Raw genomic sequence first — 144,179 nt, forward strand, 5'->3', positions numbered from 1 at the left:
TGGTCCGTCCTTTGAACCGGAAAGACGGGGTTTGTTTCCATTTTCAAATCATGAGCGCCACAAATGACGAGGTACACGCTGCTTTTAAAGCAATACTTTGAGCCGGACATGAATATAAAGTGATATGGATATGCTGTCGAATTTTCACAACGTAAACATAGTCTGCGTACGCTAAAGACGCGTTAAAAAGAAGCAGGGCTGTACAGAAGACACAACTATCCCCACTCCCTGAGGTGGAGGCGTGCCATTTCTGACAGAGCTGGAAGGACCGCAGGAGGTTTACAAGACGCACGTATCACTCCATGGGTCCAAAAATAATATGGCAGGTAGAGGATATGATAAATAAACCATTTGGGCCCTTTGGCACTCTCGGAGTATCGATGGCTTTTCGAGAAAAATAATGTGGCTTGTTTGTGGACCAACGAACAATAATCCATCTGTCATTGCTCACAATTATATTAATTGTGCAAGAGTATTGGTTGGGGGTTCCAATGAGATTGAGAATGACCTCGGAAAACGAAAATGGGACCATAGCAGCAATCAATGTACCCTCCGTCACGGCATATGGACCACTATGCAGGCTCGTCTAGCCACAGTTACGGGGTTTTCAACATCGAATCAGGCACGAGTCATGGTGGTCTTTTTTCGGGAGAGGGGGGTTGGGTCCCATCTGTGTTGTTTGATGGATGAAAAGTACAGTGGAAGCTGTATAATTATCACCTTGTCTCTATTACACTGATCAGTGTTTAGTGTTATTAAAATCTCGTATTGTCATTGTGATTTTTATTATTAGTGTTCTGTTTAACTCAGGCCATTTAAACACTAAGTGATAGCCTAATACTGAACATGGGGAAGCCATATTTCCCCAAAGTTATTGAATCACTACTGTTGTAATAATCATATGATATACATTATGATTTCTCTGTGATGCTTTTGTTAAGAGTATCCACATTTAAACGGTGTTATTGTATGTAAGCCTCTGTGAGCACTTGTAAAAGCGCATTATAAATAAAAATGTATTTTATCTATTATAATGCATCCCCGGGGTCTCAGTTTGGATGGACTTTTTTGGAGACCTAAGAGACTCGGGAAATTTTCAATGGCACCCAGAACACCAGTGCTTACTGAGATTTTGCTTCATAATGTTCTGCAGCAAGCCCTGGATGAAGTATAGCCTAGGGAAAACAAGCACCGGATTCGACCAAGCAGACATGCATCATGTCCAGAGGGATTCCGAATGAACTGTATCTCTTGCCTTACAGGTAGTAATGATCATATACATACAAAAAATGCAAGGTGTTGTGGTATGCTAAACTGGGAATTTTTGGGACAATGGTACATGTTGGTATAATCCATTGTTGAATTAGAAGCTATCGTCTCTACCATTGTTTAGAAATATCTGTATATCAACAAGCAAACAAATTAACAATGACCATTTCAAACCTTCTCCTTTATATCACTGTCCCATCTAATTTTGCAGATTTGGTTAAAAGGGACTGTGGATTTGCTGTTGAAGACAGGGAACTGGATGTGTTTCCTGAGGCAAAGGCGGGTGATTGATTTAGGGTGACCCCAGAATAGAGGAATACTCCAACAGGCAGTGGAACAACACGGATACAACAGCCACAAGATGGAAGACAGCCTCAGAACTGTACATCACTCGGAAAGGAAATAGCTGGGCTATAGATATGGACATTTGGAACCCGTTTCTACCTTTCTTGGGTTCCACTTTAACATGGACATTTTAAAGGGAAATATTTTCCTTATTTAGTTTTTTGCTTTAATGCATCTTAAGGTTATCAGTAAATGACTGGTGGACTATACATCCCTAAGTTTGAAAAACACTTCCCTTTCATAAATGTGATCCAAAAATTACAATTGCTTTCAAGAGTAAATCACCAGGATAATATCCCAAAATGTTCTTTTGAATTTTCAGATTGGCAATTTGAATGTGGGACTGAAATGGAGACATTTTACACTTTAAAGTTGTATTTATTTTCTGTTTCAATGTTCATGTAAACAAAAATTTACTTACAAAAAGCATTTGTTCAGATTTTTTATTTTATTTTTTTTAAAATAATGTAGGCTGTAAAAAACAGGAAACAGCAATAACAAACAAAAATCAGTTCTGACCAGAGTTGATAAAAATAAAAAAAAAAAAAAAAAAATAAAAAAAGCCTAAATTAAGCCACAGCCCCAACCACTTTTAATAAAAGTAATTATGATGAAAGTCCCTTTGGCAACAAAAAACACCCAAAAAGCCTGGCGCATTTTGGATGCCAAACTCCATTTTCTTCCTAAGACACTGTAGGAGTCGAGTAGTGGGAGCTTGAGTGTGTTCGAACATGGGTTGCCATTGGAAACGGCGAGTCATTAAAAACCCTATACTTGGACGGGGTGTTATTCCTGCGGGTGGCAGTGCTGCCCAAGCCAGTGGCAAACATCAGAACATTGGGAGGGACACAGCTATCACTTCATCTAAAAGAGAGTCAACATTGTAGTAGTGCATTGTTTGACACGGCATTATCTAAAAACATAGTTACTCTTTAGCTTTATATTCATTGAAGAAACTAAAACTTACAAATATGACTGCACTATACATTTAAATACGTCTAGTGGAAAAAAATAAGAGACCACTTGAAAACGATGAGTTTCTCTGATTTTACTATTTAAGGTAGGTGTTTGAGTGAAATGAACATTTCTGTTTTATTCTATTAACTACTGACAACATTTCTCCCAAAATTTTAATGAAAATACTGTAATTTAGGGCATTTATTGGCAGAAAATGACAACTAGTGTAATGGTAAATTTGAATCTGTCTATGTTTCAATCACTTGAGATGTCCCTACACCATGCTTTTCCCCAAAGGTATCAGATCTCCTTTTGTTTGTTGACCATTTATGTATTTTCATGTCTAGACCTCTTAACTTCCCACCTAGACACAAAACCCTGCAGGATGCCCCAGGTGTGAAACACACCCTCGGGGGTCGGTGCCAATACCTGCAACAGACAAAAGGGTGTAAAAAAACACTCTCTGGGGAAGGGGCCGACCCTGCAGCAGACAAAGGGGTGTGAAACATATTTATTATTTTTCCTTCCTAGGTATAAATGTTTAGGGTTCCCCATTTCAGGTCTTCTTTACCATCACCGCTCAGGTGAGGACTGACCTTTCCTTGCAAGGAAATAAAAAACTTGTCGGCCCGGCAGAATTTTTATTTATTATTCAGCCACACAGCACGAGTATTTTAACTTATGCGTTTATACATCAGTTTTAGTGGGATGATATCAATGTTTAATCCCAGCAGTGGGGTTTTTTTAATCTTCCTTTTAAAACCAGATGGTTTCAGGCGATCACTTAATCAGTGTCTCATTAATGACTTTTTTTGTGTTGGTATTTAAAAAAAAAAAAACTTGAATGAAAAGAGTACCATAAGTAGAGATGCTTTTAAAGAAACATTTGTAAAAGTGGTTCTTAATGTTTTCCGGCAGTATATCTAACAAAAAGCCCATGACAAACCTTCACATTCCCGTAGAAAATCAGCCCAAAAACCGATAACTTTGGGTCTCTCTCTGCCACCTGGGTTTCTTCCCTTTGTGCTGAAGTCTGGGAGGAACAGACGTTCTATTTCGCAGCAGTCAGGGCCTCGCAGAATAGCACAGGGGAGGGGCCAGCACACCAGGAGCTTCTGGACTGAAGCCAAAAAAATCCAGACTAGCCGTCCGTTTTGAATCTATTTAGGACAATTATTTTGTAAGACATAGGTGGGATTTATCAGGTCTGACAGAAAAATACTACCAAACATATAACAGCAATGTGGGCAAAATAGTAGAGAAAAACAAAAACAGCAACCGCATACTCAAAACGCTTTTGCAATAATCAAGTATTTCTTGAAGGGTTTCATTGTTGGTTGCCTGAAGGAGGTAAAAGACTGAAAGCTTGCAGAAATAACTAATCATTGCATAGCATTATGAGTGTTTCGGTGCTGTTTTGTATTTTTGTGGCAAAAAAGTTCAGCTCAAGCACCTCTCCAGAAGAATCTTGCCACAGATGAGCGGTGGCTTTTTTTCACAATTTTAATATTTTTGACATAAATTCTGATTGTATAATTTCATGCGTATGGTAAAGTAGATTGTTTTTATGGTATCAACAGACATTTCATAGTGTACGAAATTAGTTGTGATGTCAAAAAGGAAAAGTCATCATGATTTGTACTTATCTCCTAAAAATCTTGCTTCACATTGTAACAGAAGGTGGTAAACAAACACAAACATTTATTGAGCACTAAGCACACAAAGGAAAAATAGACAGATAAGCCGGTGGTATTGAGGTCAAATGGAGATAACCTGAGCTGCTAATTATGAACCTTTATGGTTTCAAACAGCTGATTTGTTTATTGTACTAGCTAGAAATAAACCCGGGGAACTGCAATATGTTTCGCCATGTCAAAAGGTACATAAGACAGAACTTTCAAATTTAATCTAGGACATGCTCATGTAAAAGTTAAATATTTGGGCTTTAAAAAGTTTACTCAGTGTCAGGACTGTATTTCATGATTTACACACTTACATGATCCTATTTGTGGATCATAAAAGTGATGGAACCTAATATTAGCTAGTATCGTTCAATACATTTAATTGTTTTGTTCAGCATTTCCCTGAATAGGATAAGAGGACATAGCAACTGAAGTTAGAACAATCTAACCCAGTAAGAATGCTCCTCAATCCTGCTATTTCAGAAATGCCTGGTGACACTGTTTCACAATGTGTCAGTGGCTGCAGTGATAGGCAATTTGTAATACTGGCTGAATGTTGGATAAGTTAAAAACTAAACTATTACATTTTTGGATGATTGTTGGCAAAGAAAAAAAGGGTTTTAAATATTACCGTTGAATGGCAATGTGGTTGCGGTCTATAATGTACCATTTGAGGTACTCCTCCACCAGTGTATGCTTCTCACAAGCTTTGACAGGTCGGAAGCATCCAGCTGTTTGGAACATTGTGCTGTTTTGCAAAATGAGATTTTGCAAAGACTCCTCCGAATCGGCTTCCTGGACCTATTTAAAACAAAAAGGTATTATTAGGCCAACCCTAAAACATACATGCTTGTTTACTCTTGTCCTTGATGAATAGAAATCTAGCATTAAAAAAAAAAAAAAAGATGAAATGACTTTTACATTTGGTTGAAATAAGTGGAAATCTGTCCCTTTAAATGAGTACAACTTATCATCTCTTATCATCTCATTTTCTACCTGATGTAGAGCTCTCCCTATATCCTCATCTTTTACATCTTCCACAGTGGCGCTGAAACTTGGCTTCCCTATTATGTGGTTGACAAGGTCCTTTGAGAGGAAATGTGGTGCTGGTCCCCCGTGTATGACGGACACAGCAATCATTTTGCCTGCAAGATAATACTCATCTTCCCTGACAGCTGTTATAGAGAGTACAGAATTATCATACATAATTACCATCTATATCACTGGCAGAAACAAAAACAAAAAGAAAATTATCTGAAACTTCTCATTTTAATATAACGTCAAAAAACCCACCTGTGGGATTGTACACAAGATAGCGTCTTTCTTGAGGTCCATCGAAGATGGGACGATTTCTCAGGTGATCCATTAGAAGTGTGATGAATTCTCGCCTCGGCCCACCTGTGTCCAACCCTTCTTCTAAAGACCCAGCATCATCTGTGAACTTCACAAAGATCTCACTTTTTTCGGAGTATGAGCTGCGTCGAAAGCCTCTTACAGCTCCATCCCATACATCAGATCTGGATATATTGAACCTGCTGACTTTCTTGTGGTCAATTGCAAGTGCCAAATTTGCAATTATTTCAGAGGCCAGCACAGTTGTGGGTCTAGAAAAAAGCGAAAAAACTTATTTTAGACATTAAAAATAGATTCAAAGCACAGTAGCTACTTTACTTACTTTACACAAATCTTTCATTCCATATTCATAGACTATATCCTGACATGAAATTGACACGAGAGGCACTGATAAGTCAATCTATAAAAGAATGAGCAAGTTTTTTATTCTTATTAACTTAATTCCAATGGACTCTCTTTAAACACACATCTCAACAACTGGACCTGATTCAAGTAGTTACAGACAGAGAATGTCAGATTGGTTTTCATTTTAGTGAGTCCTCACATTTGTATAATTCTATTTTGGACAGAGTAGAGAGCTTGTTAATTTTCTACTTGTGTCTATATGACTCACTCAGATTTTTCTGAGGGCATGTCCTTTTTTTCCTCAAGAACGAGAACTTCATCTTCATCATCGTCAATGACGATAGGTGCAAAGAGGTTGGTGTACTTCCTGCAAAACAAAGACATTATGTGCACACAATGTAATTATAGACACACATAAATGCATATCCAATCAAATCAAACCAATCAAATTGTTGACGAGCTCTTCCAGCTTAAACTCAATATCTAACCTTTGTCAGGAGAGAAATGTGTTTACCCCTCAATAATGTTTCTGATATTTTGTCTACCAATCTATATACAATTACACAAAACACACCTGTAACAGGAGCTCTCGACATCAAGACATGTGGAGGTACTTGCATAACTATGCTCCTCATCTGAGTGTATAGTCTGAAAGTTAAGAAATGTAGAAACAGGACATTCAATAAAATGACAAAATAATTATGTAACAAACTCTATGGATTACTTAAAGGGGATAGTTCAACATTTTGGGAAACCTGTCTATTGCAATAATAATGAGAAGGTATATTACCAATGCCTGTTGTTTTGAGAGTCCTGAAGCACAGATGCGAGCTGCTCAGTGAATACAACGGAGTTGGACCGTATAGGTTGCTCTAAACTAATCAAATACACAATCCTACAATTCCAAAATGCTCTTATGGACAGGAATGTACCTGCTTATATGACTAATGATGATTAATGCAATAAGGAAAATTGCCAAAATATTCAACTATCCCTTTAAGGAGGTGAGATAATAAAGAACAGAAGATGACATTCAGTGGACACATTTCCCTGTTTATTTTTATTCTTGCTAATTTAAGTGAAATGTGGTACAATTGTCAATTCAAAAAACTGCATGACGTAAATATATGGCATGATAAAGTATTGAGTTAACTTTTCTTATATGTGCTTCTGTGCTTGAAGAGGATATCTGAAGTGATCTTTGATGCATCCACGATCATCTAACTCTCCATATACGCTTTCAATTTCTTAAGTCAGGCACATTCACAAAAGGCTTGTAGTTAACAGTTCATCTGAAGTGGCTTTATATTCCCCCTAAATGAAAAACAAAGCTTAAAAGCACACAACTGCAATAAACATAATACTATGATTATAAGTTTACTTCAATAGACTTTGGTCTAAAGGTTTAAATGTAATCATAACATCAAAAACTGATGGTGGACGATGGCTCCTCTCTCTTTACTGCAGGATGGAGAGATATAGAGGATATTTTGTACCCACAGGCATCAGACTTTCTAATTCTTCACTGAATGGTAGATGAGCTGCCAGAAGTGAATTTCCCTATGAGGATCAATTAAGTTATTGTTGTTATATTAGACCATATAATAGTTACATTGATGGTGTCTATGTAAACATTTAGCTATTGTTTTGTTTCATACCTAAAGTCATGGACCAGTGAGGAAGATAGAGACTCTATGTAAATAATACTCCATTACCTGATGTACTTTAGTAGAGAGTGACAACCCCCCATCACCATTCCTGAGGGCAAAAAAGCATAAATCATAGTACACTCCAAAATATATTGGTGACATTGCAAAACCAAACAAACAATGATTTATTGAAGTAACAATGCATTTGCGTATAGTACACGTAACAAGAACAACAAATTACAAAGCTATGTCAATAGCGAATAAATATGTATGCAAATGCAGTAAAATCTAAATTTCTATGGTACAACACACACACACACACCAACTACTTACACCTTGTCAGGCTCTTTGTGTACAGGACTGCTTTTGTGGTGAGGTTCAAATGGCTGTAGTAAAGACATCATTTAATTCAAATACAAGTATTTGTTTAGTACTGGTAGGCCAATGTCAAAAACCTACACAGGTTGAAGGCAGGTTAATCACATAAATCACTCAAATATGTTTGAAATTACACTCACCAGTGTATCAGCTAGATCAAAATCTCTTGATGTTGTTTTTATCACAATCTCAGGGTCGGAGTCAGATGTGTCTGGATATTCTCCAACTGAAAAACATTAAAATAAGCTCACCTCAATGAAGCTTTCCCAACGTTCTCAAAAGAGACACATTACCAATACATACTTCAGACATTTTTCATTTATGAATTCAGTGGCATTCAGTGCCCTTGCGAAGCAAGTCAAACGACACAGGCTTTGAGTCTAATCTAGATGATTGTTTGCCATTTTACATAACCTAGGTGTAGTGTTTTGTTAAAAGCAAAAAATGTTAGTATAATTCTTTAAGTGATGATGACCAATATAGCATTATGCAAGTCCAGCCATCTCTGCACTGGACACAACTAGGTCTAAAAAACACAGTTTACCTTTCTCAAAGTCTTTTTTTCTGGCAGATAAAATGATGACCCGCTGATATGACTTGCCAATTCTTCCTTGTATGCTTTAGAGTAATGGTCTTTGTGTCCAGGGATATTAATAACTTCAGAGCCATCTGGATAAAGAAGGAGGAAAGGTCCTCCATCCAGGTCTTTGTTGAAGTCCCTCATTTTCCTCACTGCCTCATTAAGCAGATCTAGGGCAGTGATGTCAGGATGTGTAGAAAGGGAAATAGTTTTCCCCGCTTTGGCTTGAGGACACCACCCTTCCCAGTGGTCATCAAACCAATATTTATCTGCAAAATAATAAATAAAATTGTAAGTGGGTAATGTTTAAAGATCAATGTTTACTTAAAATGATCAATACGCTATGTACATGTCACACTTGGATACAAAATGGGCAATTATAACTCAAAATATCATGAAAACAGAGTAACCCACTGTTTATGTTGAAGTGGTCTTATTGTCATTATACAATCAACTGTACAACTGAATAATGAGGTTAGAATGGAGGGTTAGTCCTGAGCCGCTGCGGGCAAACATAATTTTACGTGCCCATTAAAAACCCAGTAAACAGCAGATTACTTTTCGATACAGGTAATTGGTAATACAATGATTTGCATGTCACGGTTACATATTCATCATAATAAGAAACTAGCAAATATGTACAAAAGTGAAAACAGGACAGTGTCATTGTCTGAGTAATATGGTCGTGGCACAGAAGCACATTAGTATTATGCAAAAATATACTGGTCAGCATAAAGATGACCCTATCATCAGGCTTCCTTTTAGAGGACTGAGATGATGGAAGAATGTCAACAGCTAGTTAACAGTTGTTCATTCTCACTCTGTAACCAACTTACCTGGACTTTACATATTTTCTTTGATTTCATTTTCCCACATGAAAAGTTTTGCCTCTCTCCGCTTTTCTCTTCGGTACCTAGAAAGGTCCCTAGAGTAGGGGTTTGAATAGTCTGTGATTCTACATGGTAGCAAAGGAAAAATATGTTACATTACACACACACAGCAGTAGTCTAATGTTTTACAGCATACAAGAAACACATTTTGACAACACATTATCTTTGTAAAATAGGGGTGCAGTTTTGGTGACACATAAAAAATGAAGCAAGAAAGTGAACAGATCTAAAAACACACACAATCTTTTCTTTCTGGCCTGCAAATAAACTAAACCCTGAAGATGCTTCATCTGGGGACGTTCTAAAACGCTTAACGGGAAAAAGCTTAACGTGGTTTAATGTACCTAAACATCGATCAATTATCATCATATTTCTCTCACATATTGGTCCTCATTACCAGTACAAACTGTCAAAAAATTGGACACGTTATGTAAAAAGTCACGTTAAGCTTTTTCCTTACAATATCCCTTAATGAAGCAGACACGCTTAATGTCAGCTACCGTCCATAATAATAGAACTTTGGGGTCCGATTTTTTGACAGTTTGTACTGGTTATGAGGAGTAATATGTGAGAGAAATACGGTGATGATTGATCGTTGTTTAGGTACATTAAACCACGTTAAGCCTTTTCCTCGCCATAGACACCAATGAAGAAGAAAACGTTACCGTGAGATAACTTCTATAATCGTTGGATTTCAGTTTAGGTTTTTTGACAGGTTTAAGTGTTTATGACAAGATAAGGCCATGGTAAATATGGTGATGATTGATCGTTGTTTAGGTTCATTAAACCATGTTAAGCTTTTTCACGTTAGGCGTTTTAGAACGTCCCTTCATCTGTCTTCAGTTTCACTGCCTACTGTAAGTTAACCTGCATCAATACCATTTTCAATCCAAACGGCAAGATTCATTAAACACCTGCAAAGGAATTGTTGAGTAAGGTCTGGAAACTGACAGTTGCCAACTTGCCCTGGTAGGCTAACGCTAACGGTACACCATCCTAAGTAGCCTAACGTTACATTAACGTTACATCCGTTTACTTACTTGAAGGTTGCGCGTGAGCGTCGCCACCGTCTTCCTGCAGCCTTTTCCCACATTCACTGCAGAAGTTAGGCTTCTCTTTGAACTCTTTTCCACAATGTTTGCAATACATGATAGCGGATACCTCTGTGCTCCCGCTTGTCTAGAGCACAGCAGAGTTCTCCGCGCGTAAGTCTGGCGGTGATGTATTTCCGGTTCAAAGGATGGACCAGTTCTTTTGTCCAATCAGCGACGATTCCTGTCGCCCGAGGGTACCTACCTTTTCCGTTTTGGTTAATGTCGTTGTGTTTTCTCTTTTTGTGTTGTGTTTTCTCTTTTTGTGTTGTGTTTTCTCTTTTTGTGTTGTGTTTTCTGATTTGCCGTTGTGTTTTCTCTTTTTGTGTTGTGTTTTCTCTTTTTGTGTTGTGTTTCTTGATTGCTGTTGTGTTTTCTCTTTTGTGTTGTTGTTTTCTCTTTTTGTTGTGTTTTCTGATTTGCGTTGTGTTTTGCAACCTCAGGGCCACCGTACTAACCAGTTTGTGTCAGTGTCTGAAACTTTCTTGCTGTGTTTCATAAACAAATAAAAGGCAAATTGCAGTATAAATGAAATATTACAAATTAGGATACACACACAAACAAACCCCCCCACCCCCCCCCCCCCCTCTCCTCTCTCTCTCTAGTATATATATATATTACTCACTCACAGGCACAGACACTCACACATACCGGGTGGGAAAATAAAAAAGAACCAATAAAAAAAAAAATTGATCACACTGATAATAGAAAAATTAAAAGTTAAAAAAAAAGTTATATTATTGAGTATGAAACTCTTGTTCTTACATTTTACTTAATAATTGCACCACATTGCTGTATTTATGTTGCAAAACTTGTTATATACTGTAGGCCTATATGGTTTGTTACCATGACAACACCATTGATCTGAAGCTTGATGCTGTCATGTAAATAGTTTTCTAATCAGCAATAAATATAACAATTTCTGATCAATTCATATCAATTGCATGCTTAAAATAACATACCGGTTAAAGCCCCGCACATTTCAAGAGAACCCGACACACTTCCGGGTTAAATATGACCACTTCCGGTTTAGGCCCCGCCCACTCCGAGTATGGATCCGGATACAGATAATACAAGTGGTAAACAGATACAGATAATGCTGTACTCGCTCATCCCTACTTTCCAATGTTATTTATTTTTTTGCAGAACCACACTCAAACACAGCCGTAGCAGAGCTGCCCGTGTTTGTACTGTTGCTTGATTGTAATAAAGCACCAAAAGAGAGAAGTTGTCTCCGTCCGAGTTCTAACAGACACACCTGGGGCGAAGTTGGAAACCAGAATCAGCTTTTAATACAGTCCTAATCTAGTCTTCATAACATCAAGTAATTTAAAATTACCTTTATTATTGTTCGTGTCATTAAATACTGAATTCAATCTAATTGGATGGAAATATACAGTACTGTACATGGTGCCCACATTGAATTATATAGCTAGTACCTGAGTTGTTTACATACTTGCAAAAACAATTGAGACACAACCACTAAAGTGATTCCGACTGGTCCTTGCGTACGCCGCCATGCTAACCTTGCTAACTGCTAACGTTACCGCAGGACCACACAAGTAGGCCACGACTGTCGCAGACAGCAGTGAGTCATTTTAATCCAAGAGAGGAGGCTGTAAATTGGGAAGAGAGGACCGTGAGTTAGCAGTGTGTTGAGCGATTGTTGTCTTAATTCTAAATCTAAGTGTGTATTTCAGAATAGGAAAAGGATGAAGAGGTTAGGGTTAGATGTTTTTATGGTTCTATTCTACATGTATTTGCGAAATCTTGTGCGTCCTCGAGACTTGTGGTGTCAGTCCTGGCCGCAGCTGTTCCACAACAAATCTGGACCTGGTGGGTATTGATGGATAGCGGAGCAGGGAGCCATCACGCAGCGGAGCCAATCTGCAGCCGTTACGCATCCTGTGGAAATTGGGGGTTAGCCTCCTTGAGCTTATCACTTTTATGCATGATAAGGATCTATCACCTGTTTATACCTATATCTTTCATTTACCTATCTATCTACCCCTACTTTTGGACTGCTCTCAGGATTGCACTTACTTACTTGGCTTGAGCAGAGAGGAGCTTTTTAAACCTAGAGTTGATCAAGTCAAACGTGAGGTCAACCATGTCCCAGAATTGGCTCACTGGTCTTACTGTCATCAGTATCAATCACTCAATAGGGGAGCAGATTTCATACAATAACATCATTGACTATTTTGCATCAAGGTTTTAATTTTAGTTTGTTTTCTGTTCTTAGTACAATAGCATAATAATTAGATTCTCTTTAGTGTGTTATCACATTTGTACGATTAAGGATTTGTGCTATTTAGAATTTTTATTCTATATTTTATTTGTATACTATTCTTAATATTTCATTTTATTGTTGTTCTCTGCTGTTGTTATTTTTTAAATATCTGACTGTATATATTTTTGGTACATATATATATTTATTATAACAACATAACTAAAAGAGAAAATTACATTTCTCAATTGCACAAATATTTCATTAAAACATTAAAATTTGAATAACACACAAACACACCTAAGAGAATCCAGTTATTTAACTATTGCAATTACAACAGAAAACAAACTTTAAGGTGCACAGTCTTCACCTCCAACATTTTTTGTGCAGAATTGTGTTCATTGTCTTTGTTGGACAATGAACACAATTCTGCACAAAATATGACAGTATATATATTAGGGGTGATCCGAGTATCCGGCTGAAACGAGTATCCGGTACGGATAAAGCACTTTTGCCGAGTACAAGTATTATATGAGTAATATGAGTCAATATCCGTGCTCGGATTGAATACAACTCCTTAACTGGCCGCGCAGCGTTCTGTGATATTTACAGCACCCCCCCCCGGCTACAAACCCGCTCGGATCAATCACACACACACAGAACATGGAGAAATGCGCTCCCTCGGCCTCTCTCTCTCTCTCTCTTTCTCTCTCTCTCTCTCTTTCTCTCTCTCTCTCTCTCTCTCTCTCTCGCTCCCGCTCCCACTCCGTCAGGCAGGCAGTCGGGTCTGCGGATCTGTTCCATTAACGTTTAGGGTTTCTTCAGCTTCAGGTTTGTTTTTAACTTCAGTTTGTAGTCCTTACATAGTAACCAGTAGATTTCTGGTGAACGTGGGGTTTGTAGTCCTTACATAGTAACCAGTAGATTTCTGGTGAACGTGGGGTTTGTAGTCCTTACATAGTAACCAGTAGATTTCTGGTGAACGTGGGGTTTGTAGTCCTTCCAGTGCTCATTCTTTCTGCATGATATTTCTGAATTTTGTCTGGTTGTTTGGGTCTTTTGACTGCACTCCCAGCAGTCTTCTTTATGCTGTTAGGATTCATTTAGGACACATCATCCAACAAACAGCCCCAAAATAACAATTTGTTGCAACAAACTTCTTAGATGGATTTATGACTGAAATGAGAGACAGACTTGAAAAAACATTCATTCATTCATCCATATTTATTATACAGGAAAGTAAAAGTAACATTACATTACAATATTACAATATAACTCAGTTTAAAAACTGGTGGAGTGTCTCAACATTTACCGAATACACCTCACCATCAGACCATCCATAATTCAAGATGATTTGAGTACACGTTGCAGAGATGCTGTTTTCATGGTCATAAATCCAATATGCAAACTCCAGCTTCCCAAGCTTTTGATGCCTTCAGAATTACTCTTGGGCTTAACTTTTTAGATGTACACTAATGTTAAGGAACCCTATATGACTTAAGTAATTTTAAAACTGTGATTTTAGAAATCAAATTCTGAAAAGACAATCGTCTTGTTTTAAAAAAAAATGTATTTGATCAATGTTTTACTCTGAAACATATGGAATGCCTGTTTGGTATAACCCCAAACTGACCGGGAGGTAATATTGCATATACTTTTGTATATGCAATATACAAAATATACAATATACAATATACAAAATATACATAAATATGTCTTATTTGTCTGTGATAAAACTGTCAGAGGTGACAGTTTTAGCTGCCACAAGTAGTGGCAGTAGTAGTCACTTCTGTCCTGTTCCTCAGTCACAGTAGAGAGAGGTCTCTTCTGGGACTGAGGAGCAGGACAGAAGTGAACAGCTAGTGTTGCCAAAGAGTTGAGAGAGGATGCCAAGGTCATGTTTTACCGGTTGTTGCAGTAATTTTAAGCAGAGATAGGGTGGTTGTCAGTTGGCTACAAAGCTTCATGAAACAAATTTTTATTTAGTACTTCATTTAGACATTACTTGTAATAATAACTGATGTCAAAACCTTCAGTTGTGGCAAATGTATTGTGGTTTGATCCGTGTTTCTTTATCCACATTTTTGTAATCATTGGTGGATGTAAAATGAAGCTATTTGTGATTCTGCCTAAAAAATTATAAATAAATAAATAGTATAAATAGTACTGGCTTTACTCTTGATAAATCCAGTAACAAGATTTGTGTCAGCTGGACAGGCATTACTGGGCTTATTAATGTAATAAACTGTCCACTATGTGTCCAAGCACAAAAACATAATTTTCTACCAAACGGGATTTAAAAAAACACGTGTGGACTGTTTCTGTTGCCTTTATTGAACAATGCGTCTTCTTTCTGATCTGAAACCTGGTTTCATTGCCCATATAGAGGCTCTCATTTCCAGGCTTGTCTTGTGATCATGGCACAGCACATCAACTCTAAGCATCTAAGTAATAAAAAGGGCAAAAAAAGCGTGAGGTTACAATTTTCATGACATAATTCATTTATGTCAGTTCCTAGTCATTTATTTAAGCAGGAGGGCCCTCTTGATAGACTTCACCTCTGCATGATTTGTGTTGACGCCAAGGTTGGGGGTCTTTCAGCCCTTCTTGCAAAGCAGAACATACTGCAATTGTACAATCGTTGATAAACAAAGAAATTGTATTCTGAAGGATATTACAACATAGGACATGTATAAACATTCAGATTGACGCTCAACGCGCCCAAAACGCAATGCCAACAGATTTTCTGCACCTTGCAGCTGAGAGAAGCCAACTTCCATTGAAAATTAATGACTTCCAGTAACTTTAGAAGCTCAAATCGGTGGCAATGTGAACACACGATAAAGGGGAATCCAAACACATCAGAAATCATTAGAGCAGATTGTTGCTGGAGCATGACACTCCGGAGAAGTGTGCGTTTTCTTCTCAAAATTGATGGTGGTGAAAGTGGTGAAAATGATAGTTTCAGTATAGTCTATTACATTTAGACAGTTTGGACTAGTTAGGAGAGGGGAAATTAGAATGTCAGATCAAGTGGTTTATTGGTAAACAAGAATGACATTCAAATAAGAGAGTGAGTTCTGAACTCTGTGTTGTGTGCAGCCCATTAAACTCATAATAAGCAAATAATTGTGCTTCTTTATTGGTGATTGCAGATGATTGTAACACTCAACTAGGGGCCTTTATATAACTAAATTGTATTAGCTGTCCTCTCCAGTCCACAAGAATGAATATAATGGAATTTGCCTTTCAATAAAAGTAAATCTCATAAAGTAAAACTGTCTGGGTTTAAAGGGGCAAAAAGCCACACAACCCATGTTTTTGTCTACACTGCCCCTAACTTAGTAGTAAATGACCTAGTCATTTAACATTTGGTGCAAGGCCTGGTTTTATTTAGCAGTGTAAAGAACCATACACATCATTTAATTCTGCTTCAATACAGCAAGATGGGATGTTCCTCTGAAGAACGCTGTCTGAAGAAAGTTTTCTGATTGAAAGAGTTACGATTAAAGAGGAGGACTCAAATGCTGGACTAGGAAACAGAGATTTATTGGGAAGGAAGCAAGCGGAAGAATGGAAAAAACAGGTACGGACGGGACAGGGGCTGACAGAGAGACGCAGACTGGGCAGGCGAGGAGACCGGGGTTGGAGCCGGGAGGGAGGCACTGGCGCTTGGGAGAGGGTTGTAGGCTGGATGTAGCGGGGCGCCGGAGGAGGAGGACTGGGGGGGAGCCGGCTGACCGGAGGCAGGAGGCAGGAGTGAAGATGACACTGTGAAGGAAGAAGACAAAAGGGTGAGTACATGAAAGAACGCAGGAAGACAAATTATTCAGGGTAGCTTGCTTAGCGACTTTCACCAATGTGAACATGGCAACGATCAAGCGGAGAGTGGATGGTGAGCCGGGGTAGCTATACTGGAGGTGATGACTGATGAGGAGCAGGTGCGGGGAGCGGGAGCGGTTGATTGTAGATGATTGTCTGGTGTGTGTAGTCAGCTGGCTTTGGCAGGGGAGAGAGAGAACCAAACAGCAGAAACAGGGCAAGATGACAGAAAGGGAGGGAAAAGAAGAAAACAGACTAGGCTACTCACGGCCAGCGGGGCCCCGATCGTGACAGAAAGATCAAGAGTCTACAGACATGCAGATAAGAGGTGGAACGCATTTGCCGCAATGCAATCTCATAACCAATTGGCTATTGTTGGATGACAATTTAGCTTTATGTTGGCTTATTCTTAATAGATGTATCTGCATTCATAATTATTCCTAATGGATTACAACATCCGGTTCAGCCGAGGTCTGAGGAGTAATCAAATAAAGGGGATGAGATTCAGCCCAGGAACCCCCAAAATTGTTGCCAGACCGATAGCCGACAAGTTTCAAGAAAACAAGGAGACACAAAGATTTCAGACACGCCAGCTGCTCTGTGGCTGTACTGACGCACAGTTGTGCAACTAAATGCTAATGCTACCATGGCAACAAACTCACAAAGGTAATTCTAACCTGCAGGTGTTTAGCAGGTTTAATGTCTTCCATGTTCACCATCGTAGCTTGACATGCTAACGTTTTCTAACAAACCTTACCACAAAGTACAGCCGAGGGTGATGAGATTGTCATTTGTTCTGGAAGTATGTGGTAAGGAATTATTGGACAGATATAATTTGGTTTTTTTTTTTACCTGATTGCACTCAAGCAAAAAAAGGTAAGGGATCATTAAAAATTTTAATGTTAATTTTAAGTTTCTATCAAGTCTATCTACTACTTGTTGAGACATTTTACAATTTGGTAAGAATGAAGAGGCCCACTTCAGATTTACACAAAATCATCTGACCTTACATTTTCAATTACTCAAAAGGCTACAGAAACAATGATACAAATTTGCTTGGCTTTCAAAGTGAGATTAATTTGGCTGTTGCCGCTGTTTTAATAGCATGTTAGTTAATTGATTTTGCTGCATATACTCATCTGAGTGACATATCTGGCAAACATTACAACGTAGCGTTCATGAGTTGAACACCGGTGCTGCTCATTGTTATCTGTCTCAGGTTTCCAGCTATCACCTTCCACCTATTGATGGATGGGAAGCTGACAGCATACAGGAGGTTCACTGGGTAGTTAATGGCTAAATATAGCTTCAAGGCTACAAATGAAATGGAAATCCAAATACTATTCCAGTGTAACTCTATGCCACCATATATTATCTAACTGACCAGTTTGTTAGGAGGTTTGGGTAGCTTTTTTGCAGCTTCCTGTCATTTGAACATAATGATAAAAACAGAGTATCATTGTGCATAAAGGCTCTTAAGCTTTGCAGCACTTTAACTTGGAGAGTGCAGATTTATCACATATCTGTTCAGCTGCCTTCAGAGGGGTTCAGGGATTTAATTAACTGATTAACTTTAATTAGCCTGCCTAGGAATCATGCCCAGTATTTAAATCCCAAATCTACTCACCATCCTCGCAGGATCGTTGCTTCAGCTTTCTCGCCATTACCTTCACTGTTTCCCTGCCTCCAGTCAGCTGGCTTCACCATCCAGTCCCCTCCTCATGGCTCTCAGCTCCATCCTGCTTCTGCTCACTTTTCCATCCTTCCCCACTTCGACCTCTATGCTTCCCGTGCTTCAGTGCCTCCTCCTCGGACATCTCAGCCCCGGTCTCCCCGTACTCCCGGAGCTCACTCTCCTTTTCCCGGTTCCATTCCCGTGCTCTCGCTTTGATCCCCGGTGTCCACCTCCCCATTAACACAATAATTCTCCTCAACCCTCGTTATCCCAATAAACCATTTTTCACCGAGCTTTTGCGTATGGGTCCTTTCTCTCTTAGCCATAACAGGATAATAAAGCCATCATAGACCCCCACCCCACTCCAGCTCTCACAATTCTCCGACCCATGACTCACTTTTTGCCGTGTCCTCCAAAGGGAGCGTTGCTCGGCCAGAATTCTACAACTATTCTCTCCATGACTGATTCGCTGCGCTCCCTGATTGAGGAGGTCCGGCGCCTCGTGTTCAGCTCTGTCACCGGGAATCCCTTTTTTTCCCCAGTGATCCCTCTTGGGCGCTTCCATGTTTGTGTCAACTCCCTCTGTTTCCACTCCGATAACGGTATAGTGTGCTTCGTTGCCGGTTTACTCTGCAATCGGGCTCTCGTCTTGTTCACCTTAGTGAGCGAGGGGCAGCCCCATCTCCTCTCTTCATACTCCTTGTTTGTGATGATTTCTGATTTAACTCTTGTCTCCTCCGAGTACCATGACCTGACCACGGCCTTTAGTAAGGATCAGGCCCTGTCCTTACCCCCCCGCCCCACCGTCTCTACGACTGCTCCATAGCCCTTCTACCGTATGCTCTGCACCCATCTAGCCACCTGTTTAACCTGTCACGTCCGGAGAGAGAGGCAATGGAGCAGTACATTACAGACTGCCTGGCTGCCGGTATTATTCGTTCCTCCTCATCCCCTTTTGGTGCCAACATCTCTTTTGTCTCGAAGAAAGAGAAATCCCTCTGTTCTTGTATTGATTATTAGGGGCCCAAGGACGAATGGAAAACTGAGCTTAACACTCTGGTTATTACGAGTATTTCAAGCTTTCATCAACGACTTTCTCCTTGACTTTTGCATCGGTTTGTATTTGTTTATCTGGATGACATCTTGATCTCCTCCAGTGACCTCGTTCAACACAACCAACACATCCGTTTTGTGCTGCAGTGGCTTCTACCCAGCCAAAATCCAAACTGTTGTTGACTGGCCCACTCCCACCTCTTTTAAACAACTCCAGCGTTTTTTGGGCTTTGACAATTTATATCATTGATTTATTCGCAACTACAGTTCGCTTGCTGCTCTCACTCATCTCACCTCCGCCTCTGTTCCCTTTGTCTGGTCTCCAGAGGCCGCTGCAGCCTTCTCCCATCTCAAAACCCTTTCACCTGCGCCCCCGTCCTCACTAACCTTGACCTACCCCTTCAGTTTGTGGTGGAGGTGGATGCCTCAGACGTGGGTGTTGGCGCCACTTTGCCTCTGACCACAAGCTCCATCCCTGCGCCTTTTTCTCCCACCACCTGACCCCCACTGAGCACAATTATAGAGTGGGAGACTAAGAACTGCTGGCGGCTAAATTAACCCTGGAGGAGTGGAGGCATTTGGTAGAATGTTCTGAACACCCCTTATTGGTCTGGACGGACCACAAGAACCTATCCTACATCCAGAACGCCCAGAGACTCAATTTCCGCCAGGCTAAGAGGACCCTGTTCTTTACCCGGTTCAACGTTCTGTCTTACCGCCCTGGATCCCCAACTCTAATGGCAACATGCTCATTCTCACCATCGTTGACCATTTTTCCAAGTCCGTCCACTTCATCCCTCTGCCCAAGCTGCCCACGTCCTTGGAGATGGCCCGCCAGCTAGTCTTCCAAGTCTTCCGCCTCCATGGCATTCCTTTGGACATCGTCTTCGACCGGGGTCTGCAGTTCTCTTCCCAAGTGTGGAAGTCCTTCTGCCAAGCTCTCGGTGCCACCGCCAACTTGTCCTCTGGGTACCATCCCAGACCAATGGGCAGACCGAGCGGGCAAACCAGGACCTGGGGGCGCCCCTCAGGTGTGTGGCAAACAGCAACCCCATCTCGTGGAGTTTCCACCTCCCTTTGGTCGAGTACGCCCACAACTCCTACCACTGTTCTCGTCATTGGAGGAGGAGTTGGCAGTTCCATCGGTCCAAACTCATCTCCAGCTGTGTCAACGTCAAAAATCTCCCTCTCCAGTCCACCTCCAAGAAACTTGATTTTGGAAAGTCCCTATCCCATTGAGACCGTCCTGAACCCTACCGCTGTCAGACTCAAACTCTCGTCCACATGAAGATCCAGCCGGTCTTCCATGTCTCCCAGCTCAAACTGGTCTCCACCAGCCTTCTCTCCGCCCCAGTGGAAGCCCCTCCCCCACCGCATATCATCTACGGCTATCCAGCCTATATGGTGCGACATAGAGGTCAGGGATACCGGTACTTGGTGGACTGGACCGGTTATGGTTCCAAAGAACGTACCTGGATTCCCGCCAGCCAGATCCTTGACAAGACCCTCCTTGATGAATTCTACAGGGCCCACCCGTATAAGCCTGGCGGCCCACCAGGTGGCATCCATTGAGGATGGGGTACTGTGATGGTTGGGTTCAGCTGGCTGTTTCTGTTTTGCTACTTTCCCATTTTTGCTCTCCTATTAGTTTCTCTGTTGGCTCTGCCTGTTTGTGTCTCCTTGTTTATCCCCTACCCCACCTGCCTGCGCCAGCCAGCTACACACACCTGCTCATCATCCCATCATCACCTCCCCCGCCGAGCATTCGTAGCCTGAGCCAGGTCCCTAGTGGCCTTTGCTTTTGACCGATAAATATTTGGATCCCACACAGCATTGAAATCTACACCAAAAATAAATGAACTGTCTGCTAACTCCAGCATTTGATTGGTGAGCGTATTATAGAAATTGCCATAAAAAACATTAGGTGCATAGGCTGACAAAAGTACAATTTTCCTAGCACCAAACTCTGTTGTGGAAATCACATTCCTGCCTGTATCATCTGACCAAAAGGACAACACTTTGAGTGGGAGGTTCTGGCTACTCCTCTTGTTTTGGAAGTTGCAAATGAGGATGCAATTGTGTGATAGAATCTATTAGCTAAATGGCCGGTATGGCCTGCAGCCAATGTGTCTCCTGTATTAATGCAATGTCAACATTTCTCTTTTTTTGTAAGCCCAGACTGCTGGTATGTTTATGAGGAGCATTCAGTCCGCCACAATTCCAAACCAAAAATGAAAGATCACCCATTATCAATTAAGCTGCATTTTAAATAAGAGCATATGTGGAAATTGCTACTGCCTTTCATTTCATTAAATCCTAACAATAGTGCAGCCAAAACTAAGTCCCTCCTTACAGAAAACTTGTTAAACAGAACAAGAACATACAAGACAGTGATCCCAAAGGGAAAGTGAGAGAAATGGGGGAAACATAGCCAGACAGTTAACACTCAAAGTAGGTCTGTGGATTAGATACGGGGCAGCCAAAAATGGAACACTAGCCAATAATTACCTGATTGTCACAGTATGGTTCCATATTAGATTAACATTAAGAGAAATGCATTTATCGTCAACAGTAACAAGAAACAAAAAGGTCAAAATACTAAGCACATTGTACGGGAAACTAGCCTGGGAGTGTCCCAGCTAATGTGTGGTTATTAGGCCATATTAAACTAGGTCAACATAAAATTCAGAAACACAGTGCCTGTAATCATTTCAGACAACGCAATAAAATCAGGACACATTAAAAGAACAAGACAAACCAACAATCTATGTTCATCAGGCAGTTGTTCCAGTCCTGATTCTCCTCCAATAACACCCTCCGTGACAGAATCTGCAGAATTCCTCAGGTGAAAGCTCTGTACTGGACGCCATCCCTGATCTTCAGCATTGGTGGATAAAGCAAAAACAAATCCAGAACCTTGACCTGTTGAATCCATGGCTTTATAAAAAACTTGGCGTTATTCATCATGTAGTTACTGAAATCCCGGGAGAAGCAAATTTTCTTACCCTCAATGACGTGCAGTGATTTCCGCGCAGCTTGTAGAATCATCTGCCTGGTTGTGTAACGAAACACGTTGAAAATCTGTCTGTGGACTTCCAGCTTACCAATGTAAGAGGGCGGGACAGCTCCAGCATATTTCACAATTTAAGTGCACCATTTTGGCGTTTGCCCTATTTGACTTTTCTTTCTTTTTTTTAAGTAAACTTGCCTACATTTTTAAATGACTCAACTGGCTTACAATGTCGAGACAAAAGCGACAAGGGAAGGAATTCTGCTGCAACTCAAGCAGCATCGGCAGCTAAGATGGCGGACTTGCTAACCGTTACTAGCCTAGTGCAGGAACTTGAAACACACAAGGAAAGCTTGTCCGCAGAACTCAAAACGTTCCTCTCAACATCAATAGAGCCCTCCCTTACACCTATGCGGACAACTCTCGAAAACATAAAGATAACAACCATTGACCACCCATAGCAATGAACTAACCGAGCTAACAACCAGACTTGACCAGCTAGAGAAAGCCAACACGGCATTAGCATCCAAAACGGAGAACCTTGAAAATTATTCCAGACGACAAAATTTAAGAAACTGTGGCTTACCTGAAAGTGTGGAAGGACATTCATTGCTGGAGTTCATTTCAGAGCTTTTCCAAACAAATTATTGGAAATAATGTTTTCCCCACATTTCCAGAAATGAACAGAGCGCACCGTATGCTAGCTCCAAAGCCTGCCTTGCATCAATGTCTGCAAGCCATCATCGTTAGATTCCATCGCTATCAGGATAAGGAGCGTGTGCTCCAATGGGCAAGGTTGCAGAAGAAATACATTAAGTTTGAGGGCAAAGGTTTTTAATCTTAAACTACACAGGGCAGACATTGTCATACTCCAGGAGACCCATCTCAAGATAAATGATTATACAAGGCTTAGGCGTCCATGGGTAGGACAAGTATTTTACTCATTATTTGATTCAAAAGCCAGAGGGGCTGCCATTTTAATCTCCAACAAAACTCAGTTTATATCAGAAAGCAGAGCGGCGGATCGTAAAGGGTGCTTCATCATTGTTTTAGGCAGATGATTACACTTACCTGTAACATTAATCTGTGTGTACGCTCCTAACTTTGATGATGTTGATGATTTGCCTGAAAGCCTTTGACAGGGTAGAATGGTAGTACTTCTTTAAGATGTTGGAAAAATTTAGGTTTAGGAAACAATTCATGGCATGGATACACCTTCTTCATTCATCAGCACTTGCCCGTGTTAACATAAACAGACAGTACTCAACATACTTTCCTCTGTCTCGCAGAACCCGCCAAGGGTATCCATTGCTGCCTCCGCTGTTCGCCCTGGCTATCAGGTTATCCATCCTGCTGATAACATCAATATATCTGCAGGGTATCAGACGGGGAAATATTGATCATTGTGTCTCCATTTATGCAGATGATCCACTAATTTATGTAACAGATCCCATTGCCTGTGCTAATAAAATCATACAGCTACATTTTCAGGTTACAAAATCAATCTTCAAAAAGAATCGGCAACGGGGGAAACTCAGGGGCTTACCCAAGGACACTTCAACAGGGGAATGCAAGACCAGGGATCAAACCACTAACCTTCCACTTAGCAGGTGACCTGCTCAACCACTGAGCTACAGCCGCAACAAATCCCTTTCAGTCTTTCACCAGAAAGCATTCAATAGCTAGGGATTAACATTACCAATTCATTTCAGGGGTTACATAAAAATAACATTGGCAATCTAATGGGGGTGCCAATAGCTCAGTCCGTAGGGAGTTGGGTTGGGAACTGCAGGGTTGCTGATCCAGAGTCTACATACTGACCTAAGTATGGTGGTAGACTGGTAATGCACCTCACCCCCAACTGCTCGGGGTGCCTTTCCATGGGCAGCCCCCTCACTCTGAAATCTCTCCATTAAGTGCATGTATTGGTACTGAGCATAAAAATGTCCCCTTGTGGGACTAATAATGGATACATTATTGTTAAATGAAAGCTGATGTCCAATGTCAAGCCAAGGTCATTTGCAGGCAGAGTACAAATGAAATTATAAAAATGTATGTCTTTGTGTTCTTCAATGTCTACCTCTCTTCCTGAAAAAAACATTTTTCAAGATGCTTGACCAAATCATCCTTCTATTCTTGTGGGCAGGCAGGGTTGCCAGTATTAACGGAAACGCCCTGCAGGCAGCAAGACAAGAGGGTGGCCTGGGCATACCTATTGTTCATGTTTTACAACTACTAGGATCTGTTTTTAAATGGGACATTTGTTGACTTTAAAAGTTTGTCCCATGATCACGAATTACCTCAAAGCAACTTCTTCCGTTATCTTCAGGTACGCAGTTTTATTAAAGACCATTGCCGCACATTCCCATCTCAGCCTGCAGATTTACCAAATATTCTTCACAGACCTGAAAGCCTGACAAGGAAATTGTCTAAATTATACACATGTATCCTTCAATCCAACCCCTCCCTGTTGGTCAAAGTTAAACAGCAGTGGGAAAACAAGCTCCTGGTAGGACAGGGCCAAATTACAAGTTACTCTTCATCCTGCGCCCGTCTTGATACAATAACTTTAAACAATACAAAGTACCACACAGAATGCATTTCAGCAAAGCCAAATTAGCATTTAAGTTTTTCCCTGGCAGCAGTGAGGACTGTAATAGATGTGCCTTTGTCCCATCCAACCCAGCCCATACCTTATGGTTATGCTCGAAGCCAACAAGATTCTGGAAGGACTTTTTCAAGATTATATCTGAAGTTCTGGATACAGGTATCACTCCCTGTCCACTTATTGCCATATTTGGAGTTCCACTGAACCACTCTGAACTTAGTTAACAGAAATTCAATGTTTTAGCATTTGTCTCTGTTGTTCTGTTGTTGTGTCCCACCGCTGTGCTCACACACTCAGGACACGGAGAAGTGAACGGCTCTCTCCCCTTCAGGTCCGCGGGGCTTTTCCGATAACATTTAGGGTTTCTTCAAGCTTCAGGTTTGTTTTATACTTCGGTTTGAACTAGTACCTAGTAACCAGGAGACTTCTGGTAACGTGGGGTTTGTTCAGACATAGTGCTAGGTAGAATGTGACTCGCGTTGCATCTCTGCCGTCTGAGTTTTTTTTTTTTTAAACTGCCTGCTGGCTCTAACCAGTTTTTTTGAGTGTCTGAAACTTTCTTGCTGTGTTTTATAAAAAAAATAAAAGGCAGTTGCGGTATAAATAAATAATATTGGAAAATTAAGATACACACACAAACTCTCCAACTCTCTCTCTGTATCTCTTACTCACTCACAGACACACACACACACACATTCCAACCCCCCGCCCCTCTCACTCTCTCTGTATCTCTTACTCACTCACAGACACACACACTCACACAGACCTGGTGTGAAAATAAAAAAAGAACCAAAAAAAAAAAAATGATCACACTGATCATAGAAAAATTAAAAGTTAAAAAAAGAAAGTTATATTATTGAGTATGAAAACTCCTGTTCATTAAAATTTACTTAATAATTGCAACCACATTGTTGTATTTATTGTTGCAAAACTTGTTATACACTGTAGGCAGTCATCATGTAGGCGCTGTGGAAGACGGCTGCCTCTCCAGTAGCTCTCCGGTTTTCTAGCTCTTTTTTACATACTCGAGTGCAGTCTCTCTCCTACTCTCCCCTACTATCTCCTATTTTTGTCTACTTTGTTGTGTGGAGACTTTCTTTCTCTCTCCCACCTGCCTGCTGTTTTCCTGGGAAACTTTCGAAATGGAATTGATCATGCGGTCACTCAGCGCTATTGGAAAGTTTTTCTCACCCAAGTGCGCTTCACCGGGTGGAACATACGCTGCGGGCTACGCTCGCGATTCTTGGGAGAATTGGCGAGCGGTCTGCTTGGATGTTCTGAACGTGGGAGCTGTAGAAGATTTGTGGATAATTGGAATTCTGCTGGGAGGTTTTTTTATGGGACTTGGAATCTTCCTGAATCATCGTGAAATTGGTAGGGCAGCAGCCACTAAATTTGCCTCAATGCTGTCTGGGGAATTAAAAAAGGGTTTGAATGTATTGGACGAGGAGCTGAAGGTTTTACATCAGAGGGCTGATCAGACCGGTGAACTGTCTCATAACATCTCAGACCGGGCTGTGGAAGCGCAGAGATGGATGGATGCCATCGGGGCTCAGTCAGTGGACCTGCTTTGTGCAACCACCGGACTGACAATGAAGATAGGGGAACTGTCATAAACAATACATAAATTGGATGCATGGATGACGCTGAGGATGAGAGAATTTGATGGACACAGATTCGGACAAACACCACCGAATCGACCTAAATTGGATTTAAACTAACTGTCCTTTTTTGCACCCCCCCACCCCCCACCCCTTCACCCGTTCGGGAAAACAACCTGCAGCTGGCCTCTCCTCCTGTGCTGTCTTTTCTCCCAAGGACAAGGCCAAACTGAACTGAACTCTCTGTAACAACAACACAGACAGTCTGCCGCCTCACACCTTATCACACACACACACACACACACACACACACACACACACACACATACACATACACACCCCGTCCCTATCCTTACCCCCCTCCAAACTGACTGCCTCGGGGACCTTCTTTTTGTGTTTCTTCACCCCCCACCCCAGTCACCTCAAATAATCCCTTCATGTAACCACATGTACTGTGTGTTGTCCTGTGCATCATTGTATTACTTTGTGTTTATTGTATTCTTATTTTTTCTCCTTCATATGCTGTATCGGATGCTGGTAACTTTAATTTCCTTGCGGGAGTCATCCCAAAGGGATTAATAAAGCTAAGTCTAAGTCTAGGCCTATATAGTTTGTTTGTTACCATGACAACACCACTGATCTGAAGCTCAAAGCTGATGCTGTCATGGAAATAGTTTTCTAATCAGCAATAAATATAACAATTTCTGATCAACCCATATCAATTGCATGCTTAAAATAACATACCGGTTAAAGCCCCGCCCATTTCAAGACAACCAGACCCACTTCCGGGTTAAATCTGACCACTTCCGGGTTAGGCCCCGCCCAGTCCGAGTACAGATACGGATACAGATAATTCATGTGGTAACAACAGATACAGATAATGCTGTACTCGCTCATCCCTAGTAAAAACCATATCGCTTTTTCCAAAGCGGCCGCTGGAATCAACACAAACTAAAAGTTAAACATCGCCACTTCGAGAACACTTAACTCTGACACGGGCAATAGCGATGAAATAAAAATGAAAGAAATATTAAACAAAAGCTTTTAAAGTTGTTTTTATGAATCCACACTTTTAGGTGTTCTTTATAGTCTTCTATCACAGTGGTTTTCAAACTTAGGACACAAGATAAATTTGGGGAGTAGAGAAATAAAACAGGCTAGAAAAGCAGAAAACATTTCTGCTACATCAAATTATAATAATTTTTTCACACTTTGCCCTCTTTAATTTCTTTAAATACATCTAAGGAATTTTTGGATAATTCAAAATAAAAATATTTGTATAAAAGAAGGAGTAAACAATCACTGTGGTTAAACTGGTGGACACAAACAAAACAACGTCTCCCAGCTAACAATTTTTGGTTCCCAGAACGTTCTGGGAACGTTCGTTTTTGGTTGTGGGAACGTTCCCTGAAGGTTTGTTTTGGTTGTAGTTTGGTTGTCTGCTGGTTAATTGGAAGGTTTTCTTAACGTTCCGGGAACGTTCGTTTTTGGTTACAGGGAACGTTCTCGGAATGTTCTCCTAACGTTCTCTAAAAGTTACAACCTTAAGCGAACGTTAGGAGAACGTTCCCTTAACGTTGCAACCCTCAGCGAACGTTACGCAACGGTCTCTTAACGTTAGGGGAACGTTCGCTGTAACCACAAACGAACGTTCCCAGAACGTTAAGAAAACCTTCCAATTAACCAGCAGACAACCAAACTACAACCAAAACAAACCTTCAGGGAACGTTCCCACAACCAAAATTGAACGTTCCCAGAACGTTAAGAAAAGCTTAGATTCCCCTAACCTTTAAACTAACACCCATACCATTTGTGTGTATGTATGTACTGTAAATACACACGTACATACATACAAAAGTTAAATTAGTAGGAAGGAATGAACAGGCAAACTTGATGGCATTTCAAAACTTTAATATTCAAACAACTGAAAAAAATACAACAAAGATAAGGATGTAGTGAAAATGTAGTGCAAGATGCATAAAGATGTGTGTGCAAAATAAGTCACTAAAAAAATATAATAAAAAAGTTAAAAAGGGGCTCCATGGCTTAGTCCTTCTCAGCTGGCCTATAAAGAAATAAACAAAAGTTAGACACGTAATACTAAGAATGAACACATTAACAAAATATTTTTTTTGATGAACTTTATTATGAACATAACGCAGAAGAACTTAAATTTACCGTCTGTGTGGGGCAAACTTCAGAACTTGCCCAATCAAATCCTCCGCTTCTGCAGCAGTCAGCGCAGGGAAGTTTTTCCGGCAGGCCGCTAGAGTAGAAGTCCAAATGAAGCAAAGTTATAAGTCAAATTAAAACCTCTTGTCAGCCAAGCTAAGCAGAATACTAATGTGAACAGTAAAATAACACCTGCCTGTTATAACCATGCATACAGCCAGGTCCTGGAAGGCTCTCTTTGTTTTTCTTCAGTGCAAGCTGCACTGTCTCAGGACATCATTTGTTGCATCTTGCCGCAGCATGCGGCGGATGGCATCACCTCCAGTACAACCACCGAGGGTTGACAGGAAAAGTTGCTGTAAAACATATAGTAACAGATTATGCATACAGTGTAGAGCTTGTACAATCTCATTTTGTAAGAGAAGTCAGTTCAGTTAAGATATTAGATTTTATGCAATTATATAGTGTTTGTCTTAGGGCAGAACTATGGCCACTTAATTTCCATATTGTTCCTCCTCTCCATACACACATACAAACATGTGAGCAACTTGAGTCTTACCTCTCATTTTGATCTCCATGTCTGAGCCACCTCCCTCTGTGTGAGTTCTTCTGTTTAAAACAACAAAAACGTTATGTTACTCTAGTGATCCTTGCCATTTAATTGTACTTCATTGCAAATGCAAAAATCAAAGCAACTGTACCTTCAACTGGGTCCCAAGATGAAGTGGTAGTCCGTGGTAGGGTCACTAAAGACTCATCCTGCTCTGGGCAACCAGCTGGTTTCCTGCATGGCGTTGATACATATAAAAATAAATTAGATATGATTTTTATATAAGATGAAGTTGATAGGTTGCCTGCACATGAATCTATGAACCTATTCTTTTATATTAGACAAAATATATATTAAAAAAACTTACATGCAGGTGGTGGAGGAAGTATTATCTGCTGAGCTGAAAAAAGACAGGAAGAGACAAACATCACAACAATCACATGATATGCACCATGTTGACTGTCAGTGGTTCCATGTGAAGAAATATGACTGGTTTCTTATATGCATGCATACATACATTTTAACTTACAGACAGGGCTTCCAGACGCACGCTCCATCCTGGACAGTTTATCTGGTCGTGCAACAGATTCATCTGTAATACAGAGACCATATAGTGTGTACCCATTGCAAAATCTGTGATTTGAAATATGTGAAAAAATGTAGTCTATAATAAAGTTCTTACCATTGCTTGAAGAATCTGTCATGAACCTCCTTGCATCTTCTGTCTGGATGCTGGAAGTGTCCCTCAGCCGCCGACACCGGTCCACAGCTTTGGGGGAGGAATCTATGTTAAGTGAACATTTGTGATCCAGTAGTGCAAAAAAAGAAGAAAGAAAAGCAGTTCCATACAGAGAAAATTATTTATTTACATATAGTATAGCAGCAATAGGTTACCTGTACACAGCCATATTTTTTTAAACTGGATATTTGGCCCAGCTGCTGTTGGGCAAATGGCACGCTGTGATTTGGAGCAGAGGGAGGTGCCATGGAGCTCCTTTAGAGCATGAGCAGCTAATCCATCTTCTCCTCAAATGTCTCCATCCGGATTCATCTGAAATAACAGATCATACAATTTGTACTGATTGCAAAAATATTTAAATGTATACAGTCAGTGTAAACATTGTACGTGACAAGATTTCTGCATTGTAGCCCAGATACTTTGTAATTGGGAGACACAGCATCCACAGAAATGCATAGTGTTAGTTTGTAAAGCTGTGTAGCAACACATTACGTCCCTTGCTGTATCCTTCACTCAGCTTGCCGATAACTGGCTAAAGTGCGTTGCAAGATGGCTGCCGATCTACCTGGACTAAGGATTTTGATTATCTTGGCTTTATTTATGTACTGTACTACACTAATTAAAAAAAAGACCGAAAACGGATATCTTATTTGTAACAAACGAAAGCATTTTAACATGATTACACAAAACATACAATGCAACAAAGCAGAAACGTCGTGCACAGCAGCAAACAAAGTGCAAGATTTATGCAATCCATCTAAAGCCCAACTCTGGCCTCGCCCTTTTGAATTGGAGTGCTAGTGGCCTTCTATGATAGCATCAAAATCAACATTTTTAAAACACTAAGAAGGCTCGACACAACATGAAACTTTACTCCAAGTCTCACCTGGGGCTCAACACATAAACTCAGCATTGAGAACATGGTTTGTGCACAAATAGTTTACTAAACAGAAAAGACTTGGAGCAGCTCACTGCATGACTAGCATAGCACAATGGCGGACGACGTTGAAAAACTAACTAAAGTTAGTTCTTGACTTCAGCCAAACTTTTATTTTTGGTCAACCTGACTAGAACCGGAATATAACAAAGCCATACGAGGGAAAGAGTTTAATGTTAAACCACAAACCCTCCCATTACACCCACAACATAATTTAACTGCAAAGTATTTCGCTTACCTCTCCGTGAGCTGAGCCGCGTGGTCCTGGTCCCGTCGCTTTTTCTTCTCCTAACGGGAAAATCGGTCTGCTCAGAGCAGCGGCCCCCTACTGGTGTGGGGTTGTAACGGTTAGGTTTTCAAACTGAATAAAGAAGTGAATTATCTTAGTTGTGAAAATCGTCCCATTGATACATTCCTCTTTTAAGTTGTTTCACTAAGACAGTTAAAAAAACGAAGTCAAGCAAAAGTACTGTTTTAAGCTAAATTGATATCAGCCTTAAAATAAATGCTATGCTGTTTATCTTTCTTAAATTTTATAAGTCGAATCATTTTTGAGTGAATAAATCAAGTGTTCTTAACCATGCTTCTAACTCAGAACAACCAAAAACAACCAAACGGGAACGTTGTTTGAAGGTACGGCGCAACCACAGGGGAACGTTACAGTAGGTTGGTTCTCTTAACGTTTAGAGAACGTTATAACCAGGTGGGAACGTTCCCTAAACGTTAGCTTTTGGTTTGGTTCGAACGAACCTTTAGAGAACCAAAAACTAACGTTCCCTAAACGTTCTGTGTTAGTGGGGCTGCATCTTGCGTTGGAGATGCAGAAGGTCACAATTCTGCAAGGTCATGATAAATATACCTAGGCTGCACAGTGTAGTGTGGTTTGGTAGGGCTACTTCACATGATCGTAATCTTCTGACAAAGTTGGTCAAAACTGCATCTGAAATCATCGGCGTTCCACTTGAACCATTGCAACATACTTATTGGAAACGTAGTACTGAGAAGGCATGTAGTATTATGTAAATGTGCTGTATTTATATAGCGCTTTTCCAGTCTTAACAACTGCTCAAAGCGCTTTCACATCATACAGGAAACATTCACCATCACACACATTCATACACTGTGGCCGGGGCTGCCATACAAGGTGCCACCTGCTCATCAGATTAACACTCACACACATTCACAGCACCAGGGGCAACTCGGAGTTCAGTGTCTTGCCCAAGGACACTTCAACAATGACTGCAGGGGCAGGGATCAAACCACCACCCTTCCGATTGGCAAGCAACCGCTCTACCACTGAGCCACAGCCGCCGGGTTCTAGTCATCCTGCACACAACCTCTTCTCCCACCTTCCAGGGAGACGTTTGCAGAGTATCCCAACGCGTACATCACGTTATAGGGATAGTTTTTATCCTCAGGTAATAAGGTTACTGAATGATGGCACAGCAGGAAGAAGGGCTGGGGTCTGTATTTAGTCACTTAGTCACTGTTTATTGTGGTGGTTTAATAGTTTTATGTTTTATATTATTATTGTTATTATAACTGTTATTGTTGACTGGTGCTGAGAGAGTGCAATAAGGCATATTGTATTTCATTGCTGTGGTACTCTGTACTAAGGTGCATATGACAATAAACTTGAATTTGAACTGGAACTTGTAACTCATTATTTTCTTGTTGCTGTATTTCTAAGTGATCATCTTTGTGATTCAGTAACAGTGTAGCTTATCCTAAAAAGGTAAAAACACGAACTGTGCTACTGTTTTCAAGTCCACCAAGCTTAAATCTGTCAAGAGGGTCAAATTGCATTTCACCCACTAAAGAGGATTTTATGTTATTAAAGCAGTGGATATTAGAAGATACAATGAGGAGGTAACAGCTGCTACAACACACCTTCATCCAAATTTCAATCACAAGAGGAATCTTGGCAGCATGTGGGCATTAACAGATTAGCTTTTTATCCAGTTGTCTTTTCTATGTGAATCAGATCTTGTGTGATCATCTTTATGATTCATTAACCCCGGTGGATCCTGAACCACTGTTCTAGGCTTCTGATTAGAGCATGGGCTGTGTCTGGGTAATGGTGCATCCAGGGGAGCTGACATTTCTCCATCTCTCCCACACACTCTCTCTCCTACACATTTTTTCTCTTCAGTGTAATGGGCTACTGACACATAGACAGACAGACAGACACACACACACACACACACACACACACACACATTGGTATTCCCCTAACCCATATGCTGTCCCTTATCTGTCCCTTATCTTTGATGATCCTCTGACCTCATACCAATTTGTTCATTGCTTTAATTAATGACCAAGTGGCCACTTCCAGGTCTGAAAATTGAAGCCAATGTTGAAGTGCTTGAAAACCTGCATACTATCTCATTTCCAGCAGGGGGTGACTCCACTGGCTTCAAAAGAAGTCTGACTGCATAGAAGTCCATGCTAAAATTACCCTTTTTTTGCACTTAATTTATTCCCTAAGTAAACATTTTCTTATTGAGTTTATGTTCTCAATCGCTAATTTCAAGTCTTTAATACAGCATGATCATTTTGGAAATTATAGTCCTATTACTTTTCAAATAGTATGTAATTAAATTACAATTCTAAATCAAGAGAACACTTTTCCCACCATGTAATTTAGACTCATAGAAGACCCTATTAACATTAAGATATTAACAAAAAAGTAAGTGTTACCTGTGTTGGAATTTAAAATGTTATATGTGTTTAAACATTGTGTGTGATTTGCATTATACATTATACATTTAAGCCAAAAGAAAAAAGCATTATTTCAACATAAATGAAGACATGTTGTTCATGCATTAAGTTTGTTGTTCATGCATTAAGTTGTTTTGAAATTCTCCTTTTCTCTAAGATAAGGTGTTCTGGTTCATTCTGTTATAACCCAGCTCTACTAAATGTATCAGAAGCAGGATTGATGGTTAGGAATGCTTCCTGTGTCTGGTTGCAGGTCCCTCTTTACAGCCCAACTAAAAGTGGAGCAGGTCATGTTATCTTTTCTCTGCAGGTCCTGAAAAGGTCATAAACTTTCAATCACATACCAACAGAAAGATAACAAATAAGCACACAAACATATCACATCACTGTGACCAAGAGACCCCACCCTTAGTGAATAAGACCACGGGTGCAAGAGTAAAAGTGACAGACAAATTTGGAGGAGAGCTGTGTTAGCTTGATCTCTGTATTTTGTCTCTAGAATATATTCTACATAATAAAAAGGATTCACACATCAACATCTGAGATTCTGACTATTAATTGACTGACCCGTGAGACCGGAGCAGGATTTAGCTCCAACACCTTTTAAGGTTTAATTATCAAAACTTTTTTTTAGCTCCCACTCTTCACTTGCTCCAGCAAGCGGGTATGCTTTAGGTTGTGGCTACATACCAGCCTGTCAATCATGATAGAGGCTTAGCAATGTGTATCCATGGCACTGTGTACTTCAAAATAGCCATGAACTTGTTTTTGGGAGTTATTGTTATGCAGATGATACTCAATTATATCTATCAATCAAGCCGGATGAAACTAATCAGTTAGCTAAACTTCAAATGTGCCTTCAGGATATTAAAACCTGGATGACCTGTAATTTTATAATGTTAAACTCAGATAAAACTGAAGTTATTGCTCTGGGACCCAAGCAACTCCGTGACGCATTATCCAAAGAGATAGTTACTCTGGATGGCATCCCCCGTGCCTCCAGCACCACTGTGAGGAATCTTGGAGTTATCTTTGTTCAGGACCTTTAATTCCCTATTCTTAACTAGGGATGAGCAAGTACAGCATTATCTGTATCTGTATCTGTTTACCACATGAATTATCTGTATCCGGATCCGTACTCGGACTGGGTGGGGCCTAAACCGGAAGTGGTCAGATTTAACCCGGAAGTGGGTCAGGTTCTCTTGAAATGGGCGGGGCTTTAACCGGTATGTTTTTTAAGCATGCAATTGATATGAGTTGATCAAAAATTGTTATATTTATTGCTGATTTGAAAACTATTTACATGACAGCATCAAGCTTCAGATCAATGGTGTTGTCATGGTAACAAACAAACTATATACAGAACGTTTTGCAACAATGAATACAACACATGCGGTTGCAATTATGAAGTAAAATGTAATGAACAAGAGTTTTCATACTCAATATAACTTTCTTTTTTTAACTTTTTATTTTTTATGATCAGTGTGATTTTTTTTGTTTTTGGTTCTTTTTTAATTTCTTTTATTTCCACACAAGGGGTGTGTGTGTGTGTGTGTGTGTGTGTTTGTGTGTGTGTGTGTGTGTGTGTGAGTGAGTAAGAGAGAGACACAGCGAGAGAGGGGGCGGGGGGCGGCAGCTGACAGAAAAAAAAAAAAAAGAGACGCAACGGGAGTTGCATTTAAACCAAGCAGCACGTCTGAACCCCACGTTCACCAGAAATCTACTGGTTACTATGTAAGGACTACAAACCCCACGTTCACCAGAAATCTACTGGTTACTATGTAAGGACTACAAACCGAAGTTAAAAACAAACCTGAAGCTGAAGAAACCCTAAACGTTAACGGAACAGATCTGCAGACCGAATTGACTGAAGGAGCGGGAGCGAGCGAGCGAGCGAGCGAGAGAGAGAGAGAGAGAGAGAAAGAGAGAGAGAGAGAGAGAGAGAGAGAGAGAGAGAGAGCGCATTTCTCCTTGTTCTGTGTGTGTGTGATTGATCCGAGCGGGTTTGTAGGCGGGGGGGGGGTGCTGTGATTATCACAGAACGCTGCGCGGCCAGTTAAGGAGTTTTATTCAATCCAAGCACGGATATTGACTCATATTACTCGTATAATACTTGTACTCGGCAAAAGTGCTTTATCCGTACCGGATTCTTGCCACTGATAACTCCATCTCAATTACGTCTATGTAAGTGTTAATCCATTGAGGCTTAGTAATTGCATGTGGAGGTTTCCAGCGTAGAGCTAGCATTTTCTTGGCCGCAGTGATGCCTGTTAAGAGCATACGCTTTTTCCAACAAGTCATCTTTAGTGAGGAAGTATCATTCAAGAGCAGCACAGCAGGAGAACACGGTACAATATCATCCACAACATTAGATAAAGTGGCACAAACCTCCCCCAAAAAAAACTTCACATCCTTACATTCCCAGTACATACTGTATGCATGTATGAACCTATACAACCATCTGAACAGAGGGTACAGATTGGAGAAGTTAAGCATTTCATAAGAAAGCTTTTCCTTGGAGTGAGGTAGGTCCTATAGATATAGTTGAAATGGATCTGTTGATGATTTGGGTTCTTAGAAGCAAGGCCAATCAAGGACCAAATGGTATCCCAGTCCAGTGAGTAACTTTCATTGTAACGCTGTAGGTCATTGGCCCACACACGTAAAATAGGGAGAGTTCTATAAGAGGCATCCCGAACAAAAGAATATATTCGGGAGACCACCCCTCTGTTTTGACTACTACTGTATAAAAGGGAGTGCAAAGGGTGGATAGTAGGAAGAGAACCCCATGGTACTCCATATGCTTTCATAGATGAACGTAGTTGAAAATACAGAAATAAAGATGTTCCAGGCAATTGGTAAGACCGTCTCAGATCATTAAAACCACGGAGCCCATTTTCATTACATACATCGACTAGAACATGTATACCTCTAGAGCTCCATACCGGGGATGCAAAAGAAACCCCCCCCCGTGAGCAGAGAGTAGTTGTTAAAGAGCGGGCTATTCCGGTGCCATTTACATGAGATCTTATTTTCTTTCTCAACAGTGAGCCATGTTGATAAGAGAAAACTCATTATGGGTCCAAGCCGCAGCTTAGCCCGTTTTAAAGGGACAGCGGAGTAAATCAGATCCTCCAGTCTATGTGGGGATGCCAGGTCCTGTTCTATCGGTTTCCAACAGGGGTCAGAGTTGCTGTTAAGCGAATCTGTGAGTGGTCTTAGTATAAATGACCAAAAATAGTGTTTAAATTAATTAGGCACAGATAGGCCACCCTCTGTTTTATGTCGTTGAATTGTTGTTAGTTTCACCCGTGGCCGTTTCCCACCCCAGATAAATTTAGAAACCAAGGAGTGGATCCTCTTCCAGTAATCAGTTGGGGGTGGTAAGGGCAACATTGAAGAAAAGAAATGTATGCGTGGTAGAATATCCATCTTGACTATTGACACCCTTGCTTGTAATGAATTTGGCAAGTGAGACCATCTATTGAGATCCACTTCAATTCTATTGTAAATACCCTGAAAGTTTGAGTTGGCAATATTAACTAACGACGGAAAAATGTAACTAGATCATTTTATTAGTGGACCACTTGTAGTTTAATGCTACTCGTCCCCAGACATCATCTGAATAGCTCCTTTTAGGTTGCACTACATTAAAGTGCTCATATTATGTTTTTTGGCTCCTCCCTTTCCCTTTTTGTGTTATATATCTTTTTTTGTGTATGTAATAGGTTTACAAAGTGAAAAAATGTACTTCTGTGATGAAAGTATGGCACTTTGTGACACACATTATAAAGCTTGCCAAGCTGCTAGCGTGGCACGCCTTCATACTTTGCTTCTGACTAGCTTGTAGTAGTTGAAAGTACTTGACTATCTGTAGTTGGCAGCCTTATTAGCCACATACAATGTTAATTTCTGGTGTTTTTCACTAATTATGTCATTGTGGATACTGTGTTTCACAGCAGTTTCATGAGGCTGCATTCATTAAAAATGCAACATGGTAAGAAACAAAACAAAGAAAATGTGAATGTCATAACTGTAAATTGGTTTATTGTCTTCAGCCCTCAATCTGTTCCCAAAACTCTATGAAATACCTATTTTGGTTGTGATAGTGTATGTTGCTAGGTGTGTCTATGTGCTGTCACTTTGTTATGAATATAAAATCCAACTGCTCGGAGATTTGTCACATACTGGTGAGATTCTGTCCTGTCGCTCAAGCAGATATCAGTGTCTGTCATAAGCTGTTTCTCCTTTTTTTAATTACACACGACTTTGCTGTGACAGCTCAACAATGGCTGCAATAAAAGCTGGACAGCTCTGTCTGCAGCCATTACCCAAGTGCAAAGGTTTGTCTAATATTTATTTTATCCGTCTCCCTCTCTCTCTTTGTTATAGCTATACCTGTAATTCAGCTCTAAGACCATTGAATGCTCCCCCTTCTTTCCTGCAAGTCCACACTATCTAATTAGCTTAGCAAAGAGTGGGTTTTACCTTGCTGGAATGCATAATAGCACCTAATATGATGTTTGTGTATGCCTGTGTAAAAGCAAAGAGAGAGAGAGAGAGGGTAAATGGGAGATGGCAATAGTTGGCTGAATTGGCTAAATTAGACAATTACCCAATAAAGACAATGCAGGGAGAGTGCAGCCATGCAATGGACTTTCAGTGAGAAGCGGTTTCTCAGTGAAACTGTAAAATTAAAGTTTTGACTGATAAAGTTGTAATACTTGTCTCCCTGCTTGTATTCCTCTGCCAATTAAACAGATATCAGCATATGAATGCAGAAGCTGTAGGTACGTGACAAGATTGTGGTATTGGAAACATTCTGGTTTTTGTTTGTAGTTGTTTGTAGTGAGTGTGAGTCGTATTGACCAATCACGTGTCGAGGTAGAGATCAAAAGAGGCGGAATGCATTGGCCAAAATGCAATCTTGAAACCCATCGTGTACAAACAACAATCACTACATCACATACTGACATCACATACTATTGACAATGAGTTTTCATTGCCATTTTGGATTCACAGAAAAGACATCAACACAAATTGTATTGATTTCTGTCCCTGAGTGTCTTTTGTTGCCTTACTGGCGTCATCTGTCCACTGGCATCTGCCGAGGTGGTGGCAGGTGGCGTTTTCTTCATAAAAATCTATAATTAAGTATTAATGATGTGGGCTAGTACAAACTGCTTTTATCTCCCAGTCCAGTCCATACAACATAAATCTGTCAGGATGCTTTGTTTCTTTCCAAGCAAATCTGCCATTCCACCTACTCAAGTGGATTTTATGTAGGTTTTTATGACAATTGGAGTGGAGAGACGGGGAAATGAGTTGAGGCAAAAACTTCATTCAAATTGTAATCACAAGAGGTGCCCTGAGAGTTTCTATTGCACGACTACAAGTTCATTCTCAAGGCTATTTTGCAACGGCTCTGTGCAAAGCTTAGCGCACCCCAATGACGATTGTGATTGTGAAATGCCAATTAACCAGAGCAAGCAATGGGACTTTGCGGGGGGGCTTCTAGCTGATAGCTTTGCTTCACATAGCCTTCTTTTGATCGTAACAGTACTCACAGGAACTTTAAGTCTTCTTGACTTCCTGGCGTTGATGATTGGTGAGCCTTTGCCATTTTGGCTATTCTCGATCCATTCAATGGTAGTTGACCATTTTTTTCAACGTTGTTCAGGCTTTGGATGCCATTTCAAGGCATTTGAAATCATTTGAGTAGCCTATAATTTGCACTGCACTTCTTTTTTGTTTTCCCCTCTCCAATCAACTTTTTAATCAAAGTCCACTGTTCCTCAGAGCAAGGGTCTGGAACGACCCTATGCTATAGTATTCTGTGTGAAATGCACTATAACCAGTATGCACAACATTTACTTCCTTCCTTAAATCTGGGCCATAATTGACACCTGTTCTTCACAGAATCAATCACCTGACTAATTGAACACACAACACTGCGTCATGACTGTTGGGTCTTTTGGTTTTCTATGACTCCACAACACTTACTAGTAAATTATTTGCCATGTAGAAATCTACAAAAAAATATGATTTATGAGGTTATTGATGTTGGACTGCTATTATTTTGAACACAACTGTAAGTCATACTAAATCACATCAATATGTGTATCATGTGTGTTCAGATGCGAAACTAGTGAATGAGTACACTTCTTGACTCAAATTCACCTTAGACCGTATTAAATTGGGTTTACATTAAGGTCAGAAGCGCCGCAATATCCAGAGACACACAAGAAGATGCCTGGCTGTTCTCATGAGAAGCAGGAGCATTCTTCCACGCTGGTCAACAAGCAATTAACAATCTTCAAGCTTCTTTTCTGCATGGTATAGTTGAGTTTTAAAAAGTTGAAAACAATGTTTTATAAACATTGTATTTCTGTATGCTGCAGCCAGGTTAGGAAAATATGCATTCTATTTCTCATTCTTTGTCTCTGGGAAGAGGTTAAGACGGCCCTATTGACTCTCACCTTCCCCCTCTTGCTCTGTCTCTAAAGAATTGATTAGGCCATATCTAGTCAGTCATAGCAGTAGCTGGAGAGCTGCCACTTCACCTCCTAGGCACTGCCAGGTGCCCTTGAGCAAGGCGCAGCAGAAGATCTTAAAGCCAACCAATCTGGGGTGAACAAGGTAGCTCCCACATATGGACAGAGCTCTTCAGAACCTCATAAAGGACTACACTGTAGTGTTGGCACATATGTAGAACACCATTGAAACCAGGCAAGTCATTATTGTGTAGCAAGATGTATCTATTTTTCAATTTGTATCTCCATTACTGGGTTATATTCTCATTATTGAACTTGTTTGTGCTTATTCCAGATCTACCATTGCCCACATGATCAGGAGAGCTAAACAGTGTGTCCAGAACCTTGAAGGACTACAAACTAGGAAAAGTAGATTTGGTGCCCTAACGCACCTGCGCCATGCGTTTCACGCTGTGCGCTTAGATTGTTAAATTAGGGCCCTTTGTGTCCTCCAAGGTCTCAAAGAATTAGGTTTTACTAGTCTTGCATTGCCAGACCTTTCTCCACAGCGGTGTGGAGAAGGGTCTGGCCTGTCCACACAACATTCCAATCGTCACACATGATACACAGTGTTTAAGTGTTGCAGGACGCCTCACTTCAAAGCAAGACACACGCTCACAGTCCTTCATCTCTGCATGTGTTATGAACCTGTGTTTTGGGTCATTGTCCTGTTGAAAGAACCATTTCAAAAGTATTTCCTCTTTAGCATAAGGCGACATAATCTCTTCAAGTATTTTGATGTATTGAAACTGATCCATGATCCCTGGAATGTGATAAATAGGCCCAACAACACAGTATGAGAAACATCCCCCTAACATGATTTTTGCACCACCGTGCTTTACTGTCTTCACAGTGTAATCTGGCTTGAATTCAGTGCATGGGGGTTGTCTGACAAACTGTCTGCAGCCCATAGACCCAAAAGGAACAATTTTGATCTCATCAGTCCTCAGAATGTTGTGTCATTCTCCTTTGGCCAGTCAAAGTGTCCTTTGGCAAATTTCAACCTGTTCAGTACATGTCTTTTTTCAGCAATGGGACTTTGCGGGGGGGCTTCTAGCTGATAGCTTTGCTTCACATAGCCTTCTTTTGATCGTAACAGTACTCACAGGTAACTTTAAGTCTTCTTTGACTTTCCTGGTGCTGATGATTGGTTGAGCCTTTGCCATTTTGGCTATTCTTCGATCCATTCGAATGGTAGTTGACCATTTTTTTCAATGCCGTTCAGGCTTTGGATGCCATTTCAAGGCATTTGAAATAATTTGAGTAGCCTATAATTTGCACTGCACTTCTTTATATGTTTTCCCCTCTCCAATCAACTTTTTAATCAAAGTCCACTGTTCCTCAGAGCAATGTCTGGAACGACCCATATTGCTATAGTATTTCTGTGTGAAATGCACTATAACCCGTTTGCACAACTTTTACTTCCTTCCTTAAAGGGGTGACAGAATGCAAAACCGATTTTACCTTGTCATAGGTGAATAACGACAGTTCAGTGGGTAAATAGGACATACATAAAAGCTTTAAATCCCATTGACATGCCTTTCCTCTGAAAATCCCACATTTTGAAACTGCCGCTGAAAACGGGCGAATCCCAACAAAGCCAAAAGATGACGTCAGGATCTCAGAACCTGTAGCTTTGTCACGCCCATGGACATATAAGGAGAACGGTCCAGCCCCAACATTTACACAGAGGCCACTGACCTGAGACCAGCTCCTAATATTGCTGGCGTTAGGTCAGTTAGATGTCCGACAGAGAACGCTGCTCCTGTACTCTGACGGGATTTACTAAGAAGAAAGTTTGGAATATTTTCCAGGATATTGACAATGAACCAGGGTCGTAAATGCAGAGTTCCAGGCTGTACAGGGAACGGAGACACTTCTCATAGCCTTCCCAAGGAAGCAACCACTCGACGGGCATGGCTGCTGTTTATAAGGAGATCCCAGGGAACTTTTCCCCCAAAGACAGTTTTCAAAACTTCGGACAATTTAAAGCTGGATTTGCTAAGCTGCGGTTGCTGTTCCGACTGTCTGGTCATCCCAACCACAAGCTGTAAGTATGATTTCGTCGCTAACAGTAACATTAGCAATGCTAACGTATCCTGTAGCTAGCATAGGCTGAATGTGTGTTGATCAACTGTAATGGCAAAGGGGCTAACGTTTCATTTTCCTAACTGTTCCCTTCGAATAAATACCCTGTGTTGTCATGTAGCTCCATCTATAGTTCACGATGCATGTTTGTCCACTTTGGCAGGCTAATTTTTATTGAATTTCAGCAAGAAAGCTAACTGCAGCTGAGTAGAATCCTGATAGTTTGGTTGCGAGCTAGCGTTAAGCTGTAACGTTACTCAGCTAGCTAGCTAGCTAGCTATAGCATCCCGTTTGCTTTGACAACAGAACTAGAAACGTTATCATTTCATATGATATCGAGTCATCTCGTGAAAACAGTGTGTATATAGACTGTAATGTATTGATTTGCAGTTTTTTTTTTATTTCAGAGCACATCACAAGAAAGTCAAGACACAAAAGATGCAGCTTGCTAAACAAATGCTCCGAGTGTGGCATCTCGGGGGACACAACTGTCTCATAAGACATTAAGACCTCACATATCATACAAGGTAACCTTTCTAATTATTCTTACAAAACCAGACGTCTTATGGTGTTTGTGTAGCATTGTGACTGAGTAGGATTTAACAGAGCAGTGTTATCTAACAATGCTACCATGATGAGTGAGTGACTTTTATCAAATATGGGAGCCATTTCCAACACATTAGTGAACTATTTCTAGTAGGAATAGAACTATTTATCTGTATTATCGCTGATTGGTCTGATCTCAATCAATTGCATTTCCTTTTGTGGGGGAGGCTGGTGAAAATAATTTGGACAATGGGTAGGAATGTGTTTGTATACAACAGGGCTGTGTCTCAAATCGCGCACTTCCCTTAGTGCACTTACAGAAGTACACTTCGTGCACTACGTACTGTCTTGCATAGTGCGTAAATTTTGACAGAGGAGTGTTGTCTCAAATCGTGCACTTACCGGAAATGACGATCACATTTCATCCCTTCTTCTTCTGTACAATTGGGAATTTCACCAGGGAGAGCATTCCAGTCTGCTGCTGTGTTTCGCGAAAAATAATTCCTGCTTTGTTTTTGATATTTTAACAAAAATAAATGTGATATATTTATTAGCTCCGTGTCACGCCAGGATGACGATTGCGACCCGGCCGTCATGTCACCCCCCCCCCATTAGCTAAAAAACAGTACACACAACTGTATCGTAATATTCGTTCTTGTTACTGCACTCTTAATTCATTAATTATACCCATTCTTTGCAGTCCACTCTTTTAAGTATATACTTATGTTTCTGCTCTAAAAATAAGTAAAGTAAATATTCATTCATTACGTTACTGTTCATTTTAATGCTCAACGGTTTCATGAGGACATTGTTGCCCATAGATAAGACTGTTGTTATGAAGCATTACCCCTTACAACTTACCTAATAGACAAACCATCATTACATCTTTTATATAAGTTGTATTTTTGTTCTAAATGGTCTTCATACAGTGACAATACAATAGTGAAAGCAAAGGTAACAGAATTGACATTTAAATAGACCCATTCCTTTATATTCATTATATGTTTGCTACAGTCATGCAACGTGTAATACAAAAGATAACAAAGTTAAATACTTTTAATATAATTTTATTTAAAAATGTGCTTGTAGTTCTGCAGGCTCCCCCCAGGCCGTAGCTAGTCTGATGGGGATAGGGACCTGAGGGGGAGCAGATTCTCCAGGGGATCCTTCTACGGTCTGATGGCCATCGTCACCCCTAAATGACGGACCTTTATTCCTCGTTTGTCCCTGAAGAACGGGTTATGCAGGATAATCATCAGGGGAGGCAGGATATACAGGATTACATCAGGTGGAGGCAGAAACAGTGGATACGTTTTAACATTACGCTACTGTTAACGTTACTGGCAATCAGCTGATCGCTATTTCGCTGAGCTAACGCTCACGTCAGATTATGTACAACTCGTCTACAATGGGACAAAAGTTTAACACAAACAACAGTATACTACAACACATGTAAAGTTAGCTTATAACTTATTTGCCAACATGGTTAAACTGCCGCTGTTGCTAAGGTTTGGCTTGCTAGCACGTCAAATTACGGTACTAATAACGTTATAATTCGTGGTACAAAAATGATTATCAACTGTAAAATTAACCAAATATATATTTACAAGTGGCTTATATGTATAGCAAAAAGACTCACGTTCAACTTTGTATTGCTCCGTCGGTCTCGCTATCGCGTCTTCGGCCGCCGCTGTCAAAAGTTTTTCAACTCTTGTTAGCTCCGCCCTCCTCCGCTACGTAGACAAGATGGCGACCGTTGAGTGTGGAAAGTGTCCATCCATATACACTTAACTTTGTGACCGGTTTGAGTGCACCATCCGGGTATTTTAAGTACACTTCATTTGACCGCACTTCGACAATGTGAACGCACTATGTACTCAAATAGTTAGTATTTAGTACAGAAGTGCGCGATTTGAGACACAGCCCAGGTAGGACTGAATGCTAGACTGTGTGTTGAAGATGCCTTTTGCAGGTATGTACATGCCCTATGAACTTTGTCATTCAACAATACAAGTCTTTAGAAAAGGCAAATGTGAATTGGGGACAAATTGTCTGCAGAAACTGGTTTTGTTCAGTGAAGGAGTGAGACATGAGCAATGTTCTAGACATCAGGCCTAATTGCCGGCCGTCTAAATGTAAATCATTTCAGTTTTAAGCTGGTCTAACTGTAAGGCACTTGTAACAACACTGGTTAGAGTACAGCTTTGGCACAGCTTAGAGGTTTAGCAACTGCTTTTGCTGTGAGTTAACTGGAGTATTTTGCTTGTTGTGTGTAAAAGGTAATACAGTTATGTTACAAAATTTATGTTTTTTGTTTCAGGTTGTATCTTGCAGCCACAATGGAAGACAGCCAAGGGGAAACTAATGTCCAGACGTCTGTTCCCAAAGGCCAAAAGGGGAGGTTACAACGTCAAAGGAGTGAAGACAGAGCCAATAAATTGTAAGTTTAAATATTTTTTTTATTACAAACAAAAAATAAAAATGTGTATCATATAGGCACTAAACATAACTTTTCACACACTTCAAACAACAAATCTGAATGTGCAATGGTATAGGTGCTAAAAATGACTTTTCACACACAACAGGCTAGTCTTAGACCTGATGAGACTGGTGTTCGAGGAGATCATCCATCCCCCTTCCTTATCTGGAAGCAGTCCGGCAGATTCCTGGGCCCCAGGACCTTTGTGCTCAGCTCGACAGCCACCCAACCCGACATACTGCCCTGAAGCCTCCAGAAACTCCCTCCGTATACGCAGCACGACACAAGAGGGGATCACGACACGGACACTTCTACCAAGAAAACCCAGCACCAGCTCACCAAGTCCTATAGGCCCTGGGTCTGCATGGCCTGCAAAGAGAACAGGGTGTAGTGGACAACCACATTTTTAACTTTAGATTTCAAAGTGATGATGTTTGTTTTTAAACTAAATAAAGTTTTTTCATTTTGTTGTCTTAATACTGTTTTTTGTAATAATGCTGAACCAAATAATCAATGGTATTGTTATAAAACTGCTAACAGTGGTATCAATTGGCCTCACCTTCCATCCCTCTGATTCTCAACTGGCCAGGGTCAACTCGTAAATAGTCATTGCATTTTGCCAAAGAATATTATTGAGGCACACCGGATGAAGGCCAGGATGGTGAGTCATACAGGTTATCTCCTCAGGAACCGGGGTCATTCTTTTCATGACCTTAAAAACAAACAATGAGCTTGTTGTTATTTCATATGTTGAATGAGCAGAAAGCTAAAGTAGCTTGAGTTAATGTATCTAGTATTAGTTCCTGAGGTATTTTGGCAACATATTTTCTCTCTCCTGGGCATTTGTGCACAGTTTCCACAAGAACACCTGCCAAGGTAAGATGGGTTGCACCGTATTTGTAATTTTACATATTGCTACATGTTAAGAAGGTACATAATCTCAAAGTCAGATGATCTAATCAGCAGAATAGTAGTTCCAAGATAACATTTGACCTACTGACACAGGCGAGAGTAGTAATAATGCTTTAGACGTAGCATACAAACAGAAATAGAAGTCTCCTGTCCAGCTAAATGGACGTCCTGTTGTAAGATTACATATCACTACTACGTGTTAAATAATTTACGTAACTCATAATCACAATCAGAGAGACTTGTTGTAAGAAAGCTCTATGAACTAGACATCTTGACTGAAACTGCGAGGGTACAAGTAGTAAAATATTTGTCCGTGTGTCATGGGTCCGCTGCTGTCTGTGTCTGTCTTCCCTTTCCTTTGTGTGTCTGTCTGTACGTCTGTCGTCCACAAGAGGTCACCATAGAGGAATCTGGTCCGGAGGCGTGACCACACTTTGCCATCCGCCTTCCACACAGCTGTAACCCATCCTCATTACTCCAGCTCCACAGCTGCACTCTATCTCCATCATCCCATCTCCACAGTATATTAACCCGGGCTGACCACCTCTTCAGCGCCAGTTTGTTGCTAACCCCTAAGTGGTAACTTGGCCAGTCTTTAGTGCACGTTGCTCACCTGCTATGCTATCGAATAACTTTGTTTTTGTTCTCGTCACAGTGTTTGTATTCCGCCGTTTATGTTGCAGTTTCCTCCAGACCCTCTCCTTGGAACCCTCATCCATACCTCTACCACCTGTACCTGTACCACGTGTTTTTAGTTGGATTAAACCTTTTTCTTTACCGTCATCCTCTAGCCTGTGTTGTTTCTGTGTCTGGGTCCAACCCAACCCACTACACCGTGTGCACATTAACTTATGTTGCTTACGATACTAAAAACAAGCCTAATACAAAGTTATTCTTAGGCTACAACACTGACGTGTGAGTAATACACTAGTGTAACAACGGACGGCAAATGTTGGGCTATGTGTTGAAAATGCAAGTAAATGCTAAATGACCAAACTTACCAGTCTGAAGAGTCATTTCCAATCTACTGGCAAGTGGCTCCTCTACATCAGATCCTTCCTCTGATCAGGCTCAAACAGATACCGTTCAACAGCTAAAGTCTCCATCTTCTTCTTCTGTTGCTCTGTCAGGCAGCAAAGCTCGTTGCACAACAACCAATCAGCGCGCAGCTTATTTAAATATGCATGAGCAGACCATATAAGGCAGAACACCTCTCGTTTCAAGCCAGGTCAATTTAACAGGGTGGTGTGAGGGCCAAAAGAACAGCAAAAGCAAAATTTTCAGCCCAACAAATGTTACATACCCTATCAGAAGACCTCAAGGAACAGCGTAATATACTCTATACAACCATTCTATCACCCTTTTAAATATGGGCCATAATTGACACCTGTTCTTCACAGAATCAATCACCTGACTAATTGAACACACAACACTGCTTCATGACTGTTGGGTCTTTTGGTTTTCTATGACTCCACAACACTTACTAGTAAATTATTTGCCATGTAGAAATATCACATCTACCAAAAAATGTGATTTATGAGGTTATTGATGTTGGACTGCTATTATTTTGAACACAACTGTAAGTCATACTAAATCACATCAATATGTGTATCATGTGTGTTCGGATGCGAAACTAGAGAATGAGTACACTTCTTGACTCAAATTCACCTTAGACCGTATTAAATTGGCACAGACACACGCTCACAGTCCTTCATCTCTGCATGTGTTATGAACCTGTCACAGGATCTGTTGATGGATTGAGTTCCTCATGGGTTTAAAATGTGGATTGGGGAGCTCACCTCTCTCTAACGCATCAGCACTTCAATCAGATCCATATTAGTCTTGTGTGTGTGTGTGTGTGTGTGTGTGTGTGTGTGTGGAAAGAGATGTCTTTCATGATTTTTGCACATGTGACTGTGTATGTGAGTGAGTGGGGGGAGATATAGGAAAATGTGTGTGTAACGAGGTGGAAATAATTTTCTTTCAACTAGTTCCCTCAGTGTGAACTCCCATACATCTTGTTAACTGACAAAGCTTTGAAGACGAGTCTTTTTAACTTAACACAGCAAGGATGAGATCGCACTAGTGCTTGCTTTCATGTACACACACACACACACACACACACACACACACACACACACACACACACCACTTTTGATAGCCCTAGTGATGGTGAATGTAAACTCCCATGCTGCACCGAAACATGAACATATCAATGCACAACCCCAATGCATTAAAAAAGAAATCAGAGCCTGCTGCTCCATAATGAAAATAAAATAACGGTTGATATGATCTTCTTAAGTAGCCACACTTACTGTACCTTTAGCTACGCTCCCTCCTGCAGCATTGCCTCCATCTCTGTTGCTTCCACATTCAGACCCACAGCAGGCTTGTTGTTCTTTGTTGGTTAGTTCCATTGATTTGTTATTCATGTCTATCTCTTCATCCTCCTCTTACACGTTTTGATGTTTCTCCCCCCGGGTCACTTGATGCTTCAATTTATTTATTTTTTCTCAAAATTACAGCATCCAACTCCTGTCTTGAAATTCCAAGAAGGCATTGCTTCATTTTAACTTTTGCAAACAAATAGTGGAATAAAAGAAATGCAGATAGTAGGTTTTATTTCAAACCATGCAGGTTTTTGAACATCTGATCTGAATAAGTAATTTTGCTATAAAACAATGCAGGCTGATGTAAAAGTGTAACTGTACACCTGTGATATTGTACACCTGTGATATTGAGATACTCATATGTGATATTGAGATACTCATATGTGGTATGAATACTGATCAGATTACTGTACTGGTAAATGTGAAGGAATCAGTGGGACAAAGAAAATTATTATTTACGCTTGAAAGGGGGCTGAGAGAAATTATATGGGCTGCCATTTACAAGTAAGGGACCGCATGGCTGTGAAAATAATGCTGCTCTCTGATTGGCCGGCCAGCCCCAACGTACCAGAGCCCCTCTAGCATCTGCCCAAATTCCGGATTACCAGTCCGTCACTGGCTTTATGTTATAAATGCATGAGGTTATTACTTGCATACTGTTAGAAAAAACTAATGACATTAGTCATTTCATGAGATGGATGCACATTATACAAAGAGTGTAGGCTAAACTGATGATGTGCCTCCATTGGAATCAACTGGAAAAAATGCAAGAACACTCATACTTTTCACTCTAAAATACATAAATGTTTTGTGAGATTGGTTTGAAGAAATAGACAAAAAATAAAGTTTTATGTTTTAAGGTAATAAGTAAGACTTCTATTTTAGAATTAGTATTATTAGGACCCAAGCATGAAAGTGTTATGAACTTAATGTTTTTGTTAGGATTATTATTTTTCTGCTGCACGATCATATTTTTTAGGGGTTTAAATGATTGAAAACTCACCAAGATTGGCACACATGTCAGACCTGGCAAAAATTATCAAAGTTCTGTATTGATTGCGCTAGGGCGTGGCCAGCGGGCTCCATAGCGCCCTCTAACGCATGCCACCAATCAGCTAGAGGTTCTTTGATCTTGAAATTTGGAGGGAACGTTGTTCTCATCCTAAGGAATATATATCATTTTTAGAAAGAAATTTGGCCGACAGGATGTCAGTCATATTGGATTTTGTGTGTTAATTTTAAGGGGGTAAGCCAGCCTCCTCTAAGCGTAGCTCCTATGGCACCATTTTTATTTCTAAAGAAACAAGACAATGTATAAAAGGCTCCATTACCATAACCATATCTTACATAATGGCTCTGTAGCAGTCTTTTTTGTAAAAATAGGTGATTGTGTCATAACCACGCATCTTACTGTTGCATAGTAGAGGAAGTACCGTATTGTACATGAGAAGCTTGCAGGCAGTTTCAACTTACATCAGCTGTTTATGTTTAATTACTAATGTTAACTAGCATTTTAGTTACCAGTAATTGGCCTGTGCCTATGTTATCTCCTTACCTACGCTGTCCGTCTCTGCAAGATTCAGAAGGATTGCAATTTCTCTTGGCACAGCTACCAAAAGACTTACAACTTTCCAACAGGTTGCTCACGTCACATGTACATCTTCAAGCTCAGTTGGAGGCAGCGCAGTAACGCTCAGCATCACCTGAAAAGTGCTTCTAATATCCTTCACTGGTCTCTGTCTAGAGCAACAGGGTATGTTGGTCCATTTATTTATGTCTATGGTTAATTTTCATTTTAAAATAATTGTTTAAGTACTTAGGAATACACAAAATCTCTAAGATTTGCTGCCATGTTCAAAATAGTTTATAGTACTTTTATCTGATATAAAATTTTGGCTTAGACGTGGAATGGTGGCTCTATAAAGTGCCCATTAATTACATTAAGTATTAAGTATATTATGGAAGCTTTATAAGCTTACCCAAAAACTCACAACATTTGGCGCAGACATCAAAATATGTGAGCGTTGTGAATTTATACCATAATTTGGTTACGCGTGTTAAACCATAAGTCCTTAGCACCCCATTATGCATGGTATTATTAATTTGAACATAGTTGCACACAAATTTGGCACACACATTGCTTTCATTAGGCCCGCCCAACAGGAAGTGGGCCATTTTAAATTGTATCCCCCCAAAAAAGGAAGTCGGACATTTTGAATTGTAAGCGTTTTTTCATGTATTTCACACACATTTTTTTGAAACTTTAAACTTTATCGGATTTGTCTAATTTTGATAATGATCACATTGTGACTATAGGAAAATAGTGTAATAATTGCTTCAGGTAATAAAGAATATAAAGTTAGCATGGGGAATTACATCTTACATCTAAACCTAATCAATTACATCTAAAGACTTATCATTATAAATATTATCAAAGTGCCAATATGTTGGTGCACATAGATTTGATTCAAATTGTTCTTTAAACATGTAACTTTATTAAGGAGGCTACAGTGTTTGCTATAGATTTAGATTCTATTTGTGGTGGTATTTATCTGATCGGATTGAGAGCAACCTGCGTCAGCCTTTGTAGTAGCTCTGATTCAGCAACAACACACTCTGACAGCTCTGAACTGTCTGACTTATTCATTAATTAAAATAAGAAGGATGGCTGAAAAGAGGGAATGAATGAATGAGATACAATCAGAGACACCTTTGTGTCATATGTAATATGTACAGTGGTGTGAAAAAGTGTTTTCCCCCTTCCTCATTTCCTGTTCCTTTGCATGTTTGTCATACTAAAGTGTTTTGGAACATCAAACCAATTTAAACAATAGTCAAGGACAACACAAGTAAACACAAAATGCAATTTGTAAATGAAGGTGTTTATTATTAAAGGTGAAAAAAAATCCAAACCATCATGGCCCTGTGTGAAAAAGTGATTGCCCCCCTTGTTAAAACATACTTTAACTGTGGTTGTCCACACCTGAGTTCAATTTATCTAGCCACACCCAGGCCTGGTTATTGCCACACCTGTTCACAATCAAGGCATCACTTAAATAGGAGCTGCTTGACACAGTAAGGTCCACCAGAAGATCCTTAAAAGCTACACATCATGCCGAGACCCAAAGAAATTCAGGAACAATTGAGAAAGAAAGTAATTGAGATCTATCAGTCTGGAAAGGGTTATAAAGCCATTTCCAAAGCTTTGGGAATCCAGCGAACCACAGTGAGAGCCATTATCCACAATGGCGAAGACATGGAACAGTGGTGAACCTTCCCAGGAGTGGCCGGCCGCCCAAATTACCCCAAGAGCGCAGCAACGACTCATCCAAGAGGTCACAAAAGTCCCCACACAACGTCCAAAGAACTGCAGACCTCACTTGCCTCAGTTAAGGTCAGCGTTCATGCCTCCACCATCACGAAAGACTGGGCAAAATGGCCTGCATGGCAGTGTTCCAAGGAGAAAACCACTGCTGAGCAAAAAACATCAAAGCATGTCTCAATTTCTCCACACACACTCTTAATGATCCCCAAGACTTTTGGGACAACATTCTGTGGACCGATGAGACAAAAGTAGAACTCTTTGGAAGGTGTGTGTCCAAGTATATCTGGCGTAGAAGGAACACTGCATTTCATAAAAAGAACATTATCTATCCATCCATCCATCTTCATCCGCTTATCCGGTATCGGGTTGCGGGGGCAGCAGCTCCAGTAGGGAACCCCAAACTTCCCTTTCCCGAGCCACATCAACCAGCTCCGACTGGGAGATTCCGAGGCGCTTCCAGGCCAGGTTGGAGATATAATCTCTCCACCTAGTCCTGGGTCTTCCCCGAGGTCTCCTCCCAGTTGGACGTGCCTTGAACACCTCCCTAGGGAGGCGCCCAGGAGGCATCCTTACCAGATGCCCGAACCACCTCAACTGGCTCCTTTCAACGCAAAGGAGCAGCGGCTCTACTCCGAGCTCCTCTCGGATGACTGAGCTTCTCACCCTATCTCTAAGGGAGATGCCAGCCACCTTCCTGAGGAAACCCATTTCGGCCGCTTGTACCCTTGATCTCGTTCTTTCGGTCATGACCCAGCCTTCATGACCATAGGTGAGGGTAGGAACGAAAATTGCCCGGTAGATCGAGAGCTTTGCCTTCTGGCTCAGCTCTCTTTTCGTCACAACGGTGCGATAAACGGAATGTAATACCGCACCGGCTGCTCCGATTCTCCGACCAATCTCACGCTCCATGGTCCCCTCACTCGCGAACAAGACCCCAAGGTACTTAAACTCCTTCACTTGAGGTAAGGACTCAATCCCTACCCGGAGAAAGCACTCCATCGGTTTCCTGCTCAGAACCATGGCCTCAGATTTAGAGTGCTGATCCTCATCCCAGCCGCTTCACACTCGGCTGCGAACCGATCCAGTGAGTGCTGAAGGTCACAGACCGATGATGCCATCAGACCACATCATCTGCAAAAAGCAGCGATGAGATCCCGAGCCCACCGAACTGCAACCCCTCCCCGCCCCGACTACGCCTCGATATCCTGTCCATATATATTACAACCAGGATTGGTGACAAAGCGCAGCCCTGGCGGAGGCCAACCCTCCCTGGAACGAGCCCGGGCTTACTGCCGAGAACCCGACCACAGCTCTCGCTTTGGTCATACAGAGATTGGATGGCCCTGAGAAGGGACCCCCTCACCCCATATTCCCGCAGCACCCTCCCACAATTTCTCCCGGGGACCCGGTCATACGCCTTCTCCAATCCACAAAACACATGTAGACTGGTTGGGCATACTCCCAGGCCCCCTCCAGATCCTTGCGAGAGTAAAGATCTGATCCGTTGTTCCACGGCCAGGACGGAATCCGCATTGTTCCTCTTCAATCTGAGGTTTCGACTATCGGCCGAACCCTCCTTTCCAGCACCTTGGAGTAGACTTACCAGGGAGGCTGAGAAGTGTGATACCCCTGTAGTTGGCACACACCCTCTGGTCCCCCTTTTTGAAGAGGGAACCACCACCCCGGTCTGCCACTCCTTAGGCACCGTCCCAGACTTCCATGCAAATATTGATGAGGGATGTCAACCCAGACATCCCCTCCACACCCAGAGCTTTCAGCATTTCTGGACGGATCTCATCAATCCCTGGGCTTTGCCGCTGTGGAGTTGTTTTACTACCTCAGCGACTTCCACCAGGGATGATGGGGGACGACAATCCCCATCATCCTCCTGCTCTGCCTCCACCACAGAGGGCGTGCAGCTTTATTTGGAGTTCTTCAAAGTGGGTCCTTCCCCCCGCTCTATTTTCCTCCCCCCCTTGAGGGCAACAACGTCCCCTCCTTTCTGTATACACTTGGTGATCCCTCGCTTTTTCCCCCCCCGAGGTGGCGCCCCCTTTTTCCAAAACACCCTTTTGCCCACCGAAAAGCCTTCTCCGTCCCTTTTTCCCAATTTCTTTTTTTCCTTCCCCACACCCCCTGCTTTGCCTCGGCACTGCAGAGGCCGCAGCCCTTGGGCCCTTTGGGACCCTACAACGCCTCCGGGGGCCCCCGGATAACTATCCCGGAAAAACCCCCCTTTTTCATAACGGGTTCCCCACCACCGTTTTCCACCAGGGTGTTTTGTGGGTTTTCCGCCCCTTTAGGCACCTAAGACCCTAAAAACCCACCGCTGCCGCCGCTTTTGCAATGGAAAATTTTAACTTGTCCCCGTCATTTTTAATGCCCCCCCCTCCACAGGGGGGCCGAAAACTCCCCGGGGGGCGAGTTAAAATTTTTGTCGGACGGGGCCTCTTCCAGACATTCCCTTTTTACCCCCCCACACCCTTGGGTTACCAGGCGCCCAAGTCCCCCCCCCCCCGGGCCCCAACTCACCACCAAAAAGGTGATCTTAAAAGCTCTGCCCCTCTCGTCCCCATTTCCCAAAAACAACCCCTCGACAGATAAACGATTATAAATCGTCATTGCCCCTTGGCCAGGTGTCGGCCCCCGTACCTTATAACATCCCTATTTTTAATTTTTTGTGAGGGGGACAACCATGCTGCCCGGGAAGTCCAAAAAAAACACCGTCTTTTTAAGCAGGGGGGGGCCTTTCCTCCCAAACCCCCACCCCCTCTCCAATACTCCATCATTCCCCCTGTGCTTGAACCCCCCAGGAAAAAGGGACCCCCTACTCCCCCATACAGGACCCCCTTAAAGGTCCCCCAAAAAGGCCGAATACCCAACCTTGTTTGGGTGCATACGCCAAACACAGTCGGTTTTTCCCCCCCCCGACCGCAGGCGTAGGGCCCGCGGCGCTCACCGGGGTTTGGGAAATTCCCCCCCCCCCCGGCCCTCACAACCCGGGGCAACTCCAGTAAAACAAGTCCAAACCCCTACCGAGTAGGGTTCCAAAACCGAGACGGGCAAAGGGAAACCCCCCAGTCAAACTGAAACCTCCCCCTCCCGCCAATTTTCCGGCTCCTTCCCCCAAGAAGGTGACATTCCACGCCCCCAAACCCGCCTCTGCCCCCCGGGTCGGGTCCGTGAACCCCTGCCCTTTCCCCCGCCACCCTGTGCAGCCCCCCAACCCCCTTTGGATCCTCCCCGGTTGGGGGGCCCTGGGCGGGAGGGAAAGTGCCACTTTGTTTCTTTCGGGCTGGCCCACCGGGCCCCCCTGGCAAACCCACCCCCGCCCCGCCACAAGCCCCCCCTGGGCCCTCTCCGACGGGGGCCCCGGGTTTCCACCGGGCAGGGTCCCTCTACCCCCCTTTATATTCCTTTAAAATTTTTTTGAAAAAGCATTATACCAACGAAAAAAATTTGGTGGTAGGTGATGGTTTGGGCTGTTTTGCTGCTTCGACCGGGAAACTTCCCCTGAAAAAGGAACTATGTTCCCTGCTTTTACCAAAGATCTAAAGGAAACTCCACCCCTTTTTTCGTGTACTCAAGCAAACAAATTTTGGGTTTGCGCGGACGACCCCAAAACACACCACGTCCCCACCAATCTAAAGAAAAAAAAATGAAGATTTTTGGGGGGGCCTAGCCAAAGCCCTGCCCCTGAATCCTTTGAAAAAATTTGTGGTATGAATTTAAAAAAGGGCCGTTCATGCTCAAAAAACCCTCTAATTCCCTGAAAGGGACATTATGCAAAAAAGTGGCCAATTCCTCCAGACGCTGAAAAAGCCTAATTGCCGTTATCGCAAACGCTTGGTGGCGTTGTTGCTGCTAAGGGGGGCCCAACCTTTTAGGTTTGGGGGAAACCCCCCTTTTTCCCCGGGCCGAGGGTTTTTGGATTTTTTTTCACCTTTATTAAAAAACACCTTCATTAAAAATTGCTTTTGGTTACTTGTTTTTTTCCTTTGACTATTTTTAAAAATTGTTTGATGTTCCGAAACATTTAAAAGTGTGAAAAACGAAAAGGAAAGGAAATAGGAAGGGGGAAAACCTTTTTCACACCACTTTATACAATCCCCAGATCCATCAGAGAGAGATTGATGTTATTTTGCTTCCCCGAGCAAAACTGCACCTTTTTATGAGGTCTGTCTTTCCAAATTTTTGGCCCCGCAACTTATCCCCTGGGAAAGCTGTCTTTTTAAGCTTTGTACACAATAAAACAATAAACCTTGTTGAAATAAAAGATCATATTAGTGAAAGGTATCTCGCACACTTCAGGGACCTCTTTTTTTTGCCCAAAAGATGAAAGTTTCCGTTCTAAAGAGTTCTCCCTTAAAACCGTAGGCTTTTTAAAGCTTTTAATCCAACCTGGACTGCAAGTCTTTTATAAGCTTTGTAAAAAAATTAATAAAAACAAAAAGTTATTTACCATTTTTCACATGAAAAAGTATGATTTATTATTCTCGTCTTTTTTTTCCCAAATGCAGAAATAGTGTGTCACCAACATTGGGTTTTTGACTAGGAAACCTTAAATGCCTAGCAGGTAGTCTAGTGTCCCGCCCATTTCTGATTAAACGAATTCCGTCAATCGTAGCTATAATATAGGTTGCATCCAAAAAGTTTCCCTTTTCTATGGCATTCTTACAGTTTTTTACAATTCTATGAGTTTTTTCAATAATTTTTAAAAAGTTTCCTAAACTCTTAACACACCAAAACCCCAAAACCACAATTGGGGAAAACAGTTAATTTTATGCTCAAAATTCACATTGTAAAATAAAAATCCAAACAATTTTCAAAATACAAACCTAAAACCAAAACCCCTAGGGCTAACAAACCCTGCAAAAAATTTTTTTAAATCAAAAATATTCCAAACCCTAAACTGTCCTCCAAAAGGAACATTTTGGGAATCAAACACAAAGCGAAAAAAACCTATCATCCGAAATCACAAAAAAATTCATTATTTTTAATGTGTCAGGCGCCCTTAAACAAAGACATAATTGTTGATCAAGATTTGTTTCGCCATGCATTTTTTTTCTTTTGTGAAAAAATTATAAAAAAATAAAGACCATCTCAGAGTAGCTTTATGAATTACAGTTTAGAAAAAAAAGACAGAGAAAAATTGCTGCAGTAAAAACTTTTTTGCACTGGGTTTTAGCTCCTCTTGGCCCGCCGGGAACTGTGGGCCCTTTTTCCAATTATTTTCTCCCCACGGGGACGCCTTTTTCACCAAATTTTGCCACCTCGTAAAAATAATAATTTTTGTGGGACTTGATTGGCCTCCAAACCCATCACCCTCTGAAGTAATTAGCATTGATTAATGCTGTGCTGACTGATTTCTACTATGTCCAATTCTCCGGTTTTTTAATAGTTTACAGTAATGACTTATTTCTAACCTTACCTTTACTTTTTGGGGCGGGGTTCTTGTCATTCACGTTCATTTTAAAAGGCACTTTTTACGTTGTTTCTTTTAACACCCTTTCTCGGACCTAGCAAACCAGAGTCCGAGAAAAAAGGGTTTTCGATTGCTGCAATGTTACCAAAAACGGGTTTTCCTCCAACTCTGACTAAAACCAAAAAGGGGATAAAGTCATCTAATCTGTAAATGGTAAATTTTCAGTATTTCCTTTGTTTTAGGAAGCAAAAATCCTACCTGTTGGTTTTTCCTGAAAAAAACGGACGTAGAAGCCACTGTTCCCGGCTGATTTTTGCTTTTCCCCCGTTCACCGGGCCCCCTTTTTTTATTAAACCTTTATTTTTACTGGCCAAAGTTGTAGCTCTTTTTTATCATTACCCTAGCTCCATCCGTTTTAGGCCCCCGCATTCTTCTCCCCCTTCCTTTTGGGGGGACCGTCTTCCCTCGCCCTCGTGCGGCATTTCTTTCCCCTTTTTTTTTTTGTTTTTTTTTAAATTGTTCCTTTTCCCCAGGACCAACCCAAAAGTCCTCTTTTTGAAAATAGATCTCGATTGAAGAACCCAACACAGGGGGCTTTCTAATAGGAATACTGTGTTTTCATAAAGCAAAAACTTAATAGCTGTTCTCATTAAATGGAATAAAGACAGGAATTAATTGTTTTTTTCAATTCACAATAGAAATTGTTCCTTTTTACTTTAATCTGTAAAGGGTTTGGTTTTTGAAAATGCGTTATCTTTTCTGACCCTACGGGGGAAAGCATTGGTAAATTTGGCGTAAAATCTATTTTTTGGGCTTTTTGGCTTGTGTGCAAAAAAGGTTTTAAACATTTTAATTTGTGTTAATTTTAGCTTTGTGTTAAGCACAAAAGGGGTTAAAATATACTTCACTGCGGATTGTGCTAAATGTTTAAGTTTTGGAAAATTGTTAAAATATTGAAAATCTGTCATAAACATTTTAAAAAAAGTAAAAATGAGCAGTCAAAAGTTAAACTAAATCAAAAAATAACAGATTCTCATTTTTGCATTTAAAGTACTGAACGTCACGTGGGTTTTATTTTTACTGTTTTTTTTCAATTTTATCGCTTACAGGAAAAAGGAGAAATGATTCAAAAAAAGCACTCAGCCAATATAACCTAAAATTCATATCTTTGACCATTTCTATCCACCTTTTTGTTAGGTTAATATAGTTATTTATTTTTGCCACTTGGGGGAGTATTGCACTGGGTGTGGTACGTCACTGGGAATAAGGTATATTTACAGGTGCGGTAATTAATGAGGAAAGGTGTGGATGGCGGGGAACACACGGTTCTTACCGTAGTCGTGAACACGCCGCAACCTTTTATTAATTAGCACTAAGTGAAGTACTGTTTTATGTGAAATTACCCTTTTTCTACTTTTATAATAAACGGGAACACCACCCAAAGACAATCAATGTTTGGACTTAATATCTTTTTGCTACGCGTTGATAACACCATGCCATCCATACCGAGGCTTATAGGATAGCCTCCACAACGTAAGAACCTATTCCTCTTCGTCTGGATACGCTTCTGAACTGAACTGTAGCGTCCGGATCTTTTGGATATGGAAAGGATTGCCTGTTTTGTTTGATTGTTTACCTTTGTCGTGGAGCCTGGATGCCTTGATTGGTAAACACCTGTAAGTCCTCATTTCATCCATCACAGACCGCAACCACGGAAATCTGTTGGGTACACTTTCATGTATCATTGCAGATGGAATTGGAAAAGGAAAAACGTGGACTCTCGAAATTGAAATAAAAGACTGTTTCAACGCTGTTGCTTCATATTATTAGCCCATTTAAATGCTGTTAATTGAAAGAAATTCTGCTTTCTGTTGGCGGCATCCGTATAGGTAAAGCAATTGTGCCGTTTCGTTGAGCACTTTGAACTGACGCGCTTAACCCTCTGAGACCGAGACACTCGCCCACGAGTAAAAAAGTACCTCTGATTCATAGTTTAATAACTTTTGAACCATACAAGTGATTTACTCACTTTCGGTTTCGTGACGCTTTCGGTTTTGAGACGCTTTGCTGCTTGCTCCTGCCTCTGCTTGCATATTTTTGCTGATAATCTTGCTTTTCCTCTGAGAGAAACTATGAGCAGCGGCTCTTGGATACTTATAAATCACTGGACTTTACATTTTTTTTGTAGACACAGTAGGCTATTGCCATATTTTAACATTTTTCTGCGTGAGTGTGGCCTACCAATAGCTCAAGCCTGTCCTACAGTGACTGTAGCTAAAGCTATTTAGCAGCAAGATGCCTCCTTTCTCCGTGGAAGATTACTACAAACTCCTTCAGAAGATTGCACTTCTGGAAACCAAGGTTCACCGACTAGAAGTGAATGTGGAAGTGACGGATCTTCTGGAAATGACACCACTTTACCATGGATCCAAACAAGGGACAAAAGCATGCTAACACACGGCTAATTAGCACCAACAAAGCTACAAAGAAACAGGAGGGCTGTAGAACGGGTAACAAATCAACAAGTGGCAGTCCTCCCTGGAACTCGTCTGGTGCGAAGCCTAAGAGTAAATCATTTTCCTGGGAAATGGGAGGACGACTAACGGGCAGGGCACAGTGCCCTGAGATTTGTGATATGACCGGCTGGCCTGCATTATCATCCGTGCAGAGCGCCTCTTCAACCCCTGTACCTAGTAGGACACAGCCGTGGACAGCTGCAAAAGGGAAAATAAGCAACAAAATGCCCCCCCAACAACCTGGTGTGCAACTGGATAACAGATTTGCTCCTCTGCTGCAAGACGCTGGACAGACATCTGATGACCGGGACTGCGTCTCATCACCACACAGCAGGGTAAGGACTGAGAGCAATTCAAAAAGTAAAAAGCTAACAACTGGGCCTCAAACCCTGATTGTGGGTGACTCTGCTGTAAAAGATTTAAAAAACAGTAAAAACACCAAAATACTTTGTTTTCCCAAAGACATGGTGTCTGACTTTACCCAAAAAATCCCAGCTATCATGGCAGAACACCCAACTGTGAAGAACATTATTCTGCATATAGGGTCACATGATGTTGTAAAGCAACAGTCTGATTGCTGAAACTGGACTTTAAGGAACTGCTGGACCTGTCTGATCTCTAGAGCAGATGTGTTTATAAGTGGTCCTAAAACCGTCAGTCAGAAGAGAGATGAGAGATTCAGCCGACTGTTGGCACTAAACAAATGGCTTTCAACTGAATGTACCGTCCACTCTCTGCAGTTCATTGACAACCTTAACATTTTCTGGGAAACGCAGACATCTTTTAAAGCAGATAGACTTTCCCCTTAACAACCCAGGAGTAAAGCTGTCCCCACTTCTGCTTTACTTTTTTTGCGCCCCCATTGCTCCCCCTCCAAGGGGTCACAAAACAAAAAAAAATAAAAAAGTGTTTTAGTGATTAAAACCACAGCCCCCACCTAGGAAAGATTGCCCGGGGGACAAAAGACCCACAGATAAAAAACCTAAAAACTCCCTTTTCACCCATCCCACCCTCAAACCCTTTTTTTAAACCCCCCGAACCTTTTGAGGACCACGCTGTCTCCCTCACCCTTTCCCCCCCTACCCCCATGGGGAGTTCACGCCAATGATCACCGGGTAATTGGAACCAAATATCCCCCCCCCTTCCCCCCCCCATCACTAAAACCTCGGGAAAAAGTAAAACCCCGGGCCCCCTTTCCAGGGGAAAACAAACTTTTCCACCAGATGTAGGCGTTTGTATAAAAATCCAGAACATGACCGAATGTCCGGGCCTTGGCTCCGGGCCCTAGAGCCCTCATGACTTTTTAAAAGACAGCCCTATGTTCAATTTTTTCCCAATTTATTTTGTGATGGGTAATAGGAAAAAAAGGGTAAAAAACACTTAACTGCAAACTTAGAAAATTTTAGGACCTTCCTTCACTACATCCTGTCCCAAAAAAAAAACACCCTAACAAACCCTACTAAGTCATCTTGGGCAAAAAAACCCTTTTAATCAATGTTTTTATTATCAAAACAATTGATTTTATGTTTTTTAACTAAAACGGTTAGACCATAAAAACCGTGCTCTTTCTCATCGGTCAGCACCCCAAATTTTCATTTTTTATGACGGAATAAGTGAATAAAAAAGATGGGTCCCATTTTTTTAGATCTTTTCCCTGTACCAAATATGTTTGGGAAGTTTTTCTTCTTTTGATATGTGCTCTCAATTAAGATCTTCCCCCGCGTGTTCTAATATCTACGGGCCCCAAAAATTTTGGGGAAACCTTCATTGAGACTTCACAAACTCTGTCTAAAATCTGTATTACTTTTTTGGGAAATCTTTTGCGGGGTTTTTAACATTCATTTTGAAAACCCCCGGAGGGGGGACCAAAAAACTGTTTTTGTTTTTGAAATTGGGATGACCCCGAAACAAGCCCACCAAAAAGGGGGCACACTCGGACTTGATTGCTCAAGGGTCTAACATTCCAAGGTTGTGGGACGCGTTGCTCTCTTGACATTCCTTTTTCTTTAATGGCACTATCTCTGTGCCCAAAAGTGTCCAACAAGATAACAAAAAAGGTATTCACGAAAACACCAGTGAACTTTTTCACTTTCTCCTCCCCCACCGCCCTCTCTGGGCTCTACACGACTTGTAAAAATTTAATGTAAATTAAAAATGTTTTTGATCCATTGCTCCCACAAAGGTTAAATTTGTTCTGGTAAAAAAGATCTCCAGGGAGAAATGTCCCCCTGGTGAAACAAAAAAAAGAGGGGTTAGGAAACAAAACGAAGGTGGGAAAAAAAATTCCCGGGTCCATTATAACACCTATAAGAGAGATTGTTTTATAATTTGGAAACGAGGAATGCAAGAAGGCCCTTCTTCCGATATTATCTCTAAAACATAAAAATTCACGTGCTTTGTTTCTACTGTTGATAGTTAACAAAAACCCCCGACCATAGCTCTGAATTTTTACCAAAGGCCGCAATGACTTTGCCCCTTCTTTAAAACAAAAACAAAAATTAAAGTCGTGCCCCATATCAAATTAGGTATGTTTTTTCCGTGTAAACAAAAATAGTTCCAATAACGAATTTCACACGTCAACCATACAAAACCTAGGCTTTTTCAACACTGAAACCTGCCCTTTGCCTTGATACTACCAAGGGCTTTTCAAAAAAGTTTCCAGTTGACTTCTGATTCAAGATTTTGAACAATTCTTTTTTCAGGAACTTTCCCAAAACCCTGAAAAAGCAAACAGCCCCCTCTTAAAAAAAAACAACCCAGACAATCCTAAAAACCTGCTCTACCTGATATGTTTTAGTTTTTTTGTTCCCGTTTTTTTTCCCTCTCCTCAACTTTCTGTTTATCTTAATAGGTTTTTTATTTTTTATTCAAATACTACTTTTTTATTTTTGGTTCAGGGAATTTTTAAATTAGCTACCCACTCTTTTCTTCTTGCTCTAAACACATTCAACTTTAATTAATTTTTTAAGCCTTTCACCGCAATATTTTTTTTTCTTATCATGGGAAAGACTTTAAAAAATTTCCCTTTTTTTTACGGGATTTTACTTCTCAGTCTCCCCCTTTTTCATTGTCATTTCTTGCGGTATTCTTTCCTTTTTTTTTTTCTGCCTTTTATTTCTTTGTGCTTACTTGTTTTTGTGTTTTGTTTGTTTTTTGTTTTTGTTGTTTGCCTGACTTTTTGAAGACGAATTTCCCCGCGGGGAAAATAAAGTATAATCTAATCAACTAATTTAAACTAATGACAAATAGGGCCTACAAACCTTCCGTTTTTAAGTAAAATCATTTAAAAAGTAGTCTTTCAAAAACTCAACCATTTCTTGTCACTAGCAACAGTTTTGATACCTTTCAGTCGGGTTTCCGACACACACCACAGCACTGAACGGCTCTTGTCAAAGTCTTTAATGACATCCACCTTAACACAGATAATGGCAAAATTTCAATCTTAGTATTACTTGATCTCAGTGCTGCATTTGACACGGTCGACCACGACATACTACTAGACCTATTGGCAAACTGCGTTGGCCTTTCTGGCTAGTACTAAACTGGTTTGAATCCTACCTAAAGAATTGGGATTACTTTGTGTCTATAGGTAATTATGCATCTGAGCGTACAAATATGACGTGCGGAGTTCTGCAAGGCTCCATTCTGGGGGCCTCTTCTGTTTAACATCTACATGCTTCCACTGGCTCAGATATGGAGAAAAACAAAATAAGTTACCATAGTTATGCGGACGAAACACAAATTTACATACCTTATCGCCGGGACTATAGTCCAATACAAAACTGACTAAGTGCATCGAACAAATTAACGACTGGATGTGCCAGAACTTTCTGAAATTAAATGAAGGAAAAACTGAGGTGGTTGTTTTTGGAAAAAAAGAGGAACGATAAAGTCGGCGCTCAGCTTCAAACAACAATTTTAAAAAACAACGACAAAGCCAGAAATCTGGGTGTAGTCATGGACTCAGACCTGAATTTTAACAGCCACATTAAGACAAAACCCTGACCCTAACCCTAACAAAGTCAGCCTACTATCACCTTAAGAATATATCAGGGGTTAAAGGACTTATGTGTAAACAAGACTTGGAAAAACTGGTCCATGCTTTCATCTTCAGTAGACTTGACTACTGTAACGGGGTCTTTACAGGTCTCCCTAAAAAATCATCAGACAGCTACAGCTGATTCAGACGCTGCTGCTCGAGTCCTCACTAAGACAAGAGACTGGATCACATCACTCCAGTTCTGAAGTCTTTACACTGGCTTCCTGTGTCTCAAGAATTGATTTCAAAGTACTCTTGCTAGTTTATAAATCCCTTAACGGTTTAGGTCCAAAATACATTTCTGATCTGCTACTACACTATGACCCCCCAGACCTCTCAGGTCATCTGGGACAGGTCTACTTTCTGTCCCCAGAGTCAGAACTAAACAGGGTGAAGCAGCTTTCAGTTTCTATGCTCCTCATATCTGGAACAAACTCCCAGAAACCTGCAGATCCGCTGCTACTCTCAGTTCTTTTTAAATCAAGGCTGAAGACCTTTCTTTTGATGCTGCCTTTCTTAAATGAATGCTCATTTCTTTAAATTTCTTATACTGCACTGTAACTTTATTTTGTGTTTTATGTGTCCTAATGTTTCTATTTTGTTTTTAACTGTCTATTCATGTGTTTTATAAATTTTTAATGTTTATGATTTTTAACTGTTTGTACTTGTGTTTTATCTGTTTAACTGATTTTGTGTAAAGCACTTTGAATTGCCCTGTTGCTGAAATGTGCTATACAAATAAAGCTGCCTTGCCTTGCCTTGCCTTTGAATCCTGACGTTTTCGGCTTTACGGCGGTCTTTTCCGGGTCTTTCTAGCCTCTACAGGGGATTTTCTATCCAGCCTGGAACTTCAGCCTCTTTGGGCTTTAAATCCATACTGTTATATCCAAGATTGGTCCACTTTATATCCATAATTCACCGCGTTTTGGCTCAATTTAGCCGCTGAATCGTTCGTCTAATCTCTGGTCTCTCTCTCTCCGTCTGTCCTGTCTATTTTTCAGGAAATATATGCCCATATATGGGAGATAAAGTCACCCCTCTTGAATGGAAGGCCAGAGGGGACAAAAATGCCTATATACTCTATTAAAGGACAAATGTTGCAATATTTAGACAAATATTTGCTTGTATAACATTGCTGTGGGTGTAATATCAATAAATATGACATTATTATGTTGTTATTATTGGCATAAATAAATGTCATAAGAGCAAAACGTCTTGACTTTTTTGGAAAAAATGAATGTATTTTGTCAACTGTATAAGTTATAATGATTATTTCTTAACAGTGTGACTCCCAAGACATATGAGAAGTGTTTTAGAATGGGAAATGGCTTAGGTTTTACTTATATGTCTGTGATATCAATACATATCTGGAAGATTCATTTATTTATTTATTTATTTATTTACCTTAAAGGCCCTACAACCATTTTTAACATGCAAGTGACCTCACTGCAACCCAAATATTCTAATAGCCCAGTTTGTCCTAAAAAAAATGATGTTCATATCTTGACTGTGGACAACAGGGTTGATGTTTTACAAGCTTTTATATAAAATAAATCCAGACGGAAATTAAACTGTAAAAATGGCCTCAGGGCCCAGAGGGTTAACGCACAAAGATGAGTGCAGAGGAAGAAAACTTGTCCGACAATACCAGGACTGCTTCTGTGGCTGCAGGGGAAAATTATATTCCTGATAAGTCCAGTCCTCTTGTTAATGATTTGGGGAAGCGCACAAGAAAGTTAACAGCTAAGGGATGTGCAATTCTGTTGGAAAATCTGCAGAAAAATCGGAAATCCCAATTTACGCAAGGATTAAAGAGGTCCTTTTTGGAAAAATAACCTTTCAAACTTCGTCTGATGTGAAAAAATGTCTAAGCAAATATACCACACTGTGCAATGAGGCTTAAGAAACTCAAACTGCTTTGCTGGAAATGCCTATGCCAGACTCTGAATGCGACAAGCAACAATACTGGCTCGTGCAGAAAACAATGAAGAAAAATATATTTGAGAATGATGTAAAGCAATGGTTGGCTGATGCAAAAAAGGACAATGAGAATATTGATGTGCTGTCTATAATAAATAATGTCATAAAGCCTGACAATAGTGTTTTCAATGTTTCAAGTAAAGGGTCAACAAATAGAGATCATTCTTCCGTCTGTTCAAAGACTTCCAGTGTTATTTCTGCACGTTTAAAGGCAAAGGCTGAAAGGGCTGCACTTTTACAGTCTGCAGCTGCTTTGAAAAAAATGCATGACATCGACGCTGAAGAAGAAGCCCTTCAAATTGAAAAGGCAAAGCTGAAAAGGAAAAGGGAACAGCTAGAGGTTGACACCAAGTTGGCTGTGGCTACAGCTAAATTGTCTGCGTTTGAAAATGCATGCGGTGGGGAAGATGATGAGTATGAAGAGGATAATGGAGAAGATGCCATGAATGCCTATCTTCATGCTCACTTGAAATCACAAACATTAAGTTATTTGAACACAGATCCTGTTTTGCAACTTCTTAAAACTGTCTCCTTCCACCAGAACAATTCACTGCCACTGGCTGTACGGCCTAAAGAGAGGCCGCACAGTCTACAAGCCCAGTCGTCAGTAAGGTCTAGTAACCCTTTGTCTTCAGTGTCATACGTACCATCTTCTCACAGGTCGGAAGGGGGGGACGTCCTTGGACCCAGACCCCCCAAAGCTGTACCAGCAGGATTTCAGCCATCGATCTCCCAAGGGAGTCAACCTACTCGAATGCGTGAGTCTGAAGTGCAGGGAAACGGACTCACTAACTCTTCAACAGCAGGATTTCAGCCACTGATCTCACAAGGGAGTACACGTATGCAATCCCAGTCTCATCATCATTCCTCTCTTGACAATGGTGACCACGCTATTCTGTACGACCTTATGCAACAGCAAACTAACATTACTGCACAGGTGGCCCAAAACCAAGCCTTATCCTCTCTTCCTCCACGAGCTATCCCAGAGTTTGATGGCGATCCACTTAAATACGCTGCCTTTACTAGAGCTTTTGAGCAAGCTATTGAAAAGAAGACTACAGATAAACAAGAATGTCTGTATTACCTTGAACAATACACTAAAGGGCAGCCAAGAGAACTGGTTCGGAGTTGCTATAACATGGCTCCTGGTCACGGCTATGAGAGAGCAAAGAATCTTTTGAAAGAATATTTTTGAAATTAAATGAAAATTGCTGTAGCTTATATGGAGAAGGCTATGGAGTGGCCAATGATGAAGGCAGATGATGTCAATGCTCTGCAGTCTTTTTCAATCTTTTTAAGGGACTGTTGCAATGTCATGGAAGACTTGCAGCATATGGAGGAGATGAATGTGCCATCCAATCTTCGCTGATGATGAAATTGCCATATAAACTGAGGGAAAAATGGAGATCTGTCGCCTGGGAGCTACAGGAGCGACGTGGTTACAGAGCTATGTTCCCAGATTTTGTGGCCTTCATTGAACGTCGGGTAAAGATTCTGTCTGATCCTCTCTTTGGTGACCTACAGGGTATGCAACCAGACCCTTCCTCTAAACTCAAGAGCAGATATACTGGAAGAGTCCAAGCTACTGTTGCTGCCAATAAAACTGCTGTAGGACCAACTACATCATCAGCTTGGCACCAACAGCACAAGGGGCCACCTTCACAGAGGAACAACGAAGAGTTGTGCTGTGTGTGTAGGAGCCAACATTCAGTGGAGAAATTTTCACAGCTTGATGAGATGACACACAAGGAGAAAATGGATGCTTTGAAAGTAGGCAGAGTGTGTGTCAGCTGTCTGAGGAGAATAAGCAGGGAATGTGACAAGCCTTTGACATGTGATATATGTAAACACAAACATCCAACTGTCCTACATATTGGCTCTAAAACACAGGAAGTGTCAGTCAATAATGCACTTGTGTCATTGGAGACATGTGGCCATACTGGGGCCGGAAGTGATGACTATGTTCTCTCTATTGTGCCTGTACAGGTGAAGGCCAAGTCCGGGAGTATGATTGTGAACACCTATGCCTTTCTAGACCCTGGAAGTTCAAGTTCATTCTGTAGCCAACATCTCATGAGAAAACTGAATCTTTCAGGAGTCAAGACTAGCATTCTTCTTCGTACCCTTGGCCAAGAGAGGCCTGTAGACACATTCTTGCTTAGTGATCTTGAGGTTTCTGGCTTGGATGAAGAACACTCTCAGAGGACAATGCCTGTGAGCAGAAATAACATTCCCACTCAACAGGACTTGGAGGGATGGAAATACCTTGACAGCATTAAAATTCCCAGTCTTGAGGCAGAGGTGGAATTGCTGTTTGGCACTAATGTGCCAAAGCTTATGGAACCATGGGAAATAATAAATAGTCAAGGTGAAGGACCATATGCTGTCAGGACTTTACTGGGGTGGGTTGTGAATGGTCCGCTGAGAGGTGGCAAACCGTGTAAAAGTAATTTTGGCCATCTTGCTGTCACTGCTAATAGGATCTCAGTCACCAAGTTACAGGATTTAATGGTTGCCAAGTACAATTAGGATTTCAATGGGAAATCAGATGTGGGCCTTTCCAGAGAGGATCAAAGGTTCATACAAATAATGGAGTCTTCAATTCAGACTGACGGACACTACTGCTTTGACTACTGCTTTGACTTGCCTTTTAAGGCTGAAGATGCCAAACAACCACAGCATCGCAGAGCAGCGTCTTCTAAGCCTTCACAGGAAGTTTAAGAGGAACAAAGATTATCATCAGGAATTTCATCCGGGTCACGCAGGAAGGTTATCTCTGAGTATGAGTGTGTCGCCGCCTCCAAGATAAGACAGGAGAGACAGAAGTAGATGAGACCGAAAAGAAGCTTTTCCATTGGAGACATAGTGGTCATAATGGATCCTGTCGCTCCTCGAGGGTCCTGGCTAATGGGAGAAATTACACAGACGTACCCAGACAAGAAGGGCTTTGTCCGCTTAGTTCAGCTGAAGACAAAAATGGGGCAGCTGGAGCGGCCTGTAACCGCTCTGTCTTTTGATGGAAGTTGGAAGCGGTATAGATGACCTGATAATAGATTTTCTTGGCTCAAGAAAAGATGTAATTAAGATTAGCTCTGCACAAATGGCTCATTTAGTTTAACCTAGGTAATTTGGGTAATTGTGGTTTTAGTACTGTTTTATGTGAAATTACCCTTTTTCTACTTTTATAATAAACGGGAACACCACCCAAAGACAATCAATGTTTGGACTTAATATCTTTTTGCTACGCGTTGAGAACACCATGCCATCCATAACGAGGCTTATAGGATAGCCTCCACAGTATCAATACTTTTATGTAGTAGTAATGTGTGTGTGTTGCAGGCAGAGCTGCAGGTCATTCAGGCAGACCTGAATGTTTAAATAAGTGTGATTTGACCTCATAGCCGACAGTAAATGCATTGGAGAATGGCACGTGTAATTTTTTGGGACAAAAGCTTACCAAGTTTTCTGATAAAATTACTTGTTTATTATTTATTATTTGTGTAAGACAAATTTTTTAGCTTCTTCCCAGTGGCCTTAGGAGGAGACTCTTTAGCATCACTTTCCCCTGGTCCATATGCTGTTAATTCCTGTTGTTTCTCGCCTTCTGCCTTGATGTACACTGAAACGAGAGGGTGCAGGAGGTTTTGTTTGTAAATATGTTATTGACTAGGCTTACATGGCTGATTATGATTATTACTAATTGGTATTTATGGTTTGTTTTGTTGCACAAATTGAAGTAGGTTGCAGGATTACATTTCACTCTGATTATACGTGACAAAGATTGCTCTCTTGTGCTTTATACCACCTTCAATTATCACACCAATGAAAAAAAAAGGTGAACGGAAAAGACTGAGCCTCTGTACATGGGGCACACGCTCTACCAGGTAAGCTAACCAGGCGTCCCGTCAGTTGTGTATTTTTTGTTAAAATAAGTGTTTAATAGCTCTACATTCCAAGAGTATTTAGTGTTACAGAGTGTTTGGTCAGTAACCAATGTTGCCCTGCTCGTGCAGTAAAAGAGATAAAAATAATTCTGGTATCCTACCACACTTAATCCAATCAGGACAGAGGACTCCGTAAAAAGCCAGTCTTGTCAGCTTGGCTTGACAGCAGGATCCTAAAAGTAAGTTTTTCCTTGCCACTGTCGCACTAAATGCTTGCTCTTGGGGTAATAACTAGAATTGTTGGGTCCTTAAATAAATTATAGAGTGTGGTCTAGACCTACTCTATCTGTAAAGTATCTTGAGATATCTCTTGTTATGAACTGAGACTAAAAATACAATTTAATTGAATTTTAGACATCCATATCAAGAACACCTAGCATTGAGGTAGAAACCCACTTGCCTGCATAATAAACATTTTACTTTAACTTGACTCTTTAGTTCCTCTTTAATGTGACTGTCCAGCTGTACATCCTGTTCAAGCCACTGGAAATCAAATGCTGGGTCCAACACAGATATTGCAAAGTTGGCACTGGTGAAAGTATATTCAGCGGGACCGCTTCCTTTTTTTTCAAATATTTTTATTGAAGGAATTGTTTATACAGGGGTTATACAGGATAACGATACTAGAGTCTTCCCTCAGAGCTTTCTGAAAGTTTAAGCAACAACACAACAATAACCTACAAAGCCAATGCCACCCCAACCCCCACTCCACAGTAAAAAATAAATGAATAAAAAATAACAATAAAAAGTAAAACTGCTAGCAGCTTTGGACAGGCCCTCGCACCTCTGCGCATGTTGGGGTTTTCTGGCGGATGCCACTACTTGCGGCCGTGCATTTGCGCAGCACTCAGACACTGCAAATCGTCACCAATGAAAAGGTAACTCCCTGCTGAGTTCAGTGATACCTCACACAAGACTCCGGGCCCTATTTTAACAATCTGAAACGCAAGTAGCTTTGGGGCGCTGTTGCTATTATATTGGCGGGATAAATGACTCCTGCGCCCGACGCAAATCTGAAATGGATTTGTCTCAAGTAGCTACATTATTCATAGGTTTTGCAATGTAGTCTAACATTAGAAAGAGATTAGCATGGCTCCAGTGAGGTTTTTTTGGACGTCTTGACATGATACATACGTTTACAAAGTTCGTTCGTCTACGTTAAATTTACTACAGGGGCTGAATTATTTTATCTTGTAGGAAGCGCTGGTAAGCCATTTTTGTGCACCAATTCCCAAAACCCTTAAAATACGTAAATTCTCACCAGAATTGATGCAACCGCCATGTTGGGTGAGTTTTTGAGTATCTTAAGTTCCTCAAAAAGGCAATTAATATGCAGAAAAGAAGGAATAATTATTCCTTTCGTTTCAATAGGCCTTTTGCTGCTAATAAATAAAAAAGTAAATTAATAGAATGAAATAATGACAGTCAACATAGTGCACAGGAAGGGACGAAGGGAAAAAAGAAAGAAAAGCAGCATACTCAACTGCTAGGTTTTGTTCCGTTATTTGTTTTACACGCTTTTGACAATTTCACTAGCAGAGGATGCCATATTTACGGAAAACACTGCAAAAATAATGCACCAGGCCAACAAAGTACATGTGGACATGGCTTGCCCTTCATTGTTTGTGATGTTGGGGTTAAACACCACTGAACCAAAGATGGCAGGGATTGGGACAGGGGAAATAGTTTTGTGAAAGGCCTTTGAAAGGTAGTCGAATATAAGAGACTAGAAAAGAGTTAATTTAGAACAAGACAAAAACTTATGTGTAAGGGTCCCTGAGTGTTGTTTAAATTTATCACATAAAGGAGAGATGTTAAGGTATATGGCATGGAGTCTGGCTTTAGAGTAATGAAGCCTGTGGACTACTTTAAATTGTATTAACAAAATGTCTTGAGTTTATAGAGCTGCTATGAATTCTATCCAGAATTACCTCCGAAAGCGATGCTGAGATTTCCAAGTTCCTGCTTCCAATTATTCTTCAACTTTACAGTGGATAGCCCTCTCTCCGGCATCATCACTGCACTGGAACCTTTGTCTTGGTGAACCTTGCTTTAATGGAGTTCTCCAGAGCTCTCACCAGGGGCCCACAATATCTGACTTTTCCTCTTATTTCCTGCAGATGAATGTGCCGAGTGATGACACAGGGCACAACCACGCTGTTTTTTCTCCCTGAGTCAGGTTAGTTGCCTCTAAATGGACAAAGAACTTCTAACAGTTATTTAAACTGAGCATGTTCTTGCTGTGACAAAAAATATAATTTTGTGCACAAGTGAGTGCAACATATAGGCTGTGTCTCAAATCGCGCACTTCCCTTAGTGCACTTACAGAAGTACACTTCGTACACTACGTACTGTCTTGCATAGTGCGTAAATTTTGACAGAGGAGTGTTGTCTCAAATCGCGCACTACCATGTGCACTTACCGGAAATGACGATCACATTTCATCCCTTCTTCTTCTGTACAATTGGGAATTTCACCAGGGAGAGCATTCCAGTCTGCTATTGTGTTTCGCGAAAAATAATTCCTGCTTTGTTTTTGAAATTTTAACAAAAATAAATGTGATATATTTGCTCCGTGTCACGCCGGGATGACGATTGCGACACCGCCGTCATGTCACCCCCCCATTAGCTGAAAACAGTACACACAACTGTATCGTAATATTCGTTCTTGTTACTGCACTCTTAATTCATTAATTATACCTATTCTTTGCAGTCCACTCTTTTATGTATATGCTTATGTTTCTGCTCTAAAAATAAGTAACATTAATATTCATTCATTACGTTACTGTTCATTTTAATGCTCAACGGTTTCATGAGGACATCCTTGTTGCCCATAGATAAGACTGTTGTTATGAAGCATTACCCCTTACAACTTACCTAATAGACAAACCATCATTACATCTTTTAATTTAGTTGTATTTTTGTTCTAAATGGTCTTCATACAGTGACATTACAATAGTGAAAGCAGAGGTAACAGAATTGACATTTAAATAGACCCATTCCTTTATATTCATTATGTTTGCAACAGTCATGCAACGTGTAATACAAAAGATAACAAAGTTAAATACTTTTAATATAATTTTATTTTATGAATGTGCTTGTAGTTCTGCAGGCTCCCCCCCCCCAGGCCGTAGCTAGTCTGATGGGGATAGGGACCTGATGGGGGACTTCAGACTCTCCAGGGGATCCTTCTACGGTCTGATGGCCATCGTCACCCCTAAATGACGGCCCTCTATTCCTCGTTTGTCCCTGAAGAGACGGGTTATACAGGATAATCATCAGGGGGAGGCAGTATAAACAGGATATACATCAGGTGGAGGCAGAAACAGTGGATACGTTTTAACATTACGCTACTGTTAACGTTCCCAGCAGACAATCAGCTGATTGCTATTTTGCTGAGCTAACGCTCACATTGGATTATGTTACGTTATGTTATTATATATTAAGTTGTTAAGATCATACATCTAATACTAAAATCGTCTACAATGGGACGAAAGTTTAACACAAACAACAGTATACTACAACACATGTAACGTTAGCTTATAACTTATTTGCCAATATGGTTAAACTGCCGCTGTTAGCTAGCTAAGGTTAGCTTGCTAGCATGTCTAATTACGGTATTAATAAACGTTATAATTCGTGGTACAAAAATTATCGACTGTAAAATTAACCAAATATACATTTACAAGTGGCTTATATGTATAGCAAAAAGACTCACAACTTTGTATTGCTCCGTCAGTCTCGCTATCGCGTCTTCGGCCGCCGCTATCAAAAGTTTTTCAACGGTTGTTAGCTCCGCCCCTTCCGCTACGTAGCCAAGATGGCGACCGTTGAGTGTGGAAAGTGTCCATCTATCTACACTTAACTTTGTGACCGGTTTGAGTGCACCATCCGGGTATTTTAAGTGCACTGCATTTGACCGCACTTCGACAATGTGAACGCACTATGTACTCAAATAGTTAGTATTTAGTACAGAAGTGCGCGATTTGAGACACAGCCATAGGCTAGCTTTGGCATGTTAAAATTCACATTCACAAGTTTTCACCTGCTTCAAAGTGGAATTCCATCCCGTAGCATTTGCAGTTAGAATTGTTGCATCACTAAATTATGATTCAAAGCAGTCTTTAATTAGATGCCACAATGGAGGAGGTTGCTGCCCAGGACAGCTGGCATCTTTCATGACCAATCTTCAGGGAACGGGTGAAGTATGATAGTCTCTGCATCTTACCGCTCTCATTTAAAGTGGCAATGACTGCCTCTTGATCTTCTGAAACCTGAAGGATTCTGGGATTCACTATATCCCATGACTTAAAGTGGGAGCCCAACACTGACACCTTCATCAAACAGGCCCAGCAGAGGCTGTACTTCCTGCGCCAGCTCAGGAAGTTTAACCTGCCTAAGGAGCTGCTGATCCACTTCTACACATCTATCGTCCAGTCAGTCCTCTGCACGTCCATCACTTTCTGGTTTGGATCTGCCACCAAAAAGGACAGGAGCAGACTACAACGGACAGTTAGGACTGCAGAATAGATCATCGGTGCCAACCTGCCCTCCATTCATGATGGACAGGAAACATCCCTGCAGACCCATCTCACCCCAGACACCACCTGTTCCAGCTTCTCCCCTCTGGTAGGCGCTCTAGAGCACTGTACGCCAAAACCAACAGACTCAGGAACAGTTTCTTTCCGCAAGCCATCGCTCTGATGAACAGCTGACTTCTGACTTACAGGAATTGAACTCATGGTTCAATTCCTGTGTACCCAGCAACACTGTCTCTAAGCAGTCTGTTCACTGGTTCCACTTATTTATTCATCATTCTCATTCTCTGTTTTAGAGCTGTTTACACCGTTTATATTGTAATATAATACTTGTGTAATAACATAATACTATTTATTCCAGCACCCTTTGCACTATGCTCCATAATAACTATCATAATTATAATTTTTTATAATTATAACAACATATTTTGCTCTCTTCATTGCATTATTTTCTCAACCTGTCTATATTATTTCTGTTTATAGTGTGTATACAGTATATTGTTTGTTTTGTTTGTTTGTTTATATGAGTAAGCGCATTGTAAGCAATATGATCCAAAGAAAAATTCCTTTTATGTGTACTCATACCTGGCAAATAAAGCTGATTCTGATTGTGATTTAGTCCTCCTTAAATTTGCTGGGATCATGAACTTCTCCAGCATTACACAGAGCCTCATTATCCTCTGGTGGAAAGCTGGCCTGGAATTCTCACGTTGGACGCATTGTCAGTTATGACAAAGTTGATCTAATGTTTAATCAGATACTCTCCAGCACAGCATTCAAACATCATTGCAATATGTGTGTTTACCTTGCACCCTTTTGCAGGTAAGAAGATATGACTGAAGGCTGAGTACATGGTTTACTTCAGTCACTGTGTGTGCTGTCACTCCAAGGAATGACATTATATTTTGATCACTCCAAATGTCTGTGGTAATAGCAACTGTGAATGCTTCTGTCAGCTGGGCTTTCAGCACTTCTGGAATTGTCATGGAAATACTGGATCTTGCTAAGGACCAAAGCTATCAATGTCAAGAATGGAGAGAGGCAAGCATCAACTATACTGCTCTCATTTGACATGAAACAGCAAGCTAAACTCGTTCCTTCAAAAGGTTTTCCTCCAATGAACAGGCGTGGTGTTGTACTTGGCAGGTCATTTTAATGAAGAAAAGGTCAAACTGAAATGACAAACATACAACAAATACAAGTAAGTATTTTCTGTAGTACCATTAATTAATAAATAAGGTCTTACAGATTGCACCTTCAAAATGTCCTAATTAAGATACAAGCAAGCAAACGAAAAATAAATTCAGCACAAAACAAATACTGTATACCTAAATTAGGTCTTAAGTTATTAAATTAGATATACTCACTAGGCTCGTTTGAGATGAATTGCGCCTCGCCTGTAAAGTGTACGAGAGCAGGTGGCAGCAGCTGGGGGCGGGGACAAAAAGCTGCGGTAAAGTCGGACAGTTTCCAGCCGTTTTCAGCCGCCTTCAGGCTGAACAGGAAGTGACAAAAACACTGTGGTGCGATTCCGATTTAATAAAATATAATCAGACCCACATATCAACTTGTACACAGTTTCTGGTTGTAATAATTATGACAGAGCTGCTCTCGAAATATTCTACATGCAATCTGTTGCTGATTTTAATTAACAACAGACTGTAGATGATCAGTGATCTGAACGGATTTAGTCTCTCTGACTTTTAAACATCACTATCAGCCACACAACATGTGTTCTGTACAGAATAAATCTTTAAATCAGACAAATAGCAATTAAAATCCCTCCGATTCAAAAACAATAAAAAGTTTATATAAAACATCATCATGTTCAGTTGATTGTGAACCAATCAGCTGTTAAATCAGTTGAGGAGCCGGCGTTTCCCAGCACGCCTGGGTCCGCCTGGGTCCGCCTGGGTCCGCCTGGCTCTTGCAGTTGGTCAAAAGCAACTGCGCCGCCTGCGTCTCAGAACTGCGGCCGCCTTGCTCTCGTGAGATTATTGTTGCCCACGTGTGCATGACGTCAGAGCAAGTTGGGATCAAGTCGGACACAAATCTAACCGGCATGCAACGGGCGCCGATCGCCGGTGACCGATTCTGCGCAGACCTGGCTCATCTCGAAAGAGCCTACTGGCAATGCCCCATGAACAAACAAAAGATGGATGGGTAACGATTGCATTAACTACATGTGCTTTTTCCAAATGACAGCAAGTGCAGCACAACAGGAAAGGCCCACAAACAAATTACAAAATAAAACACCCACCTTCAAAATAAAGGCATACGAGATCAAACAGTCTCTTGTAACTTTCTTAATTACACCACAGCAACTAATGATGACATCTTTTACATGGGCACAGAATGAGGAGGAGGGAGGGGCAAGCTAGTCTCCCAACCCAGTCACCCAACATTGCTTAGAGCACCTTTAAGCTTGTCATTCACTTCAAGTTTCAACTTCACTTCAAGTTTCAAGCAATTTTTCTTACAGCTAGTAATGTGTATGGATAATTCTAGGACTGTCATTGACCTTAGTTCAAACCAGACAACTAGTTGTGGTATGTTTATGACAATCATTTAATTGTTTAAATACATTTTTGGAACATCAGAAAAGGGTTTGAGTTTCAGGGCTGAGAAACAATGTTATGAGGAACGTTAACACTGTGATACGTTAGAAAAATCTAAAATCATATTAGCCCACATGAAGCAATCCACCGTGTTGTGCACTATGATTAGACGTTAACATTTTGTCATTACATTATTTTAAACACAGTATAACAGCACACAACTTATGAACTTGTAACACCATCACAATGTAAAAAAAACAAACTGATTTCACCGGAGATGGTTGGCCGCTATTTGTAATATACCGAGATGTGTTTAGGGTTTAGTTTATATCAATAACAAGCACGTCACGGTAGACTGAAGAGACTGAATCGTGGATATTTTGGTCATAACTTTCTATAATTCTATCTGCATAGTCTTTTTTTGTGATCAAATTTACTTTAATTTTTTTTTTATGTTTTTACAAACAATTACAAACAATACACTGACACATGGGACGTTTTCCAGAGCCAAAAAACACTGAGGAAAGCTGGGAGGGAGGGAGGAAGAAAAAACACCCAAACACATACATGACCAGACACACACAGACAGACACAAAAAAAGGGACCAATCACATGAGCAGGTTGAGGTAACTCAAAGAGTCAGTGATGTTGCACAAAGTGTCCAGGGTCTTTTCTGGTTCTCCATGGATGCGTAACAGGTACAGTAACATTAATCAAGGCAGAACTTTTGGATGCAATACTCTTCCAGAATTGACCAACAGGAGATTTCTCCCAGAATATGTGAAAATATGTACCTTGAACATTAATTGGGCAGAAAGTGCATAAAGAACTGTTATTATTTTCATGTGGTGCATTTTCATGAGGTTGAGATATGTCTTATGAATGAAATTGTAGTGAATCTGCTGATGGTCTGGATTGTGAGATACTTCTGGAATGTTAGACCATACATCACGCCAGTCAAGATCCACACTCAGTCCTGGGCAATCACATGCCCAGATCCTCTCAATAGGAAGGGCAGTGTGGCCAGATATCATTAAGAAGCCTGAATACCATACCAGTTTTTAGGTTGCACAGTAAATGGGCAAAAGCCTGCCAGGGGACGTTGTATGCCTAGAGGGAAGGTAAAAGAAAAAAGACGAACCTGGTAGACTGAATGCATTTTGTAAGTCAGAGAAGGGTAACAGACCAACCCCAACCAGTTTCAGCTAATCTCCAAGTTTTGATAAGATGAGAGACAATGGGGCCAAAGCGTGGCTGGCACTGTTTGTTAACATAAACGTAAACATTAAAATATAAACTAAATTAAAATGTAAACACTGGCAAAAAGAACGTTATGGAGTGACAAAGGCTCTGTCATGGTGCTTTCTCAGGGCCGCCAGCAAACAGATGTATCTGGATTAAACCAGGTGAGGAGGTGTGTTAAGACAAAAGACCAGAAATAATGTTTAAAGTGAACTGAAAGGCCATCATCTTCTTTCTTCCTCTGTAGAGAGTAGACATCTTGAGTCACGGCCGCTTGCCTTTCCAGAAAAATTTAGATACCGCTGATTGTAATTTACGCCAAGCAGCAGGAGGGGAGAGAGATAGCAGAGAGCTCACAAAATTGACCCAAGGTAAAACATTAATTTTAACCACTGAGGTACAGCTTGAATCGACATGGGGTGACCCATACACTTTTCCATATCTTACAAAACACTGTTCAGAGCAACAGAATAGTTATGTTTAATCTGGTTTAAGCAGGGGAAGACCTCAATGCCCAAATATTTAAACTGCTTAACATAGGGATGTCGGCAGAGATGGCTGAGTTGCGTACAGAATCATTTAAATGAAATAGTGCCGACTTTGATCAGTTAATTTTAAAGCTTGATAAGCTTCCATACTCCTCACATAAAGATAGAGGACGAGGAAGAGACTGACCGAGAAGCTTTTTAAAGTTTTATAAAAAGGTTTTCTTTTTCAGACGTAAGGAAATTAAGCCCTTGAGATTTCACCCTTTTCAATAGAGAAGTTACTAGGGGTGTGACGAGACGCTTACTCCACGAGACGAGACACATCACGAGATTGGGTTCACGAGAACGAGACGAGACGAGATTTAAAAAAAAAAAATTAAAGAAATCCTTGATGAAATATATGAATGGAAAATAGTTTTTTTATTCAACTGAAAAATCACAAAATGCAAAACAATTTAGGTGCTGTACACTGTTTATTTAAAAAAAAATAAACAGTATAAATAAAATAAATGTGTAAATAACAGAAAAATAACACTTTAAATGCAAACAGTAAGTGTATCAATAACCAAAGTACTGCTCTCTTAAAACTACAAGTGCAAACAGAAACAATTTTAAAATTTTTTTTAATGTTTTCGTCGCGGGTGCAGTAGTTAGTAGAGAGCTGTGGTGGTGCTGTAAGTGTTTTTGCATAGTGCTCGTGTTAGCCGCGGTATACGGCATTTTTTCTTACAATGTTTACATATTGTGTTCGTCTTGTCTGTCACTCTTTCGCCGTTTATCATTTCCGCAGGAAAACCAAAATGTTGCCACACAAATGATTTAAAAGTGGCGGGGGGATCTCCAATAGTAATTTCACGCTCCATCACGCTGACATCACAGCGCCTCACGAGACAACTTTTCACCTCGACGAGAAATCTCGTCACGTTTTAATCTCGCGAGATCTCGTAAAACGAGATCTCGTCACACCCTTAGAAGTTACCCATGTTCAAGAAGGAAAGAGCCCAACTGTTTCAAAAACGTTAATGGAATTCAGGGGGAAACCATCAAAGCCCGGTGATTTTCCTTTTTACATACTCTGTGCTGTCATTCTTAATTCCTCAATAGCAATCAATCTGTTAAAATTAACTGATTCCTCTGTTGAGGCAAGTCAAGCTTATTGAACCAGCTGTCACAGTGAGATTTATCCAAAGTAACCTCAGATTCATTCAGATTGGAATAAAATGCTTGAATTTATTGTGACAGGGTCAGGTCTTATTTTACCATCTGAAGATTTAATAGTGGGAATATCTGCAAAATAATCACTGGACCTAATCTCACAGTGAGAAGGTGACTAGGTCTAGCACCCTGAAAGTAATAGCACTGTCTTGCTCTGTGAATTAGAAATTTGGACTTGTTTTTCAGAATGTTGTTTATTTCTTTCTTTACTAATGATCGTTCTAAAGCTACCCGGTCAATAAAATTGTTTGTAACAGTGAGTCAAGTCTGGTAATATCTGCTTCTTGGTTTTGCAGTTTCCGTGACATAGCTTTGCGCGTATTACAGCAGAATAGTATTGTGTTGCTCCTAATAAACCCTTTTTCCGCATCCTACAATATCCTGGGGTCCTATACAGAGTCAACATTAATGTCAAATATCTGGAATTCTTCTGTAAAAACGATGAAGGATTCATTTTTCACTAAAGAAGCATTAAAACGTCATCTAGCAGCATGTTGAGAGAGACGGTCTAGGGTGGTGGTGCAAAGGACCCCTTTATGGTCAGACAATGCCATTGGGAGCAACTAGGGATGAGCGAGTACAGCATTATCTGTATCTGTATCTGTACTCGGACTGGGGGGGGCCTAACCCGGAAGTGGGCAAATTTAACCCGGAAGTGGGTCGGGTTGTCTTGAATTGGGCGGGGGTTTAACCGGTATGTTATTTTAAGCATGCAATTGATATGGGTTGATCAGAAATTGTTATATTTATTGCTGATTAGAAAACTATTTCCATGACAACATCAGCATTGAGCTTCAGATCAATGGTGTTGTCATGGTAACAAACGAACTATATACAGAACAAGTTCTGCAACAATAAAAACAACAACGTGGTTGCGATTATTAAGTAAAATGTAATGAACAAGAGTTTTCATATTCAATAATAACATCTTTCTTTTTTTAACTTTTAATTTTTCTATGATCAGTGTGATCTTTTTTTTTTTGGTTCTTTTTTATTTTCACACCAGGTATGTGTGAGTGTGTGTGTCTGTGAGTGAGTAAGAGATACAGAGAGAGAGAGAGAGAGAGAGAGAGAAACAAAGAGAGAGAGAGAGAAACAAAGAGAGAGAGGGGGGCGGGTGGAATGTGTTTGTGTGTGTATCTTAATTTGTAATATTATTTATTTATACCGCAACTGCCTTTTATTTTTTTTAATAAAACAGCAAGAAAGTTTCAGACACTCAAAACTGGTTAGAGCCAGCAGGCAGTTTAAAAAAAAACAAAAAAACTCAGACAGCAGAGATGCAACGCGAGTCACATTCTACCAACAGTATGTCTGAACAAACCCCACGTTACCAGACGTCTCCTGGTTTCTAGGTACTAGTTCAAACCGAAGTATAAAACAAACCTGAAGCTTGAAGAAACCCTAAATGTTATCGGAAAAGCCCCGCGGACCTGAGGGAGAGGGAGAGAGAGCTGTTCATTTTTCCGTGTTCTGAGTGTGTGTGTGTGAGCAGAGCCGGTCGGACACCACAACAGAAGGAATCTGTGTGTGTAGCGAGGGACTAGCCTATCACAGAATAGTGTAGGGGAGGGGCGCTGTGACTAGCACTGTGACTAGCCTATCACAGAACGCAGACACAGTCAATGGAGACTTTTATTCAATCCGAGTACAGATATAGATAGAAAGATTTATGTCTACCTGAGAAAAAGGAATAATCCTTGCAGGTGAGATTGACTGCCAGTCCAATATCTATAAGACCCAAACTGCTGGCCCATGATTTCAAAGCATTTGTGGCTTGCGCTTGAACTCCTGTGATCTTTGCATTCCACCAATTAATATTTGGGTTCTGTATTTGGTGTTGTCTGACCAAGAGGAGAAAACTTTAAGCGGAAGATTCCGTTTGACAATAATGGCCACTCCTTTTGTTTTGGAGCCTACTTAGGAGGATGCAACTGTATGATAGAATCTGTATCAGTCTGTAGCAAATGCGTCCCCTGTAATAATGTCAACATTTCTCTTTTTAAGTAAGGCTAGGATGCTGGCTTGCTTGTGAGGTGCATTTAGACCACCACAGACAGTTCCAGACTAAAAATGTAAGATGTGGAAAAGCAACATGCTGCTGCCTTTCACTTTGTTAAATCCTAACAAGAGCGCTTCCAAAGTTAAGTCCCTCAAAACACAGAACATGTAAGAGAATTAACAAAAACAGAGAAGACAGTGACACACCAGGGAAGGCAAGAGAAGGTGGGGGGGGAATATAGCCAAAAGGCACTCAAAATAGGTCTTTGATCAAGATTTGACACGGGGCAGCGAAAAGGAACAGCCGCCCATAGTTACCTGGTTGCAACCGCAACTGATTTCACTAAATTGACTTTAAATAAACACATTTCTTGTCTACAAAACACAGAAAATAAAGAGCACTAAATAGCAAGCACATTGGAAAGGAGTCTGTAACTTAGTAGTGTCCCAACTAACCTATGGAGCTCAGGCTATACTAAACAGGACGCATATGTCATTCAAAAACACAGTCTTTGTAATCATATCACAAATCAATGCAATAAAAGTAGGAAACATCAAGAGATTAAGACAAACCAAGAGTCCATGTTGAACAGGCAGTTGTTTTAATCCTTATCTTCATCCACGGCGCTCTCCGTGATAGAATCTAAGGCAACTTCTGCAAGCGGCCAAAAGAGGACAGGGTGCAGCCTGGTTCACGTAGTCTTCAGCATCCTTAGCGGAGGTGAAGGTCTGTACCGCAAGTCATCCTTGATCTTCATTGTTGCTGGGTAAAGCAGGAAAAAATACGGTCCCTTGACTTGCGCTGAATCCGTGACGTTGCTGTAGTCCGGGGAAAAGCAAATCTTTCTGCCCTCGACCATGGGCGGAAATGTCCGCGCAGCCTATAAGATGGCCTGCTTGGTTCTGTAGCGTAGGACGTTAAAAATCAACGAGTGACTAGTAGTGGTGTTCTTCTGTGGGCTATCACTGAGAGAATAGCGACTTAAATCTGAGTCCAGCTCTTGAGTACTCCCTCACTTCCTGCATTATACAAATTACCTTTTTGGAACCACAACACAGCCAGCTTCTCTTTAAATTTCAAAATCACCTTAGTTAATTGTTTCTTGACATCTACTGCGGGTGTGATATATTTAGCGTTGTGTCATTCCACCTGTGTGGTGGAATAATGCAAGTGTGATCATGGAGAGAGGAAAGGACAGTCTTAACTAAAACTTAAAGTCATAAAAACATGTTCACTATACTATGACATGAGAACATGAAGAGCAAATTAGACCCATATGAACATAATCAGCATGCTATTCCAACACTCCATCTTTCCATGACCTTCATGCTTATCAGGAGCCTTAAATGAAAAAGGTTTTAGAATGCTTGTTTAAAGGAGCAGCTGTTTCCCTGTTTTGCTGAAAAGACAACCATCACATCACATCGTAGTGGTCCTGGGTTGTTTTCCCTGGATTCTTTGTAAATGTAAATGTGCTGTATTTATATAGCGCTCTTCTAGTCTTAACAACTACTCAAAGCGCTTTTACATCATACAGGATACATTCACCATTCACCATTCACACACATTCATACACTGTGGCCAAGGCTGCCGTACAAGGTGCCACCTGCTCATCAGATAAACACTCACACACATTCACACTCCAATGCACAGCACCGGGGGAAACTTGGAGTTCAGTGTCTTGCCCAAGGACACTTCGACATGGTACTGCAGGGCCAGGGATCGAACCACCAACCTTCCGATTGGCAGGCAACCGCTCTACCACTGAGCCACAGCCGCCCAAAACGATGTAAACTCTATCCCAGCAGTTTGTCCACTGTTGTCTAACAGCACATTTTGCAGGATGTCAAAGCAGAGCTGCTGGAGGCTTTGAAAACTTCCAGACCACTCACTGTTATTGAAATAAAGCTTTACTCAAATGTGCCAGGACATGTTTTAGAGGAAAAGACAGAATTGAACGAGGTTAAAGAGAAGAACATAACATAAACTTGTGGACACAGAGAAAGAGCATTAGCCTACATGATGTCATAAATGCATAAGAGCACAACAGTTAATCAGAGATGAGTTTGGCCAAAAAATCACTATAAAGATTCATGCCAATAAAATAGCTAAAACTGAAATTGAGGCAGTGGGGAAAGGGGGATAAAACCTAATTCTAAATAAAGGTTTGGAATGTGGCCCAGGGAGAGAAAAAGTGGGGAGAGAAAAAGAGCAGATGCTAGTGAGAAGAAAAAAAGGTTTTGACAAGTGACAGGAAGTGAAAGAAAACAGAAGAGGGGAATACGACGGATAGTTAGAAGAAAAGAGGATCCAAATCTAAAAGACTGGAAGAGAACTAAACTGGGAGTGAAAGGATAGTGAAGGCCAGATAGGAAAATAGTGTAAATTTTGTTTTAGAGAGATATCTTGTTTTATGTGAAAGGGAAGAATAGTTTAGTTTCCAATATAGTGTGTGTTGTGACATATTTAAGTGTCTGTCCAAAGAGTAAATTCTCTGTTTACCTTGTTCAGGGTCAGCCAGGTTACATCGCCACTAGAGCAGAGAGAAGTGAAACAAAGACTTGTGCCATCGGCAGTTGTCAACATGTCAATCAAACCATTGCACAAGTTCACAAGAACATCAAACTTTAATGAATACTGTAGGGAAATCAAGATAACAATCTCCAACATATCAAAGCCTCAGATACCAATAAAAATACACAAAATGAAAATGAAAAAGAACATTAAGAGGTTAAGAAGATGATGAAGATGTCACAGAAAGTTAAACCAAGATATTACTGGAGAAAGAAACTGATTTGATTTACACTGGATTAAGTTCAAAGAAGCTGTGAAGAGGGCACAAATCAATATGTGTCATTAGTTACTGTTGATTAAAGAGGCCTTAGTGTGGACACAATCTGACAAGAAAATGTATAGAAGCACAATATACTAAAAAAAGGTACAGTAAACCTTCATTATTGATATTTTGGCATCATAACAGCAAGCTGTAAACACAACTGTTTTACCATATTGTCATTCATTATCTGTGTATCCACAGAAGGAGTTATAGTTGTTGAAAATTATATTAATGAACACATTTTGTGTTATAAACCCTATAATTCAATGTTTACCTAGTGTTTCTAAATGCAAAATGGGTTAAAGTGAGACCTTACCCTGCAGCGTTATTATGTTAAAATAGCTATTATTTTGTGATTGGCCTTAAAGTGATTAATTTCACCCCAAAGCCTGAAAATAAAGAAATTGTTGCATTGGACAAGATCAGTAACAGATATATTTCACAACATTCCAACTTACTTAACCTCATATTTTTTAAAAGTGCCCTGCCACACGTATTTCATTACTTTGTGGTAATGTCTGAAGTTCTACCGTGGACTCTGTAACATTTTTTTGTGGGAAAAAAGCCTTGGTTACCTTGTTTCAAGCCATTCTAGCATAGTGTATAAAGCCTGCAGAAAGACTCGATTTGTGCCAGTTCTCATTAATATTCAACAAGCTGAGCTGATTGACTCTGACAGCTAGCCAATGAGAGCCTGGCTATCATTATTCTTTACCCATTGAGCTCATAAATAGTAATGAGCTCAGGCAACATGACATCAGACTGACCAGCTTTTGTAATTGGCCTGATTTCTCTGCTTATATCTTTTCAGTAGCTAGAGTTGACAGAGAATTCAATTCAATTCAATTCAATTTTATTTATAGTATCAATTCATAACAAGAGTTATCTTAAGACACTATACAGATAGACCACACTCCAGAATTTACAAGGACCCAACAGTTCTAGTAGTTTAGAGCAAGCAACAGTGCGACAGTGGCGAGGAAAAACTTCCTTTTAGGCAGAAACCTCGGTCAGACCCAGGTTCTTGGTAGGCGGTGTCTGACGGGCCAGTTGGGGTTAGAATGAAGAGTGGCAATAACAAAAATAGAAAAAATTAGTAGTTTGCAGCAGTTCTTTGTAGTAGTTCATGGCATAGCAGGACGCTGTGCGGCATTACAAGGCACAGCAGGACGTAGCAGGACGTAGCAGGGCACTGCAGTGTAGCAGTTGAACATGGCATCACAGAACATGGAGCGGGACCAAGGCGACAGTTGCTACCCTGATTTTGGAGCCTCTCTGATCCAAGGGAGCATGCTGGGAAAAAAAACAAAATAAAAAAAGTAGCAGTTCATCAGTGGCGGCACCAGGGAGGAGCTAGGTGGGTGCTGGGTGGGTGCTACAATAGCCATAGCACCCACCCAGCGCCCACAAGAAATGTCTATAATTTTTCATTTATATATATTTTAATGTCATCTTTGAATAGTCTTTTTCATGTTGTTAAAAATTGGTATTAAATAATAATAAAAATATGTATTTTAGTTTAAAATAACATGAGGCCCAAACAGGTGATTTGGCCAATGTGTCGTCACAGAGCCACAGGAGCAAGAAAATTCGTGGGATGAAGACAAAGGAGAATTGCCGGCCGCAGTTTCCATTAAGGACGCTAATGTTATGGTTTGTGCTGCAGCTGATGTTAGCAACCATACTCAATAGGGCCCAAGACGGCCTTCAAAAATACCCCACACGGCAATTTGGGAATCAGCAGATTAGTTTTAACAAAAGTTGGATGGATCAATGTTCATGGCTGGAATACAGTGTGGCCAAAGATACAGCACTTTGTTTTACGTGTAGGCATTTTCTGAAACAAGGGCACAGATTTCATTTAGAGCCAACATTTACCATCAACGGATTTAACAACTGGTTGAAAGCATTAGCATCTCCAAAGAGCCATGAAAGTTTGGGGCACAAATTTGCAATGGAAGGATGGAGTGAGTTCAAGAAAAAAGAGACAAGCGGATCTAAAATAGCAAACATGCTTGATAAGGGACATTCTGCGTTATTTATGGAGAAAAGAAAATGCATGAAAGCTGTGGTGGAAAGCCTGCGCTTCACAGCCTGCCATAACATTGCACAGCGAGGCCACAGAGAGGGTGAGGAGTCACCCAACTTGGGAAACTTTTGTGAGCTGCTGCGACAGTGGACAATAACTTGGCTACAAACCCATCAAATGCCAAATACGCTCACCATGACATTCAAAATGAGATATTTGCTGTAATGGCAGAAATGATAAGAAAGAAAATAAGTGATGAGGTGAGAGATGCCGAGTACTTTGCTGTTTTGGTGGACGAGAGTAAAGATACGAGAAAAAAGGAGCAGATTTCTGTTATCGTGCAGTATTTGCAGCTGCAACACGTTTTGTTTGTTTGCTAGATTTAAAATTCTTGCTGAGCCTGTAGAAAATAAATCATATAAAATCCATTTTTTGAGTCTTTTGACTTCAATTTTGTTCTGTAGTGAGTTGAGACATGTGGCCCTGGCCTTGTGTTGTCTGTATCTCACCTAGATGTGTTTACAGCAGTGTATTTTAGTTATTTTACAGATGTATGACTTGGACAGAAAAAAGAACTTCCATTCAAGCCTCTGTAATTCTGCATCAGAATCATCCTGACACTTGAGAGTTCCATGACTTCCAATGATATCAAGCACACCTCAGAGTGTCAAAGTATGTGGGAGCTGTACCACTTTTAATTTTGGTATGCGGTTTAGACCAAAAAGCATGGAATTTCAGCTGTTTAACAGGCTAATAGAGTTTAACAAACTAAACAGCAGCAAAAGTGAGGACTGATGGAGGAATAATATTATTACATTTTGACATTGGGACAGTCGAGAAGTGGTGACAGGAAAAAAACTGTTCTAGAGAAGCGCTAGACAAAAATTATCAATGCTTGGTAGGCAGCCTAGATGCTGATCCTTTGTCACTGTAGTGCAGGGGTCATCAACTACATTTTTAACAACTACAGGTGTGGGCATTTTTTTTTAAATCATTAGCGGGTGGGATATGTAAAGCAAAATACAATACTTAACTCAAAACGTAATCAGGTACATTTTAAAATACAGATTTTAAAAGCTACTTCAAAAATACAAAATACACAACAAAACTACTCAATTTGGTAACGTGAGTAAATGTATTTTCTTACTTCCCACCTTTGGAAACTGAACAGAGAATCAGATAAACGCAGAAAACAAAGTCACGGGTAGAAAAAGAAAAATAGAGGATGAAAAGAAGAAAACTTTGTAAGTAGGGTAGAGGAAAGAAAAGAACACTTTAAAGGTGAAGGCTGTGGCCTTGACTAATCGTCCATACGGCTCGGTGGCAGCTGAACCACAGGGAGCCGCTCAACTTGTGTGTTTGTGTATGTGTTTGTGTGCTAAATGAATATGCATTGTTTTCTGTCAAACGTCAAGCTACCAGCAGGTTGCCAGCTTGGCCCATTATAGCCAGGGAAGACAGCTAACATGGATCACGCAGTCACACAAATACACACACACACACACACACACACACACACACATAAATAAACAAACACAACAGCAATAGAGACACATGAACACTAACACATATGACGGTGTGTTCACATACCATACACACAGAAATGTACAGTTTCACGTGGCAAATGACTGATAGTTTGTTTGCTTAGCACATACACATCTGTTTCCTTTCCTCTCTGCCCCATTACCCTTTTCTGTCACCCTTTACTCCTCTATAACAACCTTCTGTAATAGCCTTCTCTCTTTACTTTTAAAGTGGAAATAGCATCTACAGCGGCAGCTGGTGACTCCGAAAATTGGGGGGGACTGCCAACCCACGGTATTGTGTTTTTTATACTAGTTGGCCACTGATCTCTTATATCTACTTTCTTGTGTTCAACGGAAAATCAAGCAGTAAAACAATTCTAAAATAAATCCAGTTAATTGGAACGTAAGTTTTTTGCATACAAGGAATTTGCTTTGGTGTTTTGTTGCATTGACAAGACATGGCTTTCAAGATTTCTTACAAACAATCACTGCAGGCTCTAAATCGGAATGAACCTTGTGTGTGTGTGTGTGCAATGTGTCACTAGATGCATGTCAGCCCAAGGGCTGACGCAGCACCCAGTATGTTACAGTGGGGATTTTACACAACACCCTCTGATTTTAAGTGTCAAAACTAAAACCATGAGCATTTGGAATTATTACAAACAAAGCAAAAGTGAAGTGTGTTATTGAGTGACTGAGTTCTTCTGCCTGTGGGAGGGTTCCATTCACTTTACATGTTGGGAGATTATCTTCATACAGTAGCTACTGTGAGGCCTGTTGTTGCATCCAGTCTTCCAAGAGCAGAAGAGAAGTAAAGGCCTGCAGTCTTCTGTGGCTCTAGTAAGGTCAGAAGGAGTCTATTTTGTGAAACAGCAACACAATTACCAATTTGTGTCTTTTATTTCAATTTCTGGCATTGTATTTAGGATTAATTTCTTTGCAGAGTTAAATTAATGATTACAATTTATAGATTCCTTGTCTGTAATTAAGATAATATTTAATGAATTGTAGTATAATTGCAATGCCTTTCCTTGGTTTGCCCAGTGGACCCTGGACCCAGAAGTGGTGTGTAGTTTTACCTTTATCTAGGAAAGTGATCCCAAAATCCTGAAAATAACTCAAAATCTAAAAAACTAGCAAACTATATTTTAATGCCGTAACATATATTATTATTATCATTATTACTGTTATTATTGTTATCTTTATTTTGTCTTCTATACTGTATTCTTGCTAAATAATGGAATTGTTAATCCAAAAGGATTAACAAAGAGAAGTCTAAGTCTAATACATGTTCAGCAGTCTGTCACCCATACAGGTATATAGTAATTGCGGAGTGCAGAGCAGCACATCGTCGGGCTGTAGTCCCCATAGCGTGGTATTTGTGTGTGTTTGTGTGTGTGTGTGTGTGTGTGTGTGTGAGAGACAGCAAGCGCGCCATTCTTGTAGATTTAGGGTGTTCAAGATTTGAGAGCAATCAGTCAGTTTCTCTTGTGTATGTAATGCAGCCCAATTTAAAAGTCAGTTGCCAACACTAGATATCAAACAAAAGCCAGACACTATTATAGTATTAGGTTGCTGTGAGCTGTAGCCAGTAACAGACAAACAAAAAACGGTCCTGGCATTTACACCCACCAGCGGCCCACCAGCTGGGGGGCAACTTGCAGATAGAACTTTTGACACTCGGAAAAACAGGCACTTTTGATAGTCCTGGTGATGGTGAATGTAAACTTACATACAATAAACAACTTCTCTGCCAGGTAAATCAGTAAATTAGTAGTTCCAAATAAGCACACGGGCATTGTACTACAAAAATGCAAGGTAATTACATTTATTTTTTTTTGGCAAGGGACCAGGTTATAAGCAAGATACTTTTTTAAGTACATTCCACTCATCGATTTCTTAACTCAACACACATATGCGCAAACACATACACTTACTCACAGACAATGCTAGTAGAACTAATTTGACAATAATAAATTAAATGTACTGTATTTATATAGCGCTTTTCTAGTCTTAATGACTACTCAAAGCGCTTTTACATCATACAGGATACATTCACCATTCACACACATTCATACACTGTGGCCAAGGCTGCCGTTCAAGGTGCCACCTGCTCATCAGATATACACTAATACACATTCACACACCGATGCACAGCACCAGGGGCAACTCAGGGTTCAGTGTCTTGCCCAAGGACACTTCGACATGGGACTGCAGGGCAAGGGATCAAACCACCAACCTTCCGATTGGCAGGCAACCGCTCTACCACTGAGCCCCAGCCGCCCCATTAAGACAAATACCGTATTTACAGTATAGTTTTTCTACTCCTAGTAGCAATATCTAAAATGTATTATACACCAGCAATAATTGAAACAGCCGTTAATTAGGCTATACTGTTTTTTTTTGTAAACAGAAATACATAAGAAACACATTTAGCGGCGTACTACCCTTATATACTATATTTTTCAGTTCTATATATGAGCCTTTAGGATTTATGTTTCGAGACATGTGGCTCAGATAGGCATCAACAATAAAACAAATGAATGAGATTTGTGTTCCACTCTTGTGTGTAGCATCTGTCAGTCTTAACAGAAAACATAGAAACCACCGGATTATGATGGAAATGAGTGACAGGAATGTTCTTGGTGAAGACAGATGATTGAAAAGAAAATGTGTGCCTTGGCATCGGAAGTTTTGTCCCTCTTCTTCTCCTGGGCTCCCAACAAATATTAGATTTGACTGTACTATTCGGCCGCAATGAAACATTTCCATGTCCCCCATAAGGGAATGTATAATCTCCCATCATGAATTTACATTAGTCTGTCATCTGATAGAAACGGCAGTTCTTGTAAGGCAAGTCTACGTAGAGCGTCTTATAATGGGATCTTTGGTTAGGTCTCATGTCCATGTCTTTCATGTGGTTACAGTGAGTAGGCAACTGAGTGAGTACAACTCCATATCAAACACCAGCTGATCAAACTATGCTTTTTCCTACATGTAAGTGCTCACCACCTTGTATGTTACTTCCACACTCCTGAGTCTCATGACATGAAGAAAAAGTTTGTATGGATACTTATATGATGGAGATAAACATTAACTCAAAGTCACAAGCAAATTTGTTGCATTGAAGCTACGTTTAATCCATACAACTATATACATATCAATCTCACTGTCATACACTACCTTTACAGGATTTGTACAGGTGACGTTAAGAAAACAGCCCGGATTGCATAAAGGAGGAAGATAAAAAAGGGACGAGGGTTGAAAAGACTAGATAGGTAAAACAACCTAGGTTTGGAATTATTTCAAGCTGAAACAAAACAGAAACTCTGTAGAGTATGTGTATTGTTAAACCAGCTAGCTTACCACATTAACACAAAGGCAACGCTTCAGTGTCCCAGCAGAAAGCATACAGTCTATTGTTTCGCACCCAGTCCCCAAAGCACACCTGACACAAGGTAACATTAATGTTAGCATTTAATGTAAATCAATATGATTTGTAGTTGAGATGAGAATTCTCTGCCCGTTTGCAGAGTGCTGCAAAACCCGGGAACCCTTGAACACATAGCACCAGTTACCAGCAGCCAGAGGCAGATGGTGTGGCTGCTTATTTAACTTGTACAAGGACAATAAAAATGAATAATAAAAATGTTGATCAAGCCATTTATGATAGTAGAAAGCAGCTGTGGAGAACACAAACTGTAAGAATCACAAATATTAATTTATAGATAAATACAGATACATTTACTGATGTTCCTGCTTTCCCCACATTCAGCTTTTTTTTACGTTTTATACGCATCAACGTATCTTATATTTTAAACATTATTCTGTCATTGTTGCAAATTTGCTCCAAAGATTTTACATTTCCATTTTGAAAAAACCAAGCAGCAGCTTGACGTTGCGTGAGAAACAGATGTGGTTCTGTGACGTCTATTCTCAGCACAATGTTTTTACCCAATTCCACCAAAGTTCATTTAAATGAACCCTCCACCTGTCTTTGTCTCCTTCTGCACTGGGCATCAAAATACCACAAATCAAATTTATGGCCCTAATTTAATTTGAGGTCCACTCCAGATTAGTTGTCCCAGTCATGCTTACTCATTTGCAATGCCTCTAACCCCTAAATTAAGTTAAAAACCCATATTTTATTGGGCTATAAAGTGTATCTTTATTTTAATATGCATTTGTTGTAGAGCTTAACCCCTATTTGAACCTACATTGTCACAATGTATTTGAACAACTTTTCCCACACTAACACAAAAGGCAATGAGTGTTGTCATACTGAGACTTGAGGAAAGAGAATGAATATTCTAAAGGATTAGATTTGAATTTACTATGTAAAATAATACTTCTGAGCTTCACAACAGCTTTAGCTATTAAAATGGCTTTTGGTGGAAAGTGTTGAATTTTAACTCACATAATTGAAGAGCACAGTACACATTCTTGCCCAGGGAGCAATTGGGGTGTCTACATAATATGATTTGACTGCTGAAATCCATATGAAGGGAAGGAATATAAAGAGGGTGGATGGAGGATTGTGCCAAGCAGTTTTTGTGCTAGCAGAATGGATAATCTATAGGCATGGATTTACATTCATCTCCACTTCTGGGGAGCTGACTTGGCTCAGGAAACACAAGACATCAGCTATGCGGCTTTGAGTCAAACTGTATGGAGATGAATTTCAGTCTTTGTGTGTGTGTGTGTGTGTGATTGAAAAAAATAAACATTTAATGATGAAGACATCAATCAGGATTTGGTTAGTCAACATCCATGCAGATTAAACAGCAGCAACAGATTATAACGTGTGGGGCTAACAGTGCTCACATGGCGCACTGTACGGTAAATGTGAAAACGCACAGTATGATGCATATTATTGCATTCACATACATTACATATGAATGTCACTGTGTTTGGAAATGTCAGTCAGGCTGAACTTTGTATACAGATGAGAATGCCCATGCTTTAACACAATACAGTATATGCTTAATTAGCTCCAAACCAAAGAAGCTTATTTTACTCTAAAGATTAAGGGAACAATTTGCATCTAATCCCCCATTACATTTAGTCAAAAGCATATAAGCAGTGGAACAGTGAGTGGTTAGGGTCTTGAAATGCAACAAAAGTGCTTACACGACTTGTGTGAATACTAATTGCTCTTTGCTGGAGTCCTGAACGTTTGATAAGAAGTTGAAATTTAGTTTTCCCTCAACCAGCGCAGGATCCTATTATTACTGTGCATGACATAACAGAATATCACCCATTGGTGTTGTGGTTTGGGGTTTTTGTTTGGGTTTATTTCTTCCCTTTCTCTGGCCTCCTTGTGTTTTTGTGTTAGTTTTCCCCCCAGTCTTGTATTGTTGGTCCTGTCTTGTGTTCCCCTGGTTGTCTGCTTGTTCTGTTTCCTGTTTTATTTTGAAGTCTTTTTTTTGTCTCGTCTTGCCTCTGGGTTTACTTCCCGTTCCTTCTCGCTCTTGTGATTACCTGATGTTTTCCTCCTGATTCCCTGCCCTCTTGTCACCTGCCTCTAATACCTGTTACCTTGTGTATTTATTGTCTGTGCTTCCCTTGTCTCTTGTCAGATCAGGAATTTGCCGTTTACCTGCCCGTGTACCATGTCATCCCTCTCTGTGTTCCTTACCGTCTCCAGTTGTGTTTTTTCCCCGTGAGTTTCCCAGCCCTTGTGCTACGGCTTTTTGTTCTTGGTTGGAATAACGCAGAACAAGATATTTTTAGGTGACCAAATGTTCCAGTTACCTTTTGATAAAGTGAAAACACACTGAGAGGGTCAAAGTTGGGCAACGCCCAAATACAGCTATTTTAAGTTCACAGCTATTTTAATGTACACAGTATCATGCATAACACTGCAAAGCCTCTGTCCTGGTTGACAGGTCTGAAAGTAGCCACCCCTGCTTTATTTTCAATTTTAAATAAATGGGACAAAGTTTTTGAGCAAACAAATTAAAACCTTTTTATAATCTTAATTTGTTCAATTACAGTGTGTGTGTCTTAGTAAGAGGTAAAGGTACGTTATTGTTACATTAGGGTGAACAGACGTCCCCGGTTTCCGGGGACAGTCCTCGGTTTTGGTGACCTGTCCCCGGTTTTCACTGTGAATGACAGACCCGATATTCAATTCAATTCAATTCAATTTTATTTATAGTATCAATTCATAACAAGAGTTATCTCAAGACACTATATAGATAGACCACACTCCAGAATTTACAAGGACCCAACAGTTCTAGTAGTCTCCTCCAGAGCAAGCAACAGTGGCGATATTGGAATGAAAAAAAGAAAACATTGACCAAACGTCGTCGATAGTAGCACACCCTACACATGCAGGCTCAAGACAGCCAGAGCCAGCGCTGCTCAGAGCTTAGAGATGTTTTAGAAGCCGTATTTTATTATGCTAAAATTACTAACTATTTACATGGAGTCTGGTGGGTTTAGCGAAAAAAGGATCTTAATCTTTAACAGAAAGGTCAACCTCCTTAGAAATCCTTACCTTAATGTTGTCAGACACTTAGAATATTAATCTGAGTATGTCAGTAACAAATGAGCATTTTTATGAACGTAATTACAAATTGGACAATGATCCTATTAACTTACATTGTAGCTTGTTTCTGCCGACTGCAGCAATCTCTCTTAATACTGCATCAATGTCAAAGGAAAATCTTTCCTCAATAGTTTTTATTGTATCCAATACTCAACGAGCTGTTGCAGAAACAAGCCTGAAGCAATAAAGCAAAAGCTGTCAGATAAATGTAGTTCAGTAAACATTACAACATTATGAAATACTAGGACTTTCCACCTTGAAATATTAGGACTTTCTATCTTGAAATATTAGGACTTTTTATCTTTAAACATCGAGTCTAGGATCAGACCTTTGGGAGGGGGGCGGGGCTCAGCCCCTAATGAGAACAGCTCTAGGTCTACTGTCTCCGTTTTCAGTTTTACAAAAATAAAAACATGATGTGTTTTGGAGGTATATACGCTTCTGAGCTGAAAATGTCCCCGGATTTTGTATTCTGGTCATCTTATTATCTTATATATATATATATACATATAATATATATATATATATATATATATATATATATATATTGATACAGTACATGTAGCAAAATTCATTCCAGTGGGCAGCCATTTACAGTGCTCAAGGACCAACTCTAGAACATAGAACATGTTTTTGATGGTGGGGGAAACCGGAGCACCCAGAGGAAACCCACGCAAACATGGGGAGAACATACAAACTCCACACAGAAAGGCCCAGAACGACCCCAGAACCTTCTTCTTGTGAGGCCACAGTGCTAACCATTGGGCAACCGTGCTGCTGTATAGAACTTTTGACGCACGGAAGGAACACACACTTTTGAAAGCCCCATTGATGGTGAACTCCCATGCTAAAAACAACTGCACCGAAATATAGACATATCAATGAACAACCCCAATGCAAAAAAAATGAATAAATCATCAGAGCCAGCCGCTCCATAATAAAATTGATGGTTGATGTGATCTTCTAAAGTAGATTGAATTATTACTTTATGTTATCACTATTATTATTACTTCAACTTCTTACTTTACATGTTGCTACAATCCCTCCTGAAGCATTGCCTCCATCTCTGTTGCTTCCACATTCAGACCCACAGCAGGGTTGTTGTTCTGTGTTGGTTAGTTGCATAGATTTGGTATCCATGTCTATCTTTTCATCCTCCCCTTTTCTTCCTTTCTCTTCCTCATATTCCTCACTGTCCTGTCTTTCTCCCTGGTGTGCTACCTCAGATGTGTTGCTAACATTAGTGATAACAGTATTAACACTAGTGCTAGCTGAAGCTTCACTTGATGTTAAAATCAAATCGGTCAGTTTTTAGCATTTTTCACCATCAGCCAACAGTGCTAGACCCTTTGCACGTGACATCATGCTCTATTTGCGCAAATTATGAACGCCATGATGGACGGCGGAAGAGCTATGCTGTGGACTAACCCCCAATTTTGACTGGATGCGTAACGGCTGCGGATTTGCTCCAGAACGGCTGCGGATCCGCTTGGGAACGGTGGCAGAGTGATTCCGTTTTTGTTAAAGTCAATGTGTGTATTTCCGTGTACCAGACTCTGTCCCAGCTCTGGCGATCGGCAGCTCTCCGGAGCAGATACGCAGAGGTTCTATTTTTGCCGGAGTGCTCCACAGCAATTCAGCACACAACAGATAGTAAAGGGCAGGAAGTCGAGTACAGAAATCAAATAAAACATCCGGTTAATTTTCAAAATAAAATAGACCTTGCTTACAGCGGATCATATTTCCTTGCACTATACCTTGAAAATACAGCACAGAGATGTTGCCTATTCTTGTGGAGGAAAACAAACATGTTGTTTTTGTGGTTCTATTCTAAATGAATTTGCGCAATCTTGTGGGTCCTCGAGACTTCACCTGCCAGTCACGGCCACAGCCATTCCACAACAAATCCGGACCTGGTGGGTATTGACGGAGGGCGGAGCACGAAGCCGTCGCACAGCGGAGCCAATCCACAGCTGTTACACATCCGGTGGAAAATGGGGGTAAGGCATGCCCGATGGGTCCCGACGGGCTGGGCTAGGACAGATATTTAGAAATTATGTTCAGGTTGGGCTCGGTCACATCAGTACGATAAGGCATTTGTTGTAAAATGGTGCTGCAGCTCCTTTAAGAGAGCTCAGCGTGCTTACCTAGTCTTACTAAAAGCACAGGAATAGTACAGGAACAAGCCACAGTGTGTGAATATGTGTGAAACAGTGCTGTACAAGGTGCCATCTACTCATCAGATACACTCACACACATTTACGTGTTATTATCCCAATTAGTATTGGGAGCAATTCAGGGATCAGTGGCCCAATCACATTTCAACATAGGACTGCTGTGCCAGAAATCCATCCATCAACCTTTCGATTGGCAGGCAACCGCTCTACAGCAGCTAAGCCACAGCCCCCCAAATGACCAGTTCAAAGATTTGTACATGAGCAGTGATGACTTTGGTATGGACACCTTAGGATGAATCTGCAGAGACTGATGTAAATAATATTGAGAGGTTGAATGAGATGTGAATCTAATGTGTTTTGGTAAATAATGTCAACATAATCCAACTCATTTGAAAAGTAAATCAATGTATGGAACAATAAAGTATACCCACATTACAGCTTAACACACCTCATGTGTCCTCGGGTAAAATTGACCTATATCAATGTTCTTTTAAACTACCCAAATAACATGATTGATTCCACACAACGCTCTTTGGCAAGTACAAATCTCTACTTTCATTAATTTTGGGGTGTCTTATTCAACTAATATATATTATTCAACTAACTTAGTTAACTAAGTTAGTGTTACGTAGTATTGAAAACGTCAGAAAACATACAAACATTGAAAAAAGGGACAAAACTGTAAGAAAAAGTTAAAAACATTTTAAAAAGCGTCAACAAAATTGTTGAGTTTCAGTTTTGACAGGAAAACAACAAAAGGGTTAATTTGTTTGCTTTTTGAAAGAAAGCAGTGGATCAACCCAGAGACCTAAGTATTTAAAAGAGGTCACATACTCAAGGGGTAAACCATCATTAAAAGAAATAGTCAAACATGCAGAGTCACCAAGTGCTTAGCTAGTAAAACAACCAACTACATGATTTATTAGCAACAAATCACAAATAAATCATTGTGTCAATCATTCTGATGCTGTTTTTAGTTTAAAGGGGTGACTTTGGCTCAGTGGTAGAGCGGTTGCCTGTCAATCAGAAGGTTGGAAGTTTGATCCCTTTCAGTCCCATGTCAAACTGTCCTTGGGCAAGGCACTGAACCCGAGTTGCCCCTGATGCTGCGCCTTCAGAGTGTAAATGGGAGTGTTTATTTGATGAGCAAGTTGCAGCCTTGGCCACAGTGTGTGAATGGATCCTGTACTATATGAAAACCGTCTATTTAAATTGCTAAATATTTTATTAAAATACAAAATAACGTTCTTCTCCAATTAACCTCGACCAGTTTATGTCAGAAGTCACACACCTCTGGTGGTAACTATGGGTTAAGTGTTTTGCTCAGGGACAATTGTTTGATTACCACAGTGGGAATTGAACCCTGGTCTCCCGCAAGGCATGTGTCATATCCACTGTGCCATCACCATCTGATATACATTCAGGTGCAAGCCCGGAGCGGGTCTTAAAAGTTATCAGTAATATCTTAAAATCAAATCTAAAATTTACCAGGAGCCAATGCTAAAATTGGTGTAATGTGCTCTCTTTTTTGTTTTTAGTGTGGAGCCTGACTGCTGCATTTTTGACCAGCTGTAGCTTATGTAAGCTCCGTTGACTCAGACATACACTACCGACTCAGACATACACTACATACACTTACAAATTTTCTTTCCACTCCATTAGACAGAATACCAGATGATCTAAGTGGGTGGCTGATCTTAAATGCAATACCTACATTGCCCATTATCAGCAACCATTCATCCAGCTAGTCTGATGTTAATGTAAAAAAACTAACTGAGAAAGCATTGGAGAAACCTTTTGCAATTATGTAAGCACATAATGTGATCTGAAAACTGCTGCCCTGGTTCCCAGTGGGCACTTGATGTTGAAAAGGCATCAAATCAACATCAAACTTTGAGGTTAAAAAACAGGTTGAAAATGCAAATCAAACTGATATTAAAAACTTGATGTTTATTTGACATCAACATAAAAGTAATAAAACACAAAAGTAATAAAAATGTTTGTTGAAAATTCAGTTCACACTCAGTACTTTGGTCCGTACGGGGCCCAGTGACCCTCTGGTTCCCAAACCAACTCCCCACAGACTGAGCTACTGCCACCCTGACAAAACTGCTAAACTCCGTTTTAAAACCAGCATTTTATTTTAAAGGTTTAATTACCTTAACACACAGTGTAGAGCACCAAACCGCAACAACTTTTCCAATAATAAGAAACGAAATGAAGACTGTCTAAGTGTGTAGGTTTTCCCTCTTGAAGCCCCCTGACACACGGTATAGTCCCAGGCGGAGTTTTCAATTTTCAACAAAAGATTGAACATTCTTCAACAATATATGAATGGTGCAAGATTAGATTAGAATAATAAATATATAATAAATATAAGAAACATGAATCAATCATATACAGCAGAGAAGTCTAATATATCTATGGTTCTACGGTAAAATGCACAAAGGAAATCAGAATAATTTTTAAAAATATGCAGCGTTGCTTGTTTTTGTTCTTCTGACAAAAATAAATAAATAATAAAACAAACATAAATAAATAAATACAAAGAATAAGGATAATTATATGCAAATTAAATTTGAAATACCTATTTGTTTTGTTAATTTAAGTTATAGTCCACGACATAAACAGTTCAGCAATACAAATGGCAACTGTTCAAAAGGAGTTTGCCAAGCATGTTTTTTTGGAGGCCTCATTAAAAAAAAAATCAAATTAAAACCCTTTCAGTGCGACAAAATCATTTATAAAAAAATGTAAAATAAGTTGAAATTTTCAATACTTATCATTGATGTTAGGGGATTTTATCATCGATTTTTTTTTGTGCAAATCACCTTGATTTGAGGGAAATTGAACGTCAAAATTTGGGCCCTCATTCACTTTAAAACCCAATTCAGGTTTTATTGCACCCTATTTCACCCATTCCACTGGAAGAAATTCCATCTAAACTAATTTAAAATTTGTTAAAGCTCTTGATCAAACATTTCTTGACTAATATTTGCATAAAATTGATATAAAGGGGCCCGCGGGGTTAAAAAAAAGCACGCAACTAATCTCAGCTGGATTTTTTCTATAAGGGTGCAAGGGAATTTCTAGGTGACCCCCCCTTTTGACCCTATGAAAAGCGGGGGTAAAATGTGAATAGAAAATAGGCCCCCTTCCCAGTTACTACCCGGTCATAAAAATCCCCTTCTACTGTTTTCTTTTTTACCTTTTTTCCTTATTAGTATGATGGAAAAACCGTGAAAGGGTTTTTTTGCCTTAGACCAGCAGTAAATTTAAACAAAAACAGGAGTTTACGTTCCTATTCACAGTCTCATTTTTCCTTTTCCGTTTCGCGAAAAACCGCCCCACTTCCGGCCCCCTGGTTTTGTGCTTCTAAAAAAAACTCGTTCGTCTGAACATACAAAGGGCAAAATCAACTCACTTTACCTAAAAAACCCAAAATTCGTGACTTTTTTAAAATAATATTAAAACTAAAACCACCTAAAATCGTAAGATCGCGTATTTTCCTTCTGTGTTTTCTGGAAAAAAACATTTTTCAGCGTCACTAATTCCCCCAAAATTACCTTTGAAAAAATTAATACCAAAAAATGAAGTTTAATACTTACCACTCTTCCAACAAATAAGGAATTTCAAATCATTTTTTTTAAAAACCTCAAGAAAATTTTTTAAAACCCGGGAAAAGTTTAAACCAATTCAACTCTCCAAAAAAATGGTTAAATACTAAAAACCAGGTGCGTTTTAATTTACTTTATTTTCCCACACTAAAAGGGAAACCATCAAATGACTGATTAGAGGCAAAGGGGATTCAAGGGGTGCCTTCAAATTGGGGGAGCATCAAAAAAACCCCCGATTTTGTCTGGTTTTTTGGGGTGGTAAAAACCAAAAACCCTTGGGTAATGTACCCCTTTTTTTCCTGTTTTTTATTTCTTGCTGCTCTTTCCCGCTCCCCCTTTTAAAACCTCCCCCTTCCCAAAAAATCACATGTCATCCGGATTTAGGGCCGTCCTTTTTCCTTTTTAAAGGGCTTTCCTACTAGGGAAACTTCTTATTTTCGGTAGGTGGATACTTTTTAAGGGAGGGGCTTTTTTCAAAGTGACTAACCCCCGTTCCCGGGGGGTTCTTTCTTTTTGCCTCGGAACGAATATTTTTTGAATTGCCTTTTCCCTGGGCTTGTGCCCGCAAAGTTGACTCAAGCCTCTAATAACGCACTCTGCACAGGGGGAAAATCCCTGACGATAGGGTGACACGACCCCTCACCCTTTGAGCTCAAAGTTGGGTCACCCCTATTTTCCAAACCAGATCATCCCCATGCATAAGGGGTCATAATCACCTCCATGATGACTTTCGTGGCGCCCGTGCTCTGGAGCAGTATGCCAATCGTAAAAACCCACCCCAAAACCATTAGTTGGGGGGATTTCGTAGCTAGACTAAAATTTTTTTTCCCACTTGTTCCTGTGTCGCAGATGGAAGTCAACTTCAAGGGGAATGAAAGTCCCTTGTATAGGCGGGGGGGAAGTCAGAAAATGTCGAGGCTCCCTCTGACTCGTAAACCCGCTCTCTGACTTCTACAATTGAGTCTTTTTCCCCCCATAGAAATTAGTTTCATTTTACTGGCTCCATTACTGCTTGCATCTTTCCCACACCTCCTGATCAAAAATGTGTGTTGCTCTGAGTGTCTAATAGGTATACACCGGGGTTTCGGTGTCAGTGGTTTAAGTGATGAGATCCATACGGGAAACCCATCTTATGTACTCCCACCATCACCTCCATTCACACAACAGATAGTAAAGAGACATTGGTCTCTTCAACTTGCAGGACGCTTGGTGAAGATTTTTTCTCCTGAAGGACGATCTTCATGCAATGGTGTTGGATGGTGTTTTTTTTGCATTTTGCTACCCATGGCTTTGTTCCTTGCAGTCCTTGGAGTTGTGTCCTTTTCTTCAGGCATACAAACCAGCTTATTATCCAAGACCACTTTTCTCTTTTCCCTCCACAGACTTTCCATTAGCCTTTGACATTTATGTATGGAGTGGTTTTCCCCACAACACATACACTTTCCTTGGTTTGGAGTTTTTTAGTTGATGTGCTCCATTTTTTTTGATCTGTTGGCACCTTCCTTGCTCTCATCATCAACACCCATCGGGCTTGACTGTGATGCTTGGTGCTTCAGATGCTTTCAAAATTAGTGGCGAATGTGTAGGCTTTTGGACGTTTGGGTTTCTCCAAATGACCTTTCTTCAGAATCTTTATGCATAAAACGATGACACGGGATTGCAGGCTATGCGAGCTTCCTTGCGATGAACGAAGCAACTCTTTAAAGCTTGGGATACTTTTTGGCTTGATCCCGATGCTGACATGACGATTCCAGCTAGACGTTCCCCCAGTCAGGAAGTTTAACCCTAGCATCTTCTGGTTCTCCTCACAGTCATTTAGTACCTAAAAACCGTTGACATGAGCATAGGGGTCGCTACGGGTCTGTAAGAAGTCACTGAACTCTCTTAGCTTCATATACTCTTTTTCCCCATTTTTGGCCACCTGTTTAAGCTTCTCTCTGAAGCACTTGAACCAAAAAAGAGTGACCATATCTGTCATTCAGCTTCTCCCATGCTTGTTGTAGGCTCTTCATCCTTCCTGTAGAGCTCCCCTCTAGAGCAGACTTTGCCTCTCCACCAATGTACCTTTTGTAGGAAAACACCCTATCTGCTGGATTTGTGCATCGTCTCTCATGAAGCTTTAAAGCTTGTGCTCCACTCTGTGAATTTCAGGGGGTCACCAGAAAACACCGTGGTTCTTGCACTGGAATTCGAGAGAGTGCCATCGCCTCCTGTACCGTTTTGCACTAGAGACGCTTCATTATTGAACTTGCTCCTTTTTCCTCTTGAATGAGCTTAATGAACGGATTTTCCACTTGACTGCACGCAGGACTATGTTTCTCAGCCCTTACCTTTGATTCTTCCTCAGTAACACTCTAAGCTTTGCTTCGATGATCTCAATGTCTCTTTGATTTTCAAGCTGTTTCAATTGTTGGCGCTGTGCGTCCATGCCGCTTCCCTATTAATTTCCGCTTTCTTAGCAGCCACAGTGCAGCTGTTTTTTGCTCTTTTAGCTGCCATACTTGGTGATTCTGAAAGATGGCTGGAGTTTGGCTTTGTGCGCTGACTCTGGGAAACTATGGGAAACCCTATATGGACTTAGCGTATTCACCCGGGCAAGCAGCAAACGTAAACCCTTTATTTTCTTTCCTCATTCAAACTCTTCACCTTCCTCGGTCAGTCGTACTCTCATTAGTCCCAATAGGTCTGCAGTCACAGCTACACATGCATCCATTTTCCTCCGATTTCTTGTCTGGTGCTGTCTGGAGTCTTATTCGTCATATAACCTTTTTTGAGGGTCAGACTCAAATTTCTCATCACAAACCATCATTTTACACAAATCACTTTCAGAGCACTCTTTCTTTAATTTTGTACGTGCATCCCTACTTGAGTTTTCATTTATCATATGCTGACTTGAATTTTCTTTCCTTTGAGCTAATTCTTGCTCTTTCAGGTCTAGCATCTTAGCTGTTAAATGTTTCTCACGGTGGTTTTCTCGTTTCACCCCCTAAAATTCCCCTTTCTCTATTACATTAGTAGAGTTTAAGACTGTGTGATCTTCTGAAGGAATCATTCTTTTGAGCTACGTCACATATTGAGACAAGATTCACTCTGATTTTATATCTTTCTTTTGTTTTTCCTTTCAGTAACAACTGACACCTTAGGGAGAAGACAAAAAACTTACTAACACATGAATGCTATGGTTTGGGATGAAAACAATTTGCTCAACTTAATTTGGGAATAACATTTAAACGTATAGTCATCCCCTGGACACTCTGAATGTGTTATTTAAAGACAAAATAAGTTTTGACTGTACAAGACTTTGGTTTCTTTATCAATACTCATCTACTGTCCTGATAACCTTTAACATTTTCAAACATTGTTTTCTTTACACCTTTGTTGTGGACCCGTCCATCAATTACCAGAGGGGGAATTTTAGGGATTTCACAGTCTGACCTGAATACTGAAGCCTGAAGTACCAGCAGGGTATGAAGCAGAATGCACTCTGAAGCCTTGAAGTACCCAGCAGATATGAAACAGGGCTGCACTCTGGAGCCTGAAGTACACAGCAGGATATGAAGCAACTGCACTCTGGCCTTGAAGTACACAGCAGATATGAAGCAGACTGCACTCTGGAGCCTGAGTACCAGCAGGATATGAACAGGACTGCACTCTGAAGCCTGAAGTACACAGCAGGATATGAACAGGGCTGCACTCTGGAGCCTGAAGACACGCAGGATATGAAGCAGGACGGGACCTGGAGCCTGAAGAACACAGCAGGATATGAAGCAGGACTGCACCTGGAGCCTGAAGTACACAGCAGGGTATGAAACAGGACTGCACTCTGGAGCCTGAAGTACACCGCAGGATATGAAGCAGGACTGCACTCTGGACGATGGAGTTAGGCCACGTTTCACTGTAGCTACCCTGGTCATAAAGGAATCCACACTTCATACTGATGTCCATTTTTTACCTTTTATTCCTTATATACAGTTGTGTTCGAAATAATAGCAGTGCCTCAACAGCAGCAAGAAAATCACTGGTTTTATTAACATTTCAAACTCTATACCCCAGATAAGTTTCTGGGGGGTAAAATAAAGGTATAGAAAACCAACAAACCCAACAGGACAGCCATGCATACTGTGGATTCTGTGAAATTGAATGATTAACTGAAAAGGGTGTGTTCAAAAAAATAGCAGTGGTGAGTTCAATTAGAGAGGGCATCAATTAGGGAGGGTATTCTGGGAAAAAAGGGTGTTAACAGGTGATCCGTATTTAAGGATCAAGACAACTGGCATGCTGGCTGTGCATTTCTCCTGAAAAAACAATGAAAATGGGTCGTTCAAGACACTGTTCTGAAGATGAGCGTTTCCTAATAAAAAAATTGATTAAAGAAGGGAAAACATACAAAGAGGTGCAGAAAATCATTGTCTGTTCAGCTAAAATGATCTCAAATGCCCTGAAATGGGAGCAAAAAACTTAAAAACGAGGAAGAAAAAGAAAGACAACCCCTCGAATGGACAGAAGAATAGCCAAACTGGCGAAGACTCAGCCAATGATGGGATCCAAGAGGATCAAGCAAGACCTTCAGTTGACAGTGAGTACTGTGACAATCAGAAGACGTCTTATTGAGGTTAACCTTCCAGCAAGAAGCCCCCGCAAAGTCCCACTGCTGAGAAAAAGACATGTGCAGAAGCGTTTACAATTTGCCAAAGAGCACATTGACTGGCCTGAAAAGAAATGGCATAATATCTTGTGGACAGATGAAAGCAAGATTGTTCTTTTTGGGTCTAAGGGTCACAGGCAGTATGTCAGACGCCCTGCAAACACAGAATTCAAGCCACAGTACTCACTGAAGACCATTAAGCATGGTGGTGCAAGCATCATGATATGGGGATGTTTTTCATACTATGGTGTTGGTCCGATTCACCGCATACAAGGGATCATGGATCAGTTCCAGTACATCAGGATCCTGGAAGAGGTCATGCTGCCATATGCTGAGGAGGAAATGCCGTTGAGGTGGACCTTTCAACAGGATAATGACCCCAAACACACCAGCAAGCGAGCAAAAGCATGGTTCCAGATGAACAAGATTCAACTGATGGAGTGGCCAGCACAATCCCCGGACCTTAATCCCATTGAAAACTTGTGGGCTGACATAAAAAGTGCAGTGCATGAGGCAAAACCAAGAAACGCTGAGGAATTGTGGAATACAGTGCAATTATCCTGGGCTGCAATACCTGTGGAACGATGCCAGAAGTTGGTTGACTCCATGCACCACAGATGTGAAGCAGTCATCGGAAACCGTGGTTTTGCGACAAAATATTAGTTTAGGATACTCAGCTAGGTTCACTTATCAAGAATTTCTTTGTTTGTACAGTACATTTTGAGTTTCCAAGGAAAGATGGCAACACTGCTATTCTTTTGAACATGCCATTTCTTACTTTATTTGAAATATTATTATTATTATTTAAGTTTTGATGACTTTGCGCAATTGTTTTGCTTTGGAATAGAATGTACTGTGTCCCCAATGTATCTGTGTTCATTAAAGTACAATTTCTTTGAAGAATTTTGACATTTACTCATTTTTCTAAAGGCACTGCTATTATTTCGAACACAACTGTAAGTATGATGGAACACCGTGAAAACGTGTTTGCCTGGTAGACCAGCAGTAGAATTAACAAGAAACAGGAGCTTAACAGTTCGCTATTCACAGTCTCAATTTTTCTCTTGTCCGTTCGCGCTACCGTCCGCCAACTTCCGGTCCTGGATCTTGTAGCTTACCAAAATAAAACTCATTCGTACTGAACATACAAAAGGGGCAAAATACAACTCACTTTACTCATAAAGAACCCGAAATTCAGTGAACAATGTTTTACAATAATATGTAGAACTGAAACCACCTAGCAATCGTAAGATCGCGTATATTCACTTCTGGTGTTGTCATGGCAACGATAAACATTTTTTCAGCGTCAGCTACATCCAGGTTTGTACTAGATAAGATTAAACTGATCTTGAGGAGTCTACTGAGCTGCAGGAAACAAGACTGGACAACTGTGTTCACATGTTTATTCAAGGTGAAGTTATTATCAAAGATAACCCCAAGATTTTTCCAAGTTGTGGCTATATTGTGGGACAGAGAGCCCAGATGTTTGGAAATGCATGCATTTCCTGCGTCGTGGCCAATAATAATTACCTCAGTCTTATTTACATTTAGCTGTAGAAAATTTTGAACCATCTGGCATTTGAGGTCCAGGATGCACTTGTTGAGAGTATTGACTTGAGAGGGGTCATAGTGGTTAAAAGAAAGGTACAATTGAGTGTTTGAGTATGTCTATTATCTATTATTTTTTAATTTTATTTTTATGACTCAATCTGTAAATAAACTGGTTGCTGGACGCTGAGCATTGCTTAACCCACAGATGGAGCTATAGCAAGTTGTTTGAATCGTGTGTGTTAAAATTGACATGAATAATGCACTTCTGAGGCTTGTCCCGTTGTAGATCATATTCAGGATATGATATATATATGGTACACAAAGAAAACAGGTTATTCCTATCTCCATACAGGCTTGCTGACATCTGTCTGCTCTGAGCGCATCCGCCCCTCTCGTTTTTTATATATGTATATATATTCGACAGTAAGGAAAGCTGGGAGGGAGACAAAACAACACATGCAGAAACAGACAAACATAAACCTACACAAAAACAGACACACAGACACAAGACAAGGGACCAGTCTTCAATAAGGTTTGTGTCACAGCAATCCAAATAGGACTTCCCAAACTGTCATTGTATTAATTCAAGCTTGACAACAGTATAATTTTACACCACACAATGGCTGTATAATTCCTCTTCTGGTTACACACGACTGTGAGTGGATCATTGCTACTTTACCAGTAGACCATATATTATCACCTGGATGCCAGCTACGAAGTGTGACAGTGTGCGACTGTGAGCCGGCGACTGTGAGCCGGCTACAGGCACCGACAGATTACGGTCCTTTCAGGCAAGGCAGCTTCATTTGTATAGCACATTTCAGCAACAGGGCAATTCAAAGTGCTTTATACAAAATCAGTTAAACAGATAAAACACAAGTTCAAACAGTTAAAAATCATAAGCATTAAAAACCAATAAAACACATGAATAGACAGTTAAAAACAAAATAGAAACATTAGGACACATAAAACACAAGAATAAAAGTTACAGTGCAGCATAAGAAATTTAAAGAAATGAGCATTCATTTAAAGAAAGGCAGCATCAAAAAGAAAGGTCTTCAGCCTTGATTTAAAAGAACTGAGAGTAGCAGCAGATCTACAGGTTTTTGGGAGTTTATTCCAGATATGAGGAGCATAGAAACTGAAAGCTGCTTCATCCTGTTTAGTTCTGACTCTGGGGACAGAAAGTAGACCTGTCCCAGATGACCTGAGAGGTCTGGGGGGGTCATAGTGTAGTAGCAGATCAGAAATGTATTTTGGACCTAAACCGTTAAGGGATTTATAAACTAGCAAGAGTACTTTGAAATCAATTCTTTGAGACACAGGAAGCCAGTGTAAAGACTTCAGAACTGGAGTGATGTGATCCAGTCTCTTGGTCTTAGTGAGGACTCGAGCAGCAGCGTTCTGAATCAGCTTTAGCTGTCTGATTGATTTTTTAGGTAGACCTGTAAACACCCCATTACAGTAGTCAAGTCTACTGAAGATGAAAACATGGACCAGTTTTTCCAAGTCCTGTTGACACATAAGTCCTTTAACCCTTGATATATTCTTAAGGTGATAGTAGGCTGACTTTGTTATTGTCTTAATGTGGCTGTTAAAATCCAGGTCTGAGTCCATGACTACACCAAGATTTCTGGCTTTGTCTGTTGTTTTTAAAATTGTTGTTTGAAGCTGAGTGCAGACTTTTAATCGTTTTAATCTTTTTTTCCAAAAACAACTACCTCAGTTTTTCCTTCATTTAATTTCAGAAAGTTCTGGCACAGCCAGTCGTTAATTAGTTTGATGCACTTAGTCAATTTTTGTATTGGACTATAGTCCCCTGGCGATAAGGTTATGTAAATTTGTGTGTTGTCCGCATAACTATGGGAACTACCATAAACTACCATGGTCCATAATTTCAGGGACCATGGTAGGTAAGTTTATTTTCCATTGACTGATTAAGTTACAAAAATAAGGGTTTTGGCATGGCTAAAGTGGCACTCCATGGTATTGAGGTGATGCACATCAATGCTGTAAGAAAGGCTGGTGTGCAATGAGCTGACAAGTGCATTAAATGCAATCTGGATTAATGTTTTCATTCAACATGTCATAGAAAAGGCTCATATTGTACATACTCTATCTACAAATAGGTTTTACTTGGTTATTTGTACATTTACTTGAAATTACTTTAGTACTACAAATCTGATCAAATTTGATCTTACAACCAAACTCTTTGTCTTGTCTTTATGTATGCCCCGTGTATCTTCATCTTCAGAAAAGGTAAGTCTCTGAAGACAAACAAAGATTTTAACCACACATCAGCACAAACCAAACACTTTAATCTATGATGTCTTCCAACAGCTTGAATAAAGATTGCCACTTATTTTATTCTCACAGATGTGAAAGGTTAAGCAATTACTACTAAAGGGTTAACAGTGAGCACCAGCGATGGATTATGACAAGAACATTTACATACTTCCATATAAACAAGCACATTTACAAACATTAACACATTAACATTTATAAAGGTTGTTTCATATAAAATGTAGCACCAATTAAGAGGTGCATTCATTAACATCAATTACAGACTTAAAAAGGTGATAGATGGTGTATCTTATTTGCCTCATTCCATTTTGTTTTGATGTACACATTTTCCTATTGATTTTGTGTGTGACCTATGAGTGTTTTCTAATAATTGTGTAAATGATGTCACTGGTTAGTAATAGCTAGTAATACTGAAAAAGATGTGAGAAGTGTGCCAACTAGAGTGATACTTTTAAAAACAATTTCCACAAGCCAGGATATATCATACCTCTATAATTAGTTTGACTGAAATTATGTAAATTAAGCTTTGTTAACCACTTTACTTTGGGAGTCCACTAGATGGAGTTATCTGTCCAACAAAGGGGTGAAACCACACTATATTGCCATTCCTCAAGCCTTTTTCTTTAATCCAAGAGAACCCTAATTTGGGCTCATAAAATAAATAAAATGCATCATGAGGGTATGGCAGCTAAACAAAGTAGACTAAAAGACTGAAAAACACTTAATAAATAGTTGACAATTTTGTGATTCTTAATTTCTTTTAAAAGAAATAAAGCATTATGAAATAAAGCACCCTGAAACAAATAAATGTGGAATAATTAAAAAAGGTCCCCTGAAATAATTTATTCATTTACATTTTCATATTTATTTTTATTTATATATTGATTTATGTTTTGCCTAATGTATTTATTTTAGGATATATTTTATAACCACAATTTTTATAGACATATTTGTTCATTAATGTAGCCTATTTATTAAACTATTGACTTATTGACAACACTTACTGAATTTATTCATTGGCAACCAAACAGAAATGTCGGCACTAAAGGACTGCATTGGGATTGGGATCCCGTGGGTCCCGCGGGACCCAACACAAATCTCACAGGAGTGGGTGATTTTTAACAAGGGCTCTGGCTGAGACAGGTGTATAATTAGTGGGAAGCTTTGGCTGCCGGTGAAATACCACTACTCTTATCGTTTTTTCATTTACCCGGTGAGGTGATCCCCGAGCCTTGGTCAGGTCAGGTTGGAAAAAACCTGCTACTGGTTCCATGTAGCCCAGTACTACCTGTCACTACCTGTCTGGCGACTAATCTGGAGCCCTCATGTCCCTGTATAGGAAATGAGGAGGGGGGGTGTTCACCCTGGCAAAATTGAAAACAAAACTTGCTTCCAAGGTCAAATTAACTCTTTGAGTCAGCGACCATACATCAACAATTAGGCTGGGATCCCATTGAGGTCATTGTACCAAGCATAGCTTATACGTTTGGCATTCCCTGCATCTAGATTTTCTTGCAGACGTACTGGCTGTGCCTTTCCTCTGATCCCAAGAACTTCAGACAAGAAGCCCATGATAAATGAGAGGACCACCCAAGGTAGTTTTAAAGTCCTGGCATCTACACTCCAAACATCTGTGTGTCAATCAACCAACCAATTACGCAGAGGAAACCAGCGTCTGTAATTTATCCTTGCAGGAAACTATACCCAGGTTGAGATAGTTACCGGTTATAAGCCAGATTGTGGGTGAGGACACCCAGGCACCAGGGATCTCATTCTAGAGTGGGAGGGATTACTTGATCTCATGGTAGCTATCGCACGCTTAAAGCCAGGCAGCCCCTGGCCAGTAAATGGCTCCAACTCACCAACAAACTGTCAAATGGGGTGGTCTGACATGTTTTGACATAGTCACCTCAGAAGATCAAAGTACTTTCCTCTACATGGAACATTAGGACAATGATAGACTTAGAGACTTAGACTTCTCTTTATTGATCCTTTTGGGATAACTCCTGCAAGGAAAAATCGATAAAAAAGACAGTTTAAAGACAACAAAATAACAGCAATAATAATAATAATAATAATAATAATAATAATAATAATAATAATAATAATAACAATAAGAACATTCTTCAAATAAAGATAAAAAAGACCATAAATTATCATTAATTATTATCAAAGTGTCAGTGTCCAGTGTTAAAGGGTTAAAGTGATCATGATGTCGCACTGTTGCTTGCTCTGATGTCGCACTGTTGCTTGCTCTGGAGGAAACTACTACAACTGTTGGGTCCTTGTAAATTTTGGAGTGTGGTCTAGACCTACTCTATCTGTAAAGGGTCTTGAGATAACTATTGTTGTGAATTGATACTATAAATAAAATTGAATTGAAATTGAATTGATCAAGTGACCAGGTATTAATGTATTTCCAGGTGTGTATGTGTGTATGTTAGACTTAGACTTCTCTTTATTGATCATTTTGGGATGACTCCCGCGAGGAAATTGAAAATTCCAGCAGCAGTAGCAAGAAAAAAAATAAAAAATAGATAAAAAAGACAGTTTAAAGACAACAAAATAACAATAATAATAATAATGAGAACAATAAGAACATTTGTCAAATAAAGACAAAAAAGACCATCAATTATTATCAAAATGTCAGTGTTGAGTCCAGTGTTAAAGTGATAAAGTGACAAGGTATTAATGTAAGTCCAGGTGTGTATGTATGTATGTATTGTATTGTCCTCTCTGCCCTATTTCTTCCTCCCCTCAAATGAGGAGTTGTAGAGTCTGATGGAGGAGCAGCCTTCTACTGAACAGGTGGTGATGACGGTGTGCAGGGGGTGGCTGGCATTTTCAGTAATGTCCAGCAGTTTGTCCAGTGTCCTCTTCTCTGCCACCATCACCAGTGAGTCCAGCTTCATGCCAACCACAGAGCCGGCCTGCCTGATCAGTTTATCCAGCCTGTGGGTGTCCTTCTTCAATATGCTGCCCCCGTAGCACACCACAGTGTAGAAGAGGACGCTGGTGACCACAGACTGGTAAAACATCCACAGCAGTTTGCTGCAGATGTTAAAGGACCGCAGTCTCCTCAGGAAGTACAGCTGGCTCTGTGTCTTCCTGTAAAGGTGGCTGGTATGTGTTGGCCAGTCCAGTTTGTTGTCCAGTCACAGCCCGAGGTATTTTTATGATTTAACTGCCTCCACCTCAACTCCTTCTAGCAGGACTGGTCGTTGTTTTGGTCTGGACCTCCCAAAGTCAATGATCAGCTCCTTCATCTTAGAGGTGTTGAGCTGTATGCAGTTAGTGTGACACCAGAGAGCAAAGTCCCCCACCAGACTCCTATACTCCTCCTCCCTGTCACCCCTGATACACCCAACAATGGCTGTGTCATCTGCGTATTGCTGCATGTGACACAGCTCCGAGTTGTAACAGAAGTCTGAGGTGTAAAGGGTGAAGAGAAGAGGGGCCAGCACTGTGCCCTGGGGGTCTCCAGTGCTGCTGACCCCAGTGTCAGACATGATGTCCTTCAGCCTGACGTACTGTGGCCTGTCAGTGAGGTAGTCTCTGATCCAGTCTACCAGATAGGGGTCCACTCCCATCCTGATCAATTTGTCCTGGAGTATAGGGGGCCGGATGGTATTGAAGGCACTGGAGAAGTCCAAGAAGAGGACCCTCACTGTGCCATTCCCCTTATCCAGATGGGAGTGGAGCCAGTGTAGCAGGTAGAGGATGGCGTCCTCCACACCAACATCTGGCTGGTACGCAAAATGCAGGTGGTCCTCGGCGTGCTGTACCTGGGGTCTGAGGAGGTTGAGCCGCTCCAACGTCTTCATCAGGTGTGAAGTGAGTGCTTGCATTCAGTCATTCAGCTTGCTGGGCCTGTTCTTCTTGGGAACTGGAACGATGCAGGATGTCTTCCAAAGGGTGGGCACTCTCCCTAGCTGCAGGCTAAGGTTGAAGATCCGTTGGAGCGGTTCCCTCAGTTCTACAGCGCAGGTCTTCAGCAGTCTCGGACACACTTTATCCGGGCCTGCTGCTTTTCTGGGCCGGAGCCTCCTCAACTGTTTTCTGACCTGGTCTGTGGTGATGTGAGGCAGGGATTGTATTGTGGGGTTGGTGGGAGGTGTGTAGAGGGGGGTATTGTGGGTTGAGGGGGAGGTTGTGGAAGGGGTAATGCAGTGTAAGGGGGGAGGTTTGTTGACTGGGTATGGTGTTGTAAGGGGGAGGTGTGTGGGGGGAAGGACACATTGCTGCGGTGAGGGTGGGGGTGGGGGGACCAGGGCAAGGGCTGGTTAAACCTGTTGAAAAAGTCATTCAGCGCCTTGGCCCTCTCCATTGTCCCCCCTGTAGTTCGGATCTTTGTGTTGTGACCTGTGTTGGGCCAAAATCCTGCCCTTTTAGATTCTTTCAGGAAGAAGGGTTCAAGTCCGTAGGTTGGATAAAAGAACGTTTATTACAATACAATATATATTCCAGAGACAAGGTTACAGAGAATATGCATCCATAGCTCTCCCTAAGTTTGTCCGACTCTTTTCCCTTTCTGCTTTATCCTATGTGCACGGGGGGTTCAGTTGCTACCACGTGACATGTTTGTGTGCTGTGTTTTGTCTTCAGAAGGTTAGTGTCTAGCAGAGCTCGGCCTGCAAAATAGATAACAGGTCTCAGACTGCTATTGGAGAGGACCTCCACCCAAACACAGGACGTGTCCCTAACCACCTAACGCAACTATAGGCCAATATCAAACCTTCCGTTTTTAAATAAAATCATTGAAAAAGCGTTTTTTCTACAACTTAGCCATTTCCTGTCACTAAAAAACAGTTTTGATACCTTTCAGTCGGGTTTCCAGCCACACTACAGCACTGAACGGCTCTCGTCAAAGTTTTTAATGACATCCACCTTAACACAGATAGTGGCAAAATTTCAATCTTATACTATTTGATCTCAGTGCTGCATTGACACGGTCGACCACGACATATTACTAACCGATTGGAAACTGGTAGGACTTTCTGGTTCAGTACTAAACTGGGTTTTAAACCTACTTACAGAATAGGGATTACTTTGTGACAATAGTAATTATACATCCAAGCCACAAATATGACGTGTGGAGTTCCCCAAGGCTCTATTCTGGGGCCTCTTCTGTTTAACATCTACATGCTCCCACTGGCCCAGATTATGGAGAACAACAAAATAAGTTACCATAGTTATGCGGACGACACACAAATTTACATAACCTTATCGCCAGGGGACTATAGTCCAATACAAAAACTGACTAAGTGCATCGAACAAATTAACGGCTGGATGTGCCAGAACTTCCTGAAATTAAATGAAGGAAAAACTGAGGTGGTTGTTTTTGGAGCAAGAGAGGAACGATTAAAAGTCTGCGCTCAGCTTCAAACAACAATGTTAAAAACAACAGACAAAGCCAGAAATCTTGGTGTAGTCATGGACTCAGACCTGAACTTTAACAGCCACATTAAGACAATTACAAAGTCAGCCTACTATCACCTTAAGAATATATCAAGGGTTAAAGGACTTATGTGTCAACAGGATTTGGAAAAACTTGTCCATGCCCTTATCTTTAGTAGACTTGACTACTGTAACGGTGTCTTTACAGGTCTCCCTAAAAAATCAATCAGACAGCTGCAGCTGATTCAGAACGCTGCTGCTCGAGTCCTCACTAAGACCAAGAGACTGGATCACATCACTCCAGTTCTGAAGTCTTTACACTGGCTTCCTGTGTCTCAAAGAATTGATTTCAAAGTACTCTTGCTAGTTTATAAATCACTTAACGGTTTAGGTCCAAATATATTCTGATCTGCTACTACACTATGAACCACCCAGACCTCTCAGGTCATCTGGGACAGGTCTACTTTCTGTCCCCAGAGTCAGAACTAAACAGGGTGAAGCAGCTTTCAGTTTCTATGCTCCTCATATCTGGAATAAACTCCCAGAAACCTGTAGATCCGCTGCTACTCTCAGTTCTTTTAAATCAAGGCTGAAGACCTTTGTTTGATGCTGCCTTTCTTTAAATGACTGCTCATTTCTTTAAATTTCTTATGCTGCACTGTAACTTTTATTCTTGTGTTTTATGTTTCTATTTGCTTTTAACTGTCTATTCATGTGTTTTACCGGTTTTTAATGCTTATGATTTTTAACTGTTTTTACTTGTGTTTTATCTGTTTAACTGATTTTGTGTAAAGCACTTTGAATTGCCCTGTTGCTGAAATGTGCTATACAAATAAAGCTGCCTTGCCTTGCCTTGGCCCTGCTTTTCAGAATTAAACTTACTCGGCAGAGCTATGGTTGGACACATTGTACCAAAACAACTTATCATAAGGTCACAGTAAACTTATGAACTATCACATTGAAACCAAGCAGACTATGTGTAATGCTTTTGTTCTTTTTTTTTGTGCTCAAAATATAATGAATTTAACACACATGATTAATATAATGCACTACGTGAATATAATGTTTATGAGCACACATGATATGAATACATTTTATTCCAACACCTGTGATGGTCCTCAAACCTTCCCAGACCTCCCTCATGTTGTTCTCCCTCAGCTTCTGCTCCACCTTTCTCCTGTAGCTGTCCTGAGCTTTCCTCACACAGTGTTTCACCTCCCACTGTGCTGCCTTCATGGCCTCCCTGTCCCTGCTCCTGAAGGAAGCCTTCTTCCTGTTGAGGACAGCCTTGACCTACTGTGTTACCCATGGCTTGTTATTAGGGTAACAGCGGAAAGTCTTGATGGGGGAGACCACGTCTGCACAGAAGTTCAGGTAGTCCGTCAGACAATGTGTCATCCCCTCTATGTCCTCACCATGCAGGTTGATCAGCACATCCCAGACTGTGGTGTTGTAGCAGTCTCTCAGGGCACTTTCCATCTCAGGGGACCACCTCCTGCTGGTGCGAGTTGTTTTCCATGAGTTGTCACCATGATGTCAACAGACTATGATCTGGATCCTGAGAGAGATAATGCCAGGAAAGCTGCTGTCATTGACACTAAATTATCCCGGCGCAAAGTGCACATAGCCGCTCTCCAGGAAAAAAGACTTGCTTGTGCTTGAACTATCAAGGAGCAGAAATACACCTTCTTCTTGTCATGGAACAATTAAAATCATCTCTGCTTATGCACCAACAGTAGTTCCTCCTGCTGACAAGGACCTCTTCTATCAACAACTTGAAGAAACAATGAATGCCACCAATTCTTAGCGTTTAGGCCCCCTGGGAGACATGAATGCTCGTATTGGTGACAGCCTGCTTGTACTGGGAGGTTTGCACAGTTAACAAGAACAGCTAACGACTGTTAGAGCTATACTTATTTTTAAATAAGGTGATGGTTTCTGACCCTCAAACCCAGATTGACAGCCCAATAAACATATGTATTTACAGTTTTATGTAATTGTACACAAATCTGCAATTTCTATTTATGTTGGCCTTGTTCAAAGGGGTTTTGACCCTGCAGTCATGTTTTGTGACTCTGTAACATGAAAGAGTCCTTAGAGCCTTTGAGGAACACATATTTATAACCTGACATGCAATCAAAGCAAATAAAGCGTTTTAGCTACGCATAGTGTGATCTTATGACCGTCATCATGAAAAGGATATTCATTTTGAATTACATTCAGTTATGCATGGGGCTCCTATTCTAAATAAAATCTGAGCCGAGCCACAGGACAACTGAAAACCTGAAACGCAGATTTAACCAGTTTATATATAAACAGAACAAAAATGGACATGCATATAGACTGAACACTGTTGTGGGTTAGGTTATTCGGTTTGTTCTTGAAAGTCTGGAATGCATTGGTAAATTGTGACAGTTGTTCCAATCAACTCAAAAAATTGTATTTTCCTTTAAACAAGTGAAACAGGGTAGAGTATGGATACCCAAACCAGAGCCCCACAGGTGGTTTGGGACAAATAATATTTGTGTTCAGATAGTGGTGGCCAAATTGTTTCATTCTAATGGAAGAACTTACTTCACCACTGAACATGATGCTAACTTTCCACTATGAAACAAGCCCCCCTAAAATAATTAAAATTACCCCTTAATTAAATACAACTGAAAACACACCAAACCCCTTAAAATTATGATACAACTTCCACTATTTTCCCATTTAAACTAGTTCAGTGGGATAATGGCACTATACCATAATTTCAAGGGATTCGATTTCATAGTATTCAGAGAGCACATTTTTTATTGTTTGCTTCAAACTCTTTCTTCTAGCATTGCGTTTCCTAGTAAATTTAATTCTGTGACAAGTTCAGATGACAGTTCTGTGTTGACGGGAGGGCTGTGAACTCACCACCAGAAGTATTAAATGCTCCAGAGAATTAGGAACCAATATAACATCATCATATCTAATATCATGCTTGGATGCTCACACCCAACAGACATGTCAGGTCCTTTTAAGTGCCACATGCGCGCACGGCAGAAACACACACACACACACACACACACACACACACACAGTTATTCCTTCTCTTGCCCATAGACATTTTTATTAGCCGCAAGCATCTCAGTAAGTTTAAGTTAGTTTGACAGTTTGACTGTACACGTTCAAAGATCGCCACAAAAACATGTTTGCAAACAGACTTTGCTTACAAATACGTTTAATTCATCCATCAATATAATTGCTTTGAAAGCAGAATTTTTCTTGTGTACATACATCTAATAACCACCAATGTATTCCTAACCCTAAGTTAGCATTTGTAATGCCCTTCCTTTTGCCAGGAGCATATGGTTCATGTTAGTTGGAAATGACATGCGTCTAAACCATGACTAGTTGGACACCCCCATAAGAATAAACACACCTCAACCCTAAAGGGTTTTTGATTGATCAATTTAATTTTTTAATTGAAAGTGTTTATTTCAACTTATGTGAAAAACAGAAACAAGAATAAGACATGCACTTTGTTTAAAATGATTTGTCAAAAACATAGTTTTAATTCAGTGCGATATTTAGCTCAGTCCAGCTCACAGCAATTTGAGAAAAGCAGATGACCAACACAAAAACCTTTGCTAGTAAAGCCACAAGCTGCAATTCCAAGCTCAAACCTTGATTTTTGTAATTCCACGTCCAGTTATTGTGCATTTAAAGCGCCCTCTAGTGGTCAATGTGAATGAAACGTTCAGAGCATGGTTCAGGTTCATGATTGGACAATGAATATTTGATTTATAGTAAAATGTGTGCAATGCCTAAATAGCTTGATAGAGTTTCAGACAGGGATGCAGTGGAGGCTAAACGTACGTAAACGCCGTTTATGCACCTCTCAAAATTCGGAAATGGCGTTTACCCACCTCCAAAGTGCATTTATCCACCTCTGTCGTCCCAAAGCCATTCTAAATTAAGCTTATGTTGTTTTAGTTTCATATTGTTCATTATTTGTTTCATAGGTTGTTAAACCTAAGAGGAAGTCTATCATATTGCGCTGCATTACTGTCAATGTTGACCAATCTCTTGCAGTGTTTGGTGTATCGAGCCCCCAACGTCGCCTTCCAGGCAGCGCTGCCTGGAAGGTACTAGGATTGGGCAATGGTTGGGTGCCTTGAAGTCACGGTTGCAGCGCTGCCTTGAAGTCGACGTTGGGGGCTTAAAACATCAAGCAGGAAGCAGCATATTAAGTCAAAGATACGTCAGTCACACTATCCTATATTAGGCTACATGTCAAATGTAGTTAATGATGAATGGGCTTTAAAAATGGATATCCGTCATTTTTTTAAGCGCCGCCAAGACAGGAGCCTTCCTCCTGATGCCAGCAAACGGTCTCGGAAAGAAGCCCAAAGTGAGTGAGCTCGGAAAACAGTACTCAACTTAATGTTTTTGAGGTTAATTTGGTTAATGGTAGATTCATGCCACTGATTCAAAAAGCCACGGCATTGATTAGGTTAGCCTACCCCTTTCAGAAATGAAGTTGCAGGTCAACTAGCCACCTTTTCCCATAAGTGAAATTCAGGATATATTGTCTGATAGTAACTGGATGTTATTTCATGCATTCTCTGGCCACTGACAGTTAGTGACAAGAAGCTCCCTTTGCTAGTCATCAAGCTAGTTAGTGTTGTTGCTGTAGCTGTTCGCGTTTTTGCGGGTACGGTAAACGTTTCTATGGTAACAGCGAGTTGGACCAATCCGAAACGTTGCTGTTACGCTTAGGATTGTGGGTAATGTAGTTTTTCTACGTAAGATAGTGGATAATTGTTTTTCTTATAATGTTACAAGGTTGATATGATACAGGGCCGTGGCCCACCTTATCGGTGATGGCGTTGTGGTCCACCCTGATCACAGAATTTATAGTTTACCCACCTATTTTTTTACTACTACACTTCTGGTTCCAGATGATACGCATGTTCAGTAGTATGGCAAATTATTACTTTTTTTAAGTCAGTGTGCACGTTAGGGGGCGCTGTGGAGCCCCCTGGCAATGCCCAAGGCCAATCACTGCAGAAATTTGTGATTTTTGTGACATGTGTGCAAGTTTTTGTGAGTTTTCCTGCATGCTAAGGCCCTCAAAAATTAGAGAGACGGGAGAGGTGTGGAATAATAATAATTATAATCTCTACAAAAACAATAGGTTCCTTGTGGTTTCAGTGCTCGGGCCCTTCTTAAATCTGCATGCAGCGTTGGACTTGCTAATCTGCGCGCGTCGGGGTTACTGGCGGACGCCGCTCCTTGCAACCAGGCATTTGCTCTCAGACATTGCAAATTGTTACCAATGGAAAGGAAACTACCTGCTAAGTTCAAATATACTGTACTTTCACACAAGACTTTACCTTAATCGGTTCAAATGGTATGGAGGGGGTGTGGCATGGGTTGATGGGCGTGGTTAAAAAAAAAGGTGGCGGCTCAGTGTCACATGTAGACTACCATTATAAGTTTCATGTAAATCGGATGATGTTTGTCATATAAGGCTGATTTCCTGTTGCCAGTGGGGGGTGATATCTCCAAAAGTCAATATTGGCCTTTAGAAGTCCTGAGGCCTGGACTCTTGTTAATTGTGGGAAATTTCAAGCAGATATGACAATTTACAGCCACTTTCTCGTTCATTGCTAAACACATTCAAAATGCCCACCAGGCCACACCTTTGACTGAAATAACCACTCGTTACATCCGAGGTATTTAGCAAAGCATTTGTGAAGCCACAACACGCACAAACCTTGAGGCGGATGGGCTACAACAGCACAAGACCCCACCGGGTACCACTCATCTCCACTACAAATAGGAAAAAGAGGCTACAATTTGCAGGAGCTCACCAAAATTGGACAGTTGAAGACTGGAAAAATGTTGCCTGGTCTGATGAGTCTCGATTTCTGTTGAGACATTCAGATGGTAGAGTCAGAATTTGGTGTAAACAGAATGAGAATATGGTTCCATCATGCCTTGTTACCACTGTGCAGGCTGGTGGTGGTGGTGTAATGGTGTGGGGGATGTTTTCTTGGCACACTTTAGGCCCCTTAGTACCAATTGGGCATTGTTTAAAGGCCATGGCCTAACTGAGCATTGTTTCTGACAATGTCCATCCCTATATGGCCACCAGGTACCCATCCTCTAATGGCTACTTCCAGCAGGATAATGCACCATGTCACAAAGCGCAAATCATTTCAAATTGGTTTCTTGAACATGACAATGAGTTCACTGTACTAAAATGGCCCCCACAGTCACCAGATCTCAACCCAATAGAGCATCTTTGGGATGTGGTGGAATGGGAGCTTTGTGCCCTGGATGTGCATCCCACAAATCTCCATCAACTGCAAGATGCTATCCTATCAATATGGGCCAACATTTCTAAAGAATGCTTTCAGCACCTTGTTCAATCAATGCAACGTAGAATTAAGGCAGTTCTGAAGGTGAAAGGGGGTCAAACACAGTATTAGAATGGTGTTCCTAATAATCCTTTAGGAGAGGATAAGTTACACCCACTTCCTGTTTTGATGGCAAAACACCCCGCCAAAGCCATGCCCTGTGATGAAAAGTTTAGTAATTGGCTTGAAAGATATCACAGACCAAGGATGAAATTATCCACAATGAGCCTTGCACAGCTAGCGTGGCCACAGACTGCATATTTTGAAACACATTTGGAAAATTCCAGCTGTTAAATTTGAAAAGATATGCAACTGTGTTTTCAAGTGTGAGTAAAAGAGCAACTAGAAAGACGTCCATTAAAAGAATAAGTTAATTGCTAGTATCTAGGGATGAGCAAGTACAGCATTATCTGTATCTGTATCTGTTTACCACATGAATTATATGTATCCGTATCTGTACTCGGACTGGGCGGGGCCTAACCCGGAAGTGGTCAGATTTAACTCGGAAGTGGGTCTGGTTGTCTAGAATTGGGCGGGGCTTTAACCGGTATGTTATTTTAATCATGCAATTGATATGGGTTGATCATAAATTGTTATATTTATTGCTGATTAGAAAACTATTTCCATGACAGCATCAGCATTGAGCTTCAGATCATTGGTGTTGTCATGGTGACAAACAAACTATATAGGCCTACAGTATATAACAAGTTTTGCAACAATAAATACAACAATGTGCTTGCAATTATTAAGTAAAATGTAATGAACAAGAGTTTTCATACTCAATAATATAACTTTCTTTTTTAACTTTAAATTTTTCTATGATCAGTGTGATCATTTATTTATGTTTGGTTCTTTTTTATTTTCACACCAGGTCTGTGTGAGTGTGTGTGTGTCTGTGAGTGAGTAAGAGATACAGAGAGAGAGAGAGAGAGAGAAACAAAGAGAGAGATGGGGGCAGGGGGGTTGGAATGTGTTTGTGTGTGTAACTTAATTTGTAATATTATTCATTTATACCGCAACTGCCTTTTATTTATTTTTTATAAAACACAGCAAGAAAGTTTCAGACACTCAAAAAAACTGGTCAGAGCCAGCAGGCAGTTTAAAAAAAAAAAAAACTCTGACAGCAGAGATGCAAAGCGAGTAGCATTCTACCAAGCACTATGTCTGAACAAACCCCACGGTTACCAGAAGTCTCCTGGTTACTAGGTACTAGTTCAAACTGAAGTATAAAACAAACCTGAAGCTTGAAGAAACCCTAAATGTTATCGGAAAAACCCCGCGGACCTGAAGGGGAGAGAGCTGGTCACTTCTCTGTGTTCTGTACGCGAGTGAGCGGAGCGGCACACAGCAACACAATGAATCTGTGTGTGTAGTGAGGGGCGCTGGGACTAGCCTATCACAGAATAGTGTAGGGGAGGGGCGCTGGGACTAGCCTATCACAGAATAGTGTAAGGGAGAGGCCCTGTGACTAGCACTGTGACTAGCCTTTCACAGAGACTTTCATTGAATCCAAGTACAGATATTGACTCGCATTACTCGTATAATACTTGTACTCGGCAAAAGTGCTTTATCCGTACCGGATACTCGTTTCAGCCGGGTACTCGGCTCATCCCTACTAGTATCCCTTGTTTTCCTTGTATTGGGTTCCCATATGCCAACTAGTTTTCAGCTAAATTTCAGCCAGAACCACCCAGTGTCTATGAAAGCAACCCTGCTTTCGTCTTATCTATCTTAAGGTACGGTGAGAAAGACAGGGAGAGGGAGGAGTAAACCGGAACAAAGACTAAGTGATAGCAGTGATGGAAAGAGAGGGGGAAAAGGTTTAAGGACTGACTTGGAGAGAATGCAGACAGAGGGAAAAAGAGGAATGGACAGAGGGGAGATTATCTTTCAGGGGGTTTAACTTTCTGGAGATAAATGATTAGCCTCAATGGTTGAACATGAATGGATAGGAAAAAGAGAAGCAGAGAGGGGGGAGTGAGTGCAGGCGACAACTAAATTAATGGTTAGGGGTTCAATGAATGATGCAAATGAAGTAAAGAGGCAAGGACTGACGGATAGGTTGAATGTAGCAGAGAGGAATAGGATGACTTGTTCTGCATGTAAATGAGGCAGGTTTCATATGTTTATGCTTCGACAGGATTTGAGTAGGTGCCACTGTAGCAGAGGGCATTTGGAGATGTGTTAAGTATACTAATCTCTTTCTCTTGGCCCTTATAAAGCAGTGATGGGTAATTAACTGTCAGTGAGTATGTTTAAAGGTCCAATATGCAATATATTTACTGTAACAAATCAAGAATAAAAATGCATTGCATCATCAGATATTAAGGAAACATGCCAAGATGAAATAGTATCTTTTTTTGACAACAATGCTAATGCCAGTATTTTCTTCAATTCAATTTCAATTTAATTTTATTTATAGTATCAATTCATAACAAGAGTTATCTCAAGACACTTTACAGATAGAGTAGGTCTAGACCACACTTCAGAATTTACAAGGACCCAACAGTTGTAGTAGTTTCCTCCAGAGCAAGCAACTAGGGGTGATCCGAGTATCCGGCTGAAACGAGTATCCGGTACGGATAAAGCACTTTTGCCGAGTACAAGTATCATACGAGTAATATGAGTCAATATCCGTGCTCGGATTGAATAAAACTCCTCAACTGGACGCGCAGCGTTCTGTGATAATCACAGCGCCCCCCCCCCCTACAAACCCGCTCGGATCAATCACACACACACACAGAACATGGTGAAATGCGCTCCCTCGGCCTTTCTCTTGCTCACTCTCTCTCTCTCTCTTCCTCTCTCTCTCTCTCTGTCTCTCTCTCTCTCTCTCTCTCGCTCTCTCTCTCTCTCGCGCGCGTGCGCTCCCGCTCCGTCAGGCAGGCAGGCAGTCGGGTCTGCGGATCTGTTCCGTTAACGTTTAGGGTTTCTTCAGCTTCCGGTTTGTGTTTAACTTCGGTTTGTAGTCCTTACATAGTAACCAGTAGATTTCTGGGCTCGTGGGGTTTCAGACGTGTTGCTCGGTTTAAATGCAACTCCCGTTGCGTCTCTGCCATTTTTTTTTTACTGTCAGCTGCCCCCCCGCCCCATCTCTCTCTGTGTCTCTCTCTTATACACACACACACACACACACACACACACACACACATACACATACACACGCACACACACACATATACCTGGTGTGGAAATAAAAAAAATTAAAAAGAACCAAAAAAAAAAAAATCACACTGATCCTAAAAAAAGTTAAAAAAAGAAAGTTATATTGAGTATGAAAACTCTTGTTCATTACATTTTACTTCATAATTGCGACCCATGTGTTGTATTCATTGTTGCAAAACGTTCTGTATATAGTTTGTTTGTTACCATGACAACACCATTGATCTGAAGCTCGATGCTGTCATGTAAATAGTTTTCAAAACAGCAATAAATATAACAATTTTTAATCAACTCATATCAATTGCATGCTTAAATAACATACCAGTTAAAGCCCCGCACATTTCAAGAGAACCTGACCCACATCCAGGTTAAATATGACCACTTCCGGTTTAGGCCCCGCCCACTCCGAGTACGGAACCGGATACAGATAATTCATGTGTTAAACAGATACAGATACAGATACAGATAATGCTGTACTCGCTCATCCCTACAAGCAACAGTGCGACAGTGGCGAGGAAAAACTTCCTTTTAGGCAGAAACCTCTGACTGATCCGAGGGAACATGCTGGGGAAAAAGAACATAAGGACTCCGGGGAATGACTCCCCAGAGCTAGGTTAGTAACACGCTTTTCTGGGACATGGATGCACACAAATGAAAAGATAGGAAGATAGAGGAGAGAGGAGCTCAGTGTATCAAAGGATGTCCCCAGCTGTCTAAAACTATTACAGCAAAACCAAGAGAGACAGGGTAAAGAGAGGAGCCTGGTCGGGCTAGAACTCTCCCCAACCAGATCGGGCTGTATGCCAAGTCTCCCTTTAGTTTTATTATATGCTTGATTATATGATAGATAAATCTGACAACTATGACGAGAAGCAGGTGGGCCGGGTTAGGCGGACGCTGCGACTCCTCACTCCCTAACAATATTCAATTCTATGCCCTAACTATAAGCTTTATCAAAGCATAACCAAGAGAGACAGGGTAAAGAGAGGAGCCTGGTCAGGCTAGAACTCTCCCCAACTGGATCGGGCTGTATGCCAAGTCTCCCTTTAGTTTTATTATATGCTTGATTATATGATAGATAAATCTGACAACTATGACGAGAAGCAGGTGGGCGGACGCTGCAACTCCTCACTCCCTAACAATATTCAATTTTATGCCCTAACAATAAGCTTTATCAAAGAGGAAAGTCTTAAGCCTACTCTGTATTAAAGCAATACCTAACATGATTCTTTCTTGTCAAAACCTGGTGTCTTGATTACCCACAATGCAACTCCCAGCTGACAGTTCGGTTGTAGATGTGTTATTCTAGTAGTGGCTAATGAAGCCTTAAGCAGAGATGAGGAAAAGGCAACTGAGGTCTGGTTTCTGAACACTGCAATGTGAAATTGCAATACTCAACATTGTCTTGACTTTGGCTGTGTATAAACTAAATATATAGGGTTATTTTTGACAACAGTTCACACAAAATTTGGTTCTACAAACAGTCAAGTCCACAATGATTTTAGCATAAAAAATTCCACAAACTATTTTAGTGCTTTTTCAACAAGCCACTGAAAAACTCATGCCAAAATGAGACAACATTGTGTTACATTAATAAAGACATAACAGTAAACTCAAGGATTCTTGTGCAGTTGAAAATCCTCTTTGATTGGTATTGTCTGTAGAATCATCATAACACCAATTCCGGTGGACTTGTCAATGTGTTGTAGACCTTTCATTCGAGTTCAAATCACGTCTTTGGTGATCCCATCATTAGATAACAGATTGAAGTCTTTCCTAATAATAATACAAAATTTCATCTCATTGTCTTTATAAGACAATGAGATAAGTTGTCTGTCATGATGTCATAGATAAAAACCTATGGGCCACTCGTGAAAGACTTGTGAAAGGATTGTGCTCTTGTCATTTCTTCCAGGTTATTATGTTAAGTCAGGAGCAGATGCTATACAGGTTAGCAAATAGAGTTTATTACAACTCCTTGGCTTCTGTGACAGGTTCAGCTTCTCTCTGCAACATACTAGTTTCACAAAAACATTTAGCCTTGTGGTCATTCCACCTCTATTATCCCTGGTAAAACCACTAAAAGCAACTCTCGCTGAATGTAAACAGATTTGCCAGCTGAACTTTTTTTTACACAGCTTTATTTACACCTTGCCATTATAGAAAGCTGAAGTGAAACCAAAATGTCCACGTCTGGATAAGTATGACATAAGTTAAAGATATTTGCCGGTTGAACATAAAAACGAAAAAAAAAAGGTACTCTGGCTACAGCTAGTCCACACATGTTTGTAATGATAGCAGGACATGGAGGGCCAAACAGACAAAGATTACAGTTAGAAAGTTGAAAAGATGACATTAAGCTGAGGGAGGTATCAGTGTGAAGTCTGATAATGTCCTTGAGTAATGTCACTTGAGTAAGCTTCAGTTGGACTTGAAGAAATTGAAATTGAAAAAACAGAATTGAAGAGAAAGAAATGCTCTTACCAGACCTTTCTATCATATCCTGCAACTCATCTCTGCTTGAGGTAGTGATGGGCAAATGAAGCTTCTTGAAACATTATCTTTATTTTCTGAGCCCACTATATGCTGCTCTTGGTTTAAATAAAAATGTTTGTGGAATGGCAATGCTGTCAACACTTTGTTGAACTGTCTACCTTCTAGTGGGCTCAGAAATGAAAGATAATGGTTAACAAAGCTTCATGAACCTTTATTTCCCCATCACTAGCTTGAGGCTACATTAGCCCCTACTAGCATAACATCCAAATCAAAGCACAAGATGAGTGAAATAATTGAGGTGATAGATGTGATTTTATCATGGTAAAATGCTAATATTTGCTAATTAGTAGTGATGTCCAAATGAAGCTGCATGACCATTAGTTATATTTGTTGACTTTAGTTGACTAGATGGTGCCCTTACTTTAATTAAAAAGGCTTGATGAATGTCAATTCAGTGTGCTTTAAACCCTTTCTTGATCAGAACGCCATCTAGTTGGCTCAGAAAATTAAAAAATTTGTTCACAAAGCTTAATTTGGACATTACTACTAATAGCGCTTGACACAAACTACAGCTGAGGCCAATACAATGAGGCCGATGGGGGTCAGTTTTTCAGGTACATTGGACATTGAGCATTTTGGCTTCATAAGGCCATAGGAAGTCAGAAGATCGCCGACTGATCATTTTGATGACATTTGATCTTAGTTCATTGACAAATCTTCCTACCACTGTTTTTAAATTACGTGAAGGTGCCCTGCCAAACGTATTTCACTAATTTGTAATAATATCTAAAGTTCTACCATGGACTCTGTACCATTTTTTGGGGAAACAATGCCTTGGTTACTGTAGTGGCGAATTGTTGTTAGATTGAACAAAACAAACTAAAAACTCAATGTACAACAGCCACTGAAACACCGAAGGACTGAATCTTACGCAGAGATAAAAACTTTCAGTCCAGGCAGAGATGGCATTCTGTGAGGTTTATTCATCCAATATCTTGGTACACAAACATTTCACGTGAAGGATGAATGGCGTCTCTAGGCTCTGTGACACTGTAGCTCTGTAACTCTGGTAAAAAACCATCAGCCCTCCCCGGTGTCTACCTCCCACATACCTGTTCACCTATATTTGTAGACTACACCTGGTGGCTAAGGCTGCCTGGTACGTTCAAAACAAAAGCATTCAAATTACCCAAATAAAATACTAATGATAAACAAATTTATGTAGCTGTAGGATTCAAGAAAAACTGAAATTGAATAAATCAAATAATTAACTGTTATATATAACAAAATAATGAATAGCTCCAAAAGTTACTTTGTTTCAAACCATTCTAGTGTGTGTATAAAAAAGCTTGCAGGAAGACTCCCCTCGAGTTGTGCTAGTTCTCATTAATATTCAATGAGCTAATCTGCTTGACTCTGATTGACTAACGCTAGCCAATGAGAGCCTGGCAATAAGCATCCTTTACCCAGCACGATTTTGACTATGACTATTCATGGAAGAGCTCATGAATAGTAATGAGCTAACTCCCTCTCCTCTTAGACGGAATGTAATATTTATTTTATTGCACGCTTGAACTGGAGTTATAAATCCAGCTCAGTGAAGCAAAATTTAAAAAAGACAGGGCAACGAGGAGGATATTACACTCTTATAAGTCCTCATTTCAAAGATCATGGGCATGTACAAATGCCACATCACCTGTGTGTGTCATCCTTTAGTTCTGGGGAGTTTACTCCATATGTTTTCTTTTTGCCCAGGATATTTTCTTGGATTAGGATGGCAACAAGATCTTTGTTGCAGCTGTGGTCCTGCTGAACCCTGCTGCATCCCGCTACGTCCACCTATGCTCTGCTATGCCACGCTACACCCTATAATGCCCTTCAGTAAACTGCAATAACATGAACTACTACAACTACCATTTGTAGTTCAATTATCTTTATTGTGACTATTATTGCCACTGTGCATCACACCCCTAACCGGCACCATCAGACTGCCTACCAAGAGCCTAGGAGGCAGGTTTCTTCCTAAAAGGGAGATTTTCCTTGCCACTTTTGCAGTAATTGCTTGCTCCTGCGGGAATTACTAAAATTGTTGGGCCTTTGTAAATTATAGAGTGTGGTCTTATAACTCAAGATAACTTTTAGGATTTGATACTATAAATACAATTGAATTGAATTGAATTGAATTGAAATTCTCACTCAGTCTCTAATCTTTAATTTCCTTGATATTTCCTGATTTTTTTGTCTCTTACTATTTCTGTCCAAGTTAATTTCCATTCAACTGTCAAGTGAATTATAAACATTTAAAATGTCACAAAGTAAACTGTGAATTTACATCTAAGTGGAAGCTTCAAACAATTTCTAAAGAAACAAATGTCCCATAAAATATATGAAATTCTGCAGGAATTTCTTTAGTTCTGTGCAGGTGGTTGCTTGTATTTATTGGCAGCCACATTTCTTTAATTGAAAGCTTATTGAAGGGTGTAGCCCCTTGAGAGGAACAATTACATTTTCAAGAAGTTTTATTTATTGATGCTAAAATACAGCAGAACAGAGCTTTACAAGCTGTATTTATCAGGTATATCAGAGTAGGAAAACAGTCCTAAATAATAATGCTCTCTGAAAAACTCCAGGTCCTTGCAAACTTATGCAGCTGATACAGTGCAGACATTACCTGTTTATAGTGGAGGCCAACGTAAAACAAAGAATGTCTTCACAAATGTCAGAAGAAAATATTTTATATTTATTTTTTAGATCAGGCTTAAGATTTAGGGAAATGGTGTCCCTTTAACAACCAAACTGTTTATCTTCTCTGCTCCGATCGCCAACAGCTTTCTGCTCTGAGCACATTCCCCCGACCACACTGTTGTTATGTACACATTATGCACTAAGCTATTTCTTAAAAGAGATTATTTACTCTTATAACATAATAATACTAACATTACTGTGTCTAATATTTGGAAGGTCAATTGTTGAAAACAAAAATTATTGTTGTAATTTCAGTTGAGCTTGAAATATTTGCCCCTGTTTAACCCCAAATGTGACCTTAATATCTTTTCTAAATCAGCACTTTTCAAAGGTTCAAAAATGCCCCCACCCTACTGTTTTCTAACATCGGTCAGTTCACCATACGGTCTTGTCAGGCAAGTTAAAGAGATTGCCCCTTGAGAACCGCACAGTATTTAACTAAGTATGTGACCCTAGTCTGTTGGCATAAGGTTTCCAAAGCGGTTAGAGTTGTCACCTGTCATGGGACAGTGCCCCCGCTTCGCCAGCATCTGTTCCTCTGTCACACACACACTTCTACCTTGCAATAGATTCTCATTACTGTGTTGCATTTATAGTTCATGTGTAGTCTTCCTTTCCTCATGATGCAATTTCTGAATCTTACATTTCATAACAATATGATGATGATGCTGTCAGTTTAAGTTTGGAGTTTGGAAGGGCAGTAAAGAAGTTCTTTGGAGAAAGACTTCAAGGTTAATCACTGAAGGAAAACAACTTTCACACCTTTATGAAAGGTATTATATCTATTGTGTCAGGTAATGTGTGATTGTGTGTCTGTTTAATGCGTTCAAGATAGAGTCATGAAATCTATAATGGTCAATGAAATCTTAGTCTCACTTTGCCAGACCCTCCTCCAAAGTGCACTGAAGGAGAGTGTGGCTACTCCACATATCATGCGGGGATGGTAGGCAAACGTGCACTAGTTTAATGGCATTTCTTTAAACCAATCAGAATCACCCTGTGAGTCACGTGATCGGCTGGACAAAGATGGCGGCTGTATCTCCTGGCCCAACTTTGTCAAATAGTTGTTTTATATGGTTCCAACTTTTATATTTTACCACTTCGTGCTTGTTAGAGTTACTTAGAGTAGAATGGCAAACAAGAAAAGAACCCAGTGCGGTGATACGGATGCTTTCAGAGGCATTGATTTTTTTTAAGATTCAGTCTCAGATTCAACAAGTGGGAACGTCAAGAAGCTAACTGCTACCAATGCCCAGCTAGCATCTCTGATTGCAAGCCTTGGCTTTATCAGATCGGATGTGAACAACCTAAAAACCACCGTGGAAAGCAACAAAAGTATTGTAATGAGCTGAGTTAATGTGTCCCTGTTATTAAGGTTTCATCCGTTAAGCAAATGCTTATGTGTTGGTGTTATGCACTATTGTCAGCAGCAGAGGTCAGTGTGGTTTTATTGAGGGGGGCATAACCCGATTTTTGGCCGGAGAGGAAGGGCGCTCCTTGTTGTAGATTGAATGTTCGGCGTGGTCACGACCAACAGTGACCGGAGTTAAGCTGTGCTTCTAAAATAAATGCACAGAAGTTGCAAGCCAGTCATTGCCTCCTTATTCAACGCTGCAACACAGGGGTCAGCGTTACACTGGTGTCAGAAGTTAAAGTGACGGACTGGTTACTTCTCCGGTGTAGGCTTAGCCGGCTAGCGGACTTACCGAGCAGAGCCGCTGTTGAAGCCTGCCGTCGATGGACATGGCGGAGGGAGGAACACGGCCGAAAATTAAGGAGGAAGGGGTGAGCTACAGTCATGCCCGAGAGGAGGGTCTGGCGGCTGAGTTTGAGCGCGCTGCAGAGACCAAAGCCCGCTTGAAAATGGCGGCAAGGAGCATGGCCAACGAAGCGGGAATGGGCTCAGCTAGCCTCCGACAAAGCGGAGGACGTGTGGAAGGCTTCCTCACTCGCACGTTAGCTCCACCACAGCCCTACAACGGAGAGAATGCGTTGCCTTTTTGGCAAAATGGTGGTGCCCATGCTTGCCCCATGTAAAACACCAAAGTTCTCCGGTAAGGCGGACTGGCAGGCGTTTCATGCCCAATTTGAACTGCTGTCACAAGCTGCGGACTGGTCAGATAATGATAAAGCGCTACAGTAAGCCTTATGCCTTACAGTTGGCACACTAGCGTGCCTGTTACTGCTCAGCCCGGAAGAAAGAAATGATTATATGGCTCTTGTTGGAGCCCTACAGAGACATTTTGGAAACTGAACAGCCCGGTCTCCTGCGCTCTGAACTGTCCAACAGACTCAGGCAACCTGGGGAGCCCCTCCGCAATTTAGCCAACAACATTGAGACTCTAGACAGGAGGGCTTATGCCCACATGCCCCCCGCAGTACACCAGTTTATTCAAGCCTTAACCCCCAGGGGGCTGCGCATTCAGACCCCTTCCATACAAGAGGCTTTTGAGCTGGCTCTAGAAAGGGAGGTTGTGGAGGGCGAGGCCATGAAAAGCGGCCCTGCAGAGAGTGGTCCTGCGGTGGGAGCCGCTGCATGTACTGACACAGCCCAAGTAAAGCCTGCATGGGCGGCTGAAATGACTGAACTGATTCGGGCTGTGTCTTTGCATTTGCCACAAAGTGCCGCACGCTCTCGCCATTGCCCCCTGTTCTGCTGGGGATGCGGACAGCCTGGCCATCTCCTCAGACAGTACCCCAAGCATTCCAACGACCAGGAAAACGGACCAGGGCCCGTGTAGTAGGGACGGTATGGGCCCCTGACATTATGTCCTATGCTGCATCATTGAGAGAAGGGGGAGCCAAACAGCACAGGCAGGGGAGAGGGGCTACACTTCCCCTCGAAGTGCCCCATATCCAATCTTCATCACAGATATACTTTGAGTGTTATCCTTCTGGCTATGTCCCCCCCCCCCCCCCCCCCCCCCCCCCTTTCTCGTGTTTCCTTTAATCTCGTATGTTCTTTTTGTTTTTGAATATTTTATTTTCAAATTTTGTTAGGTTTTATGTAAACAAAGCACAGCGACAAAGAAAAAAACATAAAAACACAAAACAACAGAATAACAACAGAGCTCAGGAAGCGGTTTCCTTTCCATCTGAATAATCTCAGTCATTTCGTTGAGCCATTTTCCAAACCAATGGTGGATTTCCAGTCCAGGAGAAAAATTTCTTTGCAGCAACCATGCCTTGTATCTCAGGCGAGTACCTAAGCATTCTCTAAGCACCCGAAGAGCGCCAGCTCTAGGTCAGTTGCAATGTTATAGACCAGACTGAGCCACTGAAATACATCACACCAGAACTTATGCAGTTGAGGACATAACCAAAAAAGATGCGATAATGAAACCTCTGCACCTCCACATCGATCACACAGTGGAGAAAGTGATGGATAGATTCTATGCAGCATTGGCTTAGAATTAGAATAATGCAATCAATAAACGACTTTGTATTGAATCAATTTATATCTAACATAAAAAGAGCATGTATGAATTCTAGTCAATGCTTTGCTCCAGGAATTGTCAGAAACCTCAAGCTCCAGCTCGTTAGACCAAGTTTCTCTGAGATGGTGAGTGGATGTGGATGTGGATGTGGAGAACAAGAACACAAAGCGAGATTTTAGGTGCCTGGATTCAGGAGGAAGCATCATGAGATCATAGAATGGACAACTTGTTGGCATGGTTTCAAAGTTTGGAAATACACCTTTAACAAATTGGCTGTTTTGAAGATATTGAAAATGATGAATTTGGTAAATTAAATTTTGTTGCAAGATGACCAAATGAGGCAAAATCAAGTCCCCCTCTCTCTCCAGTCTACAAACACCTAATCCGCCTGGGACAATAATGAATGGTTATGGCATACATGAGTGTGTGCAAAAGTATTTGGCAGCTTGCAAACGCTTCTGATCTGATTGAAGATCCTAAGGGAGTTTCTCAAAATAAAGTTGTTACCAATAAGGAAACTATGTCTTGGAAAAAAGAGCCTTGTACTGCTGTGTGGCTTTGATGTTTAACCACCTAATCACAGTGGAGAGCTGTTTAGAGCACCCTGCCGCCAGTACATCAAGGCCCTAGCATTGGCTGCCCATTAGTAATTCCTGAATACAGGGAGACCAAACCCCCCGTAGGCTTTAGCAGGTGTGCTTTAGATATGTGATGTGCCTTGCCTAATGAAAGTTAAGACAATTGAGTCTGGTTTCTTCAAAATCGTAACATCAACAGTGTTACATTTGTTTCTTAACAGTATTTGCTATAAACACATCTCCACGCAGGAAACATGCATTTTTGGCCTTTTATGAGCTACTCATGATGTGTAAACCTTGCTTCTGTCATTTCAAACATATTACATTAGTTTCCTAACGGTAGTTGCTATACACATATCTCGATGCAGGAAACATGCGTTTTGGCATCTTCTGAGCTTCTTATAATTTGTAAACCTTGTTTCTGTCATTTCAACAGTGTTACATTCGTTTTTAAACAGTAGTTGGTATACATCTTCTCTCCATGCAGGAAAAGTGCGTTTTGGCCTCTTCAGCGTGTTTTTTGTGATGTGTAAACCTTGCTTCTGTCATTTCAACAGTGTAACATTAGTTTCTTAACAGTAGTTGCTATACACATATCTCCATCCAGGAAACGTGCGTTTTGGCCGCTTCTTAGCTTTTTATAATGTGTAAACCTTGTTTCTGTCATTTCAACAGTGTTACATTAGTTTCTTAACAGTAGTTGTTATACACATATCTCTATGCAGGAAACGTGCGTTTTGGGCTCTTGTGAGCTTCTTATGATGTGTAAACCATTTTTCTGTCATTGTAACAGTGTTACTTTGTTTCCTAACTGTTTTGGTGATTGAGAAGGACTGTATAATTTGCCAGTGGATGCTGCGACTCCTCACTCCGTAACAATATTCAATTCTATGCCCTAACTATAAGCTTTATCAAAGCATAACCAAGAGGGAAATGGTTAAGAGAGGAGCCTGGTCAGGCTAGAACTCTCCCAAACCGAATTGGGCTATATAACCTGCCTCCCTCTAGTTTTATTATATTCTAGATTATATGACAGATAGATCTGACAACTATGACGAGAAGCAAGTGGGCCGGGTTAGGCGGACGCTGCGACTCCTCACTCCCTAACAATATTCAATTCTGACAGAGAAATTCATTTTTATTTCATATTTCTCTGTAGTAGTGTCTTAAAATATTATAACTTTCATGCTTATTATATATATTCATATCTTGCTTGTCATATAGTCTTACATGCTTATTATATTTTATAATCTTATATGCACATTTAACAATACTGTGTTTTTCTTTGCTCTCCCTCTTTTTCTGTGTTGCTGCTGTTTCTTACAAGAGGTTATAAATGTCTCACTGTTGAATATCACAAGCAGTAAATATCTTAGCTTTGGAGGTCACTCAGAGTACACTTCGCCCTAGCGACCTGCACTTGCCCTGGTTTTTCTCAACGTAGGCATAGCCCAAATAACAGATGTCCTTGTTTCAACAATTGTGAATAAAGAGACAGAGCTGCAGAGAAATCGCTGAAGTTCCACCAGAGCCTTGCTGCAGATAGGAGGTTTCGCGTGACCTCTCTGCATGTCTATAAACTGCTTCCCGTCTGCGTCTATTTTCTTGCTGACGGTTATTAAGTAAGTTTATGACCGTTTCTTGCCCTAACTAGCTTATCATAGACTTAAGACTCTGTAATATGTGGGGACTGTGTCTGCCTCCTGAACCAACTGGAACCTGGTTCCAAGAAGGGCTGATAGCTGAACACTCGGCTCCAGTCTATTTCAGAAATAGGACCACAGTAACCATTTGGGAAGCTAGTACTTTGTGGGTGAATGGTAAGCTCTTTACCTCGGGTCCTTGGCAAATGACCATTTCGTAACTCTTTTGTTGTCACAAGAAAATGGGCCCTCGCGCAAATGCTAACATTGAACATTAAAAGCACTTTAAACATCTAGAAAGCACAAAAATGTCGAAAAAGTGAATAATTGGGAGAAAGTGACAAAACTTGTAGTTTTTTTTTGTCAGGTTGAGGGAAGACTAACCAGTTAAGATAAGATGGTGCCTGACCAGGAAGAGCTTTGTAGGTGAGAAGGAGGATTTAAATTCTATTCTGGATTTTACAGGAAGCCAATGCAGAGAAGCTAAACAGGAGAGATGTGATCTCTTTTCCTGGTTCCTGTCAGAACATGTGCTGCAGCATTCTGGATCAGCTGAGAGTCTTTATGGACTTTTTCGAGCAGCCTGATAATAAAGAATTGCAGTAATCCAGCCTAGAAGTAACAAATGCATGGACTAGTTTTTTTGCATTACTTTTAGACAGGATATTCCTGATCTTTGCAATATTACGTAGGTGAAAAAGCCGATCCTTGAAATTTGCTTTATGTGGGAATTAAAGGACATGTCCTGATCAAAGATAACTCCAAGATTCCTCACAGTGGTGCTGGAGGCACGGGGGATGCCATCCAGAGCAACTATCTCTTTGGATAATGCGTCATGGAGGTGCTTGGGTCCCAGAGCAATAACTTCAGTTTTATCTGAGTTTAACATTAAAAAATTACAGGTCATCCTGGTTTTAATATCCTGAAGGCACATTTAAAGTTTGGCTAACTGATTAGTTTCATCCGGCTTGACTGATAGATATAATTGAGTATCATCTGCATAACAATGAAAGTTTATGGAGTGCTTCCTGATAATATTGCCTAAAGGAAGCATATAAAAGTAAATAAAGTCAACAGGATTGGACCGAGCACAGATCCTTGTGGGACTCCATGACAAATTTTGGCGTGCACAGAGTATTCATCGTTAACATGAACAAACTGAGATCGATCTGATAAATAAGTAAGACAGAATAGATCAATATTAGAATCTGATATTAATTAATTGACTAGTACACCTTTAGAAGAGAGAGATCTGATGTTTAAGAGTCCACATTTAATTCTCCTATTCTTTTCAATTCAATTAAATTTTATTTATAGTATCAATTCATAACAAGCGTTATCTCAAGACACTTTACAGATAGAGTAGGTCTAGACCACACTCCAGAACTTACAAGGACCCAACGGTTCTAGTAGTTTCCTACAGAGCAAGCAACAGTGCGACAGTGGCGAGGAAAAACTGCCCTTTAGGCAGAAACCTCGGACAGACCCAAGCTCTTGGTAGGCGGTGTCTGACTACCGGTTGGGATTAGAATGAAGAGTGGCAATAACAGTCACAAAAAAAAATAGTTTGTAGTAGTTCTTTGCAGCATAGCAGGGCACTGTGCAGCGTTACAAGGCACAGCAGAACGTAGCTGGGCAACGCAGAGCGTAGCACAACGTAGCAGGGCACTGCAGAGCGTAGCAGGATGTAACATGGCATCGCAGGAATGTAGCGGGACCATGGCGACAGCTGCTACCCTGATTTTGGCGCCTCCCTGATCCAAGGAAACATGCTGTGCGAAAGAGAACAGAAGGACTCCAGGGAATTTCTCCCCAGAGCTAGGTTAGTAACAGGCATTCCTGGGACATGGATGCACACAAATGGAAAGATAGAAAGATAGAGGAGAGAGGAACTCGGTGTGTCCCCCAGCAGTCTAAAACTATTACAGCATAACTAAGAGAGACAGGGTAAAGAGAGGAGCCTGGTTCTTTTACACTATTGCACTTGTGGTTTTAATTGTTATGAGGTTTTCATGCACAGCTCCTTTTCTGTTTACCTTTGATTTAAACAATTTCAATGGTCGGGGGGCAGACACCGTCACTATGGGGTTTTTACTAGGTAACCCTGGAATGGAGGAGCAGAGAAGTGTGTTAGACTGGGACTCTGCCTCCTGGTCCCAACTCTGGATTGTCAAGAATCAGGTCCACTAATAAACTTGTCAAGATTTCTAGAAATGAAAGCTGCTCCATCCCAAGTGGGATGAATGCCGTCCCTTTGAATCAGACCAGGTCTTCCCCAGAAAGACTGCCAGTGAGCTACAAAGCCCACATCATTATCTGGACACCACCTCGATAGCCAACGGCGAAATGATGACATGCGGCTATACATGTCATCACTGGTAAGATTTGGCAGGGGTCCAGAGAAAACTACGGTGTCCGACACTGACTTTGCGTATGTACACAATAATTCAACATTAATCTTGGTGACTTCAGTTTGGCGTAACCGGGAGTTATTAACGCCAACGTGAAAAACAATCTTACTGTATTTACATTTATCCTTAGCCAGCAGTTTCAGATAAGATTCAATGTCACCCGCTTTAGCCCCCGGAATGCAATTAATATGGCTGCTGGCTTAGCTGACCTCACGTTTCTCACAAATGGAGCTGCCGATAACAAGAGTTGGTTTCTCAGCGGGTGTATCGCTGAGTGGGGAAAATCTGTTAGAAACGCTATCAGGCTGGTGGTGGTCGAGGCCTTTAAAAGTTAAGACTACTTTTGCCAACGATCAGTAACCCAGAAACCTTGTCCGGGCCCGCAGGAGTTGCCAGGGACGGCTCCCAGAGGCTAACTCAGGCTCGGGCCCGGTCCCCCACAATACCGGGAGGGGTTTTAGCTACAGTAACTAACGACTGATCAGTCCGGACTTCTAACTTACTAAGGGCCTCGCCTCCATGTCTATAAATAAACTGCATTTGGGTACACATCCCATTGTCGCAAAAGGATCACAGGAGTAACTAAACACTCACACATTGAGAAAAAGTAGGAGAGGAAAATGACAGGCTAACTCCCTAAGCTAAAGTTGTAGCAGCTAAGCTAAAGTACGGTAACGTTAGCTACCAAGCGTTAAAAACAACTGTTATTTAACGAAAATCGCTGAAAAAAGATCTGTGTGCTTAGGCAGAACTACTAGAAGAATAACTGTTTAGTGGACAGTTAGCTGCTGTAATAGCAAATCTAACAAACTGAACTGGTATTTAGTGAGCAGCAACACGCTACAAACTCGCTACCAACACACAAGCACCGGAAACGGAAATGAGTCAGGTACGCTTACCATAGTCAGGTAGTGTTTTACCTTAGTTAAGGTGTTAAAACTTGCACCATAAAACTCTCTATATCTGCACAGTCTTTCGACGGCAGCTCTCTTCCAAACTTTACCCGAAACTGAAACTTAAGCTGTCTTCTTTGGCAAGCAGCAGAGCGCAGTTCCGCTCCTGATTGGCTGATTTTCCAGCAGCCAGTTTTATCTGCCTGCAGAGGTCGTCTTTCGTTGCAGCCCAAATTTGATACGCAAAATTAGCCACAATAAGGATTGACTGTATCAGTGTCTGGTATGGCAGGCAGAGCGACAAGGCGAGCAACAGGCCTTGTGTAGAATTTGTCCTTGACCTTGACCACTGCAGTCCTGACTTTCCCATCAGTTCCTGGAATTACCTCAGTGACATGACCTAAAGGCCACTGTGCTCTCTGCAGCTGTGGCCATGACTATGGTTCAAGTTTGCAGCTGTTCAGGGTCATTATGCCACTTTGAGCGAATCTGAAGAGTTGGGAGGTATTGTCGGATGAAGTGGAACCAAAACTGGTCCAGCAGCACCTGAGTGTGTCTCCAGCGGCGGCAACTCAGGAGCTCAGACTCCGCATACACAGCCTGTGGCAAAGAGGGGTCGAGCAGGGGAGCAAGTTGGGGGTCACTGGGTCAGCATCCGCCACGTCTGTAGACACGTAACACAGTGGTTTGGAGTTTAAAATCCCCTCCACTTCAATAAGTACTGTCCGCAGGACTTCTTCTGGGACAGTCTGTGACTGGATGGTGGCTTACAGTGCAGTTTTAACAGATCTCACTTCCCTTTCCCAAACTCCTCCAAAGTGTGGGCCACTTAGAGGGGTTGAACTGAAACCTAATCTGGTGTTTAGCCAGACAAGCCTGGAGTGTGGGGTGTAATGAGCTGAAGGCATCCTGGACCTCTCTTTCACCTCCCTTAAAATTAGTACCCTGGTCAGACCGGAGCTCTGCTGGCTTAGCCCTTCGTGCGATGAAGCGACGGAGGGCCATAAGAAAGGAATCTGAGTCCAGACTAGACAGAACATCCACATGCACAGCACGTGTCGTCAAGCATTTAAACAGTATGCCCCATCTCTTTTCGTGGTGACAGCCAACCGTCACTGTGAAAGGCTCAAAGCAGTCCATGCCCGTGGAAAAAAACGGGGGCTTCAGCAGCCATAGTCTGCTCTCTGCTCTCAAATCTGGCTTCTTTGCGTAGGTGACTGATGACCTCAGGGGTGTTACTGGCCCACTGACGTAGCTCAAATCCACCGGTAGCCAACAGTGATGTCAGTTTGTCGACCAGGTGATGGGCTTCTTCTCCATAGGGCAAGCTCTGCAGGCAATTGTCCACTTAAAATGATTGTTCTGTAGACACTCAAAAATCTTCATCTGGCTGACTGTGGTCAAACACATGTTTCTGCAGCGCAAAGGTAGCACAGCAGGGGCTACATGTCACCACATGTAGCCCCTGCTTTGGAAGGAAGGACTTGCCACATGTAGATGCTGGGTGGTTCCTCTGTCTTCAGATCTCACCACAGGAAGTGTAGCAAGGGCTTTTCCTCCGGGAGCAGCCTCACCTGGTGAAACATGTCTTTGACATCGCTGCTGACAGCAAGGGCATGCTCTCTGAAGCGCAGTAGGACACCTAGTAGACTGGAACTTAAGGTGGGCCCAGGCAACAGCAGCTTGTTGAGGTTTTTTTCCTTGTACATGAATGAACAGTTGAACACAATCCTGTTCTTTCCGTTATGGCTCACCATTTGATGTGGGATGAACCAGGACTTGGCTGCTTTACTCAGCTCCTCTTCTGACACTTTAAATGCATACCCCGCTTTCACCAGCTTATTCAGCTGCTCTTTGAGGGTCTCGCAGCAGGCGCCTCTCTGTACTGCGGAGATTTGCTAGCACAGCCTCCTTAGGTGCCTGAAGCTGTGGTATGTTCTTTACTCTGAGGAGGGGAGTAGCGTACCGCCGAATCCCATCTATCGCTACTCATGTGGTCTTCACCTCCAGCAGGCGGACTGCTTCCTGATCCTGCCTGGAGCGTGTGATAAGTTATTCATTCTTGTAGGGCAGAACATCCAGCTGCCACAATCTCTCTACACTCTGTAGAAGCTTGTTTGTTGGATGAGAGGGTGGAGATGTGCAGGCACTGTTGTGATATTGCTTGCTGCTTGCTGTACCTGGTCGGCCCCTGCAGTGTCCAGCCCAACCTCGTCTTCACTGCTGCTGGTCCCCCATGGGGTCCCGAACGTACAGGCTCCACTGGAGTGATTAAGTGTGTATAGTCTGACCCTATTAACAACAGGGGTTGCACTCTGTTAATTGTATGGAAAGGGAGGCCTCTTAAATGTTTGTGTGCGCCTTCATTGGGTAAGTGTGCTCAGCCAGACCCAGTTGATCAGCAGTGAATGCTCTGTATATCTTGAAGGATTTCTTTGGATGGTCTATTGGGGAAACAGAAAGACACGGCAGTGCCGTGCAGAACCCTGATGTCCTGCCAAACGGTTCTGAGGATCAGATTTTCCGGCTCACCGGTAAGTTTAGGACTCTGCGCTGCTGCCGGGAGGAGAATAGTCCGCTCTGACCCATCAGCAAGGATTGCATATCTATTCAAGGTGTGTTCACCGTTACGCAGCAGCACTTTACTCACTTTAAGTAAGACCTGCCTGCACCCAGCCCGCCTGTCCACGTACAAGACTTCCTTAGTTGTGCTGATAAGGCAGGATGTATCCTCAGCTGCAGGCTTTATATTCACTTCATGCAAAGCTTGCAGATGTTTTCCCTTACACTTATGGCATGTAATCTTCAGGTGGCACTGTGCAGCCTGGTGTGTGCAACCGCATCGCCAGCATCTTTTGTTAGTCTTGATCCAAGCTGCTATTTGTTCCACTGTAAGCTGTGCAAAGTTTGCACCCTTGTCTAGGAAGTGTTGCGTGTTAGAGCAGTAAGGGCAGTATGCTGTCCTCTCTGGCTGCTTGGTGCTAGAGTGGGCCTTCTCTACTGATGCCCTCTCAGGTTGGTCTGTGGCGTGCATGATGCTGGTACCCTTACCCCTATTACTGTTGTGGCGATACTCTTTCCTGGGTCCTGCTCTGTTCTTGTCTTAACCGTTAAGAGGCTCATACACCGTCTTTTGCATCTTGAGCTCATAGTCAAGCCAGTCAGAAAAGTGCAAAAGGCTTGGGATTGTAACACGCATTGGATACAAGAATCTCTTAAACTCAGCCCGTATATCATGAGGCAGTTTGGACAGCAGTCGTGTCACATGTGAACCACAGTGTAGTTCAGTCTTTCCGGTGTCCCCAAGCTGGTCTAACATTCCTACGAGTGCTCTCACTTTCAGGGCGAACCTCTTAAAACCACTGGTGTCACCACGTGCAATATTAGGGGCTTTAATTAGAACAGCTATTTCTTTGAGAGCTAGCTGGTGAGGCTGTCCATAATGCTCTATTAGGCTTGCCATAGTGTCAGTGTGGGGCTGCCGTGAGTTAGTGTAGGAGTCAGCTAGTAGCAGCGCCTTCTCATACTTCAGGTCCACCAGGATCTGGTATTTAAAATGCTCTGTAGCGTCCAGAGTGTGGGGTACACAGTACTCTGGTGTGTGTATTTCGGGCGCCGGATAATGTGGCTCAGGGCGACTGGGAGACTACTGCTGATGTGTCGTCCTAATGTCTCTCAGTGCTTTTATGAGCTCTGTCATAAGGTCCTGTGATGATGGCTCATAAATGTCATCTGCTACTGGGATGGGGGTGGCGGTGGCCAGTCATCAACATCCGGAGGCAGAGTGTGACCAACAACTTGCACAGGTGGCAGGATTGATATGGATCGGCCGCCATCCTTCTCTATGTGAGGCTGCTGTTGGGGGGTTGGGGTAGGAAGTGAGGGGGGGCTGTCTGTCGCAGTGCTGGTAGGTCTGGGGGGGAAGTATGGCCGTCAAGTCGCCTGTGCATGTCCATTACCTGTTGCTGCAGCTTTTGATTATCTTCCCTCAGCTTATGAAAAGCTTCGAGGACGTCAGGCGCTGTTTCTGGGGCAGGTCCCCCATTGGGCAGAGGCAGGCGTGCTCTGTAAGAGGGGGTCGGATACTCAGACCGGTGTGGATAGGTAGTTTCTGCTCCCCACTCCCGTCTTCATGCAGCAGTAGGGGTGTGAGAGGCGTCATCTTGGCTTGTCTCTCTGGGAATCCCACCATGCTGCGGTTGCTCTGAAAAGTTAGCCACTTGGTGACATAAACGAAACGGCTGCTGCAATGCTTGCAGGCTGGTCGCCGGGTCTCTCAGCGAGGTCGGGCATCTACTGAGCGTGCATACTGATTCGTGAACATCCCTGAACAATCCCACGGTGACCACGTTGTATCCGACTCGAAGGACCAAATGTTTTGGTGATTGGGAAGGACTGTATAATTTGCCGGTCTTTAGAAGAAGTGGCCACCAGGGGGCATCGATTAAAATGGAGACGAGATGTTCCTTTTAGTCGTTTTATTGGAATAAAGGATGTTTCTGAATGTGTGTGGTTCTGAAACAGAGATACAGGCATACATCAGTAAAACGTAGATTATATAAGGTTCAAATAATGAGTATATGCCTAGCAGGTATAATAAACAAACACAATCAAGATGTTAAATTATGATATAATAAAGGCTTATTACTAAAATGCTAAACTTAGAAATGCATTAGTACACTATATTCCTTCAAAGCTTAGTTTGTTGCACATCAACTACAACCATACATAACATGCTATATTCAGCTTAACACATAATAATGAGCTGCAGAATTCCTCCATAACGCAAACGTTTCACATTGTGTAAGAACATAAATAGTTCAATAGAAAATGTAAGGCTTGCAAAGCAACACCTCCCTTAATATGCAGCGTTCTAAACAAACACACGGGCTGTATGAGGCTCCGCCACAATACAAAACAGCAACGTGCTGCAACATTATTGCTGTGCAATAAACACAGTGCAACATTATTATGAGGTAAGAAACAAGTAACAAACATCAGTATTACTTACTGGTAGTTGCACGCACACAATCTAGGAACTTACAGCTACAATGTATTATTTATCTACAGTGGTGTGAAAAAGTGTTTGCCCCCTTCCTCATTTCCTGTTCCTTTGCATGTTTGTCACACTTAAGTGTCTCGGAACATCAAACCAATTTAAACAATAGTCAAGGACAACACAAGTAAACACAAATGCAATTTGTAAATGAAGGTGTTTTTTTAAAGTGAAAAAAATCCAAACCATTACGGCCCTGTGTGAAAAAGTGATTGCCCCCCTTGTTAAAACATCCCTATAACTGTGGTTTCCACACCTGGGTTGTCCCCCACCTGAGAAACCAACTCTGGTTTATCGGCAGCTCCATTCTGAGAAACTTGAAGTTAGCGAAGCCACAGCCGTAGTTAGGCACCCCGGGCTAGAGCGGGCGACGTTGAGTCTTATCTGAAACTGCTGGCTAAGGATAAACGTAAATACAGCAAGTTTGGTTATTCACGTTGGCGTTAATGACCCCCGGTTACGGCAATCGGAGGTTACTAATTAATGTTGAATCGGTGTGTACATACCGAAGTCAAGGTCGGACACCGTAGTTCTCTGGACCCCTGCCAAATCTAACCAGCGATGACACGTATAGCGCAGTCGTCATTTCGCCGCTGGCTATCGAGGTGTGTCCCGATAATGATGTGGGCTTTGTGGTTTCACTGGCAGTTTCGGGGGAAGACCTGATCTGATTCGTGAGAGACGGCATTCACCCACTTGGACTGGAGCAGCTCCCCTTTTTCAAAGAAACTTGACAGTGTATGGTGGCCCTAATCCTTGCCCAACCATAGTTGGACCAGAGGCAGAGTCCCAGTCTAACAACTTCTCTGCTCCTTATTCCAGGTGTTACCTAGTAAAATCCCATAGTGACGGGTC

At 41.1% G+C, this 144,179-nt stretch overlaps 1 pseudogene; it reads right to left on the reverse strand.

Annotated features, from left to right (window-relative positions):
* LOC116690874 (uncharacterized) overlaps positions 1 to 8,812 on the reverse strand; it is a 14,443-nt pseudogene extending 5,631 nt beyond the window's left edge.
* Positions 8,813 to 144,179: the final 135,367 nt, after the last annotated feature.

Source organism: Etheostoma spectabile, chromosome 6, assembly GCF_008692095.1.
Source record: "Etheostoma spectabile isolate EspeVRDwgs_2016 chromosome 6, UIUC_Espe_1.0, whole genome shotgun sequence".
NCBI classification, from domain to species: Eukaryota; Metazoa; Chordata; class Actinopteri; order Perciformes; family Percidae; genus Etheostoma; species Etheostoma spectabile.